Source organism: Pipra filicauda, unplaced genomic scaffold (assembly GCF_003945595.2).
Source record: "Pipra filicauda isolate LSUMZ 115617 unplaced genomic scaffold, ASM394559v2 scaffold163_size1657671_pilon, whole genome shotgun sequence".
In the NCBI taxonomy this organism is placed as follows: Eukaryota; Metazoa; Chordata; class Aves; order Passeriformes; family Pipridae; genus Pipra; species Pipra filicauda.
The window spans coordinates 1-143,118 of NW_024104140.1; the positions used below are offsets into that span (position 1 = coordinate 1).

The 143,118-nt window shown below is 45.6% G+C and overlaps 1 protein-coding gene and 1 long non-coding RNA gene across 3 annotated transcripts; one reads left to right on the forward strand and one right to left on the reverse strand.

The window, feature by feature from the left end:
- Positions 1-6: 6 nt before the first annotated feature.
- Positions 7-20,673, reverse strand: LOC113993053. Of its 2 annotated transcripts, none has more exons than XR_005562809.1 (3): positions 20,547-20,673; positions 11,170-11,378; positions 7-159 (listed from the first exon to the last, which is right to left on the reverse strand). It is a non-coding gene; the product is annotated as an uncharacterized LOC113993053 (long non-coding RNA). The 2 variants fall into 2 exon arrangements; XR_003542488.2 differs by lacking the exon at positions 7-159 and adding an exon at positions 3,478-9,139.
- Positions 19,842-114,216, forward strand: PSD3 (pleckstrin and Sec7 domain containing 3). The gene is made up of 15 exons (XM_027730891.2): positions 19,842-20,103; positions 23,836-24,904; positions 26,298-26,678; positions 39,342-39,548; positions 39,654-39,734; positions 48,500-48,612; positions 50,809-50,867; positions 54,543-54,632; positions 76,181-76,224; positions 84,229-84,422; positions 86,827-86,897; positions 92,832-92,989; positions 93,831-93,975; positions 97,112-97,255; positions 103,661-114,216. The coding sequence occupies exons 1-15, from the start codon at positions 20,073-20,075 to the stop codon at positions 103,871-103,873; spliced, it is 3,000 nt and encodes a 999-aa protein (XP_027586692.2). The 5' UTR covers positions 19,842-20,072; the 3' UTR covers positions 103,874-114,216.
- The last annotated feature ends 28,902 nt before the right edge of the window (positions 114,217-143,118 follow it).

Below are 143,118 nucleotides of genomic sequence, written 5' to 3' on the forward strand. Positions count from 1 at the left end.
TTTGATGGGAGAGAGGTGAGGTTAACCATGTAGGAGACCCTGTGCGAATGCTTCCATTCATTTACATCCTTGGTCGTTGCAGAGTGTAAGAACATCCTTTGTGGTAGTGGTGATGTTAAGAACAGTTCCAGGACACTTACATGGTGCTGTCTTCAAAACCTGAAACAACAAAAAAATTTAGGACTTCTTGATCCATACAGAAAATTCTTGCATAACTGACTTGTGTGAAAGTGGTCCTCTACTGCTGTTGGTGCTTGAGCAGGTTATTTGATTTACTATTTCCATTTCTATGCCATCGAATTGAGAAGGAAAAGAGCAGTGAGGATCCTAATGAACATGCTAGTGGGTTTTACTTTTTCAGCAAGACTTTCTTTGCTGATGTCAAGTTGCATAGCTGAAAGACATGGATGTTGTTCAGAGTATTTCTCCTCCCTGCCTCCACCCCAGAACGGCCCTTTCTATTCTTGCCCATCGCACCTGGAAAGTGTGGCAATTGGTTTTGCACTTTTGATGTAAGAGATGGTTTGGGGTTTGATTCCTGTGGGCTGAAGAGGCAGGCTCTCTGTGGGAATACCACGGACTAGTGCCATGGAGCATCTCTGCAGGCAGTTGTCTCCATGGGTGTGTTCTGGGCCAAGTGCTGGGAGTTCCAGCGCTGGGGCAGCACAAGTCACTCACCACGCAAGGCCACCGGTGCAAAGGAAAGGATGCTTTGGCCACGGCTGATAAACTGTCCTTGCACATGCAGGACAGTTGATTGCTTGAAACGATCCCTGCTCCATGGAGAGAGAGGCTGGCAGACCTGGGGGCTGGGGTGATTTTTCTGAGGCGTTGCATGCGTTTCTTTTTGGAGAGTCTCTGTTTGCTTGCGAGGGCATTCAGAGAGAGCAAGACACTGGGGTAGTGCTGGTTGCTGATTTAAAGATAATTTAGAGGTAGCACAATGTAGTGGCTTAGTGAAAGGAGCCCGAGGAAGGGAGGGAGAGGTAGTGTCTGCAGAGTAAGATTAGGTGGGTTGCAGGGTACCAGAGAGCCATCTGCCAAGCTGCTGAGGCTGGACAAACCCGTGAACTGCTGCCAAAGCTCGAAGGTTGGGGCAGTCAGCCACCAGCCAGAGTATCCTGCTCTGGGTCAGCTCAGTGTTCCAGGTTCTGAGGATCCCCAGGGTGCAGCAGCTGCTAAAGTTATTTGGTGTGAGTACTGTGGGCTTAGCCAGAAAAGGTGGGAAATATGTCCCTGGGCTCAGCAGGGATATGTGCCACCCACTGTTTTTGAAGGGACATTTCTTCACAAGTGATTCCTGATCGAAAGGTGGCTTGTAGTGGAGCAGAGATTTCACAATCTGGCTGTCCCACCCAGACCCACTCTGTGAACTGGGGGTTCCTTGCATCCTGGTGGGTTGTAAAATTGTCTGCAGATGAACAAATTTAGGTCTTGTGCGATTTGCATCTTCTGAATATCTTTCTAAATGCATTCCTGTCCCCTCATACCTGTGGTAAGAGAGATTGTTTCCAGTCCTTTTTTCCTGTTTGCAGTGACATGAGGTTGGGGGGGATGGAAATTGTATGCTTCTGTCAGATGAAAAAGCTGTTTCAGACCAGCTCAAAGTGTGTGCCTGACACTATCATTCTGGACATAAGTGTCCTTTTCCTCTCAGGAATGGCACTGTTTGAAGTATCCTTCTGCAGTGTGTTTCCACATGCTTTTTCTGAATGCAGCTCCTCCTTGCTCTGAGTTGTTTCTTGCTGTTGTACCAGCTCCTCTCCGAGACCACAAACTCCTGGGATGCTAATGCATCCAAACATTTATTCACTGCATTACAGGGATGAGCAATGCAGGTTGTGGATGATGCTTGAAAGTAGGGTGGGGTAGCCCTCTGGGTGTGGGCTAGGTTGAATCAGGAGAGCAGAGGAGCTCGGGTATTATCTAGCCCTTGAAGCTTGAATTGCTCCTGAATTGACTGTACTTCCTGGATGCTGTAAGCTAAACAACCTGTTTGGGCACTGGATCAGGCTGTCCTCAGGGATCATGCTGTCCATCAGAGCATGAGCACTGCACTTCCCCTCCACTGAGTGCCTCAGCCGCCAGTGCTGGCTGTGGGAAGTGCATGGCGTTTGCTGTGCCTCCCTTCCTAACTGGACACAGAGACTTTCTGTGCCATGACTACTGGGCTAAGCTGATGGAAACCAGGCTGGAGCTGGCTTTTTAGGATGGCCTGCCGGGTGGAAGCATACTGTTCACTGTCACGATTGCTGAGGATGTCACGTTGCAGCTTTTTGCCACCTGGTAAAAGGACTGCCTTGCACAGGGCTACGAGTTGGTCATGATGGGTCCTCTCCATATTCAACATATTCTATGATTCTCTGATTCTATGACTGAAAAGAGGGCATCGTCTTGAGACCGTGATGCAGTAGTTTGGGAGCAGTAAGAAAACCACCTAAATGGCACAGATTACATAGTACAAGCCTCCCTTTTTGCAGAAGTGATGAATGGGGCTTGCTTTCTCTTCATGGCATGAAATGGCACACTGGAAGAGGTGGCTTACCTCCAAAATATATTCATTATCTTTTTACAACAGTTTTCAAATAGGAAGTGTCATGTGAGTCGTAACTGCATCTCCTAGGTTGAACAAATGCCAAGTGTGATGGCAAGATTCACTTAAGCCTGGGATATGGCTGCATGTCAGTGCTAACAGAAGAACACTTACCAGGAAAGCCCTTTTCTCAAAAGAAAACAAACTCTAGTACCAGTGAGCTCTGGTTGTCATCAGCTGTCTTGTCTATGGACTTGCTGTGACTTAATGAGTGGGACACTAGTGCCAGCTGGCCTGTGTTGTGCTGCTTGTGGGGAATGCATCATCTTTGATGTCTTCTGCCTTCTTGCCACGGCTGAAACTGCCTGTTGGGTCCTGGCTGTTCACAGGGCCATAGCTGTCTGAGGATGCTGCAGTCCTTAGCATGCGCTTCCTTAGCAAGCAAACACTCTTGCAACTTTGTCTTTTCAGGCCCCCAGTGCTTGCACTTCAGGAGAAATTTGTTGATGTCACTTCTAGCTTCTGCCTCAATTGTGCCAGAGGGAAGATGGCTCAGATCAAACTTCAGTCAAACTTCTGATCCGAAAAACTGTTAAATCCAGTTAAGTCTGAGAAAGAACAGTTTAGATGAAAGCTGCAAAATGAATTTAAATACATGATATGAAATAATCATGCAGAATCAATGAGGTATGTCTTAAGTTAGAGGGAGCTACATGTCCCTTTTTGCACGCTCTGTTGCTGTGTTGCAGCTCTACAGTTGGCTTTTGCCACAGAGAAAATGCAGGTTTTTACACCTTTGCAAATGTAAATTCTTCCAGTGGGCTCCTGTGTAGAGTGGTTTGGGAGTTGGGTGTGGGGCATTTTTGTTTGTTTGTTTGCGTTGCTTTTGTTTTTGTTTTGTGTGGGTTTTTGTTTGTTTGGATTTTTGTGACGTTGTTGTGGTTTTTTGTTTATTTTTTATTTTGTTTCTGGTTTTTTCCTTTTTTTTTTTTACCATTCATTGTAATTGAGTATTTTAATCACTTTGAGACACTACCTTAAACCATGCTTGTAATATTGATTTGAAAAATGAAAATGAGCTTGCCCAATACCTTGTCCTTTACTTCCATCCATAAAAGCAGTGTATATTTAGCTGGACACAGAGACTGTACAGCACATGGGAAAGGATGTGGTCTGCAAGCTTTCAAGGGACAGCAGATGTTGGCATGTGTTTTGGAAAGAATTTAGTTGCTTAAAGACACAGAGGTAGCTTCTGGTAGGCTCATGAGGCATTTAGGCGTATCCAAATTTTAGCTTCCATGGAGTAGAAATCTGTGTGGAGCAGACCTGTAGCCTGTATAAACACTGTTCTGCCATCTGAGATGCCTAAATATGATGGAAGCACACTACCTGCTGCAGAGAAGCAGTCTGTCAGTTTGCTAAATATACTTGGAACAGATTGATCAAAACCAGTAAATGCAATATGTCTACTAAAAGCATCACTTAATTCTCTGAATAAGAGATGCTGTCTTTTTCTTAAATCACACCCCCACCCCAATGCTCCTAGGCATAGCTCAGGAAAAATACTTGCACTGTGGCTTTGTTAAAAGTTTGGGGTGTTTTTTGTTTTTATGTTTTATATCTAAGAACATGGTCCTTCATGCAGAGAGCTAAAGCCTACCTCTCAATGGGCTTGCTTTGATTCTTGCACATACCTTAGAAATAATGCATAGACATCCAGAGGTCCATACAGCACGCATCAAAAAGCGCTGACTTGGCAAACACAAAATGCTGAGTGACCTTTAATAGTAAGGTGTAATCATACAGACTTTCAATTAACATGCTGTTCACATTCATGCAGTTACAGCTCAGACAGCATCAGCCTTTGCATAATAAAAAGCATTTAATTCTGTATAACAGCTGACTGCTTCCTAACAGCTTCAACCAAACAACAAACCAAACATTTTCTTTAAGGGGAGAAAAACTCAAAGTGCAAGTGTACAACAAGGCAACCAGTCTGGAAACAAATTTCACCTGCAACTGCTTGACAGTAGTGCTAAGGCATCCTTTTTTTTTTTTCTTTTATTTATTTTGGTCACTGTTTCCATGCTTTTTTCTAAGCAGTTTATTCTTGCATTGAGCCTCTCTTTAGACACTGAACTTTTGTGAAGTCTGCCTTTGAGCAGGGAGAGCAGCTCTGATAGTATCTGCACCGTTTCAGTTTTGCTCTCTCCAGCCTGATTGCTTACTGTGAGCCTGCTCCCGGTAAACACATCCCGAGGTCACTTTAGCCCAGGACAATGTATGAGGTTGCAGATGCCTAGAAAGTGTTTAGCTTGGAGATTCATGAGAAGGGTGCAATTTCTACGTATTGTTGTGGATTTGTGTCACTTGAGCTTGTTCACCCTCCTTGTTAGGTCCCTTAGTGTTTTAGTTTCTGTGGCATTGCTTTGCAAGGAGGTTGGTGGTTTTGACTACAAACTGTATGAGGAACTATCTCCTGTTTGGTGTGATGCTGACTCCTAATACCTCATTTTGTTGTACTCTGGGTGTTGCATTAAAAAAGGTGGTGAATTACCGACTGCTCTTTGTCTTTTTCAGGCCCTTTGCAGGCACCTCTGCCACATGTCGCTCAGTTGCCTCCTTCCTGTAGCTGAAAAGTCTTAGATGAGTTTGCTATCCCTCTCTAGATTCCAAACTTCTCTGCTGGACAACGGCTATAGGCAGTGTTCTCATACAAGCCCTTTCTTTCCTCCCCCACCTTCTGGCTCTATACGTATCTCCCTGCAACTTCTGATAGTTAGGAATTAGTTTAAAACCCGGGCTGAGATCTCTTCCAAAACTTTGGCTAGCATTAAGTTTTGGCAGGTCCAGCTGAGGTTTAACCATGCAAAAATCCTGTTCTTTCGAGTCTTAATCTATTTTGCTTATGCTTCAATTCCAGAATTGCAAGCATGTATAGTAGTGGTGGGGAGGTGTGAGGAAAACACAAATGTGGTGCATGAGGTCATATGCAATTAAAAACTACAAACCTCCGCTAGCAGTCTTTTTTTTTTTTGAAGTCCCACAGAAAAAGCACCCACAGTGTCTCTGTGCTGTCAGTGCACTAGGTTTCACCAGCCAGCAAGTTTATTTTAATGCCGGCTTTCTGAATTTCATCCTGTTACTTAGGAAAGTGATTTAAGACAAGCTTAACAGAAGTAGTCTTTTCAGGGCAATTACTATGACCTGTCAAAAGCAGTGAGGCTTGCTACTGAATGATACACAGGAATGATAATGGTGCTTAAAAAAAGGGTTGGCCACTGTTGGGGGGTTGTCCGTGTGTGACAGGAGAGGCAGAGCTCTCTATGCATGATTCCATAAAAACTTGACCATGGCACTGTAGCTTGACTCATAGAGTACTTTTGTTCGGCTGGGAACTTCTGTAGAACCCTTCTATCCATCATTCCTGCCCCTGCCCTTTTTTTTTTTTTTTTTTGAAGCTGGCTCCACTACCAGTTACTGTATTTCTGTCAGTCTCTGGGGAGACTTTGGGGTGCAAAAGACAAGATGAAGGTACAAGTTTACACTCCTCTGGAGAGCATAACCTCACTGTACTGAGGTATATGACAGGCTGCTGAGAGGCACTTGGTTTTTTTGCCACCAGAGATGCTGATGAAGCAATGAGAATGGAGCAAGCACAGCCTGGGATTAGAAATGCTGCTTCCTTGAGTAGTGCCAACAGCTCTGTTGCAGCCACTGCAGCATCTCCCCGCTAGCCTCAATGAAACCTCCAGGAAGCACTGTGCTGCCAGTGCAGGGGCTGTTGCCTACTGGCAGGGAGCTGACATCCAGCAGTGGTGTGGCCAAGGGGGAGGGCACTCAGCTCTGGAAAAAGCAGCTGTGCACATGCAAAATGTGTAAAACTGGGGCTCCCCCGAGGCTTCTTCATGGTATGGCTTAGCTGTGGAGACCCACACCCTAACTGGCCAGTCCCTCCACATTTTCCAATAAGCCTAGAAGAATTCCAGTAATGTTTCTTTCTGGGGACAGGGTGGCTGGGTTTTATTAAGCAAGCTTGTAGGGGTCTCCCTGAGGACGCTTTGACCTCTCTGTCCCAGCTAACAGCCCTCTGTGAAAGGTTGTTAGGCCACTTCCTACTGATGTTTTCCTTTAGCATGAGTGCACTCCTGCTGTCCAGAATATTGGCTAGCTCTCGCTCCCTGAAGACTCGTGCTTGAGCACCCATCCCATTCTGCTGTTCCTCAAGCATGGGTCGCCTGCAAGAATTCAGTCTATTTTGACAGCATCTGTCCTCTGAGGGAGTCTGAGAAACTCCAAACTGACATTTGCAATTTAATTATCTGCTCCTTTGAAAAACTCCTCCTTATTAGGCTTTTTTGAAGAAAACATATGACCTTAAGTGTGAATACTTCAGGAGGCATGGGTTCAAACTGGCTCCTTGTGCTCAGACTGACCTGTTCCTTGTCACAGCAGCCATGGACAATGTCATCCCCTTCCACTGAGATGGAGCCTAGCTCTCCTGTCAAGCTCAGCTGCAAATGGTGGTGAGAGAACAAGACTTTGATACTCTTCATTTAATGCTCTCTGACATGTAGGTATGGAAAAAAAAAAAGGCTCCAAGAAGAAAACAGTTTGTCCCAAAAAAGGCCCCAACCAGAACCTCAGTGAAATTCAAAAGAGGATGCTTCAGTGCTTTTCTTCCATGGAGAAAGGAGAAGCATTTTCTTCGGGCTTTTATGACTCACTGTGCTTATCTAAAAACCACTGGGATTTTTGGGAGGGCATTTTGAGGGGAGCTCATGACTGAAGCTGAAATGAGAGAGAAACTGTGCTTCAAGAGAGGCAGCAGCTCTTGTTGGGGGCCTGCCTAAAGGCACCTCTCAGGGGTGAACTGTGGGAACAGTTTCTCCTTGCAGATGTTGCCCCGCAGCCCCAGTTCACACCTCCAGACAGCAGAACAGAGGCAGCTGGGCCAACATATCTGTCCTTGGCAGCTCCTGCTGGACATGGATTCAGCAACTTCAATTCTTGTACTAGCCTGAAACCACCATGAGTGCCATATCCTGAACAATCTCTGCTCCCTCAGCAAGGAACAGAAAGCCAGCAAGGTGGGACACCTGTAATGACCATGCCAGTGCCTTCTGCAGGGTCAGCAGAAACTGGTCTGGTGTGTTGGCAGGAGGTCTGAGGGGTGAGGGCTGCCAAGGCCAAACTAATGCAGCCTCATAAATGTTATCTGAAATTCACTGAGAGGCAAATGCAGCTGCCCCAACTCCCGACCAGGAACTGTGACGGAGAGAAGTAGGCTTGATGAAACATGTTCAAACAGGCAGAAAGCACTGCAAGAGTGATGCATAAATGGGCAGAAGCTTGATGCCTCTCTGCCCGGACCATAATCAGACTGAAAAATAGTGGGTATGTGGCTCATGAGATATGTTGTATGTACAGCTGGGCTGATTTAAGGGGATTGATGCTCTGAGTGTCACCCTCTCCAGGAGTGACAAAGACCAGATGCGTCAAAGGTGGTGGTTAAAGCCCTCTGAGGGAAGCAATTATGAAATGAGATGACCTGGATGCAGATTTCTTTGCCCTTGAGCTGAGAGAGAAGGCTTAAGCAGGAGTTTTATATCCCTTTCAATCTTGCTTGTATTTAATCTTTGCTAATGCAGTTTGGAAAGCACCATGAATGTTTGTCCAGGCCTTTTCTGGGATCCTGGTTTCAGGGCATGCTGACCTCTGCAAGGCTTGGGTGAGTGGTGGATTGAAAGAAGAAAAGGAGAGCACACTCTTGATTTGAACACTGGTAAATCAGCGGTCTTAAAATCGAGCTCTGAACTCAGTGTCTTCGTTCTCTCCCTCTCTTGTGTTCTTTTTTTAATATTTCTTTTTTGGATGAAATATGATAAACTTTTTCCTTAAGCCTGGATCTGGAGTTTCTTTACACAGTTCCTTTTAGTGCTCTGACAGCCTAAATAGATGTTAAATTCAGCTGTTCCCATACACAAGCCAGTATCTGTAATTCTCATCAGTGGTGCTGAGCACTTCTGAAAATCAAGTTATCCCTTTCAGATGCCAAGACAAGGGTCTTGCAGCCTCTCTTTATGCACCTAGTTCTGATAAATGCTGCCCAGTACATGGAAACCCCATTAATCTAACAACTTATTTCTGCCTGTTATTGGGCAATGCAGAGGGTGCTGTGAACCAGACTCTTCTCCATTGCTTTACGATGAGGTGCAGGCAAATACAGACCCTTGGAACATGTGTTTGCTGGCAGGGATGTTCACTGCAGCAGATGTCTGTGAAGTCTCAAAAAGCAAGGCTGAGGTATGGAAATACTGTGTCCCAGAGGTGCATAGATCAGAAATTCCTGACTGCTCAGGAACTGGACTCTTCTGTTCATTTTATTTTCCATTTCATTCATCCGTGACTGGGATTTGGCACCAGCTAGTTTTTAGCCGTCCCATCCCTCCACATCCATATCTGGGTAGGTTGAATTTTTGTCTGGCTCTGTAAGCTACTCCTGTCCAAGCTGTTGCAGACAAGAGCCTTCTCCTGTGTGAGCTCTGGGTCCAGCTATTCCTCCTCTAGCCCTTCATGCCTCCCTTCCTGTGAACAAATGCAGCCCTGTAAAAGCAGGAGAGACATGGAGGCTTTTTCCAAGCTCATTTTGTCTTGCTCATGGAAGTCATCTTTGTGCTAGAAAACCCTTCATCTGTTTCACCACATTTTTTCCAAAGGATTTGGTAGCCTAGTGTTAGCACATCCATCAAAGTACTCAGAGCTCTAGTGATGAGTAGTTGGACCAGTGAACGGTCCAAATAAATCTGTCCAAGACCCCTGTGTAAGATCTGCTGCCTATTTCGGACAGAGTGGTGTTGGACTAAATCCTGCAGAACTAGTGCAGTGCAGAAAGGCAGGAGTAGAAATGGAGTAACAGGCCAGGAAAACCTGGAGCAAAACCGTTCAAGGGCATGGGGCAAGATAGCTATTTGCCAATATGGTCGTGGAAGAAAATGTAATTGTTGGAGAGGTGGAGGAATGTATGGATTCCATCCATTGCTGATTAAAGAGCCTTGACCTGTGAATTACATGTCCCCTGTACTTTGAATTTATGTTTGTAGATGACGCTTCTCCTAAGGTATTTGATAGAAATGCATAAAAGTTATTGTTGTCCTGGGGGGGCAGAATGTTCCATCTGACTTCTTTTTTTAAGAATATTTTTGTAAACTCAGGTCTTCAATATGAACGATGCAACGACTTGCTATGCTGCAACAGTTGAGTGCCTCGAACATAGAGCGTGAATATAAAGTTTACTGAAGAATTTGCGGAGTTAATGATTTATTTCATCTGTCACTTCAAACGGAAGAATTACGAGCTCCGTCTTGCCCAGCTGGGGAGACACTTAAAGCCGACTGCAGATAGCTTTTGCACTACAGCTTATTGCTGGTGTGTGCTTTATCTTGGGGATTTGATTTGTCCCCACCTGTTCAGAAAGGTATTTTGATCTTAGTCCTGCAGCCTTTATCTCCTCTGAGAAACTGGACCTTTACTCTCTCAAACTGCTTCTTAACAAGGAGGGAGCAGGGTGAAGGTGCTGGTGGCACCGGACCTGGGTGGGCAGGGGTTGCTCAATTCATCTGTCCATCCATCCCCGCCCAGGACTAGCTGGCTTCACCACTCTGTGCCTCCTCCCTGCCTCCTGGCCAGATAAGCAGGTTTGACTTGTGTGGTTATAAAACCAGGTTGGGCTATTGTCCTGAGCTAGACAGGGGCAGTCAGGCGTGGGCTGTCCAACAGGGACCCTCAGACGGTACTCGCCACACGTTTGCATACCTTATCCCTTTTTCCCATTTTTGATCATCCTTGCTGTAGCCCTTTTTCCTTCCTCCCTTTCTCTGCCCCAGCCTCTCTTCAAAGAAACAGCCTGCCCCATTTATGGTTTTCTCATGGGTCCCAGTTTTGTGACGTACATATTCAAATTTGCTATTTCTGATACTACTCCCTTGACATTTTTAACCCCTAACTGGTATTACTGACACAGTTGGCCAGTGCTGCTGCCCTTGCAGTGGGTAAGCCTGCTAAAGATATAAGTGGTTGGGTGCTCTGACATCACTGCTTAATGCTGAAATGCTTGGGTTCAAAGACAGGCAAGCTCTTCAAAAGCATTCTGAGTTGGCGCATGTCTGCTCTGGATGATCTTGGCGGTGACAGAGTTAAATGAATACTTTGAAAATCCTTCCCGACAGCGCACCTGGAAGGATTTCACGTTCCTGCTGCTGTTTTTTCACCAAAAGGTAGATAAGCTTTATTTATTTTGACTCTACAGGCAGAAGCACTTGTGTGGGATAATGATGTATCGGCTCACGCCCAGAATGTTGCCAAGGCCAAATATGAATTTTTATTTGGCTTGGAAGAACAGAAGCCTTCAGAAATGGGTAAGTGCTATTTATAACTATTGTATGGGAAAAAAAACCCCCAAAACTCTTAATCTATTCAGGAAAGTTTTGCAGAAGCTTCTCTCTTAGTGACCCCACAAGGGCTTGCTCACTATGCTAACGCTGCTCTTTGCCAGACCACAGTGCAAGTACCAGATCAAAGGACCCTGCTGGTTTGGCCTCAGAAAATGACAGTGGTTCCCTGTGTTATACACCCACCTTTCTGTTTGGCTCGCCTGGGCCACCTTGATGTGACAGCAGGGACTCGTGTGCTGGAGACACACTGGTGGAGGGAATCCCTTCACTTCTGTGCAGCGGAGTCGTTTCAGCCATGAGTTCTGCAATTGCACGTGCTGAAACACGGCCATCTCTGCCTGGAGGTCCTTCCAGGAATGCCCTTCGTGGTCTGCACGCTGCTCTTCCTACAGCTAGAGGTAGGTAAGATTTTAATTTAGATACTTGAGGTGGTACCTGAACTGCTCTGTCCTCTGTAGTTAGTAATTCAAGAAATCCAGGTGCAATATCTAATATGCCTAAGGATCGGTCTTGTTCCTGTCCTTTTCATGTAAGTGCAGGGCATTTTCTACCTTTTCAGAGCCCAAGCTTAGAAGAAAGTAAATGTAGTTATTGTAACTATTTCTCTTGCCTCATCATAATTATCAACAATCCCTGCCCTCTTTGCAAAAGCATTTCCTCAGGCTGTTCTCTTTGTACCTTGATCCTTTCTAATTGCAAACTTTCTGGAATGTCACTTTTAATTAAAGAAGACTCCCTTCTTGCCAGAAAAGGGCAGCACTTTGTTCAGAAACAAACTGTGTAGGCTCCTCCACTTCAGTAAGAAAGGGAAAAGGAAAGAAAAAAAGGCAAAAAAAAAAAAAAAAAAAAAAAGGCAGAACTGAAGTCTAGAAAGTGAGTAAACAGTTTTTTCTGGGATTTTATAAAGTTTGGTCTCCCACTTGGGAAATCCTAATCACAAAGTGAAAAAACCCAAAACTGTAAAGGGGAAAAAACCCAACAAACCCCAAACCACCAAAATTTTAAATTTTAAAAGCTTTTCCAAATTGCCACAAAATGTGTATCAGATCATTACACGAATCAGGATGACTTCATTTCTTGCTTGGAAAGATGCAGTGTGAGAGCACTGTCAGCAGGCATTGAATCAGTATTAAATAAAGTATGCTGTGTCTAATAAGTCCACGTGAATCTGTGGTTATTACCAGCCAAAACAATTATCACATGTGATGGGTATTCCGGGCTGAGTACTGAGCCCTAAAATAAAGGGTGGCAAAGAGTAAGCCAGATAAATAGATGTTTCTGGTCCTTCTCAGGTTCCTTTATTAATGAGAAACTACCATTAGGAACTAACAATTATAATGCAAAATGGGAGTGACTTCAAGGGAGGGTTTCCAAATATTTAACAGTGGTTAACACGTAACATTTTTTAATTGTACCCAAAAACTGGGCGACATTGTGCCTACCCAGACTGGCCTCATGCTGTCTCAGGCAGATTCATCCTCCTCCTCCTCCTCCAAGGTGTTTTACCACAATGGATAAATGAGAGTGGTAGTGCCCCTTCTACTTTTTTCTTCAAGTGAGCAGGCTTTAACTGCTTACTAGCTGGAGATGAATGAGGAAGAGGTAACTGAGGGCACTGCAGTACAAAACCAGGGCTCTGTGCACCAAATGCTGGCGTTTTTTGATTTGATATATGTCAAATACGTCATGACATATGTTTCTGGGGGAAGCAGCTATGCCTGAAAGTCTCTCTGTTCTTCTCTGTGTTAGATGGGAAGGGAAAAAACACAACCAAAAATCCAAACAAACCTGCTACTTTCTGAAGTTGCCTTTAAAAGAAAGAAGACAGGCTTTTTAGGGGTCAAAGTATAAAGTATTTTAAGCAAATGAGTGACAGGGCCAGGGCCAGGAGAAGTGTTGGTGTTTAAACTTGATCAAGAGAACAACTTGTCACTGTGGGCAATAACACTGAACTTTAATTTATGTAACCCAAAGCAGTTCACCCGTGCCATGACTGGCCTCAGAAACAGAACATAACATGTAAGCTGCTGAATGACTTAATTACTGCTGCCTTCTGGTTTATCCTTTCCCTTTCTGCCACAGCCATATTACTGAAGCTCTGCTGGATGCTGTTGAGGGAATGCATTTTTTAATTGAGTACTAAAACACTTGAATCAGACAAGCCAAAGAAGGAAGAATACTTCTGTCTACCTGGGTGGGAGATGGCATACTTTGTTAGTAAGCTCCTGTGCTGATTTTTACCTTCCAGGTTGAAGCTTGTGGTTCATTTTCATAGGTGAGAGGAGGGAAAATAAAAAGTTAGATGCCTTCTAGCATCTAACCTAGAAGAGGTTTTTCATCAATGATATTCAAGTGCTAATAAAGCTGTTGCATAAAAAAATTTTCTCATAATTTCTTTCCTTTGCTGTCCTCAGTCTCGTTTCGTCTGGGATACTTGTGATTGCTGATGCCCTCGTGCTCTTGCCTTTACTGTGTGGTGCCTCCTGTCTGGCTCCTCTCCTCTCTTGTCTTGTTGCCCATCCTCCTGCCCTGAATGCCTTACTCGGAGCAGGAGGAAGTCCAAGGCCCTAGGACCCTCATCTCATCGTGGGAGGGCTCAGGGCCACACATCTCCCTGCAGACCCCTCTCCTGGGGCTGCTGCTTTCCAGTGGGAGCAGGCAGGATGCACCACGTGCAGCCACGTGCCCCTGCACAGCCTGGCCACCTTCCCTGGCAAAACCCCAGCCTTCTGCCTTCCAGCTAAAGAAAATGTTTTTTAGAAACTGAATTTGGCTGGGTTGGACAAGACATCTTCTCAGACTCGTGGACATAAAGGGTGCTTGTTGTATATGGAAACATACTCTGCTCTGGAAATGCCACAGAAACAGTGATGTCTATTGAACAGACTTATCTTTAGGCTTAGGCGTGTTACAGTCCTAATTTTTATGACTTTGCAGTTAATATGTTTAAATACCAAAAAGAAAAAAAAAAACCCTGGCAGCATGGCTTAGTCCTAAAAAGTGCTTTCATGGGGAAAACAGTGGGGGATGCTACAAAATAATTCCTTAAGTAAACATGAAGGCCAAATACCCCATAATTCCTGTTATATGAGAAAATAAATCCAAGACTGTTGTTAGGAAGAAAATAGGTTCTTAAGATTAATAAACATTCTTTTCTCTGATGCTTCTGGGAGGAGAAAGCTTTCATCCCTCCTGTGTAACAGAGGGTGTAATCTCGTCCCTCACAAAAAAGCCCTGTACAAATAGTGCCTGTGTTACTATGCAAATCTGGTGTTTCCCAACAGCTGCTGGAAGAAGCTTGGTTTTGAATTCCTGGTGCAACAAATAGCTTTTTGGAAAGCCTGTCAGTTGCTGTTTTGTGTTCAGTGAGGTGTCATGAGGCAACTGAGCTCATTTAACAGCTTGCTTCTGCCAAAAGAGATGGTCCCAGACACACACTGCCACGGATTGTTTCATGCTAGTTCTTGTGCTCATCTGTTTGCTTAGCAACCTTAAGCCAGCAAAAACTGAGTAACAAAAAACCCCCAAACAACGCCAGAAGAACAATTCTAATAAAAAGGCTTACTTTCTCCTGGCATTGTGTGCTGAATCATGGAAGGGGTCAAACAATGCCACAGCTGACACACGAAACAAAACCAAACACATACTTTGACCCATGCAGCATACCCCCTCCTGAACCCCAGTCACGGAAATCATTGCTTTTGCTGTAGAACTTCTATAACCTGTTTCAAGAGCAAAGGAAGAACACAATGGCTGCTTTTTTGTACAAGCAAAGCCTTTTCATGGTCTTATGATGCTGACTGAAACAGCCCTAAGAAAATTACCCTAGTATCTGTGTAAAGTGAGCCCTCCTGACGTACTAGGTTGTCCTTCATCTTCTGCCTTGCTTGCTTTCTCTGTGTCACTTCAAGGCGTGCATGTCCAGCTCTGCTGCATCCTCTGTGCATTAGACAGTAGTGGCACCTTCCTGATCCTCACTCTAAGAAACTGCCCTCAGACCACAGGCACTCACGTTACATTGTTCTCATGACAGCCCAAACTGCTGACTGTAGTCTTGCCCAGTGCTCTAACCTCATTGCTTTCCATTTTGAGGCACCACCCTCTGTCATGCTTTCATCTCTTGCTCTTTCCATCTCCAGGCAATCCTGAAAGTCTGGGCTCCCTGGTCTGGTTTATTCCTCTGCAACTCTGCTTTCTTGAAAAGGTGCAAAACTGCATTTTTTGAGGGTCGGAGGACTGCCTGATTTTCACGTTCATGTTGCCTAATTACGGTGGAGGACAGGTACATCAGATCTCCTGCAGCATTTAGCAGGAACACACACAAGGCTGGAATACAGAAAGCTCGGACCTGTGGTGCCCCCTCCCCCTTAATTATAATTTCATCATCCTGCTGACATACTTGACTCTCTCAGCCTTTTTTTGTTGCTGTTGTTGTTTTTAGTGTCCCACTAGATGGGATATTCTCTGACACTCTGAAGACCCACAGGTTTTTTTAAATCTCAGCGTGTAATCAATAGTTTTCTCATAGATATCCCTGATGTTTGGCACTGCTGGTTGGCAGTGATGCAAAAAGAAGGTTAACTTTTTTAATTTAAGTCTCCAGAGGTACTGTATTAAAACTTCCCAGCTGAGTTTGTGCACTGTAAGCAGTGATTACCTCTCTGGCACCAGCGTGTTCACTGGCTGTGCTGAGTATTCCTCTTTCACTCCGACTTGGAGAAAACCAGGTCATTTCTGGAGAGCAGCAAGCTCTTACAGTGCTGTCAGAAGAGCACTGTCACATCGGACTGTGCACATGGAAAAATTAATGTTGGTGCAGGAGGACAGGTTGCACTGTGCTCTGCGTCTTGTCTGCGTGACAGGGAGCTGTCCTGCTGTCTCCCTTTGAACTTCTGAGTCCCTCTTCCTGGGGCTGGGAGAAGCTGAGGTGTGCTCTGGGGCCCTCAGGTGTGGTGTGATGGATGTCTGCGTTTCCAGTCCCAGGGAGAGGAGAACTAAAGGGTCCCTTGCTCCACAGGAGGAAATTGTATGTCTTGTGACCTGCACTTGAAAGCTGGATAGTTCAAGTTATCATAACCTTCAGCTGTGGGGAGGAGATTACCACATCCTCGACTTGGTAAACAACAGAGTTGTTTGAAGGCCAAGGGTTTAGTACAAATAATCATTAAAATACGGGCTGTTTGTTTATTGTTTTTTTAAATGTGCAAAATTAAACACTCAGAAGTTAGGAAATGCCAGAGTCAAGCCAGTAATTGCCTCCCAGTCTGTGGCCTGTTCACTGAAGCTGAGAGCCGTGATGATGTGAGCGCAGAAATATTTGGGGACCCGGTGATGCTGGCAGCCCATCAGTGTCTGGCCACATCAGATGCTCTGAGCACATGTGGCACAGGCTGAACTCGACTGAAGCTGGCAGGGCTCAGCAACACTTTCCTGGAGGCAGTCAGGCCGTTCCCTTCCATTGGGCAGACGGAAAATGATGCATCCAGGTCAGTGGGCACAACAGGGGAGGCTCAGCCAGCTGACTTGGCTGTAGGCAGGTACTGTGGGGCACAGCTGCATTTTTGCTTGTCACCATGGCCTCCTCTCCTCTCCCTAGCTTCATCCCCATCGTCTGGTGAGATGGGCAGCAAACCAACACAAACCCTCCATCGTGCTGTAGCCTTGCTTCACTTCTGAAGCTTTCTGAAGGAAATGATGCGTGTTAACCTGCTGCTGGAGATGGCTTGATAAGAACATGGAGAAGGCATTTAACTAAAATTATGGGGGTAGATGCAGTTCTGGCCTGTTACCACCCTGAAGAAGTGTAACACGGCGTACGACAAGTATTTTTCCTGTTCACAGTTCACTGCTCTAACAAGTGTCTTCTGCTCTAGACCCCCACGTTGTTTATTTAGCTCTGTCCAGCTTCCTGAGGAAGGGAATCTCATTCCCTGTGAAAACTTGCTGAAAAGTTACTATGCAATGTCCAACTGCATAGCTTGTCCTTTAGCAACAAATACTTGGAGCCTGGGAGACACACATGTCCCTCTGTGTCCTATTTTTGTTTTAGTTGGGTGCGTAAGTTGATACCCAGCTCCTGGAGTGCTTTGAGGACTGCTTAGCAAGCTTACTCTTAGCCTGGTTAATTGGTCCCAAACCCTGAAATGCAGTAAAGGACATCCTTTTCTGCAGATGTGCCTTGTTTCTGGATGGATCTGCAAAAATCCACAGTTTCTGAGATCTGTTTCTAGTAGTAGTGTGGGATTTTTTAAAGCCATTGTTGCTTCCTGAAAGCAATTTTTTGAGTGTTTTGAGAAGGTTCTCTAAAAATACAATATTTTAAATATATAACATTAATTACAAGTGGATTTAGGGAGGCTTTGTAGATGCTGCAAGTGTGAAAGCAGCTGTGAGTTGTCACTACTCCAGAAGTTTGTTCTTCAGCTGAAGGCTCTTAGGGAGCTTTTAAAGTAATTCTTGCTGCCACTGTGTTTATCTACACTTAGAAAATCACCTGTTAGCTGCTTCCTTTCTAAATCACAGCAGTAGAAAAATAGAAAATTTCAGATTCTTTTTGGATCTGTCTTTTACATTCTGGGTTTATGAGTTTTTTCAAACATAAGTCTTAAACCAAAGCTTGAGATTCTCACAGCCATGTTACTCCAGGGTGTGGGGCTTTAAAGAAGAAAAGTGCATTGAATATTGTAAGACTCATCCACACCCTTTTACATCAGGATAAGGAGCCCAGATACTCTCTTTGTGTTCCCTCCTGTTCCTGCTCATGCTAACAGATGTTTCACTCTACCATTTTGCTTTCCAGGGTAATGACTCTTGGGACTGAGCTATCTCACTGACCATCTGTGGCCCATGCAGCAATTTGTAGTGGATAATCCTTCTCACTAAATCCTCTCAGCACGTGCTGCATGTTAGTTTTGGACTTTGTCCTGTTTTGAGCTCACCGTAGGCCTGAGAGCTGCTGTGGCAAGGTGCCATCCTTCCTGCAGCAGGGCAAAAGGTATGGGGCTCTTTGGAGGACTCTTAATTCAGTGCAGTTGGGGTTATGCAAGTGGTCCTAAACCCTGCTTACCACTGGGAATTAGTTACCCCACCATTGTGGGTTAAAAAAAAAAAATGCAGCCGAGTCACAGCACTGCTTATATAAGCCTTTCCATGAGGAACAGGGTTAGAACTTGTGCAATTGTAAAAAAACCCACACAAACGCTCAAACAGACACACTGTGTCCCCTGTATTTTACATGCTGTTTTGGTCAGTGTTTTCTTAATGGGCAGAATCTACATTCTTGACCTAGCAGCTTTTCTTACTCTGTTTCTCAAGCCATGACAACTTGGCCATCACATAACTACCAGACTCCAGCTCTGGGACTGGGCTAGCAGAGATTTGGGAGAAATTTACCTAGCATGGGCATGACTGTCCTGTGGCAGACTGAAGGTACACCTCGCACAGCCTGTGGTAGCCCAACCCCCCCCTCCCCCCCCAGAATTTAGGGAACTGGGCAAGAGCAGTGGTGAGCAGTACTTCTTTGATAACCCCCTCCAGTATGTAGCAAGCTGTGGGTGGGGGATTTCCTGAGCGACACACTGCCCCTGGGTGCTTGCAGGGGGATTATTTTCTTCCTTGAACCAGTTAATTTCTGGGTAACTCTGAGCTGCCAGCTGCCACACCACTGCCTGGCTGTTCGAGCATGGTGAGTGCAAGGAGCACGCTGCCTGTGCATGCTGCTGGGCTCTGTGTCAAACCTCCCAGTAACCACAGCAAGGACTCCCTCTGGTTGTCTCTTTTTGAGGTGAAGAATCTCAGCCAATGTGGGCACTTCTGTGTGGGCTCTGCTATACCTCTGGTCCCCTCTATCTTCCCTGCATGTCTGCTAAGGCACAGAGGCATTGAACCAGGGCTTATTTCTAGACAGCTCTCCCCTACCTCTTCTCCCTGCTTCCCTCTCTCTCTCACTCAGCTTCCCCATTTCCATCAGTTTGTTTTTACATAGTGCCGCTGTAACTTTAGAAGGGACGAAGATCTGGCTCCACTTCCCCTTTTTGGGGCAAGCCAGTTGCCCAAAAAACCTAGACCGGCTGCAAGCTGCAGAAAACCCTGCGCCCAGTCCGGTGTGGACGTTTGCAGTCCAGTTACAAAAGCACCGTGCTTGCATTATGTTAATCCCCTGGCTTTGGCTACGCCAGCCAGGCAGGACCTATCACAGCATGGAGAATGACATCATGTGGAAAAAGGGCTGCTGCGAAAGGCTGCCAGAGGCTGTGCAGCATCCCTCCCCTCTCGCGGGGGACGGCCTCTCCATCTCAGCACGAGCAGGCTATCACTTGGAATAGTTTTAGTGACCCTAAGAAGTTGTAACTTGAGGGAGTGCAGGACAAGGAGATACGTGTAACCCTCCCCTCTGGCGGGCTGCAGTAATGATATAACACCATAAATCCTGCGACTCATTCATTAAGCTCTGTCACCTGGAGATTCGTTTCGTCTTTAACGCACTCAACTGCTTTTTGCTTGCCCCAATTCGCCCTTCACGAATAGTGGCAAGAAACACCGAGAAAGCACGGCTGTCGTGACGCCGCACGCACGCTCACCCGTGTGCTGCCTGTGCTCGGCGCAGGGGGCTGCGGAGACATAAAATGCAAGATGACTAGGCTGCTTAGTGAGTGCTTCCAGCTCACTGATGCTGAAATGCCATAAAGCATCCTGCGCTCCGAAACCGGCACATGACTCTCAGCATCGCCATTCCACCCGATTCCTCCCTTACGGACGCGGTTACAATAAACGGCAGCAGCTAAGCACAGACGTCTCCCTGGCATGCCGTCAGGCAGCCTTGCTGGAGGAAATGTTTTTTTTTCCCCCCTGCAAGCTGCCAAGGTGGACTCCTTAGCTCCTGCGATAGACTGAATGAGACTGCAGTTCCCCCATCAGTTTCATAATACTCAGAAAGCATCCATTTACATCACTGTGTGCAGTGCAGGGCACCAGCTGCCAGGAAATTTGAAACTATTTTGATTCCAGTTGACTAGAACAGCAGCAATTGAATTAGCTGGTATCGCTATAGATAAACTGATGATCTGTGCATTTTATTTCTTTGACCAATGGGTAACTGCTGGAGCTACAGTAACTTCTGTGAGTAAGGAGACTGTTCAAGCAAATATATCTAATTTCTCGAGCTAGCTAATATATATATATATTGTATAGAGAGAGACACTCACACCATTCTTTTGTAAAATGTACCTGTAACCAAAATGTCTGTCTATGCTTTTAACTTGTGTTTTGCTTCCTAGAATTTCCTTTTATTATGCTGTAGACAAGCTTGCTTGACATGGAATGGTTGTTTACCTATGAAATATCATATCTATGCCTGATTTAAGTCATTAATGCTTTCAACGTCTAGTCTTCAGAAAGGCTGCCAAGTGCTGTTACGTTATATTTGCCCCGTCTCAGTTTGCTAGTCACTCACCCCCTCTCTATTTTACTTTTTTCTCTATCCATTTCTTTCTTTTTTTCCTTCTTTTTTTTTCCTTTGTTGAAAGAAGCCACCTTCAATGCAAAGTAGAAATTGGTGTTACCTGAAAGTGTGTGTCCTTTCTTTGTTTGTTTGGTGATGGGTGTTTTTTTTCCCTGCGCATCTTCAGTGCAGTCCTTAAATTTTGTTGTTGTCTTTCTAGCCTTGTTTGTAATGCAGTCATATTGGGGGATGGGTTGGACAGGATATGCCAGTAGCTGCAGCAAGACATGATGCTGTGGTGGTGGATGGGAATAAGGGAGGAGTTTCCCTTAAAGAGCTCAAGCTCCTCTAAGCTCTGGTACCTGAAATAGCTCTCTGAGCAAAGGGAAAGGCTTTGCTGTTTTAGGAGCAGGGGGTGATTGGTTGTGATTTACCTCAAAGAGTGAAGGCCTTGGTAGTCATGTGCATGGTGGTACCTAACATAATGGGGACAGAATGCTGCTTTGGTGCCATATATGAATTTTTTTTTAATCAGACAGAAAATTAGGCAATATTCCTGCAGTATGCCATGAAGGTAAGAATCCCACTGACTTGTGCTTGCACAGAGCAGCAGTAGCAGCAGCAGTCCTTCCAGAGCAGGGATGCTGACATCTCACTGTAGAAAACAGCTTAATTTTCTACTGTGAAAGTTCTGCTCTCTTGCCCAAATGGAACACAGTTTGCAGGTGTGGCAGACAGGAGTACCCCTAACACACTCCCTGCTCCTGCCCATCTCTCCATGCCCACGTGTGCGTGTATGTGCTCTGTATGTGTACCTCTTCTGGAGTCTGCCAGAGGGTAAAGTTTGCTTGGGATGAAGTTCAGGAGGAGAAGTAAATCAGAAACTTGCTCAAGATTGCTTACAGTCAGCAGTGGCTGTCGGCGGCAGATGGGGACGCGCAGCAGCACACTTAGCATTCACCTCCAGAAATAAGGCTGCTTCTGTTTCCCTCGTGTCGGTTCAGAAGCTAAGACAGCAATTAGCAGAGAAGAGCCTGGCCCCTTGGCAGGGTCTGTGTGTGGTGCCTTGTTAGGGCTTGGCCTCTGGAGCACATTGGCTGCCTCCCAGCCCCACAGGAGGCTGGGGACCGACGCTCTGGGCTTCCTTCCAACAAGGCGGGGTGTGTGGGTTGGAGTGAGGCACGGGGCATCCCAGCTCCTGGGGCTCTGTGCATCACCTTTTTTTTTTGGGCAATGCAGCCAAAGAGTGGCCTGACCTAGCACTGTGCCACAGTGCTGTGGGCATGAGGGGAGCCCAGCTGGGGTACCTCCTGCTTGTAGGGTTGCACGCTGAGAGTCGCTGTAGGTGGATGTGTCCATGAAGAAGGGTTTACGTTAGCATCTATAGTGACAGGCTCCCTGTCAGCAGTTCTCTCCTAAAAAATCCCATCTCTAGACATCAGACACATCTCTAGTGCTGAGAGAGCATCAAGCACTAAGGTTGCTGCGTTAGAGCAGTCCAGGGTTGTGAGATGGGGAAGCAGGGCCTTTTGCTGGCTTGGAGTTGGCCTGATACAGGTGTAGGAATGTTGCAACCACGAAGCATTAATCTCATATGTGAGTCCTGGTGGAAGTGTCCCCCAGTGGCAACCTAGTGTCTGTGCCATGAAAAGTGTGGGCTTGGAATGCTCCAAGCACTGCGTGGCTGAGTTGTGTGCAAGGGGAGCTGTTTGTCTGGTGCTTTGGAACTGGAAAAAGTTCCCTGGGTGCACCCACATCTGCGTGTTGGAAACCCTGCCATCAAGGCAGTCTGGTGATGCAATTGTGGGCATCCTTGCTCCTTACAGCTCCCTGGGACCTTGCAGGAGAGAAGAGGTCCCTGCTTTGTCTGGTCATTTGTCCTCAACAACCACCAAGTGATCTGGGTGAAACCCGACCCACTGAATTTTTATTATATAGTTATTAAATCAAAGACATGGAGATGAGATCTGGAGAACCTACTGGGGAAGAGATTTGGCTTGGCACAGTCCAAGTCTGTCACTTTGATCCTGCACTACGCACAGTGTGTGGTAATTACCCTGTGGCTAGATATACTGGATAGTGAGCTGGCAGGTGTGAGCTTCTGCTTGTCTTTACAAACCACTGGCACATAGGGTAGCCACATTAATGCAGTGCTGAGCTTGCATTAAATTATCCTCTCTTTCACCTTGAACTCAGCCTATCATTAACCACAGCTACATGGCTTTTGCCTCAGCCTGTGGCCAGCCTGCCTGGAGTGGAGATGGTGATCAGTTTGCAGTACAGTACCTAGAGATGCAACTTGAGTGGAAGCAAAGCATCCAAATGCATGTTGGTGTCTGGTTTCAGAGCTGTCACCCTGACGTTTTTCAGAGTAGGTGTTTGGGTCTGGCCACCGTGCTGTTTGATTTAAAGCAGCAGATTTTATACTCCAGGCCAGTTTTTTTTCCCAGATGGATGCAACAAATGCAGCAGTTTCTGGTTGGATTTTTTTTTTTGTTGGTTTGTTTTGTTTTGCTTTTTTTCCCAAGAGCTCAGTTTCTCCTTGGGCCATGACATAAGGTGGCCAATTATCCGTCATTGTGCGATCCCTGAGGTCCTTCTGAGGACAGATGGTCCTCTGTTACCCACAACAATGGGAGCCACTGGGTGCTTGGCACTTTGAGAATGGGACCATCCATTTTTGCTCCTGCTTTGTTTACATCAGTTGGAAAAGCAGCATGAGGAAGGGAGGGGTGGTAAGCTTTCTGTGCAGCAGCGTATTTGCTGCAACAGCAAATGGGAACTGCTTGGTGTGCATCCACCACTGCAAAATGACCTTCGGCTACCTGAGTTGTTAAAGGAAGTGCTGGCATAAAGTTGAATTGCTCATTAATTGCGTTGTAATTTAGCTAATTGGTTTTGTCAAGGCTGTGGAACATGCGGAGTGTGGCTGATTATCTTCCCCAGTGTTTCACCTTTAAAAGTGAAAATGACCTAAAACCTTCTTTTTTAAGTAAAACCATCATGTGTGGTGCATTCTTTGGATGGATGTCAGACCTCTGAATATCTGCTTTCTTCAGCCTGTGCGCCTGGCCTGTGGCCTCAGACCGTTCCTGGGCCACAGGGACCCTTTCTGAAGTGTAGCAGACATTTCTAGCATTCCTTCCTCTGTAGTGCACACTCCCAAAGTAGGGCTGCCCAAAAACTCCTATGTAAAAAGACCAGCTCTGGATAACTGCAGTTGTGAGAGTGTTCAGAAGTGAATTAAACTGAACGGTATTTTCCCTGCTGGGCAGAGTGTAGTTACTCTTTTAGGAGAGGCCTTGGAAGGGAGGTCAGGCTTTTTTTACTTTGTGCATGTGGAAGATAAATCCAGGGTCTCTTTTTTTTCTTTTTTTTTTTTTTTTTTTTTTTTTTTTTTCTCTTTGCAGGTAGTGGCCGTGGAGGCAGCACTTTGCTTCCTCATACCATCATCAATGAATTTCCAGAGTACGGCACCGTGGAGCCAAGCAGACACGAGCCGACAGCTTCACCGACACGCCACGCAGAGCCTGTGACACGCCATCCAGAAAGACGGGACAGTCACCACCACGTCAGGCCCATTCCTCAGTGTGCAGCTCCTGCAGATAATTCGAGACCTGATGCTGGGGCAGCTCAGCTGCACGCCCCAGAAGAAGGTGTGCAACCTGCGGGTAACCTGCCAGAGATTATGAAAATCTCTCGACGGTTAGAAGCAGCAAAGGTGCAAGAGAGAGCAAATACTTCTCTCGATTCAGAGACGCAAATGGAAAAAAAGAGTGTTACTGGCAGCCAAAATGTGCAGGCAGCCAGAGAACCAGTTCCAGGAGGCCAAGAAAAACTCTCAGACGTGCCTCTTCCTTCTGAACGAACAGCTGAGGAAAAAAAGCATTTGGTCGTAGAGGAAGATCTGGCTGCAGTATGGACTGGAGAAAAGCAGTCCGAGTCCTTGCAAGCCATTAGTAATAAGGCTGACGAGGTCCATGCAGTGCAGGAACAAAGCTGTCACAGACCATCTGTGACTAACCGGGAAGCAGCCAGGAGAGTGGAGGGGTGGGCATGTTCTGAGGAGTTTTCGGGGCACAGTCAAGGTAAAATGCAAATGGGTCCTGAGAGGAGGCTCACTAAAGAGGCAGCTGTGAGTAAACATGTAGAATTTCAAGGGGTGGAGATTTTATGGCTGCAGAAAGCTGAGGAGCAGAGAAGAAAGAAGCACTCACTGGTGGACTCTCTGTCTGTGGAGAGAAAGGCATTCCCCAAAACATCCAGCCACCCTGCATCACCAATGGTCTCTCCAGGCCTGCTCTCCTCTCCAGACAGCGCGTGGAGTGAGGTCTGTGAGGACCCAAGGCTGGTACCCGCTGCATCTGGAGCCACTCCTCTAGCACCACCCAATGAAAGTGAGAAGGATGAAGTTTCCATGAAGGACAGGAAGAACCGTGTGGAGGAGGAGGCGTCTGTGCTAGTGAGAGGCCAGGGCAGGTGAGACCGTGCTTGGAGGGGTGCAGGGGTCGGGTGGTATTAGCTCTTTAGGAGCTAATGAGAAACAACAAATGTTTGTCTGCTGCCTTCAGTGTGGTGTCTGTGGTAGTGATTCCTGTCTGGTGGTGGCTAGTGCATGAAGTTCGGACTGAATCCCCTACACACCACCTTGCTGAAGTTTGAAGTCCGTCTCAGGTTTTGAAACATAAACACGTCTTGCTATTTGCACAGTGATGTCTGTGTGAGGAGGCATCTGTAGCAGGTGTAGTTGGGATCCAGACATGACATGTAATTAAATAAGGCAGCATGCAGGCCTGCCCATATGCGCCTGGCCAGATTTTCTGATTTCAGGCAGAGTTTGAGCAAGAACAGTGTGAGCACTTCGGAGAGGTTAGATAATAAAGACATTTTATCCAGGGCCTTGTAGATTATAAGAGAGTAAATGCTGTGATGTGCTTTCTATATCTGTCTGTCTATCTGTCTATCTATCTATCTATCTATGTTAATAGAATTTTTGCTATACATACTGCAGGAAGTGTGCTCTGCTTTTTATGAGAGCATCCTGATTTGCTTGCTTTCTTTCCTGATGCACATCGTTGACAAAGTTGGTGTGCTCTGAGCAAACCGGGCCCGCTCTGACCTGTTGAGCTGTTTGCTGATGAGACAACAGGATCTCAGCAAGGGAGGCTCTCCTGACTCTGCACCATGGGATATGTGGAGTTTTGCTTTGGCTAGCACACGGGATTACTCAGGCTGGCAGCCCTAACCTCTGGCATGTGCTGTGAGGAGCCCCACTGTATTTGGTGTGGCAGAGAAGAAAACTCTTCTGCAGGGGAGTGCTGCACCTTCCCCTGTAAATCAGCAAGCAGGCTGAGCCTTCTCCCTTCAAATCTGGTTCTCCTGGTTCCATGTGTTTAATTGCACTTGCTTCCCTTTGCATTTTGGAGTGATTTCCTTCAGCTTTTTGCTGAAGACCCCAGTCCTAGGAGCTAGTAAACTATCCTTCGGGGCAGGGGCTCTGTCTGAGTACACATCTCCAAGATGTGCAGCCTCTGGCATGGCACTGGTGTTAGGACATACCTTATGTGTATGTGAGTGCATTTTCTCCTTTGCACATAAGCAGCTGATTTCTCTGTTAGACAGCATTAGGTTGTCCCCCAGCCCCCTCTTTTACCCAGAAGATTGTTTCTTTTTATGTCCCCAGAGAGGGAGATGGTGCCAATCATAAACAGAGGTGGTGCAAGGAGAAGCTAGCATTTTACCTGCAGTGCCCTCTCCTGCACAAAGCCACGCTGACCTTTCTGTTCACAAAGGTGGAAAGTGCGAGAAGGTTCAACCAGAAGCCCAAACCTTGCCCCCAAGCTGAAACATGCTGTTTCTGGTTAATTTTCAGGATGACGGAGGAGGGCGAAGCAGCCGCAGGAGGATATGAAGATTTCCTTGGGCAGAGGCACTCCGACGTCTCCACTGATCTGTACAGCTCACAGTTCGAAAACATCCTAGACAACGCATCTTTATACTACAGCGCAGAGTCACTGGAGACGTTGTACTCAGAGCCCGACAGCTACTTCAGCTTTGAGATGCCACTCACTCCCATGATCCAGCAGCGCATGAAGGAGGGTGGACAGTTTTTAGATCGGACATCAGCCTTGGGGCAGCCAGATGTCCCTGACAGGGAGGTGAAGGGATGTGGTGAAGGCATCACCAATGGCTTAAAGGATACAAGCAAAACACTCTTCAGAGGAGATGTCACAGAAGTCCCTCATCTGGAAAGGTAAAAGCAGTGGGTGAGCTTTTTGTGTGCCTGCTGATTCTTCCCCAGTCTCCGTTTACTTCAGTGTACTGTTGCAGAGTGTAGTTTTTTCTCTTTCAATACTGCAAATTTTCTACAGAGAATAATTTTCAGTGTGACAGAGTGAGCTGCAGGAGAGAAGTGAGCCATCCAAACCTGCCATTCATTAGAAAAGTGGAAATTCATTATATGAATTATATGGTGATACTTGTGTTGATAAAAGTCTGCCTGGTATTGTCAAATCTCTGGATCCTGTCTCTGGAGGAGTTAGTTACTGGTTACAGATGAACCTTTTTCAGCTCCAATTCCTACCTGAAATTATCAGCGGCAGTTTTAGGAGCAGTAACACTCTATGCACATGGATGAGTTGTCCAAATGCAGTTTGTGATTTGGATGTTAAAGGTGTGGCTCTGGGCGTAGCTTTTCCTATCTTGAGGTCGGTGGGAGTTTTGAGCATTACTTCAGCTGGGATGAGGTTTTGCTCCCACCACATTCACAGGACTAGAGAGTGTTAGGTGTGGCTGTGATTTGTGCAGTAGTTACTTATTGAGAGAGGAGGCACTGTTGCAAAAATGTTAATAATTTCCGTTTAGGTAAAGGGAGAGATAAGAAAACCTATTAAAAGAAAGAGTCACGTGAGAAGCAAAAAGTAGGCTGAAAATACTGTACAATTGTACAAACTCACTCTAAGCCAAGTTTCCTCGTGTGCTGTCAGAGAGGGTGGGGAGAGCGAAAGGCAGCCACAGACAAAGTGGGAGGTTGTGTCAAAAGCAATAATCTGCAGAGTGGTGAGGGTGCCACTCATCTGCAAAGGGATGAGGGACCTTGTGAGTAACAAAAATGCCTCTGGTCTCCATCTTCCAGGAACGGGATGTTATCTAAGAGTCCTTAGACTACTCCCTTAGATGAAACTAATTTGAGCTTTCCTGGGAGTCAGCAGTGGTAGATCTTTTATCTGTTTTATTACTTTTGTGCTAGCATGAAAGAAGTCCTTTGAGCAGAAGTAGTTTTGTTAACTTTATGGATTAAAGATTTGCTCTTAAACCAAAGGCAGAAGGACTTTGAAGTTTAAAATATTTTTGCATCAATCCTACAGTAGAAAAGGTGCTTAAATCTTGTGCATGCATGGTGACAAAAGGGAATAAGTGACTGCTAACCTGCAATAACCTCTATGAAGCCAGAAACTGAGGTCAGTCTTGGCACTTGCAGCTCCTTACTTATACCAAAACCAGAGACATAAAATTGGGCAGTGGAGGACAAGTAGTGCATACAGACCCTGATTCTGTTACCCCATTGTTGCAGCATCTAACATCTAGAAGATATTTTCAAGTAAGACCCTCATTGGCTCATCAAGACAAAAGTTACCACAAAGACAAGGTGTACTTAGGTGAGTCTCATTAGGTGCCTGGCTAATGTTGATTTCACTAGGAATTAATTTTAGTTTAAATTTGCAGCCATACTGATAAACCAACAGAGGGTTTTTAAATTCTTCTTTTTTCCCCTCCCCTTAACAAATAAAAAAAACCCCAAAAAACCCCAAAACCAAAGAAGTGTCCCCAGCAGAGCGGGTTTGTTAGGAAGCTGTGTGGTCTGCAGGCTCTGTTAGGGACAAGGCTCGAGGGCTCACTTAAGGTAGGTGCCAATAGAGAAAGCAGCAGTATGGCCAGTCATGGATATGGCCAACAGAGTAATCCTCCCAGCAATAACGTGATAGCCAACACGACCCCTCCCTGCCCGGTATTCTGAGTATCATGTTGCGTCGCACCAGATGTGTATGTTGTGTTGTGCAGGTGCCTGACAGGCCGCGTGTGCTATTTTGTTGGAAGCAGCGAGGAATCACGGCGTTACGGTTCGTGAGTGAGAAGCGCTGCGTGCATGCTGGGGGGTGGCGCGGGGTTTATTCGCTGAGGCGTCAAGACGGTGTGTGGTGGCGATGCTCAGGAGAACCAGAAACAGCCTCTGGGAGCCGTGTCTGCTCAGGGAGTTTGCGGGCGCGGTTGTGTTGCCTGAAGCGATCCGAGACTCGTTTAAGTCCACGTGTGTGATACGTGTACGGCAGGCTCTGCGGCACCTCTGCCTCCCGCCGAAGTTCTCCTTTCCGGCGGTGCCGTGAGCCTGCGGCTGTGCCTCGGGGCTGCAGTTCCTCAGGCGTAGCGCCTGCCTGGCGCTGCAGAGCAACGGGGGGCACCCACCGCAGTGGTCCAGCCCTCCCGGAGGAGGAGGAGGAGGAGGCAGGGGAGGCAAGCCCTCCGCCCCGCCGTGCCTGACCCTGCGCTCCCTGCGCGCTGCCCGGCCGAGGGCTCCCCCCAAGGGCTCCCCCCGAGCGCTCCCCGTTCCCCCCGCTCTCAGCCCCGGCTCCGGAGGGCGGTGCCGGCAGGAGAGCGGCGGGAGGAGCCCCTCCCATAGGGGTGGGGGCAGCTGTGGGGTCTCAGCATGTGGATACTGGCAAGTGCAAAGCGAAGGGGGGGGAATTGCGTTGGGATGCGTGGTAAGGGGTGGAGGGGTTTGGGAGCAAAGCAAGGCAACGTGGCAGTGCGGGACGGCAAGGAGCATGAGCCCCATCTTTTTCTCCAGAAACGGCGCTGCCAACCCGAGCGAGCAAAAACCGAAACTAAAACGTCAGCAGTGCCCTGTGCCGTGGTGTTTCGGTGACATGAAAAGTGTGTGGGGAGGGAGCTTCCCAGTGCCAGCGCTGGTTTATGGGGGAACAGTGTGAAACACGTGCAGCTCTTTCCTGGCCCAGTGCAGAAGGGGACGGCGGATGTGAGAGCAAAGAGCTGGTGCTTTTACACCTGGAAAACTGAAAGCCGTGTGCCATTTAGGAGAGCCTGGTCTCCCCGTGGCCATGTCCTCCTCATAGCAGGTAGCTGAGCACCACGGCCCCTTTTGCACCTGTCCGGAGGGATCCAGTGCGGAGCTGACACGCGGACCCTGGGCGGAGTGAGGTTTTGATGCGTTAAGGGCAAGGAAACCTGGTCTTGTAATGAATAAGCGGGAGGGTAACATCCTTCTCGGCTCTTAGGAAATCGCAGGCTTTGGGAGGGGTCAGCTCTGGTATGTGAAGGCCGGTCACATGCCTTCAGAACTGAAAAAAAAAAAAAAAAAAGGAGGAAAAAAAGATATTAGACGCTTGCGGGCTGCAAGTTCCTATGGCTCCTGGGTGTCTGGAGGTTTCATCCCTGCTGTCCTCCTCCCTGTCAGCTGCTGGCCGTGGTTAAACGCAGTAAGTCCTGGCGAGAGGTGTACGACGGACCTGCCGGCTCTGGCAGGCACTCGCTGCGCTTCCTTAGGGCAAGGGGATGTCAGCTGGCCCCCACGTCTTCCTGAATGGCAAGCTGGCTTGCTTTTGCAAGTAGTTCTTTCCTGGCACAGCTTGGGTGCCCTTTCTGCCTGGTCAGTGGAGGAGGGATGGTTGGGGGAGAAGGATGTGCAGCTTGGGAGTAGTCCCAGCTCTTTGTGTCTTTGGGAGGGGCTTAATCTCTTTCCTAGGTAGGCAGTGATCATTCCTCTGGGGGAACAGCACCAAATCTCTGCAGTTTGAAGTAGTCTTAAATTTCCACAGGAGGAGGTGGGAGGACTGGGGGAGGAGGGGTAGTGTGTGAGGTTTCAGAGCTAAGGGTCAGCCTTCCTGTGTGTCAGGGCACCATGGGATCCCCGTGAAGTGTGCTGACCCACAGGTTGCCAGTGTAATGAAGCTTTGTAGTGGCCATAAAGACATTGCATTTGGGCTGTGCTTGGTGCCCTTGTCTCTGTGTTGTCCTTGCAGAGGCATGCAGTCCCCACTGTTGCACCCATGCCCTAGGTGCTGCACGCCTCCCTTCTCGAGCCAGAGGGCTGTGTTAAGACAGAGCAAGGCTCAGCCATCCTATATGGGAGCTTGTTCTTACTCTCAGAGGCAATAAGGAAAACTGTTTGTAAGGTGCTACACAGACACTGAGCCCGAGTTTGCATTGCCTGGACAAGGTGTAACCGTTTACACCAAGTCAGAGTGGGATGAAAGGGATGTATTTCCAAAGTGGTAAGATATACCGGAGAGAAAAGTGAGTTATCTTTTCTATGTATAGAGCATCAGTGTGACTAAAAGTGAAGTATGAAATTCTCTCTATGATGATCTCCATCCTTATACTTTCAGACTTTAAAGACAGAATTTCTTCTAGTTGTTCGTTTTACTTCACTCTTTAGAGCAGGCTCTCCTGTTATATGATCGAGTCAGAATAAGAAATGAAAAGTAAAAAAAAAAGAACACCAAACCAAAAAATTTTTAGGCGTTTCTTTTCCTGAGTTGGGAAGGTGTGGTCTCTTTTGGTAGGACATTGCCCAAGATTTTTCTGAATCCAGAGAGAAAATAAAAAAAATCTGTATTGCAGCTCCTAATCCTCAAAAATGCTAAATATTTTCCACCTGCCATCATCTTCAAAGAACTGCTGGTGCTCAGCAAATTCTGCAAGTCCTGTTATTTTTTCCCCTAGATTTGCAAACACAAATTTAGTCACATATATATTCAAGAGGGGAAGAAAACAAACTCCCTAAAGCAATCTGGTGATTCTCAGAATAAAAGCACAAGAACATAGACTGCAATTCCCAAGAGTGCCAGGTTACTTTTAATTGTTGGGGCCTCTTACAGGAGTTCCTGTGATGGTTTTATTTCTTCTGCATATGGATAATTTCCAGCAGTTTCTTAGTTGGCACTCTGCCCATTCCTTCTTTGAGACAATAAACTTTGTTGACAAATAAACCCAGTTTTGATTCCTTTCTCCAGGTTGATTCTCTAAGTTTCCTCCCAGTTTATCAGTATCCTGCATGCCATTTATAATTCTGATTTTCGGTTTGTACACTGGTATTTTTGTCCAAGGTAGCTTGTATTTGATTTTTCAGTGTAGATATGTGACTCAATACCTAGATATCCAACATGTAATCTTCATACATTCATTTTGTTGGTCTGTTCAACAGCAGTCTGGTAGAGCTTTTTTCCCCTTTGAAGATTCACCTTGTGACCTGGTTGAATTTTTTCACTCCGTATGAAATCTGCTGAGATCCCTGTGTTCCTGAGCATGTCTGTATAGGTTTTCAGACATGCCTCAGCTCATGACAAACTTTGAGACCTAGGAGACAAAGGACTTTCAGAAGGTGGTATTTCATATTTGCTGCCAACCATATGCCCAGGATGTAGAAACTTATTCAGAGGAATGCCGTTGGTTGTTGTCCTAGAAGACCGAATGCATCAGATTCATCTGCAGCTAGTGAGCAAGCAGACAAGTGCTGGAGCCCATTTGCTGGCACATCTGTCAGTTCCTGAGCCACTACTAAGCACCATGTGCTGGCATGGATATGTTGGATCCAGGTACAGATGAACTGGCACAGTCCACAGGGGGCAAATTTCTGACACCACTGGCATTTTGACAGCTGAGGATTTGCCCCACTATTGCACAGCACAGCAACTTCAAAAATGTTAAGCCACACTGTTCACTTTGCTACTCCCTGCAGGAAGGTGGCATCACTTTATCAAGGTTCTGGGGAGACAATGTACAGAGTTTGCCTTTGCTCTGTCTGGTGAGATGCTTGCAATGCCAGTGTAGTGAGAGTTTGTAAAGCTGCTTCTAGTTCCTAAATAAACTGTTGTTTTAGAGAAAAAAAAGGCTGCTGACTTTTTGCCTCTTCAGTTCTCAGCCTCCTCTGAAAATAAAACAAACAAAACAAAAATCCAGGAGCTGACAGAGACAGAAAAGAGAAAGAAAAAAAAAAAGTGAAGCAGCTGATCAGTTCTCTACACAAAGCGCTTCAGTATAGAGCTGTCAGCAGCTCAGCTTCTAAGCTGGCATCTGTTGGCATATCTCCATTAAAGTCAAAGCCATTTAGGTCAGGAAGCCTTGATTCACCAAAACCGAGGCGTCTCTGCCAGCTCCGAGCCGGTCCCGAAGCGCAGCAGTGTCTCATCCATTAGCCACGACTGGCTGCTAGTCAAGCCCCCCCTCCATGTTATTGCTGGTTAAGTCTCTTCTTCCTCCGTCTGTCTGTTGGGATAGAGAGAGACAGAGCCTGGCAGCTGGCAGGGAGGCGTACAGGCATGTATAGCTTCGGATGTGATGCTGGAGCAGCGGTGGAGAAGAACAGGGCACACAGCGTGCAGACTCCTTGCTAGCACAGCTGGTGAGCTGTGGGTTGTTTGGGGTTGTTTTTTCTTTACTGGGGAACTCTTGTCTTTTGTTGTTATTCACTACTCTTTTTGAGGACAGGTGGTTCATTTTGCTGCATGGTTTCAGTGTAAAACTCCTGTGTGATACTAGTGCCAGTGCTGAAGTGCTCCCTCTGCACATCTTTACACCAGAAGGTGTACACACCTGTATTTTTATGCATCTGTTTGGCTCCTAGCTGGGGAGGACCAGCTGCCCCATTAATATGCACTCCCTGGGCCAGTCTCCAAACACTTAAACTGAGCCCAATCTGTGGCTTCCCGGTTTTGCTCCTGTCCTGTAAGACTCTGCAGGAGCCTCGTGGGGAAAGGTCATGCTGGTGCTGAGCACAGGGATGGCTCTTGACACCTGGAGCTGGTGGGCTCGGAGGGGAGAGCCTGAGGGTTACTGATACACTGAGACTGAGTGTTTTCTGAGCGAGCTCGGTGGTTTGCAGTGCATTTTTTGGATCTCTTTTTTGTTTATATTTGGGGGCGTGTGGGTCAGATCCTGATCATGGGACCATCCTGCTGCATTCAGGAGACCAGCCTACGTGTCTCTGTATCTGCCAGAAACATCCATTGCAGGGGGAGCCCTTGGATACCCTCTGTGGCAAGGGTCAGGTTTTCACTTTCTAGACATGGTGGCATTAATGGGGTGAGAGTCCCTTTATGACCGCTAACCCTTGCCACAGCGATGTAAGGAGCCTGAGGTCAAAAGGGAATCAAACCTAAAGTATTTTTAGCAAGACATTTGTACTTCAGGCAACGGGCCAGCGTGTGTGTGTAATAAAGGACACGCTGTCTCTCAGAAGGACTGCAATCCTGTCCCTGCATATGGCAGGACTTCTTGTCCTCATGCTGTGATCCTGCAATGATGACAACTGCGTTTGGTGTATGCAAGCCTACGAGAAATGGCATTTTCTGAATGCTCTAGCTCTTACCTCCCTTTTTTGTGATCGGCTGGAATTCTTTTAATCAAAGAAAAAGGCAGATGATTACAGGAAGCAAGAGGTTATTTTTAAGCAGCAGTGTGTGCATTTCAGCCCCTGAAATTGACTTTGCATATGTATTTTATTGATAACCGTTAGGAGATTACAGGGCTTGTTACTTTTAACTTTGCTCCTCTCTGTGTGATGTGACAAGGCTGAGGTACTTTTTAAAGGATGCTTGGTGGTTGCTCTGGCTTGTGGAAGCAGTCCTCTCTTCGTGTGTCCTGGCTGATGCTGTGCTTGTGAGACCCCCACTGAACTGAGTTGCAGCAAAGTGCAGCTGTGTCAATCCTCAAAGAGGGATCTACTTCAAAGCGTGTCTTTGAAGAGAATCCATACGTAGGACTTCAAAGCTGATTAAAACATTTGGAGTAAAATAGCATACTGAGTCATCTGCTAGGAAAGGGCATTATTTGTATTTTTATTATTTTTTTCCCCTTCCTGCAGTTGTTTCTTGAAAGAGCCCTGGAGCTGAAGGTAACTGGCAAGGTAGATCATTGCTTGCAGTGCTTTTGTGCTCACTCTCTCCTGACCCCAAAGAAGCTGGTTTGGAGCTGCAGTAAAGCTGCAGCAGAGCCGTTCCCAGCCCATTTGTGTGGTCGGGTCATTTGTAGCAGGAACTGACTCATCACATCCCACTGCTGATGGGATTTCTTCGCTTTCTCCAGTGGGGCTACTCCTTTCAGAGCCCGGCTGTTCAAGCTTTTCAGCTCCCTTGAAACAAAATTCAGCCTGTGCTACTGCTTATTTCTTATTGGCTCTGAAATGTGGAAGGTTGTCACTGGCTGAACATCCACACCTGCTTTTTTGATGTCCCTGCCACACTTCAAGGTGAGAACTGCTTCTAGAGGGGCTGGTGAATTAGAAATAGAGCCAGTGTTGATGGTGATGGTTCAGGGACTGCCTTCCTGTTTCAGAACTAGGAGGAGAAGGCTTGAAGCAAAGGCATTTAAAACAACAGGACCAGCACTGTGCTGCAGAGGGTGATTATCAGCTCCAGTGTGGCTCCTCAGTGGATGCTGTACCCCTGCCGAAAACATTAGTTCTGGCCCTACTTTCAGTGTGCCAGAATGCCTCCCCACCCCTCCTTACTTTTAATCATTGCTGTATTTGCCTGACACAACCTGCCTTGGAGAGGAGCTGATGTTAAAGGTGTGCACATTTATTTGAGAGAGAAAGTTGGTTTTCCTCCTGTTTCCTCCTCCTTTCTTTCCAAAAAGACTGTGAAAGCCCCAGGCTTGTCTTGTCCAGGCTCCGTGTACAATCCGTGCACCCAGTGTCCTCCCTCCAGAAGTGCATTCCAGATGAATTGGTGTTCCTTGGGGAAGGAACATGTGCACCCAGGGGAGTCCATGTGCCACACAGCATATGCTGTGCAGCAGTCTGGTGAAAATGGCAGGCGGTGGCATGCTGGGATCACTGATGTGGCTGAGAGGAGGACAGCACTTGGGCTGAGTTGTCACACCCTGCCACTCGGATGTGGCATCACCTCTGAACATCACCTCCTTGTTAGCAGCTGGGCCACTTGCTCCATGGTGGATCGGAGCTCTTGCTCCCATGAAGCAAAGTGCTGATGTGCTTTTATTCCTTGAGACAAAACAGAGCTTTTTTTCTCCGTGGATTTGCTAAAAAATGAAGAGCATCTCAAGGTTTTTAAGGCATCTGAAACGGCACGTGCTGAGACCGAGGTTTCCACTTGCAGCCTAGTTACTGGCCCTGCTCTGTTTTTTGCTGGAAGTTGCAGCCATTCCTCAACTATACATTGCTGTATTGTATTGTAGAGTTTCAGTTTTGGTGAAACCTGGGATGGGAGGCAGGGGGGAGTATGTGAATCTAGAATATTCTAGAACAGATCAGGTGTGCTAAAGTGCCGTACATGGCAAGATTGAGATATGTTGACATTGGGAGCTAAATCACTGTAGAACTATCAATAATGGCATAAATGAAGAAAACAGTATAAAATGTTTCAGGCTCTGCTTAACTGTTATGGGAAAGCTTTATGGAGCTTACAGTGTACCCGTGTCTCATCCAGGAGTGTGGAGTGGTGACTGCTGTTGTTAGAAAGCATTGAATTTACCACAGCAGCTGTTTATTGGATTGCTGTGATTTCTGCTGGATATGGTGGTCACATCCTCTGTGCGTTCCCTGCAAACACACAGGTGCTTTGACAGAAGGAGCAAGGATGCATCAAGAGTGTATTGCTGGGGACGGAAATATGAAGGTCTAAGGACCTGGTTTCTGGCCCCAGCTGATGTGCTATGAGACCGGAGAGGTATGGGGATTTTTGTAGCCTGCTTTCTGTTTGCTGATAGCAGAGATTAATATAAGTATCCCTGGATAAAAATCAGGAGCCATTGCTGTACAGGCAATTACTAGTAATATCACTACAGTCGCTTTTGGCCTTGAGTCTAGGATTAGGTGGAATGTAATCTGTTACATTTTTCAGGCTGCTTTTGTTGGAGTTTTCTCATTATTATATGATGAAGAGTAAAGCTGCATGAAAAATCCGTGTCCAGTCTTGCTCTGCATCACAAAGCCCTTTCTTGGCTCTGTTTTGATAGTAATGCTGCTGTGGATTCTTTATGTGTAGGAACTGTAGACTGCAGAAGAGAGACCTGTATGTAGGCTTGGTTGCTCCTAGCTCTTGATTAGAGTCCATTATATAAGTATCTTACAGGGGGAGGGAAGTATTGCTGAGTTCAGCAGCTGGGTAAACTGAGGCACAGATGGAAAATGGTGCACCTTGAGAGTCTTGAAAATAAGAAGAGAGGTCAGCCTTTCCCCTGAGTAACACCCTTTGGACCCCACTAAAACGTCTCTTCCTGAAGACAGCCTACATAGTCATGCACAGGGCATCTGCATTTCCTACTCCCTCAGTGGTGTGAGCACTGAGGCTTCTCACCACCTAAAACACTTGAGAACTGAAGTCTCACTTTAATGTTAAGAATCTGTCATTTCCCCTGAACGAGAGGCTTATGTTACAGGCAACATATATGGATGATGTGACAGCCTTTTTGCACTTACTAAGTAATAAGCTAATCAACTGTCAGATTAACTGTTGGAATAACTGAAGGACGCATCCCTTATTCTTTGATACCTGTATGGGGACCACCAGTCGGGATGAAGTTTTAAATAAGGGAGGTTGGAAGATAAGGTTTCTTGTGAAGCCCTGTTGGCTAGTTTTTGGTGAGCAGGGTAAAAAGCGCTCTCTCTCTCCTCCTTGCTGGGTGTTCCTCCTTCTCTCCCAGCCGCTGCTCTGAGAGGCAGAACAGAAGCTGGGAGCTGCCGTACTGTTTATTTCACTAAGTGCCAGATGCTGGCACTTCCGTTCTTTCTAAACTTGTGGTGGTTTGTGGTAACGTTGACTCTCGTTAATGCACTGGTTCCTAGCAGGGTGCAGATGTTTCTTGTCAGCTTTGGCCATCTTTCAGGGCTGTAAATACTGCCTTTAATAAAGAGCAGTGGTGAAAGAGGACTGTGATTTATGAGTGAGGCTCTGTGAGTTGGCATGGCTTTTGAAGCGGCATTTGTACGTGAAAGACTCTTGTAGATGGCGTTAGCTCACCTGGTTATCCCTTGCTTTTGTCAGTTGTTGGAGCTGGGAATTTGGAACCAGTCGTGCCTGATTTCAGTGGACAAGGCCTTGACAGGGGCATGTGTCAGAGGACTCTGGAATTTGCTTTCTTCACAGGTTTGGTGCAGACCAAATTTAGAGAATTTCAGACATTGGCTGGTGATTTTGGAAAGGGCTGAGGAGGCATTTTCCACAACCACAGTGTCGGGAGGGGCTTTTTTTCTTTCTAGGATAGCCGATGGTCAGTGATGTTAATGCTGTTGGAATTGTATTTACAGTATTAATTCCCTGCTCAGAGCACTGAGACTGACCCCCTTTCGTTATAGCACCTTTTTATTTACACTAAAGCAAATGCAAAATTAAATCCCCAGTACTTGCAAAACAGGCTAGATTTCTGTTTTCCCCTGATACGTGATAAAAAAGTTTTACCCACAGTGTGGATGTGTGATAGTTATAATGTTCTAGGAGCAGTGGAAGGATGGAAACAGATAAAATGTTCCTTTCCGTAGGAGCACTGCATACCTCCTTCTCTCAAACCATGGATGGGAAGAAAGGTAGGACACAGGTCGATGATTGGTGTGGAAGGAGGCATGCGGAATGCCAAATATTTTTATTTTAAGCTACCTTAATATGAAAATCTCATCTTTAAAGGGTTAATAAGTGGCTAGCAGATATTTGAGTAAATGGCTATATAATCGTTACTGGAGCACAGCGATAGTTGTTTTAACCATGGCTTGTTAACTCTGAAGATTACAGTGGTGTATGAAGCCGTGGTATGTTTTTTAAAGTGCTATGTATTTAAAGTCATCTTTAACTCATTCCACTCATATCTGCCCTGTGCATGACCCCTGCTGATCATTCATTAGCCCTGTGTAAATGGGGTTTTAGTAGAAAGAATTTCCATGTAGTATTTTTAAAAAACAAAAATGCTGTCAAGTGCACACACATAGTGCTGAGATTTTTGCAAGAATTTTCATGCCAGTGTCAGAGAGAAGTTTTTCTAAAGTTAAGAGCCTGCCTGTATGCAGGGATGTGTATGTGGGGGTGTGCTTTTTGGTGTGGTGGGCTCTTGCCTCTTTGATGGGAGAAGGAAAGCTCACCAGAGCTTTCCTGCTATAGTAGTGGTGGGAGGAATCTATAAATGCATGATTGATCCAAAGTGCCCTGGGATTACCATGCTGAACATCCTGGCTTTGAGCAGCTGATGAGGGAAATAATTGCCACCACGAGGGAGCAGGAGGAAAGCAGGGAGTTCTCCAGGCGCTGGCGTGGATGGCTTGTGTCTCTCATTCCCCAAACTGGGTTCCTTCCTCCTAGTCCTGCTTTTTCTAGCAGTGCCTCCCCATGGGATGTCCGCTGCTCATGGGCAACACAGAAGCCACTGAGAATTCTGGTGATGTCATTTTAGACTGGGGGAATTGTATTGTTTCCAGGCAACTGGAGAAGAATGAGGAAGGGACTTGTGCTGACTCTGCTCGGAGTAACTGAACATCCTGGCTTAATCAATGCATTTCTCCTGTAAGTTGGCTAATGGCCGATTTTTACAGGGGCCTCTTCAAACCAAACAAGCAGTTGGGTTAAAAAATACTAGTGCAAGAAGCAAATGAAGAATCAGTGTCTCAGGTGCAGTTGTAGACTGATAATAGCAAACAGCTCTCTCTGAAGTTAGCACAAGTGGTAGATGCTTACCACAGTCAGAAAGCCGGTTCTTGGCTCTCTGTGTTTAATACTCTTAACTTCTGGTGGCTGCTGAATAAATGTCCCTGTTCTACACTGCTCCTTCAATTAAGTGCAATGCGCTGCATTGTGTAATCTTGCCTCTGTACTGTTAATTGCCTGCTATCCTAAGAGGAAACTGGAATGTTATCTTACCTTATTTTTCTGTTTTCCGTGTTCTTTTCATCTCACAGCGATGTTGAGCTGCAGAATGTGGTGTTAGACTCCAGTGCTGCCATGGGGAGCAATGAACTTCAGGAGAAAGATGCCACTGGAGCCCTTGGCCACGATCTCAGCAATGGCAGCAGCAGCAATTTGGAAGCAGCCAGGCGCCTGGCTAAGCGCCTCTACCATCTGGACAGATTCAAACGCTCTGATGTGGCAAAGCATTTGGGTAAAAAGTATGTGCTGATGTGAGGCCTTTGGCCACGTTACTCTCTCTGCTGGTTCTAGAAGGGTTTCACTCCCAAATTATAACCTTTATTTATTCCTTTGCTTTTTTGTAGCAATGAATTCAGCAAGCTTGTGGCCGAAGAGTACCTTAAGTTCTTTGACTTCACAGGCATGACGCTGGACTGCTCGCTCAGGTACAAGCCTGTTTGCAGACTTTATGTTCTTGTTTTAGCAACAATGCTGTTGGCACCGTTTTCCTGATTGGAGTGGTTGTCCTGTGGGGACTTGAGAGAGTGCAGAGAGAGATGTGATGCATTTTTGGGACAGAGCTTTTCTCTTCAGTTTGTCTTGGTGTGCTGCCGTACTCGGGTGCTACTGAAGTGGCGTCATTTCCTGGAGAGGGAAGTCTTTGGGTGGACCTACTGAGAGATGGTCCTTGATCAGAGGAGACGGAAAAAAGTGACCAGTCACACAGTAAGCAGGGGAGTTCTAGTCTGCCACGTACTGCTGGAGAATTAGGGTGTTGCTCACAGCTGATCTGCACAGACTTTCTGGCTGATGCATTTTGGAGCTTGCTCTGCCTGGCTTCAGTGTACTAAATTTAGGCAGGGTTTGATGTGGCTCGGCAGCCCCCCTCTCTGTGTCTCCCTGAGGCAGAACAGCAAAAGCTTCCACGTGGAAAATGCTGTTGAGAGTTTGGTAGCTGCCAGCATGAGTGTTTGAAAACCTAGCCCTTCAATTTTCCTTCCTTTTTATGCTGGAATCAAGCCTCAGCAATGTTTGTTTTCAGTACTTTTTTTCTCAGAAGGCAAAACATCAATTTAGTGTAGCAGTGGCCTGTTAGCACAGTTGCTGTGTCCCGGTGTTTAAAGGGATTTAAAATGAGTTTAAATCATCTGGCTGAGGTTACTTAAATGGGATATTGCTTTTTTCTATTGATAACAAATCTAGGAGCTGTGCATGCACTTCTCAGTCCCTTTGCAAGTGCATTTCCAGGGGTTACTGGTGCCATGAGAGCGTGGCAGACCCCATGAGCAAGGAAACCCCAGAGTCCTACCTGCTGAAGGCAGTGGAAATGAAACATGCCTGCATAATCATGAACTGCCTGCTCCCAAGGCAGGCAGAGCAGAGCCAGGCTGGAGCACCCGTGCAGCACAGGGTGCTTGCTGCTGCAGCAGTGGGAGGTCTGCTGCTCCTTCCAGGTTTTAGCAGCCCTGAAGCATGATGCTAAATATACCCTCCTTTTAAATTGTGAAACCCAACACCTAATTGCTTTGTGGCCCATATTTAGGAGGTTTCTGCTCCCAGTAGGTCTCCTGTTAATATTAATAGTCATGACCTTCTCTAAAATATGCCCAGGCTCGTGTGGGACTTAAACAAGCCAGGGTTTTTCTGAGGTTTCAGGAGTAGCTGCAGCAGTTGCCAGCTACTGTTGCCCTGAGTGTGCAGCAGCAGCCAGGGACAGGGCATCTCCCAAAGCCTGGGGAAATAGAGGTGTGCTGCCTTGCACTTTGCAGAGAGTGAAAGGTAACAGCCCTGTTGCTGCTGGCTCGCTGACAAGCTGTGGTTTGCTGAGCATTTTGGAGCCCATGGCAGCCACCCAGACCCATTCTACCCCCAGGCTGTGGGAGGCTGTTGTGCAACCTCAGTGACAAGTCTGAGACTTGGGAAGAGTTGTTCCTTCATTGTCTTGCTCTGCTTCCACACCCTGGACCCACATTGCCCAGGCGTCTCCAGTGTGCACCTCTGTCATCCTCTGCAGGAGGGGAGGAGGTGGAGTGACTGCTCCAGCCCCTCTCAGAGTTCGTTTTGGAGTCCAACCCTGGACATGGGGAGAGCAGACTTCAGGCTACTCAGGCAACTAGTTAGTAAGGTCCCCTGGGAAAATGCTTTTGCAAGTGCTGGGGTCCATCAGGGCTGATCACTTTTTAAGCACCACGTCCTATGGGCACAGGAGCAGGCAAATCCAAAATGTCTGAAGTCAAGCAGATGAAGCAGAAGGTCGCCTTGGATGACCAGGGATCTTCTTCTGGAGCTAAGGCAAAAAAAGAAGGTGTATGCCCAGTGAAAGCAAGGTCAGGTGACATAGGGGGGATACTGAGATGCCGCTCGCCACTGTAGGGAGAAAATTTGTGAGGACAAAGCTCAGTTGGAGTTGAAGGTGGCCGGTACTGTAGGGGACAATAAAAAGAGTTTTTTTAAATAAACCAGTAGAAAAAGGCGGTGCAGAAATCTCGTTGACCTGTTACAGGATGAAGATGGTCATCTCAGAAAGAGGGACATAGACAAGGCGGAGATGTTTAATGCTTTCTTTGCCTCTGTCTTCAACACCAGTTATAGTCTCAGTGGGTCACAGTGCTCTGAGCTGGAGGACCATGGCTGTGAGAATGCTAAATTCCCAGTTGACCCTGAAGTTATGTGGGATCTGCTGCTCCAGCTGGATCCCTGTAAGTCTATGGTGCCTGGTGGGATTTATCCAAAAATACTCAAAGAGCTAGCTGATGTCATCATGAGACCTCCCTCGATGATTTTTGAACGGTCTTGGGAATCTGGGGAGGTCCCAGTTGACTGTAAGCTGGACAATGTTCAAGAAGGGCAAGAAGGATGATCCTGGAAACCACAGGCCTGTCAGTCTCACTTCAGTGACTGGTAAACCCTTCCTGAGTACTGCAGAAATTAAGCCTGTCCTAGATGGAACCAGGACATTATCCACTCCTTATTCTATACTATCTATGTCATGCCCAGGTCCTAAACCTTCCAAATATGTATATATAAACATGAGCACAGGTATCATTACGCCAGTCAATGGCTGTCGCTCCAAAATGTCCGTTGAGTTCATTTAGTCCATGACTGTGGGTTCTATCCATACTAGATATCTTCCAGGGCAGGAGGGCTGCTGTCTGTTGTCTGGTTGCAAGCTGCATCAGGAGCTCATGACTGGTGTCATGGGCTGGAGGAGTCCATACTCATTATCCATGGTGGTTATGGCATACAGTGGCAGTGTCATTCAGCAACCAGTATCATACAATTCAACATTACAGGCTGCTCTAAATCCCCTTGAGGTACATGTGTTTCCCCTTCCCTCTGCCTTACTCAACAAGTACACTGAAGTCCTTGAGCATTCTGGTGGAAAAATTCATGCGAAATTTTCGCTTGCTGGTACAAATTGGGGGTGACAACCATACCTGCCAGATGGTCGGCAATCTGGTTTCCCTCCGCCACAGGACCTGGTAGAGTAGTGTGCGGCCTGGTGTGGACAATATAATAGCCGAATTCTCTTCTTTCTATGAGAAACAATAATTTGGTCAGAAGTTTAAAAAGATTCTCATTAGCCACATCTTTCAAATAGGAATTTTCAGTTCTTTTGACCACACCAACTACATATGCCGAATCTGAAACTGTATTGATAGGTTCACCACAGAAAATTTGGAAGGCGCGGACAACTGCTGAAAGCTCTCCTGTCTGGGGAGAACCTTGAACCTTGTGAACGTCTTGTTGCCAATCATTGTTTTGTCGCCAAACTATTACTGCATTACCAGTTCTCCCAGACCCATCGGTAAAGACAGTTTTTGCACCTTTAATTGGAAAATCTGATTGGACAATTTTCAGTTTCAGGGGAATTTGGATGAGTCTTTGAATGAACGGGCATGCCGGGAGGTGTAGCCTAATCTCTCCCAGGTACCCTTCGATGGCAATCTGGAAATCAGTAGAGCTTTGCAACAGTTCTTCCAGAGATGTTCAGAGGTTAGTGGGAGGTAGGTAAAATCTGGCTCCTCTCCACTAAGCTCTAAACACCTGGTGCGACCTTTGAATACTACTTTGCCAGTCATCTCCGCCACTGTGGTGATGGTTTTGCCAAATTGATGAGGGAGGAATATCCACTCCCATAAACAGAAGTCTTCCTCCGCCACACTGACTGGCCCAAGGGCTACTGCAGGAACAATTTGTTCAAAACCGTGTTGTTGTTCACGACCCCACTTAAAATCATTCTTCTTCAAGGTCTCTTGATAGAGACAATCATGACTGTAATCTGGAATATGCATTCTCAAAAACTCACAGTGCCTGGGAGAGCTTGTGTTTCCTTTTTGCTGGTTGGAGGGGACATAGCTGCTATTTGGTTGATCATGTCCATTGGAATCTCACAATGTCCATCTTGCCATTCTGATACTAAAAACTGAATTTTCTGGGCCGGTCCCTTGACCTTACTTTGCCTTATGGTATGACTGGCACTGAGGAGAATTTGGATTTTCTTCTTCCTTTTCCCAAAAACGTCCCCTGCTGTGTTGCCCCACATGGTGATGTCAACATGGTGGTGCCCCACCCTTTTCCAGCACAGTCTGGATCAGCAAATGGCAAATAGTGGGGCTGTGTTTCCAACCCTGGGACACTTGGTTCCAGGTGTACTGGACGTCCCTGCAGGTGAAAGCAAACTGTGGCCTGCACTCTGCTGCCAAAGCAATGGAGAAGAAGGCATTGACAATGTCAGTGGTGACATACCACTCTGCTGCCTTGGACTCCAGCTTGTACTGAAGTTCCAGCATGTCTGGCACAGCAGCACTTGGGGTGGTGTGACTTTGTCCAGACCACGATAATCTACTGTCTCTGCTCGCCATTCAATTTATACACTGGCTGTATAGGACTGTTAAAGGGTCAGTGAGTCTTGCTAACCACTCCCTGGCTCTCCACTTTAGGAATTGTCTCATGGATGGGGGTCACGGAGTCCTGGTTGGTGCAGTGTTGTTGACAGTGCACTGTTGTGGTAGCCATGAGTACCTGTTGTTCTTCAACCATCAGCAATCCCACACCAGAAGGGTTCTCTGAGAGACCAAACAGGGTATTCAGCTGTCTAATTTCTGTATCTCCACAGCAGCTCTCCCAAAGCCCAGTGATGCCCTTTTGGGTCCTTGAAATACCCTCTCCTGAAGTAATCTGTGCCAAGATGCACAGGATGTCTGAGCCAGCCACAAAGGGGGGGGTTTGCCATTTGTTCCCATTCAGGCTCACTTCAGCTTCCAGTACGCTCAGCTGTTGGGATCCCACTGTCACCACAGAAATAGAGGTAAATTCTGCCTCGACATATCTCCATGGGATCAGGATACATTGTGTGCTGGTGTCAACTAAAACCTTACATGCTTCTGGGTCTGATGTGCCGGGCCATCGGATCCACATGGTCCAATAGGTTCCTGGAGTGTATAGAGGATAATTTCCTTCATCAACTGGTAAATGAGCCTACCAGGGGTAAGGCCCCACTAGACCTACTGTTTACAAACAGAGAGGGGCTGGTGGATGATGTAGTGGTTGGAGGCCGCCTAGGGCATAGTGACCATGAAATAATAGAATTTTCAATCCTTAGGGATGTAAGGAGAGCCATCATTAAAACTTCTACTCTGGACTTCCGGAGGGCAGATTTTGGCCTATTCAAAAAACTAATTCAGGGCATACCCTGGGAAACAACCCTTAAAGGCAAGGGGGTCCAGGAGGGATGGACATGCTTCAAACAGGCAATTTTGAGCGCACAGGAACAGGCTGTTCCAGTGTGCCGAAAGGCCAGCCGGAGGGGAAGACGGCCGGCTTGGTTAAATAGGGAGGTTCTGAAAGAAATCAGGGATAAAAAGAAAGTTTACAGACTGTGGAAAAAAGGGCTGGCTACTTATGAAGAATTTACAAAGAGAGCTAGGTCATGCAGGAAAAAATTAGGGAAAGAAAAGTGGAATTTGAAGTTAATTTGGCTAATTCAGTTAGGGATAACAAAAAGTCCTTTTATAAATACATTAATAGCAAAAGAAGGGGCAAGGAAAACCTCAATTCTCTGTTGGACTTGGAGGGAAATATAGTTAACAAAGATAAGGAGAAGGCTGAGGTACTTAACACCTACTTTGCCTCAGTTTTTAGCAGTAAGACAGGTGGCCCTCAGAACAACTGGCCTCTAGAGCAGATAAACAGAGACAGAGAGCTGAATAGCCCTCCTGTATTCCAAGAGGATGTAGTTAGCAACTTACTGAGCCAGCTGGATCCTAACAAGTCTATGGGACCAGACGGGATCCATCCCAGGGTGATGAGGGAGCTGGCAGAAGAGCTTGCCAAACCGCTCTCCATCATCTTCCAACAGTCCTGGCTCTCTGGGAAGGTCCCAGATGATTGGAGGTTGGCGAATGTCACCCCAATCCACAAAAAAGGCTGCAAGCAGGACCCTGGCAACTACAGGCCTGTCAGCCTGACCTCGGTGCCTGGCAGGGTTATGGAGCAGATCATCCTGAGTGCAATCACACAGCACCTTCAGGATGGACAAGGGATTAGACCCAGCCAGCACGGGTTTAGGAGGGGCAGGTCCTGTCTGACCAACCTGATCTCTTTTTACGATCAGGTGACCCACCTGGTGGATGAGGGGAAGGCTGTGGATGTGGTCTATCTAGACTTCAGCAAGGCCTTTGACACTGTCTCCCATAATATACTCCTGGAAAAGCTGGTAGCCCATGGCTTGGACAAGTGTACCCTCTCCTGGATTAGGAGCTGGCTGGAGGGTCGGGCCCAGAGAGTGCTGGTGAATGGAGCTGCATCCAGCTGGCGGCCGGTCACCAGTGGTGTTCCCCAGGGGTCTGTGTTGGGTCCAGTCCTGTTTAACATCTTTATTGATGATTTAGATGAGGGGATTGAGTCCATCATCAGCAAATTTGCTGATGACACCAAACTGGGAGGGAGTGTCGACCTGCTGGAAGGCAGGAGGGCTCTGCAGAGGGATCTGGATAGACTTGAGAGATGGGCTGATTCCAATGGGATGAAGTTCAATAAAGCCAAGTGCCGGGTCCTGCACTTTGGCCACAACAACCCCCTGCAGCGCTACAGGCTGGGCACAGAGTGGCGGAAAGCAGCCAAGCAGAAAGGGACCTGGGGGTACTAATTGACAGGAAGCTCAACATGAGCCAACAGTGTGCCCAGGTGGCCAAGAAGGCCAATGGGATCTTGTCCTGTATCAAAAATAGCGTGGCCAGCAGGAGCAGGGAAGCGATCCTTCCCCTGTACTCTGCGTTGGTGAGGCCACACCTTGAGTATTGTGTTCAGTTCTGGGCCCCTCAGTTCAGAAAGGATATTGAGGTGCTGGAGCGGGTCCAGAGAAGAGCAACACGGCTGGTGAAGGGACTGGAGCATAAGTCCTATGGGGAGAGGCTGAGGGAGCTGGGGTTGTTTAGCCTGGAGAAGAGGAGGCTCAGAGGTGACTTCATCACCGTCTATAACTCCTGAAGGGAAGTTTAGCCAGGGGGGGTTGGTCTCTTCTCTCGGCACTCAGCAATAGGACAAGGGGGCACGGGCTTAAGCTCCGCCAGGGGAAATTTAAGTTGGATATCAGGAGAAAATTCTTTACAGAGAGAGTAATCAGGCATTGGAATGGGCTACCCAGAGAGGTGGTGGATTCACCATCCCTGGAGATTTTTAAACGCAGATTGGACGTGACACTGAGTGCCATGATCTAGTAAATGGACTGGATTTGGACCAAGGGTTGGACTCGATGATCTCGGAGGTCTTTTCCAACCCAATCGATTCTATGATTCTATGATTCTATGAATAGATCCACCTGTCCCTCTCCTCCACCTGGCTGGAGGCAGGACCCCTCTACTTCTGGTCATAGTAATCGTTTCTCACTTGCAAATATGAACTGGATGTCCCTTCAAGAGGATTGGAAGCCCTTCAGTTAAAAATTGATCCTGCCCTGGCTGGAACTGGGACAGGAGCACAAGGTGGGAGGGACAGAGAAGCCCTGTGGAGACTCACTTATATCTACTTGTGAATTGGGTTATTTGCAGTACATTACATGTGAAATTAAGTTATTGCCAGGCAGATCACACTCTTTATGGATGTGAGATTGTTGCAAATACGGCCTGTCTCTGACCTTTACATCAAAGAGAAAAAATCAAAGTTTATGCGTCAAGACTGGGTAGATGTGAATGTTCCAGCAACATGCGTCTCAGATTTGGTCTTATTTTCAGTCTTGTGGGATATTAAAAAATTGTCTGTTAGACACTCATTCTGTATGCTGTCTTACTTCAGACTCAGAAGGTTTGTGTTTTCAGGCTTTTCCTAGAAGCATCCTGACAAACGAATGCAGAAGGTCGTCTTTGGCTGTGAGGCACGTTTTTCCAGCAGGAAGGATAGCAACACGGTTAAGAGGAGGGGTGTTCAACTGTCGCAGTAAAAGTGAAAGATGTGTGTGTCCCCCCCACCTCTCTGCACAGGCTCAGTGGCTGTAATGAGTGTACCCCGTGTGTGCACCAGCCCTGCACCCTTGACTGCCACGAGCAAGAACACAGGAGGGCCAGGTTACTCCTCCTGCTCAGTGGGAGATGTTGCAGATCTTCTGCCCTCTGCACTCTTCCCCGGGTACTTTCTGCAGGTCAGGTAGTCGCACTGCCCCCTGCAAGGTGACTGGTGTGGTCCTGGCCACTCTGACAGGAGACCCTCTGGAAGGAGGAGCACACATTTGGTGTGAGCTCTGAGTCTGCTGTGCTTGCCTTCACCACCTGGAGTAGCTCCTCTGATTTGGAGGGGAATACTAATGAGTGTAAAGTTAAGAGATGCAGGGGTGACAGGCAATTAGAAGAGGACAGAGAACATCCTGGATGTCTGTCTTGCATAAACAACACCTGCTCCAGTTCCTTCCCCAAACAAAAGAAAAACATTAAAAATAACAAGAGCTCTTTCAAATGATGGAATTACATATTATTTTGTATATTCCGTGGCTGAGATCAGTGGTAATTTAACTTTCATTTCATTTACTATAATGCTGGAATTAACTGCACACGGAATGATAGCCCATTTTCCTAGAAAGGCTCCTTGGATCTTAATGTCTGATGTATGCTTACGTACTTCTTTCTGTGAAGTGTACTTTGCTCTGTGCACTGTGTGAAGCAAAAAAGAGATTTATTACTTTAATTTCACTTTTTTTTTTTCCCGCTTGCTCTTTTAGGAGTTTCTTTAAAGCCTTTTCACTTATTGGAGAAACTCAGGAAAGAGAGAGAGTTTTAATCCACTTCTCTAGCCGATACTACCAGTGCAACCCAAACACCATTTCTTCTCAAGGTAACTGTGTTTCTAATACTGTGGTCTTTGGTTGTCTCCCTCTTCCTTCATTCTCACCTTCAACAGCATGTGGGGCGTATGCCTGGCAGCTGAGGCTGGGTAGTTGCCATGACACACTTTAGAAACTCCCTGTGGTGAGCATTGAAACCCTCCACGTTCTCCACACATAGTTGTGGAAAATCTGTATTTATCCCCAGCAAGAAAGATGTTTAGGCCTCCTCAGTATACTAATTCTCAGTTGTAGCTTCTCATATTTGAACGTCCTCCATTGTAGTTCCTGGTCTCACTGACTTCAGTCTGTGGGGGTGCTTGTACTCTTCCTGCACACACGTGGACAAGAATAGATCCCATCTCAGGTGGAAGAGAAACTGTTTTCTTTCTGTATTCCATTCACTGCTTGTGTGTCTGCATGCACTGGCAGCAGGCATGCCAGTTCTTGCCAGTTGTGGGGGTGAATTTTGGGTGCTGTATCCAGACCCTGGCATGGTTTTATCTTGACTAGCTAACATCAGTCAGAGTGCTTCCTCCTTGCCAATGTTTTCAGTCATTTTGGAAACGAATGAGGAAAACAAACAAGCACACAGACCAAACCTGAGAAAACTGGCATTGGAGAAGAGGACAAACTGTCCATTGGTGTAGCTGCTGTGTTCAGCCAGCCACGCTGGCAGAGCCACATGGCCCTGTGATTGCAGCATGGGCTGGTCACACACTGAGGGGGGAGGATGAAAAGGAAATCAAACATGGGTTAAGCTGTACCTTTAGTCTCAAGTGTGAGTGAGAAAGAACTGCTACACTTGGAAGTACTGCTGTGCTTCCTTACCCCTTGCTTTGTGACCTGCCCCTGTTGCAGTGAGGTGATTTTTGTCCACTTTGCGCCTGTTCAGCTTTACTGTCTAACATACTGGGAAGGGGAAGAGTTAGAAGTAAGACAGGATCTGCTCCTATGCTATCTGTGTCCTCTGCCTATTGCCTTTTTAGTTTCAAGGCACTGTAGGCAGTCAGATAGAATGGGTGCAGCATGGCCAGACTGAAATAATGACTTGCCTGTTGATGGGGCAGCCTTACTCTAGTCCAGGGTGCTAGAGGGAAATTGTCACTTCTGAGCCTGAGTAAGCATTTAGATCAAAGGGAGTCCTGCACACTTTGCCCACGATCTTAGCACCACAATATAAGAAAGATATAAAGCTATCAGAAAGTATTCAGAAAAGGAATACGAAGGTAGTGAAGGGTCTAGAGGGAGAGCCCATAGGAGAAGCAGTGGGGTTACTTAGTTTGCTCAGCCTGGAGAAGAGGAGACTGAGGGGAGACCTCATCTCAGTCTACAACTTCCTCACAAGGGGAAGAACAGGGGCAGGCACAGATCTCTCTGGTCACCAGTGACAGAACCCGAGGGAATGGTATGAAGCTGTGCCAGGGGAGGTTTAGGTTAGGAAAAAGTTTTTCATCCAGAGGGTGGCTGGGCTCTGGAACAGGCTCCCTAGGGAAGTGGTCACATCACCAAGCTTGTCTGTGTTCAAGAAGTGTTTGGACAATGCTCTCACATGGTGTGACTCCTGGGGATGGTCCTGTGCAGGGCCAGGAGTTGGACTCAATGACCCTTGTGGGTCTCTTCCAACTCTATTCTGCAGTTCTGTGAATCCGTCTCTTCTGGTTCATGGCTTGGCCACTGGACCACCTTAGAGACCCCTGGAGTGGTCTCTACCCAAGAAAGAGCCAAGGCACCATAAATGGGTGACTGAAGTTCTCCAGAATTCATTCTAATTGAGCCCTGAATGAGGAGGGAACCAGAAAAGGAGGAAAACATGATACCATGCTAAATACAGTCTGCACACAAGAATGGATGTATTTTACTCTTTCCTTTCTGATCTGAGTTAAATGAAGAAGAAGGTGTTGATTCAGACTGTGGTGTTGGTATTAATAAGCAAAGGGTGACAGTGTGGTCACCTGTCTAGTTTGCTTCATCCATGGGTGCTGAAAGATAGTTTTCACAGTTACTTAAAGATGAAAGAAAGACTGTTCTAGTTTGGCAGCTGTGTGATGACCTCATTGTTCATTTATTTAATTATGTGTGTTTCTTGATAAAACAGATTCTTATAAAGGGAACAGATGCAATTAGGCTATGAGACTCATTTTCAGCTCCTCTTAAAGGTCCAGTTTTGGGTTTGCATGTGACTCTTGTTTCGTCTCTTTCTGCAGATGGAGTTCACTGTCTCACCTGTGCCATGATGCTGCTGAACACAGACCTGCATGGCCATGTGAGTATGCACAGTTTTGTGTAGACTGCTCCTATCAACACTGTGCTGGGTGGTGGCCTGCTTCTAAAGCCCCTGCAGACAGCAAACAGTGAGAAGGCTGCACTCCAAGGCCGTTGTCCTGGGCAGGCCTTTCCATCATACCTTTCCAGTCATGTGTAAGCTGGCATTGTGCCTGGCTTTGCCATAATGTGTGAGGATACTCTGTGTCCTCTTCCTGGTGTGCTTACCATTCTTCTGTGGTTACAGCAACTGGCCCTGACCAGGAAGCTGTGGATGGGATTGACTTCCCCTTTACAGTATGTAAAGACATGTGAGAAGGCAGAAGAAAGAGGGGAGGTGCAGAAGTTTTAGGAAGGTCACAAAGGGAAGGTGATGTTTGCAGGCAGACAGTTGCAGGGGGCAGATCTGGTGAAACCAGAGTTTTGCACAGCCAGACTAATGATCGGTGTGCACAGAGCCAAGAGAGTGGAGGGTGGATATGGGCATGCTGAGTGGGAGCCCTCTGTTCCCCCATGGCACACTTCTCCCCACTGCCTGCCTGGGGGAAATAGTATTCTGGTTCGAGTCCTCTTAGTCACACTGATGCAGGGTGCCAGCAGCCCTAGGATGAGTATTTCAGCACCCATGATGCAATATGCCTGCTATGTATGGTATTCCCATGCTGATGGGAGGCTTTCTCTACCCTGGAGTTAGGGTGGAGAGGGGAAAACACAGGGATCCTGGCATAATAGCATGCAGGATCATTGTTTTCAGCCAGGTGGCTCTGGGGCTTCTCTGTGGCTGAGACCCTTTGCTGCACTTCCAAGAGCTCTTCCAGGAGCGTGTCAGTTGGAAACTTAGACAGCAAGGATGGTGAGTTGGGCAACAGGAGACAGAGGCAACCTAGGTCTGTCACCAAGGGCTGTGGGTGCAGCTCTGTGGTGGGTGCAGGTGATGGAACCAAGGCTTGTGTATTCTTTGCCAGGAGTTTTGAGGCCCACCTGCCGTTCATTGAATACCTTTGTCTGAAAATTGTAGAAGGGAGAAGGGAGCTGTGAAGAATTTTTTCCCTGAAGGCTTAGCCTTCCCTGACCGAGGATTGCGTCAGTGACGTGTGAGGGTGAGCAGGGGTACAGCAGCATGCCCCAGTTTGCCTCTTAGCACACACAGCTTCTGTTGAGCACAGCTGAGATGTCACGCACAGGTATCCTGCTCCCCAGAGCGATGAACACCCTGGGGTTCCTGCTCCCCAGCCTCTCTGACCTCACAGTCCATGGAGGGAGAACAAATGCTCATGCATCAGCCTGGCAGCAATTCCTGTTGCTCCTTGCAATTCTTTAGTGGGCTCTACTGTCTTCATTAGGTGCTGGAGTAAATAAATAAATAAATAATCCAGCTGTGACCCATCATTGCTGCTGCTGATTTGCAGCTGAAGCCTGACTGCTTGTTGCAGTGTGTCACTTTGGAGGTTTACCCCACTGGCAGTTGATAGTGTGTTTTTACATATATGCAGCTGTAGTGTTTGCCAGAGTCCTACTTGTGCTGTGTCATGTGTGTGTCATCATGTTCCCTCTGACCCCTCTGATTTCCTGTAATTTTGATCTTCCTCTTACTGCTTTGCATTTTTCCACATAGGTGGTAAGTTTGGCATTTTTTACTCGGAATGCAGCCCTTGCAGATATGCCTAATTGCCTATTTCCTAACAGAGATATTGGTCTGCCCCATCCTTACCAGGAATTCGCTGGAGCAGGAAGCAAATGAGTCACTGGGCTTGTCTACACTGAGCTCCATTTGTTACTGACTTACTGATCATAAGTGCAGACACTTATTTCACAATAAGCTCAACTGCTTGTGGGGCTGTGGTGCTGCTGCTCTGCTCAGTTCACACTTCCTTTATGCTCTTGTAGACAAACTCTTACTTATCCCTCTATTTTCCCTGTCTTGTCACATTTCATTCTCTTTGTAACTTAATAATTTTGGCTAGCTGGGTCTTGGAGATGCACGCTTGCTCCTCTGCACAGAGGTAGTCACCCAGGTGGGAACTAGAGACTCTTAAGGTATCTCTAAACACCAGGCCCATCTTGTGGAACCTCTGTGGCACTGTGCAGAGATGTTAGCTTTGGTCCTGGACCAAAACAGCCATTTGTCTGCAGTGCCACATTGCTGTTGGGAATCTGTTGAATCTGCTGTTCACTGTGGGGAAGCTGCAAACTGCTGCGTGGAGGAAAGAAACAGAAGCAGGCTGAAGTCTCGGTGAGAAGGGAAAGCATTTGCAAGTCTACTAGACCAGCTCCAGCCTGCACCTGAAGACTGCAGTTGTGAGCTGCATTCTGCAATCTTAGCAACCAGAGACCCAGAGTTACAGCCAGACTGTGTTGCCAGGAGCCTTCTTGTTGTGTGTAGGAAGCTGTGCATTGTTCTGGTATTATTGCTTGCCTTCTTTCTGTGGGTTTGTGCTGGCCACAAGCTGTGGGATTTTCTTTTCTGGGTAGGTGAGGCTGATGGTCAGGATTTGGTGGTTTTCCATCTCTCCCTAATCCAACATTATGAAAGGGAAGCAGAGGATGTGCAGTCCAAGCTGTCATGTAACTGTAACATTAAATGACTTGTTTTACCTACTGGTGCTCTCCTTTGAGCTTCACTCGTGTATTAGTTTGGGCTCTTGCTTCTAGCCCAAGACGCTGTCTTTGCACAAAGCTCTTCTGCTGTATTTCTGCAGGCAAAGCATACCCTGACCATGGAGAAGTCATCTTTCACCCCTTTCTCTTGACTGGCAGAGTGCCATCCCCAGAGATACCATGATCATCACAGGGCCCTGTTTTTCCTCTGCCTTTACCATGTTTCACAGCTCGCCTCAGGCTGCTTTCCTTTTCTCAGATCTCTTTTGTTTTCCTTTTCATCAATGCAGTGTTGTCATTGCTGCCCCTGCACAAGGCTCCCCACATGCTAAGCATGGGACTTCTAGCACCTGGGGGACTGAGTACAGACACTTTCTCTGAAGGGTGATGGAGACTGGGATTCAAGAGCAGTTAGAGCAACCTCAGGCCTCTGTATGGAACAGTTGGGGTCCTACATGAACATAGCTGTTCCTTTGCCATTTGTGGCTCAGTTGGACAACTCTCAGTCTGAGAATAAGAGAAGAGAGAACAGAGAAGAGAGAAATGAGAACAGTCTTATGGAAATATCAAGGCAGCCTCAGCCTGTTAATCAGAAGAGGTAATGGCTGCTTCTGGGCATCGTACTGCAACTCAGGGCAGTTGATACTTGAAGGGAACGTTGGAAATTGTAAGAGAAAGGTCTGGAAGGGACTTCAGTCAGCTGTTCCCTTGTGCCCCACAGCAGATTCAGGTAGAGCTTTTCTATCAGAGGCTGGTAGAGCCTTTTGAGATGTGGATGTAAGGCACCATGGAGATACTAGAGAGCTTCATCATTGCCCTCTTCATTACCCCCAGTATTAAGCTGTTTTTCTTTTTGGATGGGTGTGTGGGCCCTTTGGTGCAAAAGCACCTTCCCTTTTCTAGCTGTATGCATACAAGGATACTTGTCTCTGAGTAATCTCGTGAATGCTTTCTTAGTGCTGCCTGCCTTGGGCTTAAAATGAGAGCAGGGAGATGCATATAATCTGATGTTGCTCACTCATGTCATTTTGGAAAGCAGCAGGAATATGATGCTGTGTTTCTCTGACATCCCTTCCAGAACATTGGGAAAAAGATGACCTGCCAAGAGTTCGTTGCTAACCTTCAAGGGATGAACGATGGCAAAGACTTCCCGAAAGGACTGTTGAAGGTAAGGAATTAACTACAGAACGTGGGTTTCGTTTTTACTGAGAGAAGCTTCAAAACGGAACACTGTGTCTTGCGTTTCCTGAATCTTAATTGTCAGACATGACAAGCAATGGGCATGTTTCTCCTCCCAGAACATACATAATATATACAGTGTTTATTCTGTTGTTTTCCCTCTTGCCTTCACTTGATAGTGATTGAGATTCTCTGCAGCACAGAGAGGCGAGACTGAACTCCATCAGGGCTGGCTCCAGAGCTGTGTGCCTTGTAAAGTCCTGTGCCCGTGCCAACCCACAGCGCTGTCTCCTGATTACACTGGGCAGAAGCAGCCAGTTGGTTTTGACTTTGAATACTTAAGAGCTAATCTTGATCTCTGTGTATCTGGAGGGCATGTGTGTTTTTTCATCAAAGGTGCTTTGGGGTTTTCACATTAGAACTGGAGATGTAATTTCAGATTATAATGTGCTGTCTGGCACAGGCTGCTTTGCTTCGCGTTTTGTTCATTAAGTTTGTGCCAGGAGTTAAATATGAAGAACAGGGAAGAAGGCTGAGCAGGACAAATCTTGTTTCATTGTCAATAATAATGAGAATGTTTCACTTCTTTTTTGTCTGATTGCTGGCATGAAACAGCAGTCTGTTTGAATGAAGGCAGGTGCGCATACACTAGAGTTCTTAATTTTATTTTATTGTGATGGAAATAAAAATAAGAGGCTGCTGCATCTGAGAGCTGACCCAAAGCCTACTGAAATAAATCAAAAGAGTTGCTATCTCTTCTATGGGTTTTGTGTCAGGCCCATTGTGAAATACAGATGTACCTGCATGGTTACAAGTGGCAGACTTTGTTTTCTCGTATTGGTGGTTTCTTCAGTTTCTCCAGCCTCTTCAGGGAGCTTTTTGTTGGGCCCTCCTGCCTGAGATCTTACTAAGAAGTGAGGAATATAAACTCAACACCCCTTTATTTTAGATTTAACGTCTGTGATTTTTAAATCTTGATACAGTGTCAGCAGCAACACTTGAATTTCTTTTTCCCGCAAGGAGTCTCATTTCTCAGTTTGCCATAGAGGGATGTGTTGAGATTAATTTGCAGGCTAATTACAGCCCTTATTGAATAAGTAGATCTCCAAATTGTGTTTAAATAACCTTCTGAGTGCACTGATGAGAGACTTCTGCTGGTGCTCACCTGCTGTTTGTTTTCCTGCTGACAGAATTATGCAGCTGGGGGTGTACCTTGGTGTTTAGTGCTCACCTGCTAATGCTGAGTCTGCCTGGCTCTTCTCTGGGCTGTCCAAAGCAAGGATCAGGGGTCAGGATTTTTTAGATGTAGACAGATAGAAAAAGTTCAGTGTCAATGTCCCACTTCACGTGGGGCTTTCTGCCCTTTTTTATGTGCTGCCTTGATGTCTTGAGGACAGAGGTGAATCCCAGCCTTGGTCTCTCATCTGGCTTGTCTGAAGATTGGCTGATGAACTGACCTTTGGTTTTTAATTTATCAGTGGAGCGAGTGGTAGTAATTGTGCATTTCAGTACCTCCTGTGTCCACAGCAGCCACCCTGCCACTAACTGTGTGATTACAAAGACTTAGCAGAAATTAATTTTGCATTAGTCTCAATAAATTAAATTCACAGAGCTCTGCTTCAGCACAGCACCAAAGTGCATTTGGCTTGCTGCTGCATTAGCAGTGTAGCTAATGGGCTTTGGTGAGGCTGCAAGCCATCCTCCTGCGTCCTTCCCCAGCTGCCTGCGAGAGGAGGAACAGTTTCCACAGGGTGGCAGTGTGTCCCTGTGGGAGTGAGGTCCAAAGCACCCACGGGTGAGTAATGCGGACCCGAGGGGAAGCAAGTGGGCTTTTCTGCCTCTCCAGTCTCTCTGTGTTCTCCTTGTAGCTCTGCTGCACCGCTCTGTGAAGCTCTGCTGAGTCCTGGAGCAAAGCTGAACAATGCTGGAGGGGAAAGAAGACCAGGGAGAGCGGAGTGTTCATCCAGGGCTCGTGAAGCTCCGTGCAGCATTTGCTGTGGATCTGGTTCACAGTGTTAGGGGGGCAAATACTGCTGGGGCTATCCAGGACAGCCGACTGACAGGCATTGATCAGACATTGTCTTCAGTCAGTCCCTTCACCTGTGGTGCTGCTGAGTGCAGAGTGTGGCCCTGAGTGTTTTGTCTGGATAGGAAAATAACCCATCAAGGGGCAGACATCAGCATCTGAGGAGTGACACACTTCTTTGCTATCAGCCTCAGAAAACTCGGGACATCAAATCCAGTTGCTCCTTTCTTTACACTTCTCTGAGGGAGCCATCTTTTTGTTTTGTCAAGTTTTTTCCCAACGATGAGAACATTTTTGGTGAACACCACAAGGCCTTCATGACCTGATTCTCAGTGTGTTGCTGTCAGTGCTTTGAGAACAGATATTTTACTCTGGTTAGAGATAGAAATGAGAAATGCTAATATGATCTTGCTCACCTTGTGTCTTGCTGTCTGTTCATTAACACTGAAAAAAGTTCTGCTTTCATACACCCTTCTGCACAAAGATTCATTGCCTTTTCTTTTTCCTCATTCCTTTAGTGAGATCTGAGGTTGCTTTTAAAGTTGGGACCCATAAAGACAAATGTGTCAAACTGTGATTAAAAGCATTCTTCTCCCCATGGGATCTGCTTTCAGTATTCATATATTCAGTACTTTACCAGGCAAGCAGATATATATGTACCTTGCCTTTTACTTCAGCTTAGCTCCAGTTTGACTGTCCATCCCACATCCCATTTATCTGCCATCAGCTGCTAGTAAAGATTGGACTTGGAGACAGTAGCCTGATTTCCAGTTGTGTACTGACAGTGCATTCTGACCAGAGAGTGATAGTTTATACTTAACTTCAGGGTTCCTGTATGCCTTCAAACTAGAACAAATTCCTTGTAAATGAGAACCACCTTCCCAAGCTGAGATTTTTCTCTCTAGTGTAAATCAGGATCATCTATCTCTGTGGGTCTGGCTGATGTAGAAGGTGAGTCAGGACTGCCTTAAATCAGGCAGACTAAGGTTATTGAAAGTTAATTTTTTCAAAAGCAGGAAGACTTCTTGAAACTACCATCCTTTGAGCTGTCACAGTCCAAGCATGCAAATAATTTTATGTTGTGCCAAGCTGTTATCAGGCAAGGTAATCCTAAATTTCAGCCTTGATCTTATACTGTAGCAAAGGTTGTTTTGATCAGGTGAGTTGAGGCGTTGGAAGGAGTGCTAAATACTAAGAGTTGTGACCACTGTGTGTTCTTGCTAGTGCTGCAGTACTGTGCTCTGGAGTGGCTCAGTGCTTGATCCTAAGGCTGTTAATGAATCACATAGTTACCAGCATTCACAAGTGGGGATGAGTGACAGGTTTACAGGGACTTGAGTGAGACAAAGAGACCCAGCTGCAGCTCTCATCTCCTAGGAGTGGAGTTACCCAGCATCCCAGATTAGCTGCTGCAGAGGTAAGGAGCAGAAGGAGCACCACCATGAATAGAGAGCTGAACAGTTTAACAGCAGAAACAGTTAAAACAACTAAGTTCAACCTGTGGGTTGTTAGCCTAAGGGAGTCATGACCAGACCATTGTTCTCTTATTGCTGTAGAAAGGGAAGCCATTACTAGGGTCTCCCTACATGGAAAATAACAAAATCAGTCTGACAGTTTGGCAATGTCAAGAACCTCATGATTACAGCGTAGGAGTGGCTCCTTTCTCACATGCTCATACCAGTTTTAATCTGGTATAGTGACACTCTATAGTGACACCACAGCCTTCTTTAAAGCTGGTCTTCACAAGATTTTCTGGAATGAGAAGGAGACTGGCTTGGAAAGAGCCTACTTTTTGGCCATGCATGGTTGCTTCACTTCCTACCAGCACTGTGGTTCCCACAGATAAAGTGCCAGTACTGTGCTGGCCATCGTGTCTTCATCTTGTCACCTTGTGGCAAGGTGTGTGGGAGTCCACTCCGTCAAGGTGGCAGTGACAAGGCCTTTCATATGCAAGGAGAGAAAATACTGTGGTCCAGAGAGCCTGCAAGGAGTCTCCTCTGAGGAAATGGGTCCCTGCTTTTGTTAGGCAGTGTCCTGGGAGGGGTGCTCTGTCGTCAGGGTGTGTACAAAGTACCACCTGTCCTGCATGAGTAAATATCCTCTGCATTTACAGTGTCCAGGGTACCTTGTTCATGGAGTCAGGGGCATCACCCAGGCTCTGACACGGGGCTGACTCTGGTGGCTGTGCTGCCCTGTGACACGGGCACTGGTCGTGAGGGGGTCAGACCTGGCTGTGTGTCTTCTGGTAGGAGGTGGTAGCTTTTCATTGACCCGTTGTACTGCCTGGGAACCTCCATCACGCTGAGGCACCTGGTATGCCCTGCAGGGACTTGGCTAGCATCATCCTGGCAGGGACTTCTGATGGTTAAAAGATCTGCTTTTTCTCAAAGGCTGTTTTTTGGATAGACCTTATCTCCTGCAGAAGCACTGTAATGAAGTGACCAAATTAACTTAAGAGTTGCTGGTGCTGAACTCTCCAGTCCTCCTTAATTTCCTAAATGATCTGAGTTCTTGATCAGGATTCCTGGGATATGCAATTTCCTGTAGAAACTGCAAGGTAGGGTTTATCTAATTTTGCTGTCAGTTCCCTGCACTTTAATTAAGGATTTTATTTTTTTCTTTGCCACTGTCTTTCTGCCTCCTCCTCTCTCTCCCTTTTTTTTAAATCCCCTTTAAAAGACCTCCAAAACGAACACTGAGTGTAAAGTGAATTAGTGGCATCTTGCTTCATCCATTCCAATCATTTCAGGTATTTAGCGGAGAAAAGGGAATGAGCATCAGGTGGCTGACTCCTTCCAACACACCCCCAGCCCTTCCTTTACACAGAGGAAATCACACTGATCGGGCTGTTGTGTACACCCTAATTGCTCTCATCAGCACTCCAGTCTCTGCACTCCATCCATTTCCTCGATGGCAAGAAATGCCCACTTTCCAGGGAAGCCTGATGAATTTGGGGAGACAGGAGCATGTGGCAGCATGCCAGAAGGCCTCCAGGGGGACAGCACTGACTGCTCAAGCACCCTGCAGTTGTGGGCAGAGGAAGGGTTGGAGGGGACCAAGTGTCTTTGCTTCACTGAAGAAGACAGAGCTCTGCCTTGATATTTCTCCCCCAAAATAAAGCTTTTCCTCTTAAAAATATTTCTGTTGGAAATAATATTTCTGGGCCATTTCTTATTTGTATGAAATGGAAGATCTGTTGCTGAAGGCCCCTTTCAGCTGCTAGGAGACAGCAGAGTCTAATCTGGCAGTATAAAAGTCAGGGAATGCAGGATGGAATCATTAATCCTGGTCTTCAGCAGTTGTTTGTGAAAGCATCCTCTCTTAGGAGACACAGAGCTGTAGTGACTGAAGGGAACATCTGACTTATCTTCACTCCTCTCCCATCCTTGGTGAGAGCCTTCCTGCTGTGATGATCTTTGTTTCCTTTGGCTTGCAATTTTTTGGGAGTTGTCATTCAGCCTTTTAAGAGTAATAACCGCTCATCATGCCTGTGCAGAGCTGTGAATTGAACCAGGTTTTGATGGTGTGTGCATTGCTTTGTATACCTCGAATAACAGAGATCCTGACACCTTCCTGCCCTGTTCAAATGCAAGTGTATTTTCTTTTTGCATTCCAGGAACTTGGTTCAATGCATATAAAAAGAAAAATCTGAAATCTGTGTATTTTTTCTCTGGTCAAGTAAGCTCAGATATCATGTTGAAGAAAGCCTCATCATAGCAAAAGCCTAATGCTGTGTGTCTGAGCAGAGAAAGCAGTATTTTGTACAGGGCTTAAACCATAAAATTTTGTAATGGGGGATCCAAGAATAAGGATTGCCCTTCATAGTCTAGGCATGGTACTAGGGGGTTGCTTATCTCACTAGGAACCAACATTTCAGGATAGACCTGTTCCTGCTTTCACGATCTGCATTTCTCTGATTTATTTTTGCTCCTCCAACCTTTCATCTCTTTACTTTCCAATTGTTATTCAAAAGATCTCACCTAGTCTACCAGGCTTTTGTGTCAGCAAGGAGTGAAACCCAAGCAGAGTCAGCTAAGAATTTCCATTACTACTGGCTGCAATTACATGGCTCAATGCTAGGCTTATAATGAATGTTTGGGGGGTTAATTTTCATCTGTGGAGGCAAGGTCTCTGCTGCGTCTTGTCTAGGTTGATCAGACAAGGGAATATTTGATGTTTAGCTTCAACTGACAGCCTATCAGATAGCCAAGGCTGTTAGTTGTCTCCCACTTTAACTGAAATACGTAGCAGCTCCCAAGGATAAATGTCACCCTTCGGAGCTTACCATTTCTTATGCTGTCAATGTGGAGGATACAGACTGGTAGTCTCCAGGAATGATGTGCTCTGCCACTTTGAAGGAGGAATTCTGGGCTCTTTTCAGGCTGGGAAATCTCTAATACAATGTCACACATACATTTTGGTCCCTATGACATATTACTCCCACCTCCATGTAGGTAGAAAACAAATTCTGAAAAACATTCTTTGATCTTCCACCCACTGATCTGCTTGAAATTTAAGTTCTGTGCTGCATCTCCAGGGAAGGAGGAGTAGGAATATAATTTATACCATATTAAAAAAAAAAAAAAAGAAGAGGAGAGAACATTACTTCCACCAGTTTTAGGATTATTGCTGTATAAATCTTTGGTGTTCCTTCCATTTATCACCAACTTTTCAAATGGCATTTGACTATTTTTTCTCTGACCCACTTACACTGTTTTCTTTCAAACAAGAGTGCTAGGTTGACCCTTAAATTTTGAAAATGCTTTTTCTCCCTTCCTGTGATGTTAAATGGAACATTTAGTTTCCTTCAGAGGTCATACTTCCTTGAATGATTAAGTGTTCACAAGATCCTGGTACAAATACGGGGCAAACCCAAGGGACTGGTTTTCTGCCCTGTTGACAGATGGGTTCTGGAAGAGGCATCGTGTGGTTCAGAAAGGATTTCATCTGCTTTTGGTGCAAGGCAGCCAGACATGACTCCATAGGTGCGTTCATAGGTACCTGCAGGAAGAGGATTTCAAAGCCTATGTCTGTTTTTCCCCCTGGAGCTGCTTCTTCCGTAGTGCAATACTTACAAGCATAGGTGACTTGAAACCTGTGTGGATGTCAGAGTGGCCTCCATTCCCTTCCTCCCTCTCTCTTCTCCCACTTCTCCCTCTTCCACTCCCCTTTCTTTTTGCCCCCCTATCTTTCCTCCAGTCTTCCTTTCCCCCACTCTTCCTCTCCCCCCTCTTCCTTTCCCCCCGCTCTTCCTTTCTCCTCTCTTCATTTCCTCCCTCTTCCTTTCCCCCCCTTTTCCTCTCCTTCTTTTCCCCTTTTCCTTTTTGTTGTTACTGTGTTTGCTGTCTGAATCAGAAGCCTTGGAGAGTGGTTGTTTTTCATTTTTTTTTTATGGAGATCTCTGTGGGAGTGCTGGGTGGTGAGGGGTTTATTTCGGTGCTGTTGACTCTAAGCTAAGCATGCTCGCTGCAAGGACAGAGGCAGAGGTTGTGTGCAGCTGATCTGAGATAGTTTTGTAGGCTTTGCATCAGTTCTTGGTTCACCTTCCTGTGGGTTTCTGTCACAGCCATGCAGAATTTTAGGGTTTTGGTGCTTTTACAGATTTGTTCAAGGTGCTGCTGTTTTCTTTAGCTACATTTGGCAGCTTTAACTTAAGGAACTTGGTGGTCTGTGTTAGTTGATGCCTACTATGTGGCTCACTTTTTGTCAGCTCTGTTGACAGCAGATGATAATTCCTGAAAGGAGAAATTCAAGATGAGAAACTTCTTCCCTTGGATACTACAGTGATTTGCCAGGAAGTACAACAGCTAGTCTGTGAAACAGCTGTTTTCATATCTGCTGCAGGGAACATGAAGATGGCTGAAGGCACCTCCTCACTTGCAGTGCTAATGAGGATAACAGGGGGCATGATTTTTTTGCATGCTGTCATTATCAAGCAGCTTGTTTTCATTAACCCTGTGGTCTCCTGTCATTCTCAGCAGGGCACCTACCTTAGGAGTCGTTTCTTTTGGCTTAGGGTGCAACATGGATCCCAGAGAGGTACAATGATACCAGGATTGTTTTGATCTTCTACCAGCCATTATGGTTTTGCCGCTCTGCTCCGGTTTAGGGGCTTATTGATGTAAAATGTCATTTGTAAAGACTTGTGCTGTGATCACGAGCCAGCTGATTGTGGATGTGCTTTTAACATGCTCCTCGTGTAACACAGAGACTTCAGTTGCCCTCACGTGGTCATCCATCATTCTCCCACCATTCCTGCTGTTACCCTGCTAGGATTCCTGTTGACCTGATTGCTTATGCATGTAGAAATGAAATGGTTGCTCTACTATTTCTGCTGTTCACAGGGATGGCAGTTGTAGACATTTAGATTTAATATTGATTGTCAGCTCCCCCTAGTCAGCAGATCTCAGAAATCATTATCTTAATATTACAGGAATGTTGCTGTTGAGCGGTTGTTAAGCTCCAGTTCTGTAGCCATCGTGTGTGAGTAGCTTATCCAACAGAATTAACTTTCCCCTCCGTTTCTGTTTTGAGGAGGAATAAAAACGGATGAAGGAAGAAGGAAAGCAAGCTTATGAGAGATTTAGTGTTGTTTATTTAACAAACAGCATTTAATGGCAGCATTAAATAGTTCCACCTTTCTGTTCTGTACAAATACATTACTGGCTTTGGAGGGTAAATTTTAAGTAATTGGTGGGTGTGTGTTTATGTATTTTGTCAGCTTTTGTTGTTTGTGCTTTTGTCACCGGCATCAGGCTTAAGTGATGCTAATGGATTCTTTTGGCTTTGTTTGAGGACATTGGAGTTCTTCAGATACAGTGATGTCCTTGGGTTTGGAGCCAAAAGCCAATGCTGAATTTTACTTTGAATTCTGCAGCTTTATTTCTTTTGTTATTGATTCGCTGAATGACATCAGGAGGACCAAGCAAGGACTGAGTATGTTTCGCCTCCCAGGGAAGCTTGACTGGTGGGAGGAACAGATGGGAAGGAGCTTATTGCAGAGTGAGTTGGAACAGCTGCCCGTTTCCTCCATGAGTGATGTAGTCTGACGTTGTTCCTGTCACAGGTGAGGAGGTTTTGTGCAGCTTTAAAAGGATGAAATGGAAGGAATAATGGAGACTGTGGTTTTCCCCTCCTGCATCTGTGTTGTCTCAAAGTTTAAAATTTTCCTCCTGGTTTATGATTTGTTACTTAGAGGAACGCATAGGGAAGGTCCACAGATAGGGTCACAATCCTTTTGGTCGCTCCAGTGGTGTCACTGACTAAATTAATATATGCATTCTGCCCCATTCCTACCAGCGCTTTGCTGGCCTCTGAACTAGGGGAAGATTATGACTTCTTGACGCACCTGGAGGGTCCCCTGGGTGTGGTCAGCTTTCATTTTTCTGATATAGCACAGCTATTTCAGCCCCTCTTCAAAAACATCCCTTCCATCCCTCTGTTTATGCTAACAATGCACTTCTCCCTCAGAAATCCCAGTTGTTCAACTACACACATAAATTAATCCTATATGCATGCTGATTCCTAAAATGGTGGGTCTTCTCTGATGTCGAAGAGTGGTCTTTCCCCGAAATACAGTCAGTGTGTACACAGGATACTGGCTCAGCCAGGAGTACAAGATTGTATTATCGCTTGCAGATGAAAATCAGGGGCACTGATGAAATCTAAACCAGATCCCTAATCTGAAGACATTTAGGGCTTTAAAAGCATGATCTCAGGAGGCTCTCTCTTTTTGGGAGGGTGTGAGGCAAGAAGTGTTTTTCATAGTCAGTTGGGGGAAAAAAAAAAAGGACAGCCTGTCACCCTTGGAGTTTTGGACTGCTGCTAGTTTACAGAAGAAACAGACCTGTTCCTTCATGGAGTAAGACCCCATCATGGAGGAGGGTTCCTGTCCTACCTGAGGATCTGCTAACCTCAGCTCAGAGAATGCTTTGTGAACTGCTGCAGTTAGGCAGCAGTGACAGTGCTGTGGGCCAGAGAAATATTGCTGTGATTCAGTCTAGCTTGTGTTTAATAATAAAATTGCTCTGTGTAATTGACATTGGCCTAGGTCTGTGTGCGATATTTAGGGAATATAATTATTTCAGATGTGTTGAGGGTGCTTGGGGAGTTGGCCTCATAAGTCTGAGGGTGAGAATAATCTGCAAGGCAGGGGGCTGCTAGGATAGAGAGTGATTTGTGGCCATTTACGTAGCACCTGTCAGGGCCTGCTGCTTAGCTCATCTGGAGCGGTTTGACTGCAGTGAAAATTTCCTCAAAGAAGAGATTTTCTTTGAAAAGCCTTTCCACTAGCGGTGGATAATTTCAGATGGGTTAAGTAACATAACACTTTCTTTTGGGAAGTGGCACAAGTAACTTAAGAGTATGAAATTACTCGTTGCCAGAGAAAAAGGTTTATTTCAGTTACTCTCCAGCAATGACAGGTTTGTGTAAAAAGGCTCTGGAGCACTTTTGAGATTTGATCTTAATGTATGAGGTAGGGATGGGCTTGCTAGACCTGACTGTTGTGAAAATGAGGATGCATTTTGCTTTTTGTCTGGGAGGAAAGAAATCTGTACCTTAAGCAGGAGGGAGGCAGGATCTGCGAGGAATCAGAAGTTTCTCAACTCAGGGACAGCTCTTGTATTGATATTTAGGTTGCCCGTTCCCTGCTCCACTGACTGTTGTCCTTCAGCATGGTCCATGCCTATTAGAGTCTGTGGGAAGGATTTCCACCTGTAGCACCCTTAGGGGTAACATGAGCAAAGGGTGACTGCTGTCAGAAAGGCTGCTGTGTGCTGGGGAGACAGCAGCACCTCCTACGAGCAAAAGTGCACCTAGGACCATAATGTGGCTGTCTAGCCATTTGCCCAGTAAGGATGGAAATCCCTGATTGCAAAAGATTGAGAAGATGTAACATGAGGAAAAGCCCACTCAGTTCATTTGCATCTTACCTACCCCTGGGTGCTGTTGTGCACGACATAGGATGAGCAAACTCCCAGTCTGCCTTGGTGTGGCTCAGCAGACACTGAATGGGACTCAGGTGTGAATGGGGACTGGACCCTCTTCACCCAGCTTTTCAGCTGCCTGATGCATCTCAGCAGGGGACATTCACCCGAGCATGCCAGGGCAGCAACACCTTTTCCCTGTCCGCATGCACAGACTTGCAGCTCCCTGTATGTCATCGTGTGAGAGGCGGGAGAGGCTCTGGTGTCCTCCCAGACCCTGACCCCACTGCTGCTGTCCTTGCCCTGCCTGGTGAGCTGGTGGCACGGGGCAGGTTGCTGAACTCGATGTTAGCCTGCAGTGAGGTCCCCGTGCTGCAGAGTGTTCCAGCTCCTTGTGCTCCTTCTGCACAAGCTGTATGCCCTTCGTGGGTTGGAGACAATGTCCCCATTGTCCACCTTTGCCTTCCTGCTTGCACAAGCTGCTCCACCTGCCCCAGTGCGTGTCGGCAGCTGCCACGATCCTGTGCTGAGCAAAGCAGAGCAGAGAAATCTCTCTCTCTCATCTGAGCATGTTGCCATGGCAATGCACAGTCTGCTGCACTCTGGGTCTCCAGGAGCCAGAAATGATGGTGCTTTTGCAACATTGAGGTAAACACCTCTTTTCCCTTATATAGCGCATCCACCCCTAAGTAAGTACCAGCTCCCACTGATTGGCCTTCCCTCACCCCCTGCATGGGGGAGAGTGACTCCAGGTGCCTGGAGCGTGCCTGACCCCTGGAGCCAGGCTCCTGTGGGTTGGAGCAGTGCGTCTGGCATCCGTGGGCTGTGGCAGTGGCCCTCCCATCACTAGGCTGTGTGGGTTTCCCACAAGGGAGAAAAAGGGTGCCACTCGGGGGCTGCACTGCTGGTGGGGTCAGCCACTGAAGCATGCAGTTTGCTTGTGGAGGGCTACAGGTACAGCTCTCCTGGATGCCGAGTGGGGAGATGAGTCCCTAGGTGCTTGCTCACAGCTCTGCCACTGGTTTGCACTGACCACCACGGGAAAGTTCCCCTGAGTCCCTTTTAGCTTGTGAAAGTGGTCTTGCTCTCCCTTGCACCCTGGGAAGGCACCCTGAGCACTCTGGCTAGTAAGTGCAAACCCTTGGAGTTGTGGAAATTTGCTGATGCATCTCTCTGAGGCTTGCCAGTACTTCATAATGGTGTTGTGGGTTTTCACTCATTTCTCCAATGCTTTGGGAATCCATCAGTATTGCTCACATCCAGAAGTGTGTAGCTGGCAGGTGATTGAAGACTCTTTTCACAGTGTTCTTTGTTATTGCAGGCAGTAACGAGCATGCCAGGCTGTTGCAGGCAGGGAAGTGTGGCCCCGTGAACTGAAAATGAATCTCTTGCTTGATCTGCTGGCATTGGTTCCAGCATCTTTCTCTCCACCTCTCTCCCTGTCACTGTTGGTGTGTGTATGAAGGGGGAGTTGATGCTGGAGAGGGGAGCGGAGCAGGGGAGGAGTTTCTATCAGCCTCTTCTTTTTCTTTTTTTCCTCCCCCCCCCCAGTCCAGTGACGTGAGCAATGCCTGGAACAATCAGGCTGGCTCCAAACACTGTGCCTGAAGATGCTGGGGAAAACAGCCTAGTGTGCTTTAAGCAAACACTGATTGCTTGAACCTGGGCTCTCCAGACGTAACCTTTTCCAGTTCCTCTGCAGGGGATTGGGAAGTTCCAGTAGCTTTCTTCTTCCCCATCCCATACACTCACTCTTGGAAATGATTGGAGTTAACAGTGTTCAGAGCACCAGCAAAGTCCGGGTGAGAGCCACAGGTTCGGTGAAATACTCCCGAGAAGAATCTCTCTGGCGGCAGTCCCATCGGTCAAAATCTATGAAAATCTCCAACTCCTCCGAGTTTTCTACTAAAGAAAGCAAGGTAAATAACTAAAATATTAATAGTGTTTTGCTTGGTTAGGTGTGGGGGTAGTGTTGGTGAAACGGTTATGCTCTGCAAGAGTTAAGACCTCCGGATGATCTGCAGTGATCACAGAATTGCTGTCAGGTTGGAAAAAAAATCCCTGCATTTGAGGAGAGGCCTGAAGGTGAAAGAGGTCTGCTGTGATAGTGACAGTCTTAGTTGAATGCCCTGTCACTGAGCTTGATGCAATAGTAAACAGTGAAAACTTGCTAGTGACAATGCTAATCAGAGCTCTGATGCTGGGAAAGATGCCCGAGTTGGCAAGTGATGTCCTTGGGATTATCTGTTTAATGGGAATTGTTTTCTATAGAAAAACAGTTCTTGCTCCTTATCTAAAGCTCTGTGGTTCAGTAGTTGTGGGTACTAGGTGAAAATATTATCTCACTTACATGCACAATTAAATATTGCTGTGAAATATTTATTAGGAAGGTGTCACTTTGTGCTTTATAGGAATATGTTAACGAATTGTAGTGGTTTGGAGCCCAGGCTATGTCCATCTGCTACAGTGACTGTGTGCAGCATCTCCCTACTCAGCCCAGCCCAGTTGTTCAGTTCCTAAGCAAACACCCTCACTTCATGCAGCATCTCTTTTTTTTCCCTCATTCCTTGCTCCCACACAGTAACTGAGAGGCACCCAGGAACTCCTGGCAAGACCTTTAATAGCTGTTTCCTTCCCAAAGGTTTTCCGTGTCTCCAAGGGTTGAATGAACTTTGCGGCATGACCAAATGTGCCTCTGATTTCATTCTTGCTGCCAGTTGATTCTGTCTTGGGATTAAAAGATATAACCACTTGCAAAGGTGTGTTGAATCAGGGTGAAATATTTCAAAGCATCAGCCAAACATTTAACCATGTGTCTGTGTGCATGCAAACAAGCAGGCACAGGTATGGATCTTCCCATACTGTCCCTTCTGTGTGTCTCCTGTCTGTTCTGAGAGAAACGTCCTCTGCTATGGTGAAAAGACCTCAGCGCTGCACAGTAGTTCCTAGCAGATCACTCACTGCCAGCTTACAGGTTGTATGGCATTTCAGAGCCTCACCTGCATAACTTCAGTGACAGAGTACTGCAAACAAATAAATGAAGCATTTTATCCAGTTCAATTTAATGAACCTCTGTTTTAAGGACCTTATTAGTCATATCTAAGAAATAGTGTGCTGCTGAGTTGTGGCAGAGAAGTATCTTGGCCATCATTCTCGGGCTGTTGCTGATGCAGTACATGCTTGTCCAACAAATATCAAAGTAAAGGCTGCATCTTGCAGGTGCTCTGGCACCCTGCTCCTGTGATCACTTTCACCCTAAGCATGGGAATAATTGCTTGAGTATTTGGTATTCGGTGGGAGGATTTATGCATGAGCAGTCTCCTGTATGTGGTGAAAACGGGAGTCTTTTGACATTGGGTGAATGACTTAATCTCTGTACTTCTGTTCCCTCTCCCAGGCTTTGTGCATGCATGGTGTAATGTCCTCAGGGCAGAGACTATCTCCCAGGGATGGTGTCTGACACAGTTAACTACTGCAGTAATGAAAGCTCTCTGTTCATTCCTCTGTGGGATTCACATTTCTGCCTCTTGAGTGCTGTAGCTTGTTCTGTGAGAGATACCCACTTCTTCTCCTCCCTATCTCAGTAAGCTGCGAAGCACACTGCAGCTTTGTTTTAGTTTGTTGTGCTGTTTCCTTATTTCATACAAAGGGTTTTGTGTCTGTGGAGCATCTAAGACCTCTAAAAGCTGTGTTATGGAGGGCTGAGAAGGTCCCTGCATTCCTGTCAGTGGTGCTTGCCTGGTTGATAAGATGACAAGCGGCTGTGCCAGTGATTCATCTTGTGATTTTGGACAGCCCCGTTCTTTTCATCTGTCTGTTCCCCCCTCTGATCTTTGTCTGCCCATCTATTTTGCTAAGATGTCCCTGACTGAGAGAACTGATTTATAATTGAGTTTTGCCTCTTTGGTACTGTCGTGTTGGTGGAAGAGAGCTGGAAGTTGTTAATGTGTAGTATGGCAAAGGAGGTCTTTTTATCAGTGTAACTCAGTGTGTGTGTGCTTGTGCATCACTTCTCAGGAACTGTTTTCACTTCAAAGCTGGGCTTTTCTGGGCACTGATTCCATGTAGTTGCCCTTAGTCTCAAGTAGGATTTGGTTTGTAGACTTGTCTTCTTCTTATTTATATGGGTGTGTTTCCCTCTTTATGTCTGGACTGCCTTGTATTTTATCTGCTCCCCATTGAAAGTGATTACAATGCTCAAGACCTGTTTCTGTGACTGTGTCAGCTGGCTTTGAACAGGAGACAGATTTAAACCATTTGTGCCTCAGAAACATACTCCTCTGTTACTTTTCTCTTATGTGACTCAGCCTATTTTGCTTAGCTAGCCTCTATTATGTATCCTCATGCTTTAACTAGCATGAACAAAGCACCAACATGGTGCCTGCATATGAGGTCTGCTTGCTGCCAGTGTCAGAGAAGCGGGGTAGCCCAAGTACCTATCATTGCCTTGAAACACATCAGGTAGTGCTTCTGTGCACATACGTATATCCACATGCATCTGTATGTGTGCAGGTCCACTAAGTGATGCATCCTGGGTGTGTGTTACAGGCAAGTATCACAGCCTCAGGCCAGCAGGAGAACTCGTGAAAAGGATACTGTGAATTGATGTACCTTTGTTCTCTGGAGAGTAGGCTCAAATCTAGACTGCATGCAAGGTGAGACCTTAGGATCGTCTGTTAGACCCAGTGTGCTCAGCAGTCTCTTCTCCTGGCACACTCTTTTCCCACAGCCGTGGACTGAATTGAAGAGTGCCTCTCCTGCCTGCAAATGCACAGGGCCAATAAAATAATTTGAAATCGGCTGCGTAGGTGCTCCACTATCAAGAAACACTTCTCTAACCTTTTCTCTGTTCATCCACAGTAATGCATATGCTGCCTTTACATTAACATTGATGAAACACTCCAGTAAGTACAGAACAAATCTTTTCAAGCAACCCCTGTGTATCAATTTTGCAGAGGACGCATTTCTTGTGTGGTTTTAATTTCTTGGCTCTCAGGAGCCCCAGCTAACCATCCTTTTCTGTTTTATGATGATATATCTGGCACAATCTTTCCTTTCTTTTTTTCTTTCCCCCCTCCCCCTCCTTCTTCTCTAAAAATCTAAACCAGATTTTTAACAGAGGAGTTTCTCTTAGAAATGTTCTCCTCCAGTTGGTGACGCACTTGAAATTCCCTGGGTGAAATGATCTCCTTTCCTTCCCCCTAAAACATTCCTATCAACCCTATCTCCACCCACACCAAAACAACATTCATCGGTTCCATATGCTGCTGAACAGCTCTGTGCTGTTTTATGAATAATGTATGCTGGCTTGTTAGAAGAACGTTTGTTGTACAAACCAGTGGAATTTGGAATTGAGAACAATATCAGCAGACACGCCATGCTGTGCACTAATGCACAGGCTTTTTGGGGGTACTATTCTGGCACCTTTGCTGCATCCTCATCAGAAGGGGGAAATGCGTGAGAAATCGGGGGCATGTGGGCTTTGAGTCTGGCGAGGAGCTACAGACACTCCATGATCAGAGCCCTTATCCTCGCCTTGCCAAGTGTTACAGATCTGTGCACGAGGACAGGAGAAAATGTCAAGATCTGGATTTTGGGGGAGGGTGTCAAACAGCAGGTGGTGAAGTAGTATAGATCTGTATGCAAGCAACAGTTCTGAGGGAGGGCCACCTTCACGCAGTCACCTATACAGCAAACCAGGAGTGGTATGTAGCAGTGTGTTACACCCCTTCCAAACCTAGCAGAAGGCAATGACACAGAGCTATGCCCTGGTCCAAAGGATGAACACATTAACACCTCTTAGACTCGATTCAGACACCTAACATGTGTGGTATCTCTTGCCTCCGTAACCTGTTTTATTTTTGTAGGGTTCTACTATTTTAGTTGTTTTTCCTCCCTCCAGTGAAGCACATATGGCAGGAGCTGGGGCTGGTGCCTGGCTGACTGCTCTGGTCCGAAGGGCAGAGCCAGTGGATGGGTGTTGAGTGACTGGGGGAGATGCTGAACTTCTAACTGCAAAGACTGAGTATGTCTTTGCCCGGAGGCGCGTCCAGGGCTTCCTTGGCTGCCTGGGATCAAGCATGCCATTATCAGCTGAAGGTGAAGAAGTTCACTCAGACAGGACTTCTGCCACTGGTAGCAGGGAAGAGTGGCAGGGACCTGGCTCAGAGAGCACAAGTGCATCCCTGTCCTTGGGGCATTAAAACCCACCTAGGCTATATCCTGTAATAATCAGATGATCCTTTCCCCGACAATAACTCCAGAAATCAGAGGGGAATTGGTTGCGAGCAAAGAGCACGGGAGACAAGAACTAGAGAAGACAGTCTGGGTCATCCCTGCAGTCTCTCTGAACTTGGATTTGGTTTTGCCTATTCTCCTGCTCATGGCAGGTGTTTCTGGCTCCTCCTTTGTGTGTGGAGCAAGTATAAAAAACACCTGTGGGTGCATTCCTTTCCCTCTTGGCAGGCTTTTCTGCATGGCTGGTGCGTACAGAGAGTCAGTAGTTTGCTTCATGAGATAGCCCTGTGTTGCCTTTTGAGGGGAGGGCTTGTACAGTGCTCTGGGACCTCTTCATCATCTTGGACCCTGCTGGCCAGGCTTTGCGGACCCTGTGCTGGCTGTTTCCTAGACGATTTACCAAGATAGGTATCTGGGTAATTTGCTACCTCTTTGTGCTCACCTGCTTGTGCCTTTCTTTTGTGCGCTGCTTCTGCATGCAGAGGGTGACTCACAGCATAGCTGGAAGCCGGCAGGTGACAAGAGCAGCCTGTTTAAATGGGTCCAGTGGTTTGTGCATGTGATGAGGTTTTGAGGAAGGTGAGGATGGCGAGTGACCTTTTTTTTTTCTTGGCAGCTCTATAAAATAAACAGGAGTTTTCAAAAGCGTTCTCTGCATAGTTTTGCTTCTCCTTCCCGTTGGAATAAAAGTACCAACTGGTGAGAGCCTTGTGAAAATCTGGGTTTTTAGTTGTCCTACCTGCTTACCAAAGGGAAAATGGGGATGGGATTCAGCAGTTTCTTAAAGAGTTACAGCCTTCCACTTAAAAAGGAAAGTGGTTCGTGCCTAGTTTATGAAGAAATACAAACAAATTCCACAAACACATGAAAAATCTCATCTTTTTTTACACTGCAATCTTCTAAGGTTCAAATTGAAGCTGTAAGAAAGAGCACTGGAGTTAAAATAAGGAAGATGTCTATGATTTTGCCTGCTGTTCTGTTTTATGCAGCAATTTCTTTTATTCTGCCTTCAAAACTGCATTTGTTTCTCCAAGAAGCTAACAGCAATACTGGGCCTCAGGTGTGGTGGACCAAGAGATCAGCAATTATGAGAAAGAGGAAAGATGTAAGCTGTTAAGGAGTATGTCTTTGCATTCTGGGTAATAGAACTAAAAACTCAAAGACTTGAAGTCAGACACTGCTGAGTGGTTGATATGTTGGGGTTTGGATCCTGGCTATAGTAGCCTTGGGTGCCAAAAGAGATAGAAAATCTTTCCCCTTTCCAGGTGGTATCAGTCCATCTTGGAAGATGAGACCCACACAGTATTCATTCTAGCATTCCCTGCTGTGGTTGAGCCTCCCATTTTCTGGCTTGCACAGTTAATTTTCCAAGCACTTCCCAGGCTAGCAGGTAAGAAGTGGTGATTGTTGTCGAACTGTAAGAGTGTTTTAAATTAGAGGTTTTTTCCTTTTTTTTTCATCTCCCAGAGAGAAAACATGAGTTAATAAAAGCTGTTCTTGCAGCCAGTTAAGTGCAGTGAAAGTCATGACCACGCCATAATCTCTGATCAGCTTGTGAAGCATTTAGGTGCTTGTCTCAGAGTTTGTTTGATTTAGTCATACCCTGGAGAAATGTCTGCTGAAAAGAGCTGCTGTCTGAATCAGGGCCTTGGGGAACAGCCATCAAATAAATGGTAGAGCAGGTGCTGTGCTGTACACGTCCGCTGCTGGCTGCAAAACATGGCAGGGGGAAATTTCACTTCTCTGGAACATGTGAGTGCCCAGTAGACAGCAGGAAAGTGTTAAAGCATAAACTGTTTTGGAGAAGGGACATAAAACAGCTCTAAAAGGCTGGTGAGTCCAGAATCAGGTGTGCAGCCTGGCAGCAGTCTCTGCCAGAGATGTAGGTTGGAGGACAGGCATGAGAACTCATGTGTCTGCATTCCTTGAGAGGTCTCCTTGCTGAGGTCTCCGTGAACATGCTCGGTAGACACACCAAATATGCCCTGTATACAACTGCCCAGGCTGTGGATACTCCCTAGGATTTTTTTTCTGTTTTGTAAATAGCAGAGACTTTCTGGCAGGCTATGTTTGATGCTCTATAGGAGACTGTGTCCTTTGTCAAACGTATGCCATATGACTGGGTTAGTGTCTGTTACTCCCTAAAGAAGGAAGAGGGAATCTGACTTATTAGTAGAGATTGGGACAAACACATGTCACATTTCACGAGACGGAAGCCTGGGGCATTTGTTGTTCCTGTATCAGTCTGGACTTCTGCTTTCATGTGTCCTGCTCTTTGGCTGCAGTGATCCCTGGAGAGTCTCCTAGCGGTGAAATCTCATAAAATGCAGTACTGCACAGAGCAGGTGTTCATTTTCAGAGGTTGTGACCCAATATTGTAGGCATTTGGGCCATAGAGCAACAATTGTGTTTCCCCGAGCCAGGTTTTTGGCTGGGGGGGAAAATTCATTTTGAATGAATTCAAAAATTCATTCAGCCAGCTGGGGGAAAAAAAATGCTACTTCTGAAAAAATGGGGCAGCAACTGGGGAAAGTATGCAGCCACTACCCCTTTTATTTGAAGTAGTTTTCTGGCTCAAAATGTAAGAGATATTTTGATCATAGTAGGAAGATAAGAATGAGTCAAAGAATAAGAAGGGGGCTTTGGCCAAATAGTTAAGAAACATAGTGGCATCTAATAAAAAATACTGGGTGACCCCAGGCAACTAGCATCAGCATGAGCTTGTGTAGAAAAATGGAGGTGTGTCTAATTCTGCTGGACTGCTGGCAACATGGTAGGAGAAATACTAGCTCTTTCTTTTGCTTTCTTCCTGCACAGTGGTCTTAAAATCTCTTGATAGGCCTCATCTGAAAATTAAGCAAAATGCCTGCAAATTGGTAGAAATGCCCTTTGGCTGTTTGCATTTGGTACAGAGCTCCTTAGCAGGTTTTCACAGGCAAGTCGATAGGGTGAAATCTTGGCCCCCATTAAAGTAAATGACAAAAAGGTCTCACTGAGTGTCAGAAATTAAGTTGAACCTTGAATTTCAAGGACTGTTGGATATGAAAGTGATTGGATGATCACATCTGGAGTGTAGTGGTCAATGTTTCTTGAGTCCCAATGGACATCAGTGACAAGTGGTTTCCCTCAGGGGTCCGTATTGGCACCAGTGTTATAATGTCTTCATTAATGACATAGACAAAGGGACTGAGTGGAGCCTCAGCAGATTTGCAGATGACACCAAGCTGACTGATGCAGTTGACACACCAGAAGCACAGGATGCCATCCAGAGGGACCTGAGCAAGTTCAAGAAGTGGGCCCATAGGAATTTCATGAGGTTTAAAAAGACCAAGTGCACAGTGCTGCACCTGAGTCAGGGCAGCCCCCAGTATCAGCACAGGCTGGGGATGAACAGATTGAGAGCAGCCCTGCTGAGAAGGATCTGGGGGTGCTGGTGGGTGAGAGGCTGGACATGACCCAGCAATGGGCACTCACAGCTCAGAAAGCCAGTTGTGTCCTGGGCTGCATCAAAAGCAGCGTGGCCAGCAAGGCAAAGAAGGAGATTCTGCCCCTCTGCTTTGCTGAGTCCCCATCTGGAGCACTGCATCCAACTCTGGGGCCCTCAGCACAGGAAGGACATGGACCTGTTGGAGCAAATCCAGAGGAGGGCCAGCAAGATGAGGAGAGGGATGGATCACCTCTCCTATGAGGAAAGGCTGAGAGAACTGGGATTGTTCAGCCTGGAAAAGAAAAGGCTTTGGGGTGACCTAATTGCAGCCTTCCAGTACCTGAAGGGAGCTTACAAGTACTTTTTACAGGAGCATGTAGTGACGGGACAAGGGGGAATGGCTTCAAACTGAGAGTATGTTTAGATTAGATATTAGGAAAAAAATCGTTACTGTGAGGTTAGTGAGGCACTGGAACAGATTGCCCAAAGAAATTGTGGATACCCCATCCCTGGAAGTGTTCAAGGCCAGGTTGGATGGAGCTCTGAGCAACTTGGTCTGGTGAAAGGTGTCTCTGTCCATGGGAGGGATGTTGGAAGTAGATGGTCTTTAAGGTCCCTTCCAACCCAGGCCATTCTGTGATTCTCCTATTTTAAGAAGGCACAGACCACGAACCCTAAAAACCTGCTTGAGGAAATGACTGTAGTCTCAAAACCTGCATTTAGGATATTTTCCGTAGGTGAGATTTCCGCTCTACATTTTTGCATTCCTGTGAGCAGATACGGTACTTTCTTGGTCAGAGGCAGCTTGCTTGCTGATATTAGTTGGGTACCTTTCCTCAACATATGTGTATATTTCCTCAATGTATTCATGTGTGATAAGGGTCAAGCAATAATTCCATCTCATTTCTCTCCCTTTGCAGGCCCTCTACAATTCAATCAAGAATGAGAAGCTGGAATGGGCAGTGTAAGTATACTGTGTAGAAATTAAGAGTTTAAAAATAGTACCTGTATAGTAATCTGTTTATACCTCCTATGACACCATCTGTGTGGGCTCCAAAGCCTGTAGAAGATAGCCAGTTTACATAATGAGTTTGATTTTCTGGTAATGAATGACCTGGCAATTCAGCCTCATCTGTTTCTCCAGCAAGGGGAGTTGTTAATGATAGGAGCCAACTACATTTGTAAGGAAAGAGGACATTTCATTTAGTAGGAAACTTCAGCCTGAAAAGAGAGAAATTAAATCCTCTGTTGTTCTATGACTGCATAAATAAAACAGAAGTTGACTTCTCCCTTTATCTTTCTGTACATTGTGTCAGAACTGCTGAATAGAAACACACGTCTTGGATTGAGTTTCCTGCTGTTGGTTTATTGTCTTGGTTTGTCTCCTGATTAACTATGGATAACTTGACAACAGCCTAATATGAAAGATGATAAATTGGACAAAGTCTGATATCACCCCCAATCCTTACATGCTTTTGACAGGCGAACACTTGTTAACTGTGGAAATACTGCAGACAAGCAAAAGCTTCTATTTCAGATTGTGTTAAATTGACATTTGCCTGTGCTCAGGTTTCATGTGGTCTAGTTATGCCAGCAAAGAGTAGAAGGGTCTCCTTTAGATCTTGCCACTTGCAGATTTTGGTGTAAAATAGAAGAATGCTGTTTTCTATCTATTTTGCCTGTACAAAATATTTCCCTGCACGTATTTACATATCTGAAACCTCACCTTCTTGGGAATAATATATGTTTAGAGTGCATGCTGCTGCACCTTTTGTGCTAGAAGTCCTAGCAACAGCCATAGGTCTTGCAGGCCAATTGGCTTCCACTCTTCCTTGTTTTAAGTTCATGATCTGCAAATGAGTTTCTTGTCAAGGTGTGCAGCCTCGCTTAAAAAGGGCTGCTGGTTCCAACCGGGATTGCAGTCCCAGTTCAGATGTTTGTTAGGCAATGTCAGAATAGTAAAGAAGGTGTGCTGCTAAGGGGAATCAGCAAAAAGAGCCATCTCTGATGAGCATCATAAAAATCATGGTGGGAGACATTTTCCCAGACTGTGTCTTGGACCTGGAACACGCCGTGTGAATCTTCCATGTCACATCAGAGCTGTTTGCCAGACCCTGTCACAGGTACTTTAGACCCAACAGAATCCATTGTGTGACTTTCTTGATGTCAGAATTTTCCTCCAGCTCTTGCCAGGAAACCATACCGTGTCTAATACGCTTGGGCAGCCTCCAGGTGGGAACTGGCTCAGGACTGGCTCTGGTCCCATGAACTTCAGTCAAGGTGATTTATGAGATAGCTTTCTCTTGTATAGGTGGTAACTGCTTTGGCATTTACGTAGTCTAGTCCATGTCCCTTATCTGGGGGAAAATTGCAAGCAGGCTGGAAGAGGAAGAATTCAGACTCTTCCTTAAATAAGACTTTGGGTAGGTATAAAGTCACCTTCTCGCAGTGGAATGCTCAAAGAGGCCAGTTGTCTGTTCCTGTCTGAGACTGACAGATGGTTGGGACTAATGTGACAATTACTTTCCATGATGAGAAACAAAACTCATTCTGGGCATGGTCAAAGAGACTGTGCCTTTACCTCTAGAGCTGAGAGTACTAGCTGAAAGAGGGAGTGTGAAAATGTTTCTCCTCACTTTTACAGAGGGATGTAATTGGTGTAAAGTAATAACCCCAAGGAGCCCTGTGGCTGCCTGAGCTAGAGGGAGGAGGCACATAACTCTCTTGCTCTGCTGTTGTGACCTGAATAGGAAGGAAACATGGTCAGTTTTGCTGTGATGGGATTGAGGAAGGTCCACTCTCCCTTCCAAAGATTATTCTTTTGCTTCCCTGATGCCCTTGGCAGGGGAAGAAGTGAGAGGTAAGTCAGAGGTGAAGATAAGTCTGCAAAACCCAGTATAAACTCCCTTGCAATGCTGGCATTTTGAAGGAATGCCTTTCCTTCAGCCAGAATCCCTTTGAGGATCTAAGACTCTTACAAGGTAAACACAGGTTTAAGAGCTGCTCTGGAAATATATTATTTGGTGGATTAGTGGCTATCAATAAGTCCATAGGCAGGGGAGGGTAATGGTGATAAAGAAGAGGGGGAAAGATTGCTACCTTGATTCTTATCTTACTAGTTGTGAGCTAGGCGTATCATCATCCTAAATGCTTTGCTCTGCATTTCCAGGAGAATTATAGTCTGATCCAAAGCCCATGCAAAGAAAAGGCTACCATTGACTCCAATTTTGTAGTCAAGAAAAGTGGCACCTTAGCAGATGTGCTTCAGAGACTTTCAATAGGAGTATTCATTTACCCTTTATGAACAGGAAAGCACAAGTACAGCTCTGAAGAGAGAACTGTATTACTGTTCTTTTTCTGCAGTAGTGCCAGGCTCAAGTTCTCCACAAAGTTAAAAGTGAATCACATACCATGATACGTAAAATAAAGAGATCTGACCTGGAATTTACCCTGAACTGGTGAAAGCACACTTCTGCTCCGCACTGCACGTCCCAAAGGTGTGAATTATTCTTCACATCCATTGTGGATGGGCTTAAATTTGAAGCAAGGGAAGTTTGGGATCGACCTTTAGAGACGCTTGCTAGCAATAAGCCTTTTAAACCAGGGCACAGGTTTGCCTGGATGAGCTACAGAAGTGCCTTCATCGGAGGTTTTTGTGAACTGGTTATTCTGTCTGGAATGGGTTAGGAAGAGTGGATCCAGCCTTAGAGATGGATTGGCCAGCCTCCTAACATCCCTTCAGTCTCATTGTCCATAATACTGTATCCCAAGTTTTGTAGATGTTTCTCATCCTTTTGCTTTCACACTGAGCATTATCATCTTTAAGCTGGAAGAGAAAAATCAATTTGATTATAAAGATGCCAGAGCTAAATATATTCTGTCTGCATGATGTTTACATGGAAATGTGGTGGTGAACACTACTGTTCTCCATTGTTTGTAATACTATGTCTGTTTCCTGTTGAAGGTGATAGGAATAATAAAATCATCATCTGAAAATAGGTGATCTAGAATTAACATACAAAATCCCAAAGCACTGCTTACAAAATTGCTAAAGCCAAATGGCTGCATTTGAGCCAGCTGTATCCCAAAAGATTTCTCACAGCAGAACAGTATAGTTTTCAGGAGAATTACTTGATTTTTTGCTAGTTGATGATAAAGGTTTTTTTCCAGAGAAGTTTAGACATGGACATGGTGTATTCTTTTTTGTTTTTCTGGACTACAGTGAAAAATTATCTCCTTTCAGCCAAAACAAAACAGGTCATTGAGATAGTGATAGTGGAAAAGGGACACTGCCAAATCAAACTGTGATGCTGAGATCAAGGTGGTTATAAAGACATCTGTGCTGAAGCTCATCTTTTTCTAGGTCAAACTGAGAAACTTCTCCCCATTATAATTAACTCTTTGTCTCCCAAGTTCGAGGATGTTTCCTGTTTGCAGCTTCTTTTTTTGCTTTAGTGGGGGGGCAGGTGGTAATCTTCCCTCCAAATTGCCAAAACTTCTTTCAAGTCACTTTCCTGATACAGATGCTATCAGTTCCACAGATGCATATGTTACAGATCCGAATTGCTTTTCAATTAAAATTTTTAAATGAATGAACCCGACCTTTTGCCACACCATGTCAGTTTGCTATTTGAACAAATGCAGAGACAAAGCAGCTTTTTAAAAATTAAGGGTTTGGCTCCATCTTTCTGGCATAGTGACTCCAAGGTTTTCCAAGGCAGACCCTCAAATCAGACCACAGAGAATACAGTAATATTTTTCTTACTAAGAGAACTGGATGGTACTTTTCTCCCAGAATACAAAAATGGGACTTCCTTGCATAGGGTCTTTCTGGGGAGAGGCAAAAAATATATTTTTTCACTGGAATGGCAATGTCTGGATTTTTAAGTTTTCAAAATCTGTGTGTTTAAGAATAAGAGGCAAACTCTTTCTACTTGTCAGCAATCATGTGTTTGGAAAGGAAAACATTGCTGTTTCAATACTCTGACTTGGAGTGATAGAGCAAGCAGATCCTGGCTTTGGTCTGCTGGTTCTCATGGGCAGCCAGAGTGCTGGTTGCTGCTCTGTCTGCAGGTCCTTTTCCAAAGAGACAGGCTTAGGGATGTGGAACTGAAGCTCCTTGTTTTGGGACACTTTGCAAATATCATGTGCCATAAGTATTGAGGTCTTTTCTTGTCCCCGGTACCCTGCAGAACAGAGACACTGTAGGTCCAATTTCCTGTGGATAGAAAGTGGGACCTGCAAGAGGTTTCACAGCTATCAACCCTTTCCAGTCGTCACAAAGGGGTCACCAGAGGAATTGATTCCAGAGCCGGGAATGATCTTCCTCTGCTGATCAAAGGCAGAAAATCTCTTAAGACTTCTGCAAACCTAAGTGGACCTTCATGATGATGTTTGGCTACTGAAAGGTGTGTTGGACCCATAGTGGGTTTTTTTTTGCCAAAGGCAGTAGGATTATGCTAGTTTCTATATGAAATAGAAAGGAGAGGCACCGGTCTTGCCCTTAAAAAGGACCTGAGCTATGCCTGTGTGACACTACATCCCATCCATGAGTCTGAACATACCTGCACAGAGACCCCACCCACTGACTCTTGCCCTCACGCTGGGGATGTTACAGGGCTTGAATGGTTGGTGAGAGGCATCTGAGGGTGGGGAGGTAGGCAGATCCCCCACAGGCCAGGGTTTCAAACAAAGATCAGTTTTCAGGTTCATGTACCCAGAGGCCTGCTGAATTTTCTCAGTTCTTCCTTGCAAGTGTACCCTAAAGGCTTGTGAGCAGTAAACTTGAATTGTTACATCCTTGGTAAAGAGTATCCAGGATTTACCTACTCAGCTAACTTTGGAGAACACCTGAGCATAGGCTAATAGCTGAACTTTTTTGCTATTTTGACAGTCCTCCCAATCGTCCTGCATTCTTCTTATGCCTGACCACTGAACCAACATGGAGTATTTGAAAAAATGAATCCCAGATCCTCTGGGTTTCATACATTTCTTGTTTGTAATGAGTCCTTCCTGCCTCTCTAGCTCCTCTAGTCTTTGCAGACTGACTTGCGCATCTTGACCTCATGCGTGTTGTCAGAGTACGCAGCTCTCAGAAATGCCTAAATCTTCTGAGTCTCAAGGATGTCCCATTTTCATGGTAGATCAAAGGAGGTTTGTTCAATGGAGATCAATTAAAGGTTTGTTCAATGCTACCAGCAGTCTTGACAACAGATGCTACTTTGTCTTTGTCCACCTTGCCTTTTGAAGAATTCATGTTTTATTAGCTGCCCCAGAGGTGCTGAGTTTAAGAGCACTGCTCCCAGCACTTAGTGGTGTCCAGGATTGTCCAGGGTTGCTCATCACACCACCTGGGGGTGCTTGATTAAGGGCATTGGTGTATTCCAACAGGACAGTTGATCAGTATACAATAATTCTCTCCCATAGCTCAAAGGAGAGAGCTTATTCCAAAAAAATGTTAAGCCTTTTACTGCAGTAGGTCTCTGCTGACAAGGAGAAATCCACTGTGTCCTTGGCTGAGATCCCAGAATTCACAAGGCACTTCTGTGTGACAAATCAGCCTGAGTACTTGTGCCCTTTGAGAGATTTTAGTCTGGATTAAGTGCCACAGACTTGTGTTGAGAGAATTTGCTTCTGAAATGGACATATGTCTAAGAAACACATGTCACATGATGATTCAGGTTTGCCAGCAGCTTGTGAGGGTAGTAGACACAGGAAGGGTGGGGGCAAACAAAATTGTCAGAAATGCCTACGCTTTTTTAATTGGGAGAGGGCTTCAACCAAAGCATGCATGAAGAAGTCCTTTACTGCTTTGACCAGTGAAAAGTTTTGCAGAACTTTCTGTTCTGGAGTGGGCGAGCACACATCAGTAGGCTAAAAGATGCAAGGACTACTCTCCCTTGCAGGAATCAGGTCTTCCAGTGAAAGTTTTGCTCCCCTTAATCAGGAGACCTTGCAAGACAACACCATGAAGTTATGGTGCACCTCCTTGACTATATCTCTACAATTAAATCAAGTGTCTAGCACCTTTGTGTGACTCTGGGGACAAATGTCAATGTGTAGCATCTGTATCCACACTGTTGAAAAGTTGTATCCTCTGAAAGGAGACACTTGTTTCCACCCTGCCTGTTAGGATGGTCCTTCTTAGGGTGGTCCTTGATCGTGCTGATTCCTGAATGGTGTCTGGGAGTATGCTGGGCTGAGACTATGCCAAGCATAAATTAATATGAGGTGATCAAAGTCAAATGCTTGGGAACATACCCTGGTACTGTGGAGTTCACTGATGCAGCCTCTGTGTTTCTGGATTTGGTTTCCTTATTGTCCAGTCTAATGTACTTTTATCCCCTTAGACTAAATTATTCCCCAGAAGACCATTTCATAGAATCATAGAATCATTTCATTTGGAATCATCTAGTTCAGAAAAGACCTCTAAGATCAAGTCAAACTTTTGACTGAACACCACCTTGTCAGCTAGACCATAGCAGTAGGTGCCATGTCCAGTCATTTCTTGAACACCTCCAGTTTCCTGGGCAGTCCATTCCAATGCTTAACCACCCTTTCAATGAAAAAATTCCTCCTGATGTCCAACCTGAACCTCCCCTGGTGCAGCTTGAGGCAATGTCCTGCTGTCCTGTTGCTAGTTGCCTGGGAGAAGAGACTGAGCCCCACCTTGCTACAGCCTGCCTTCAGGAAGTTGTAGAGAGCCTCCATTTCAGCAGAGTTCAGAATAACAAAGATTGTTCCTCTAGCCTGCAGTTCTCGAAGGACATTTCTTTGAATGGTCATTCCCATAAGTAGACATGGTAGCAGAGTGTTCCTAAAGGAGCTTCTGAATCAACATATGCCTTGCTAATCCTCATTTAATACGTGCCTTTGAACATGTACATGTGATTGGAAGGTCTGCCCGAGTTTGCTCTCTCTGCTAATCTTCCGGGTCCAGTGAGATACAGCAGTCTGAAGCCCACCCCCAGTAGGTTGTCAGTATGAGCCACCATTATGCTCAAATGATAATAATATTTTTTTTCAATCAGATACTGGTCTTAGGAGAAGCATTGCTGCCATGACTTTCCAGTTACAGCCTTCATCCTCCACTATACACATTTCCTAGTAAATTGGTACGTGGACTTCAAAGGACTCAGAAGGAAGAAGGGCTGCTCTGTAATCTGACACTAGCTGTGGTTCCTCCAGATACACCATCCACCTATGTTCAGTGGCCTGTTCTCTGAAAACCATTGTCCTACTCCTGTGATTGACGCCCTTTGTTTTCTGTGTTGTTGAGTCCCTTTTAGCCTTTGCCTGTGACGAGCAAAAAGGCATTTATTAGTCAGGTGGTGCCTGTAACTTGGTGCATTATTGTCCCCAAGAGCTATGTTGAATACACTGCCCTCATAAGTAACATTTTGAGCAGCATTTTGTTTCCAAAATACAGATAATGTAGTTCACCTAGAGTAGTTGTTATTTTTAAATTACTACTTTTATGCTAGTCTGTAGAGGAAAATAAAGAAAAGGAGGTAGAGTCTGTATTTCATATACTAAGTTAATGGGTAAGCCACAGTGATCTGCAGTAATCTAATTCTTTTCATCTACATATGAACTCATGAAGAAATTGGAGAATTTTCAGGAGAGCCCAGCAGGCAAATATTTCCCATTTTAGCACTCAGATAAGTGGAATTAAAAATAGGTGATGTGGGAGGACACAGAACACTCTTGAAGTCTTATCTTTTGAGACTGTTATGGAAACTTGGGCTTTATTGAAAATCTGGCTTCTGTGTCCTGTGCTGGTGAAGAAGGTGACCTGAAGCTTTGCTATAATACAACTACGTTTATATAACATGTATTTAGGCTTTTCTATAAAAAAGGCCCCCTATAAAGAGGGAGGTATGTTTTGACAAGGAGCATTCAAGAATTGCTGAAAGGAAACTTTGCTGGTCAGTCCATAGTTTATGCTTAATTTTCACTGCTTTTTAAGGGATGAAGAAGAGAAAAAAAAGTCTCACTCCGATGGTACAGATGAAAAGGATAATGGGAGCCAGACAAAGGCTGTCAGTCGAATTGGCAACTCAAATAACCCATTCCTGGATATCCCCCATGACCCCAATGCTGCTGTGTATAAAACTGGATTTCTGGCTCGGAAAATCCATGCTGATATGGACGGAAAGAAAAGTGAGTATTTTTCACTCTTAAGGTGTTATTTTCTTATTATGTCTACACAGTGCTGCTTACCAATGAGCCCATGTGCTTCTCAAGGCAAATAGTGCTGCTGCTTCATTAGGGGAAATTGAAGCAATAACAAACAACACAGCAATTGGATTATCACACTCTCACTGTTAGGCCAGGATTTACAATGCTTAGTCCCATTTGCAGCAGCTCTAATGCATGAGCGTAATAAGTAATGTGATACAGCAAAGCAATGTGAATTTTTTGCGCTAAAAGAAAATTAATATCGTGGTTTACAGAAGGGAAAACAATTTCAAGTGAATTACAGTAGCTGTTCCACAGTAATTTGGTAATTCTCCGTTTCCTTACGTGACACCAGTTTGTTCCAAATCTCCCCTCCCTTCTGGGTCTGTCTTTAAAGGAGGGCAGTTCTTCACCTCTACTTGGAAGATGCTGTAACCATTCCCTTCCCTGCCTTCCCAGCCTTAGGTCAGACACCCAATGAAGTGCAGCAGCTTTTGGCAGCAGCCAGCTTTTTACCATGCAGTTCCTCTCTGCCCCTTTCTTGTAATAATCCTGCTGCGTCTCTTACTTTAATTATCCTCTTTCCTTCTTTCAGTACTTCTGTTTGGTGGTGCACTAATTATCGAGGGCCTCTGATTCACCTGTGTGTGTTTTGTTCCTTGAGTGTCTTCATTTGTTTTCTATTGGTATTGGAAACAACGTGGTTACTCAGAGCATCTGTATTTTCCCTGATAATGGTTGATGATTGCCTGCTCACATTGTTGGGCTAAATCCTGAAGACAAATTCTGGCTTTGTGATGGGTTTCCTGTAGCTGCCAGTCTCTCCTAGCTAGGCGAAGCTCTTTGGTGTTCCCATGTTTTGCTAGTATATTTTAGAGGGTACAGTTGGAGGTCGGTGTTTTCAAGATGGAAGCTGACAGCTGGACAAATAAATCCAGACAGACATGTCAAAATCAAACTGACCTCATTCTTTGTGATGACTGGATGCTCTGAATAGATTCCTCTTTATTAAACGTCTGCTTATTTAACCTTAATAAGTAATTGTATCTAGTTGCCTTTATTAAGTGATTTCTTTAATTATAGGTATCAGAACTGCTCATTTTGGGCATAACCCTTTTATGAGTAATGTAATTAAGGCCATGTTTTCAGAAGCTCTTGTACAACTCAGAGGTCTGTCTCATTGTCGTGAAGCTCTCAAAAAAGTTGCATCCTGGCTTTCTAGTGGCAAATAAAACAAAACAAAAATTTTTTTTTAAAGTTAGTTAGACCTTTTCATATTCCATTTCCTAATAGAGCTGTTGGAGGGCAGAGATCAGCTTGTGCAGGATTTTTAAGGAAGTGATGTACTAGAATGCTTGTATGTTTTTCTCAGGAAAGGAGTATGGAGGGCTAAAGCACTTAGGCACTTAGAGGAGAGGAATGTAAGAGGGGCCTATGCCTGGAAGCTGAGCTGAGCAAATGGCAATTAGAAATAAGGTCTGTTATACAAAATGAGAATGATTAACCTCTAGAGCAAGGGACCTGTAACCTCTTCATCATCACTTGCTTTCTTCAGATCAGAGTGGGATGCCTTTCTGAGTATCACACTTTAGTTGTGCACGGGTTATTAGTTTCAGTGTAAGGGCAGTGCTATGTATATATCTGGATGCTGGTGTGTGCTTGGTGGAGAGAGAGCTTAGCTGTTGGCTTCTGGTCTCTGGCACTGTGACCATACAGCTGTACCTTCTCTCCCTCTGTTGTGGCTGAATTTCAAACCGGATCCTTCAGCTTTCATGCTGAAATTTTTTTTCCCCTACTGTTTGTTTCTAGGAAATCATGGGCTGGATATGTTGTCTCTGTTATGTTCTTCAACCTGTAACTGACTTTAGGTTTCTTGAGGGGTGGGCTGTTTTCCCTTAGGATTCTGTTTGGCACCCTTCTCCTTTCTAAATGCCAACTTGGGTGTGCAGCACCAGTAAGGCAAAGGATGCTCTTGAGAGACACTGCTTTCTGAGCAGTGTCCCGTAGGTCCTGAGCAGTGCCAGCCAGCCTACTGTGACATGGAGAAAGAGTGTTTCTTTCTGAAAAGTACCACAGTGCAGCACTCAGACCTAGCTGTGTAGGGGCAGTGTCTGCCTACCTGCAAGTACACAAAGACTGGATGTCTGTGGTCTTCTTTCTGCAGTGCTGTTGTTCCCTTTCTGATCCAGTCCAGGGCTGTTGTCAGGGTTGTTGTATTACTCTCTCTCACAGCAGGTATGTGCAGGCACTGTGCTAAGTTGCATTGTCCTTTGAAAAGGATAGTACAAAGGAGGTTTAACACAGGACTAATGTAGCTCTCCTGTTGCCTAGAAAAAGTGTAAAAATGGATCTGAGTTAAATGGGTTTTCATTTGTTTTCTTTGCAGCTCCCCGGGGAAAGCGAGGCTGGAAAACCTTTTATGCTGTGTTGAAGGGAACCGTCCTGTACTTGCAGAAGGTAGGGGAAATCACTGTCTTTTGAAAACTAATTAAAGAGGGATAAAGCAGCAGGCATCCTCTCCACTCTCTCAACCCACCTCCAGGCTCCTTTCCCTCCGACTCACAGCGTAGCTGATCTCTCTACCCTGCACCCTGTTTACACACACATTCAGGCATGAATCCTTTCGTTGACACCCTCTCCCTTTTCACAGTTTCAAGTGCAGTTCCACTGTCCCATCCACATGTGCACCCTATCTGTTCCATTGCTGTCCCGTTGCTGTCTCTCGCGGCTGAAAAAAATAGACAGCTTCACCAGCAAAGGCAGCCTCACCTCTCTGTGTCTTGCACAGATTCCTCTAGGGTGCTTTTAACTTTGCATTTCATATGTATGACTTCCCCTTCTGTAAGGTTGTCCTCCTTTCTCACCTTTTCATAGTGTACTTCACTGCAGTGCCTGCAAGACCAGCTGCAAAGCAATTGAACAACAGCTTGGCCTTGGTAGGAATCTGCAGCTTCTGTTCCATTGCAAAACTGAAGGATAAAAGGATACTATTTTTTTTTGCCAAAGCAAGAAGAGACTGGTTTCTAACAAAATGTGCTTCCTGACAGCAAGAAGTCTAAAAAAAAAAAAGTCAAATGAAACCCTCCAAGCCTTTTGTCACAAGCTTAAATTTATTACAGTACATTTTTAACTATACTGTTGGAACATAAAATGCAACATATGACTGAGAGCTGTCAAAATCAAATAAATGGTAGCGGCTAAGTAGGTTGCTAAGGCTTTTTGCCCCCCAGTGTAGATTAAATATTCATGGAATAGGTGCTGCTTGTCCAGACTGCTCTGTATTGCAGAAGCATGCTTCTTTGAAAGCTGTTTTACATTTCCAGCACGTTTTGCAGCTGTCAGGAGTGCAACTGCATACTGCATGTACATTTCCTGCTCCCTTACTGTGGCTTTCTGAAGTTGTTGGTTTCATTGGAACCAACCTGGCTATTCTCTGAGAAGAAAGAGAGTGGTTTGGATCAAATTATTACAGCTTGAGGTTTGCAAGGTGGACGCTCTGGGTGCAGTACCTTTTTGAGAGGGCTGAAATCCTGGAACAGAGAAAACAGTCTGCAGTCAGGATGGAAGACTTGGGCTGAAAGATGGATGTGATATGCTCAAAGCCAGTGCAGGAGACTAGAACCAAGTCTGCTGAATCCCAAGTCCTCTTACTGGCAGCAGGTTCAGGTTTTACTAAAGTGACCTTTGTACTTGCCATTTCCTGGGCGAAATGAAGTCCCCTGCTTCAGTTTCTCAAATAAGTCACCTTTAGTGTTCACCTGAAAAGACTGCATGGTTCCCTAAGCAGTAAGAAGGCTCCTTGTTTGTAATACATTAATTAATTTCTTGTTTGATGTTTAAGGAGGGATTAATAAGCTTTCAAGGGTAAGAACTGAGGATACTGTCTGTTTTAGAGTCTTAATTAGATATTATTATGAGTCTCACTGGCATATTAGTTTAAAATGCTTTCTGTTTAACAAAATATTGAGATGCTGATGTAGCATGCAAATTTTCCACAGAATACTGCCCTCCCCACTCTCACTCTCCATGCTTTGAAGAGCAAGAGAGTAATTTCACATATGACTGCATCTTTGTGGAATGAAATGCATTGTTGGAGTTCTTGTTCTTGTTTGTTATTTGTGTGTTTTGCACTTGTCGAAGCACTTGAATTCTGTGATTACAGGGCAGTACTCTGCAAAGCCACGTTCTCCCACTTGATCTGGGAAGACATTTGCGCTGAAACCATCTTGCTGTAGCACACTGACAAGCAAGGATTTTACTTAGGTGCTGTCAAAGGTTGACAGAAGGGTGTGATGGGAAGTAACTCGTTCCAGGAGCGGTCAGGTGTGAGCCTCCCCAGGGTGCCTCTGAACCCTGCTCAGCCACATGCTGCAGCTGTGAAAAAGTCTCTGGTTTCTCTTCAGCTCCAGAAGGTCCACCAGGGCTTTGCTTCAGCACTTAAGTAGACTTTGCTCTGTTAGGGAGCTGAGGTGAGGGTGCCAGGGTTTTAAAATAAGAGCTAGGCCAAGTGGTTATAGTAAAAGTTTCTGATCTGTTGTTTCCTTTCGTAATGTACATTTTTTAATATAAATTATAGTAATTCTAGAAGGTTCGGGAGTATTTTAGAACAGCTTGATTTTTTTGTGTAAGTGCATAGCTTTGGCAGTAGTCTTGTCTCTTGATTAAAGAGTGCTGTAGGCTAGGGTGCATTCACATGCACACACACATTTTTCCTCTCTCTCGCTCTCTGTATATTTGTGGAGATAACGTCTGTGATGGTGGTTTCATTGCACTGAGTGCTATTCAAGCAAGACAGAGAGAAATCTCATTGTTCAGGTGCTCTCTACACATAAACACATGTACACACCTCTGCAGTATTGCTTTTTCTGTTTATCTGTAACTCAGCTGTTCCCTCAAGACACTACTGTAATATAAATATTAATTGTTTGTAGCAGCTGTGATTCCCCCAGTGGGCAGTGTGATCCCAATTCTGCTGTCATTCTGTTTACATTCTGGTTCTCCTTGTTTTGCCGTCGAAGTCCACGTTTGAGAGTGTTTTGTAAATGGTGGTCACTGGAGATTCACTGGGGAGTTTTTCTGGGCAGTCTTGTCTCCATGCCCACATTTTTTATTGTTTATTTTTCCCCACTGGAATTATTCCATTGCTAATTCCTGTGCTGCATATTGTTTTGTTTTCAAATGAGTGCTTTAAGAGAGATGGTTTGTGGATTAGTAAGCCCAAAGGGCACTGGAGAGGCTCAGTGGAAGCATTCACAATTAGCCAACTAAACGTGTCTGCGCAGTATTACATAAAATGAAAAGTCTGACATGTTTAGGATGTTATCCCTGTCTCTGGGAATCCTCAGGCCAAGGTTAATTTCCTGCCCTCTGTTCATAGCAACAGGAAATTGCAAAGTAGGAGCTTGACAGAATGTCTGTTCTCTAGACTGGCACGGGATGTGATGTGCATACAGAAGAGAGGTTTACAAGAAGAGGACATAAGGCTGACCTCGCTTCCTTGCTAGAAATTGCTTCTGGGCAAGAAGTGCTGGACAGGAACCTTCGTGTTTTGTTCGGGCTCTTCTGTGAGATTCACGACATCTTTTCTCTTAGATGTGTGACTTCATAATGTTACAGGCTTCTGGGTATTTTTATATAGCTTTTCTCAAATTTCCTCTGTTAAAAATTAAAAAAAAAAAATAAAAATAGAGAAAGGCCAGAACGATGTAACGTGTTCGGTGACGAGACTTTCTGAAAGAGAATTTTGCAGCTGTCACATGCAGCTGAGTGGAGAAATCCACCCACGGTACACTGACTGATAAAAAGACAAATGTCATTCTCTGGTCTATCAAAAATGGATTTAGAAACATGCTGACTGTGGGTCAGCAGGATGTGGGAAAGTCATTCTCCAGGAGTTCGAGAAAGATGAATTCAGCATGCCATTCCATTGTGTGCAGCACTCACATCAGCCTTCAGTTGACAGAGCGGCCACAATTCCTTTCTGGCTCTGTATATATTTCTTGCCACTGTCTTGGTCTAACTTTAGAGAGCTGCCTTCCATTTCAGCTCAGCCTCCATGCTGACACCAACAAGTGCTTGGTGGCATAGGAGAAAACGGATGTTCCTGCTGCCATAGCATTCCCCACCAGTCGTAAAGAGTTGAAGGCTTTAGAGAAGGAATTTTGACAGCACATTCATGTTCGTAATAGCTTGCTCCGAGACTGGCCAATGACATGGAGACATTTCTGGTATGCTGATCAGCGCCCTTGGAGAAGCTGGCAGAGCCCCAGCTGTCAAGGTAGATTTCAGCTAACTGATCTGGTGGGATTAGGAAGGATTATCGGGAGCACTGTCTGTCGGAAAGAAGGGGTTCTCAGCCAGGATTGCTTCTGGGGCTGCCCAAATGTGGTGTTTTTCTGGAACAGTTTAGACACCAGAGCAGGTTGTGGACACTGGATGCAAGTCACAGAGGAAGCAGGGCAGCAACAGGCTAGGTGATAGCTGACACTGTCTCTAGGCAGTAACTTGAGGAAAGACAGAATATCATGTTCCTGAGGCCTGTCTGAGTTCACTTCCTGGCTCTGAAGTTTTCCCAGTCTCCCTGGACAGTGGAGCCAGTCATTTCCCCCAAAACTACCACGAAATAAATTAGCTTTTGAACCCATAAAGAAAGGGGCTTGACCTGGGGCCTTGCCTCTTCCATCTTCAGGATGGAGATATGCCCAACTTTGGACAATCTCCTCCAGTGATTGTCTTTTGGCTAGAGTCTGGATTCTCAGATCTTCCTTGAAGAAGGTTTAGGGAATGCCCTAAGTGGGCATAGATGAAATCCGTCATGATAGAGACATTCCTCCAAGTCTTGCAGAGTCTCAAGCCATGGGAGAGGAAGGACACTTGGCTTTGCCCACTGCCAGCCCTTGAACACCCCTCATGTTGCAGATGTTTAGGTTGAAGGCTGCCCTTTGGTCACCTGTGCAGTAGTGCTCTGTCTTTCTGCTGGGCTTACCAGACCTGTGTTGTGTTTTGCCATTGTCTGGCCCTGGGTGGAGGTGGTGCTGGGGCAGGACTGCTGGATAGCTGCATCTCCTCATGTGAAATGTCTGAGCAGCAGTGGCAGGTTCTGGGCCTGCACTAGCTGGAGCTCTGTCAGGAAGGATGAGACATGGCAGAGGAGCAGGATGCTTTGTCCTGCCTCCTGAGAGGTGGTCACCACAGCTGGTGATGCCCCATCCACTGAAACTCGTCCTGGAGAGCCCCAGCCCGTCTTGTCCAAAAGCACAGATACCTTTGGCAGCAGTGTAGAAACCTCTGGCTGCAGTCCTGTTCTGTGTGCTGCCAGAGAAGCCCTGTAAACGAATTCATGCACCTTAACCAGCTCCTCTTCAGGGCAGGTGCCTCCCTGGCTGTTGCTATCCTCACACACGCCCTGTGTCCTGCACTCTGTTTCTTCCTAAACCTCACCTGTAACTTGTGTTCAAGTGGAGGATCAATAGTTATTATGCCTGCAGGGAGTTATTCCTCTGTTTTACAGCTGTCACATCGGTGTGTGTTTCAGGTGAGACTGATGTCTGTGATGTACTAAGAGGGAGAAATGGAGTCAATTACAGACTGCTTTGGCTTGTCCTTCTGAAACAAAGTGACGCAGCACTGCTGGCGGATGACTTTTCCTTGAAAAAGTTCCTGGCTTTCCCAAGCCATTTATAGTCATGAGAGCTTCACACAGAACTTGTGGTTAGACCGAGGTTGTGCCTTTATATAGCTTCTGTCACTCAGGAGATCAAAGACTGCTTCCAGGCTGATGCTTGCAACACAAGAGAAGTTTAAGTCCCGTTTTTGTCTTTTGGTGCTAGGAGTGGTACTGTTACTGTGTCAAAAACCCTGGACAGAGCTGCGCTTGCCATTTGTGGACTCTGAGTAGAGAGATTTAAGGGAGTTTGCTATATTTGCTTTGTGCAGACTGATAAGGAGGCTTCTTCAGTGTGTAAGGGCTGCCTAGGAGAATACAAAGTATTGTTTGAGAAGAATTAAAATCAAGCAGTGGAGGCTGAGAACCCAAGGAGCTGAGCAGTGGAGGTGGGAGCTGGTTATGAAGGATTCCTGAAATGAAGACAGGTAGTCCACAACTGTTGTGATAGTCAGATACTTCCTGTTTACCTCTCTTTCTTTCAAGCAGGTAGCAAAACTACTTCTCTTCCTTGGAAAGAGATTGAAAAAAAAAAAAGAAAACCAAACCAGAAAAAGGAAAACATGTTAAAGGTAGTAGAAACCACAAGTGCTCAAGTCAGGTTGCATTCGGTTCATATACCTTATTGCTATTTGTGAACTGTGGAACAGGGTTTTTCCCTAGGTTGAGGAAAAAGGAGTAGCACGTGCAGAAATAAGATGCCATTTCCCCCCTGTTAACTCCTGCAGGATGAATATAAGCCAGAAAAGGCTTTGTCGGAGGAGGATCTGAAGAACGCGGTTAGCGTGCACCATGCGCTGGCATCCAAGGCAACAGACTATGAGAAGAAGCCCAATGTCCTCAAGCTTAAAACAGCAGATTGGAGGGTCCTGCTTTTCCAAGCCCAGTAAGTGCTCTCTTCATGCCACCTATTGAGGAGAGAAAGCAATGCTGAAGGAGGGGTAAATTCCTGCCCGGACAGGTTAAAGCAGAGGCTTAAGAGGTTCAATCTGTTTATTTGATCAGAAATAAGATTAAGTAGTGATACGATTAGAGTGCACATGTAGTGCATGAGAAAGAAACATCAGGTTTTAAAAGGCTTTTTAATCCAGCTGAGAAAGTCATAACAAGATGCAGCAGCTAGAAGCTGAAGCTGCAGGAAATTCAATTTGGAAACAAACTTATAACAGTCAGGGTGATTAATCATTGAAGCAAATGACCAAAGGCAGTCTTGGATTGTCTGTCTCCTGATGTCATCAGGTCCTAGCTGGATGTCTTTCTAGAAGATACGCTGTGGTCAGAAACAAAGTTAATACAAGAATGATTTGATTAAGTTCTTCATGCTTTGATACCCAGACAGAACAGATGACCTGCCTTTTGCTTCTGACATGAGCCCCTTTCTGCCAAGACCATGTAGAGATCCTGGAGCTCTGTGATGTCCTGCACAACTGAGACCTTAGGATGTATGTCTGAGTATATCCTATAGCATTGTTTGGCTCTGTCACCTGTGTCATTTGGATTGGATTAGGAAAAGATGTGTTCTAGGGTGAGGTACGGGCCTAACAACAAGCCAGCCCGTGACTGAGCTACCTGTCACTAAACTGCTTGCAAACATAGACCAGAAGACTAAGCAGACCCTTAAGATTTGTCCAGTTCTGGTTACCCTCGCTTTTAAAATGCCACGGAAGGGGTGGAAGGAGGTAGAGGAGGCTGAATCAACAGGTGCTTAATATGTGTTTCTTCCCCAGGAGCCAAGAAGAAATGCAGACCTGGATCAACAAGATTAACTGTGTGGCTGCTGTCTTCTCTGCACCACCATTCCCAGCGGCAATTGGCTCCCAGAAGAAGTTCAGTCGCCCGCTCCTGCCAGCCACCACAACAAAGCTATCTCAGGTGAGATGTTCTTATGTAGAGGGCAGGTGATGACGATTTCTCTTGCTGGCTGGAGACTGGATGGTGGTCCTCGTCATTGTTTTATGTCTGTTGCCCCTAGCAGTCCTAGGAGAAGGAGGCTTACGTGGTAGATCTCGGCTCATTTCCTGATGCAAGATTTGAATTGGTGAGAGAGAAGGAACAGGCTTGAATATAATTGGTTTATATTTTTGAAGAAAAGAAACAGTCATCAGTGTTCCTAGTACCAGACAGAGAATTTTCATCTTGTGCTTATGGCTGTGTAGAAGACATTTCAAATAGTGACTGGTGGGTTTTTTAAAATATGAGTGTGTATTAAGGCCACTCATTTCAGAAGAAGTAGACATACTCCTGGTCTTTGGCTTATTGGAATGATAAAAGGTGAAAGCTGATGGATTAGACAAGCATCAATTATATTTTTCCCACAACATTTTCCAGACTCCAACCCTTATCAGCTTAGGGGTTTCTTGTATAATATGTATTTGCAACTGTTTTTTACGTGAATGTTTTTGGTCTCCCCTTGTGATCACACAAGCTTTTAGCATCCTGTGTCAGAGAGTTTCACAGCTCTACTTCTTGCACAAAGCTCCACAAATTTCAGCTTGTTTCACACTGGCTGTGTCAGATGCTTGCACCCATGGCTCTCTGTGTACTTTGGGAGATGTGACACATGCCTGCAATTCCTCCTGCTGTGGCAGGAACATGACATCGTTTGCGTTCATCAGGTTGACAGAGTGACAGAGGTTATACTTCATGAGTATTCTCCTGTACTTTTTAAAGTGATCTGCCCATGCTGGATTGCTTCTTAAATGAGTTTGGGTTTTTTTACCATCTTCATAGCTTAGCAACTCTCCTTAGAAACCACTGTCACAAAATCTGCATTTCTCTAAGGGGGTGTTTTTTTTTAATGTCACCCCTGCTTTTTCTCTCTCCATTGCAGTAGCCTTTCTTCTTACAATGTGGTGGCCTACTTACTGTCTTGTGTTCTGGGTTGAAGTTTAAAGCGTGTTTTGTAAAGGATAATACTAACTGATCGTCCTTGTGCTTTTACCTTTTGCATACCCTTTTGAAAATACTGTATGAGGCTTCCATAATTTACCCCCAGTCACCAGAGAAGGCTTTTTTACTCATTGTTGTTCTGTGTGGCAGTTCCAGTTAGCACATTGTTTCCTAATCTGATTGTTTCCATTTAATCTGGAAAGGAAAAAATAGGTCACAGCCCTGTGGTCTCTGTCTCGAAGAAAGGGAGACATGAAAAGTGGAGTAAGATAAGCTGTTTTAGTTAAGGGCAGAAGAATGTTAAGTGTTAAAAGTAGATAAATTCAAAGGTAAGCAGAAACATGTCTGCTTTCATCTGTCAGAGGGGAAAAGCTGCCAGCAGGCTGTTTCTCATTTGGCAGACAAAAAAATACAAATTGTCGAATCCCTGTGGTTGCTGTTCAGGGTTTTGTGGGATGAATCATGATGGACAGTACTTCTTCAAAGGGTCTCTTCCTGGTCAGGCATAAGTCGGAATGCAGTGAGGACCTAACATGGATGAGGAACAGAGTTTGGACATGACAGGTTGGGCAAGATCATTGTACCAGGTTTTCCTTTAAAAGCAGAGGATCTTGGTTAGTCCGACCAAAGCGGGATGTGACAAATCTATATATAAAGGAACAACCAGTCTAGAAAAGATCTACTAGGAGGTTGGTTTTGGTTTTTTTTCCTGAGAATGTGCAGCACACACAAAAGCTCCAAAGCTGGTGCCCTGGAAATTACAAGTGCTGTATTAATAGCTGCTCAAAGACCTCCTGTTATCTGGCTGTAGAACTTGCTGCCACAGGTTGTCACTGGGACCAGGGATTCAGCTCAATGTAAAGAGTGGTTGGGCACTAATGGGAGAGTATGCAGAACCAGGATAGTTACTAACAGCAACAAGAATTTTTGGCAGCCAATAGCGAGTGGTTTGAGCCCTACCATGTTTAGGCGGAGGCAAATTATCCCACATGTTTCTTTCTTCAGTTCTCTTGCAGAAGAGTCGAAACGCAAGATTAGCTGGGGCTTAGCTATCATTTTCTGTAGAAATTTTCCTCCTCTCTGCTTTTCCTGCAGCTCCAGCTCCGTGAGCCGAGAGGCTCAGTCCCTGGTGTGACTCAGTGCAGTGCAGGCGTGTCCAAGCTAGGCTTGAAGCTGTGGGCTGCACAGCCACACCACTGAGGGACAGCGCTGGCAGCTGTCCCCTCCTCTGAGGTTAGGTGCCTACAACAGGAGCTGAGCTGGGTACTTGTTATGGCTGGCTAAGTCACCAGTATCTGCATGATCTTATCTATATTTTGGACTTACCTACTTCAAACATAATTTCAGATCCCAGCCTAGAAATGGACAGAAGGCCATCCTGCAGGAGCTGGAAACCCTCTGAGATGAGGGAAGGTTAGCTGACAGATGGACTGGAGGAAGTGAGTGGGCCTAGGATTATGATAAAGGAAATTGCCTAGAAAGTGGGAGTAGCAACTCCTCACTTTCTCCAGTGGCACAATGGGATAAAAGCTGGTAGCAGCTTAGGAGAATGAAATACCTTTTGGGGACTGGACAGCCCTTCCTCTTCTGAGTGCATTGTATTGTTCTAAACAAATAGAAGGCACACACCAGAGAGCTTTTAGTAGAGCAGAAATAGAAGGAAGGGCACTGACTCTATGTCTTTTCTATCCTGGAAGGAACTCCATTTACATTGCAAAGACCTGAGGCAGGGTCTTCACCTCTCTCATTCTGCCTTGGTTTGACTGCATACACAACACTCTTAATTAATTTACAAAAGAATGTATTAGAGCAGAAGTGTCATGTTGTCAGTAATGCTCTGCAGCAAGCTGCTTTTGTTGCTCACAGCAAGGCGAGGGATGACAGGTTTGCTCTCCTTCCCAGTGGCATCTTCTGGCTGTTGAATTTTTCTACAAACTTGGCCACTTTTCTCGGGTGCCTTTGAGACAGCTGTTGGGGGGCAGAGCTCTGGGATAACAGACCTTATAAATCTGTAGAAAAAGAAACTACTTGGTATTATTGTACTGGGATCTCTCTTGCTTTCCTTTGCTTACTGGATATTTTAGATTCTGTCACTTAAATGCCTAATGTGTTTCTGAAGGATGAACAGCTGAAGTCCCATGAAGCTAAGCTGAAGCAGATCTCCACTGAGCTTGCTGAACATCGCTCCTATCCTCCTGACAAGAAGCTCAAAGGCAAGGAAGTAGATGATTACAAACTGAAGGACCACTACCTGGAGTTTGAGGTATGTATGGGAAACATTATTACTTTTACTTTTTGGGTGTGGATGGAGGATGTCTTATACTGGGGGTGGAGTCCTAAAGTTCTGCATTTTTCTACTTTACGTCCCCAAGAAGTATGTTTGAATAGGCAGAAAAGTCACAGCAATCCCAGAAGCTGGAATGTGGCGTCTTTTTCTGACAGGAACTTCCTGTGGCCTTACCCGTGAATTTAGCTCCTTACCTGTAACACGGAGGATAAAAGTGAGACCCTCTGTCCTTTCCTCATGTATCTGTTTGAAGAGATGATAGAGTCTTCAGGCAGGATATGTCTTGTGTTGTAAGGCTGTGTGTTTCCTTTCATTCTTCACAGAATGGCTGCATTCTGCAGTAATGCAGATTAGGATAATTGTCCTCCATTGGTATGTTCTGAAGGAACTGACATTCTGAAATTACTGTCACAGGCGTGCCTCATCAGAGCCATTTGTATTGCGTACCAGTGAGCTGGATGTCAGGATGAGAAGGAAAAGGGTAGAATTAAAGATCATGGGACCGAGTGATGCAACTTAGGCAACTGCATTAGGCGATTGTTCTGAGTATCTGGCAGCAGCTTTTATCCATCATGGTGTCTGCCACATTGTAGAGCTATGTGGGAGCAAGTTGGCAACCCACCAGATGTCTGGTATTTGTTATGACTACACCTTTGAGCTTTTTCCCCCAGAACTGCGAGTCAGTGTTGCCTTGGGTCTGAAAGGATCCTACGCTAAATAGGCAGTGCCCGGCAAGGAAAATCCATAGCCTGAAGAAGAGGAAGAGCAGATAAGATAAAAGTCAGAGAGACCACCAGAGCTGATGCTGGAGGCCACACAACACAAACCTCCAGAACTGAAGTAAGCCTCCTGCCCTGTGTTACCAACTTGACTGGTTGTGTACTTGCTTTTGCAGAAGGTTGTGATCTCTATGTTGAGTTTCACTTCACAATAGCAAAATAGTCAGCATGGCCTTATGAATGGGGAATCATACCTGACCAACATGATGGCCTTTTGCAATGAGATGTCTGGTATGATGGATGAGGGGACAGCAGTGGATATTGTTTGTTCTTCACTTTAACAAGGACTTTGACACCATCTGCACTAGCATCCTTGTAGACAAGCTGATAAAGTGGATTAGGAAACTGACAGTAAAGTGGTCTGGCAGAACATTCGAGATCAGTGGCACAGTGTCGGTTTTGAACACGGCACTCAGAGCAAACCACACACTTTGTCTCTGGAAGGGGTCTTGTGCAACTTGGAAGAGCAAGGAACTTCTTGGCTTTGGGTCCTTGACACAAAGTTTATTTTCTATTCCTTCTAGAACCAGGATGAAATTAGACTGGAATTTTAGATGTTTTCTGAAAGATTGATGGAGGAGTAGATTGTTGTGGATTTTTTTCTGTTTTCTGTCAATTTCGTCATGGTGATCTTTAGAGAAATATTCCTCAGGTACCTCAGTGCAAATCAGAACCAGTACAGCAGAGGAAACAAAAGATGTCATCTTCTCTATTAAGAGTCTCAAACAGCAATTGAACTGTGCAGTTCACGTAAATGATCAGCACTGCAGGAGTGCCCATGTGAGCAGGAAAGCGGTGGAAACAACTTCAGTTACGTGTGAGAAATGGTAATTCAAGGTGCTTCTGTGCAATGCTTTCTTATCTTCACACTTGGCACAGATTTCACAGGCCATGTCGAACTATCGAGAGACCATTCCAAAATGTCAGAAGTCAAGCAGACAAGGTAGAAGGCCAGCTTGGCTTAGCAGGGATCTACTTTTAGAGCTAAGGCAAAAAAAAGTAGGTGTTTGCCTATTGGAAGCACAGTCAGGTGATGTGGGAGGAATACAGAGATGCTGCTCACCACTGCAGGAGAAAATTCCTGTGGCCAAAGCTCAGTTGGAGTTGAAGCTGGCCAGAAATGTGGGGGACAAGAAAAACAGGTGTTTTTAGTACATTAATGGCAAAGGGCAGTGCTGAAATAGCATCACACCATTACAGGATGAGGATGGTCACCTCACAAGCAGGGACAGAGACAAGGCAGAGATGTTTAACACATTCTTTGCCTCTGTCTTCAACACGGATGAGGGACCAAGGGGGTCTCAGTGCCCTGAGCTGGAGGACCACGAATGTGAGGATGATCAACTCCCAGTCAACCCTGAAGTTGTGTGGGATCTGCTGCTAGAGCTGGATCCCTACAAATCTATGGGACTTGATGGTATTCATCCCAGAATCCTCAAAGAGCTGGCTGATGTCATCACGAGGCCTCTCTCAATAATTTTTGAGCAGTCTTGGGAATATGGAGAGGTCCCAATATACTGGAAGCTGGCTAACATTGTCACAGTGTTCAAGAAGGGCAAGAAGGAAGATCCTAGAAACTACAGGCCTATCAGTCTCACTTCAGTGCCTGGTAAAGTTATGGAGAAGATTATTGTGGGAATTACTGAAAAACACCAGAAAGACAATCCAGTCATCAGTTGCAGCCAGCACAGCTTTGTGAGAGGAAAGTCCTGCTTATCAAACCCGTTTTCTTCTTATGACAAGGTAACCCACCCAGCTGATCAAGGGAAGCCAGTTGATGTAATCTTTTTGGGTTCCAGTAAAGCTTTTGATACTGTCTCTCACAGGATCCTTCTGGACCAAATGTCCAGCCCACAGCTGGATAAACACACCATGTGATGGGTGAGCAATTGGCTCACGGGTCAGATACAGAGGGTAACAGTGACTGGGGTGACATCAGACTGGAGACCTGTGGGGTTCCACAAGGCTCCATCTTAGATGCTCTTCAACATCTTAATAGACCACTTGGATGCAAAACTCAAAGGAATACTAAGTAAGTTTGTTGATGATACTAGACTGGGAGGAGCTATTGACTCCCTTGAAGACAGAGATGCCCTGCAGGGAAACTTCAGCAAATTAGAGGACTGGGCAATCACCAACCATGTGGTGATTCAAGGTTCAACAAGGGAAGTGCCGGATCTTGGACCTGAGACAGGGCAACCCAACCCTGGATGTTCATACAGACTGGGGAATGAGATGCTGGAAAGGGCCCTGGAGGTCCTGGTCGATGGCAAGTTGAATCTGAGTCAGCAGTGCCCTGGCAGCCAGGAGGGCCAACCCTGTCCTGGGGGCATCAGGCAAAGCATCACCAGCCAGGCCAGGGAGGGGATTGTCCCGCTCTGCTCTGACCTGGGGCAGCTTCACCTCCAATATTGTGTGCAGTTTTGGGCACTGCAATGTAAGAAAGATATAGAGATAATAGAGAGCATCCAAAGGAGAGCTATGAAGATAGTGAAGGATCTAAAGGGGAAGCCATACGAGGACTGACTGAGGTCACTTGTTCTGTTCAGCCTGGAGAAGAGGAGACTGAGGAAAGACCTCCCTGCAGTTACAACTTCCTTGCAAGAGGAAGCAGAGGGGCTGACAACAGTCTCTCTGGTGACCAGTCACAGGACCTAAGGGAGTGGCATGAAGCTGTGTCAGGGGAGGTTTAGGTTAGATACTAGAGAAAGGTTTTTCATGCAGGGGGTGGTTGGGCACTGGAACAGGCTCCCCAGACCTGAAGTGGTTACAGCACCAAGCCTGACAGAGTCCAACAAGTGTTTGGACAGTGCTCTCAAGTACATGGTGTGATCCTTAGGGCTGTCCTGTGCAGGGCCAGGAGTTGGACTTCGATGATCCTCGTGGGTTCTTTCCATCTCAGAATATTCTGTGATTTTTTGAGTGAAAAACCAAACCAAACTAAAACGAAATGGTGAGCCATATGAAAACCATGAATGAAAACTTTCTGCTGGTTTTTGGGTTTCCTGATCTTCCCTTTAGAACAATGTCCTGCTGAGGTCAGGCAGGAGGTCGTGACAGAGCTTGCTGTATGGTTAAACCAAAAGGGAAAGAGGCTGGTGAGGCATTATTTTATAACTGCCTCTTCCAGGTTGAGATTGCAGGCCAGACTTTGTATCTATGTACATAGATGTTGATGCATCTCCAGAAGGACCCCAAAATGGCCTGTGAGTCACTAAGGAAGCAGCATAGTCCCATTAGGGAGGAAAAAGCCATTTTCCTTTTCTGTAGGTCATTATAGTTCCTTTTTGTTCACACCCTAGCAATCCCTTCATTCTTGTTCCTGGTGAGAAACAAGTGAGATGATGTTTCCTTCTGAGGGGAGGTGAACCAAGAGGTCCTTGCTCAGGGATGCAGTAGGTAGCATATCTTTTTGATGGTCTCTTTGCTTATAGACACCAAGGAAGGAACAGTTCTCTTTGCTTCTCTCTGAGGCAGTACTGCACCAGATTGCAGAAAACTTGTTGCTTGTTGCAAAAAATTTATAGTTTGAGAAAGATCTTTTGAGTGCTGTCAGGAGAGAGGTGAAGCCAGAATACTGATGAGTGGCTACCTCGTCTCCGCTTTATTATGTTCTTTCAGTCTTCAGAAATAATGTTGCAGAAACTTTTGAATTATTTCAACTTCTGTGGTTTTATTTACTTGATAGAATTTTCCAGATTAATTTCTTTTAAGGCAAAATTCCCACCAGCTTTTACCTAACTGCAAATGTCAGGTCACTAAAAGACCAAGTTTTTTGCAGTTGAAATAAAAATAGAAATGCATCGATTAAGTGCAGTAGAAATCAGGGGCCCACAAAGTCCAGGGAAAAATGGCCATTTGCACACATATAGATCCTGGATTTCCGTTCTGATTGGCAAGTCTTGTAACCCTACTAGTGTTTACTGGACTTATAAAAAGCAGATGTCCATATGGCAGTAAAGTCCCTCTCTCGTTTGATGACTATTACGCTATTTCCAAGCTCAGAGCACCGGTTTGCCTTTTGCAGAGGTGTCTGGTTTGCTGTGTGATGAATCATCCATCAGCCCTGTGCATCATCATCAGGGTTCTGCTTGCTGTTTCTCCATTTCCATTTTTATTAAATGACACATCTTACCTGCTTCATGTGTTTGTCTCTCACATTATGGAGCTGGAGCTCCAGATACGGAATTGATAGGAATGCTTTTTTATTGGATTTTTAGGTCGATTTTGTTATGATCCTCCTCTGTGAGTATTTGTTTATTGAAAGGACTCTCAAAACCCAGTCACCTTCTCTTCTTTCTCCCCCCCCCCCCTTTATAGTCCGCACTTCAAAGCAGTTACCGAGCTTTTTGACTTCCTGCCCTCAAATAAGTGTTTTTACCAGAACTTTATTTTTTACTAGAAATTGGAAAATTTTTTCTTAAATACCTTTTCCTCTACCGGGAGCATAATAGTTTGGCCGCTGTTTTGCCACTTTAGAATACAAATTAACAATCACGGGGGATGTTTACATCCTCCTTCCCTGACCCCCACCACACCGAGATTGCCTTAATTGCAATGCCTGCACCACGTCTTCAGGGGATATGTCAGGGGCAGGTTATTAAACAAATCCTGTGAGGTGGATTGCTCTGTTCTCAGGACCTCCTGCCCCAGCACCTGTTTTTGAGGCCCTGCAGGGATCTTCTATTACAGTACCCTCATTTTGTTCCTTTCTGAGTTGTTTCTTGCAGAAAGATGTAGTCGTGGCAAGCAGAGCAAAATCTTTTGTTGGGGAGGGAAAGGTCTGGTCCAGATGTGGAATAGAACAAATGGGGATGGCACACAGTAAAGGGAACTTTTTCCATTTGAAAAATACAAGGGTCTGGGCGGAGAGCAACCTTCATCATTCCCTGTGAGTGACCCTGGCAGGGGAACGTGCCATGCTGCTGTCATAGCCCTCTCATCTGCTCCTTTTTGTCAAGATCTGGCCTTGCAGAAGATCCTCTCAAGGGACTAGTGGTGGCCAAGCTGGTACTGTCTGAACTTAGTGGGACCCTGCTTCGATTTCTCCCTCATGGGTAAGAAAAGCAGGAAAAGCAGTCACACAAAAAGCAGGAAACGTGGGACCTGCTGGTGGGAGTGAAGAGTTGCAGGGTAGAGCTGTAGACAACCATAGCAGGACTTTCGCTATCCCTTAGTTCACTGCACTTTATTTCCATGGCTGGATGGGACCCATGGCATCTCAGTATGCCTGAGCACAGGATATGCCTCCGTGTGACTGAGGTCAGCAAGCTTTCACTTGGTAGTGTTACATGGAAATCACCGTGTGCTCCAGCTAGCCGCGAGCCACCGCTCAGCAGAGTGTTGGAATTCGTGTGCTGCAGAGCTGAGTGCCTCTAATTGCACGGCACCCTGGGGCTCGGTCTGCCCGAAATCCTTTTTGTACAGTTTAATTTACATTAGCCACTGTCGTTCATGTCCACATCAGGCACCATAGTTCATGTCCATATTAGGCTGCTGGCTTCCAAGGCCGGCAGAAACCATTAAGTTACCCAGCCCGTCTCTCCAGTGCTCTTACAGACTTTCTCCCAGACTGATTTGGACCTTTCTTTTCATTTCCCAGAAAAATCGCTATGAGATTTATGTCAGCCTCCTGAAAGAAGGAGTGAAGGAGCTGCTGAGTGGAGGAGAGAACGATGCGCCAGGACTGAAGAAATCCCACTCAAGTCCTTCTTTGAACCAGGAGTCTCCAGTTAGTGCCAAGGTGAAACGCAACGTCTCGGAGAGGAAGGACTACAGGCCAGAAACACCCAGCATTAAGCAGAAGGTCACTTAGGGTGGAAATGACAGCGAGGGGAACAGCCATGCAGCAAAGTACCGGTGGTCAAAATTTTTTTCATTTAATAACCTGTCCTTCACAAAAAATAAGTGCATCTGCCTGAATGGGGTGTTAGTGACATTTTCTATTGTATATTTTGCTGTTTCTGTGCAGATTGTGGGAGATGTCTTTGCTCCTGCTTTGCTTTGCTTTGTTAATTTATCATTTAGCAATTGAAGCATCGGGACTTTTTTATGTTGTTCTGTTTCTAAAGGAGCTGGGGGAGGGGTAGAGCGCTGTGACGTATATTCTGTCTCTTCCCCATTTATCTCCTCCCATCGGCATGTGGCTTTCATCTCTCAAGTCACTTGTCACTTTATTTACGTGGTGGGTGGGAAAAATAACTGGACAAGTGCTGCAGTGCTGTGAATGTAAGCTGTAGCTGCGAGAGAAGCTGTGCAGCTGCAGAAGCCTGGCTAGAGCCTGGGGTGCTGGGAACATTGGTTTCCTGTCAATGTGGGTCATGGTACTGGTACTTAGCAGCAGGTGCTACAGTATATAGTCACTGTTGCTTATTGTTACTGCATTGACGGTGGACCCACAAGTGTGAAGGAATGAAACCTGGAAACCTCTGGCAATGCTGGGATGATGGCATTGGAATAATTTGTTTGCTTCCTTCCAAGCGAAGTCTTCTCCTGAGTTTGCAGGCTGGAAAGCTGGAAAGTCTGGAAAGTATCCAAACCCGTACTGTCTCTGCTGTCACAGAGATTAGGGTTTACCCAGCTGGAATGACTCTCTGGGTTTTACATTTATTTGCAGAGGAGGCTGCTGTAGATGTCAGCCATTAGCATTATATATTAAAAACAAAGGGCCTCTGTGTAGTTTTTAACTATACGCTCTCACTTAGCTGCTATATAGAGCCTTATGATATATTGTGTCCTGTTGCTTCCCCTTCCAGGAGTTTCCTTGTTGGTGTGCACAGAGAGCTTCTTTCAGTTCCTCTGATAGTGACAAAGCACTTTGTCTTTTTTCTTCAGGAAGGGATTCTCCTCAGTTCTCCATTTTCCTGCTTTAGCTCACATATAGGTGGAAGAGGCTGGTGCAGACCAGAGGAGGGGGCAGACATGTCCTTGCTGCAGACTAGGGTTTGATACTGTCCTGACTTACTCTGTGCCTAGAGGCCAGCACAAGGCAGTCTCAGCTTTGTCAGATTGTACCCTCCACCCACAGAGAACAAGCCCAGCTCACAGCTCCTGCATACCCTGCTCCAGTCTTTCAGAGGAGAGCACAAGACAGGGAGATACCACCATGGGTAGAGCTTTCCATACCTGAAAGCCCACAGACCCTTGGAGTGGCCAGCAGTTTTCAGGCATAGAGAGTAGAAAGATGATGTAGAAATTATTTTCCTGCTTCCCAGCCCCTCTTCCCTGGGCAGCATCATGGCTCTGCAGAGAGCAGTGGCTCTACTGTTACTTAACATCCTGGGTTTTAATCTCAGGTTTGATACTGGCCAACAGGGTGAGCTTGGACAAGTCTCTCTCGTTTTGACTCACCCTTTTCCTATGTGGAGTAGTACAGCCAAACTGGCCTTTCCTGCAGACTACCTTGGTATGTAATGTTGAGGACCATTTGAAAATTGTTTCTTGCTGTTCTTTTTGTTGTGCCTGGCACTGGACAGCCTTCCTGATGGATGCAATTCCTAATGCATACAGAAATGTCAAGATCAATGCAAGGACTGTTTAGAAATGCGCTGGTGTTTCCAGCCCAAGTAGTCAAAGGGCCACACATCAAAAAAAAATTGCCACCTGAGCAGATTTGTGTTCTGCCAGACTTCCCAAGGGTCCAAGTCAATTAATCTAGCTTATTGAACTGCCAGTTCAGTGGGCAGAACTGGGAGCGATCAAAGAGAAAAGGCCTTTAGCAGACATCTGTATTAGGGAGGGTTTTAGCATACTAAAATCCGAAACCATGACACCATTGAAAGCTCAACAAAACTGATATTTTTACCAAGAGGTGGCCAACAAAACGAACAAATCCAAAAGAGAGGAAGGGGGAGAGAAACAAGCCCTCAGTACTACTTCCCCAGTCACGTAGCTGTTGCCCATAAAGTATCTTACCGAGCTAGAGTGCCCACAATCACCCATAGCAGAAGCTGCATCCCTGGAGAGTCAGCAAGTTCACAAATTGGCAAGCGTCCCTGCCAAAAGGCAACGTTGTCCTTGATGTGAAGCTTCCTGCCTTCCAAGAAAGAGCTGTCTGCTTTTATACAATTAACTGAGTGACCTCAACCTAGGCAGGTGTGGCCAGCACTGCCCAGCCAGAGGTCCTCAGTCCCACCCTCTGTTATGCAAGTAATATCTCTTCTGCACACGCGTGGCCTTTCTGTGCCTGCGTACTGCACCCGGGGGGGTCTTTTCCAAATGAGTCTAGGGGTTTACTTCATACCCATAGTCTTCAGTCTCTCCTTCAAGTGACCTTGGAGGACGATCAGCCAATCTTAAAACAGCAATTAAATATAGTTTATACAAGAACTCTCTCCAAGGACAGAGTTCCCGTTTTATTGGTGCTTGTTTTCTCATAACTTGGCAGAGAAAGAACAAAACTTTTACAGGTGGCTGGGCCAAACACAGACCAGAAGTATCAGCGTAATTAGCCCCTGCTACAACACCGCATGACTTGCCTTCCCCACTGAGTACCACCATGCAACAGCTTTCCCAGTGTTGTGCTGACTCTTGACTGTAACGAAGATTTTGCGCTTTCAGGTGCTGGGAGGTTTGGGAGCAACTTGATCCTTGCAGCTGTGGCCTGGCAGCAAAACCAGATGGTACCGTTTTCATAAGTGATGTTGGGATACATGTGCATCTGGCATCTGCCACTGGGAGCGGCCACTCCATGATGAAAGTCGTGAGGTTGGCCCTAACCTCGCCAGTGTTGCTAAAAACTGCAGAAGTTATGCATTCTTACTAAGGTAGAGTTAACATTCAGTCCTCCTGAGGAAGAGAGAGGCCTACTGCTGCTGGAGCCAAAGTGATGTGGTGCAGCTTGTTGGGTAGGGAGACTCAGTGTAGGCAGATACACGATAGGGCTTATCGGGAGGGATTGTTTGCATTAATTAAGAGTGGTAGATCAGCAGTTCATGGAAGAGAAAGAAAAGCTAGATGCCTGCAGCTGCTCATCATGCTCTGGAGGTTTAAAACAAATGAGTGGGACAGACAGAAGAAGAAATTCATTTGGGGAATGCCGAATGCATATTGGAGAAGAAAACTTGACCCGTCTGTTGTGGTTTAGGAGTGGTATTCCCCAGTTTAGTGTTTCCACTGAGACTCTCCAAACTACATGTCACTCACTCACTTCCCTCTTCCCCTCCCCTTGCAGCAGGCTGGAGAGGAGAGTTGGAGGCATAAAAAGGTAAAGATCACAGGTTTGTATAAGACCAATTTACTGGAAACAGCAATGAGATGGGAAAATTAACAGTAAAGGCAACAATATTAATAACAAAGTAGACAAGAGAGGCAAACAATTCACATGTGAATCTTCACCAGCAGAGCCTGACAGTACCTGACTGCTCACTTTCCACTATGTGACCTTCCCCCGTCCCTGAAAAATGATGTGGATGGTATAGGATAACCTCCTGGTCCTAGCTATGCCCCCTCCTGGCTACTGCAGAAATTATCTCTGTCCTGGCCAGAGCCAGGACACTCTCTTGCATAACAACATTAGGGCACATGCAGGAGAAACAAAACCAAAAGAAGTGCAGATTTGTAAATGGGCCCTGCTAGGCTGTGAGGGTGAGGTTCACTAGAGAGTCTTTTTGAAGGCAGGCTAGAACATGCTTAGCAAACCTCTTGTTATTACGGAGTGCAGTGGTTTAAATGGCAAAGAAGTGACTTTTGACTTCTTTTTCCTCTGGCTTTTAGCATATTCTGGTTGCTGTAGACTCCAGTTAAATTGCTGAGCTCAAAAAGAAATTACTCCTGTTTAATGCATTTTCCAGCTTTGACACGGAAACTGGATAATTCCTCTTCAAAGTCATTGCAGAGAAGACGATTTGAAGCAATAGAAAATATCAAAAAGTGAACTGCAAAAATGATAATTTTTTTTATTATTTATTCTCTATTTCCATGTATACTTGTTAATGGATTAGGGTATATTTTTAAGTCTCATCTGGGCTTATCAAATGCAGTTTTTCACTGCATTTTTTAGTCATTTAACCTTTGTTGAGCTTGGAGCACTCTTGGTGAGACTGCTGAGGCATGCCCATTAGTTTACCCAGAATTTTTAGGTTCTGCTCAAGTTTTAATTAACGCCATTTTGCTCTGTTAGTTTACACTTTTTAAGCATCCCAGGTACCCATGTAAAAATGCGCATTTTGGAGGCCAAGCGAAAAATGCGATCCTGTTGTGAAAGGCTCCTGTCCTCCCTTGGGAATAGGATCATCTACCAAGCAGTACTGTAATATCTGGTGATATTATAAAGTGGAGATTCTCAGGAGGTTTCAGCAATGCATATCCTTGGGTGGCAGCATTGAGAGTCTGTCAGAGTGGTACCCTGCCCCCTGCCCTTCTTTGCTGAAGTGTTTGCCTTTAGGAGAAATCAGTGCTTGACCTCAGCAACTCAGGAGCTTTGGTTACGGTAGGTAAGGATACTCTGCTGGTTTCCAGCCCTCCTCTGGGACTCAGCATGCACCAGAACTGCGTTTCAGTGAGCAGCCCTGCAGCTTCCTGGGGGTGCTCAGTGTAAGCAGGAGTTACTGGCAGCCGCCACGAGCATGTGTGCATGCAAGCAAGCCTTTGCAGTGATGCAGGGAGGCGTCATCCTTCCTTGTCAGCCTCCCTGCTGCAGTGTGCAGCCATCACTCGGGCAAAGCCTCTGCCTGCAGGCTGAGAGGAGGGATGCAAAGAGGGGAGCAGGATGGGGCCAACAGCTCCTCACTTCCCCCCTCTCGTGGTGCAGACAGTGGTTGTGGAGGGACCCACCCTACTCTGAAGCACTGCTGTTGCTCACCCTCGAGGGGCTGAACCAACTTATATCCCCAGCTAAGGAAGGAGAGACAGGAGAGGGCCTCACTGATCTGCACCCGACAGCAGAGAGGTGAGGGAGAAGCGGAAAATTGCCTTCCCCTCTCCCCACTCAGCAACCAAAGAAGGTGAGGTACTCTCCTGAAGCCAAAACCACACTCTCCTCCATGAGTCATCAGGACGCAGGGGTCTGGTTGAGGTGTTTTTCATTCGTCAGTGGCTGCGAAAGAGGCTCTCTGGACTGGCTGTGTGTTTGTGTGCATCTTGCAGATAAATCACGCATGGACCACTGAACATGACTACAGCTTCTAAATCCAGTATTTATGTTGTGTCTTTATTTGATGTAGAGAGATAAGTCAGCCAGCAGAGTGATTAATGCAGCGGAGCTATGGGGGAATGCTGTTCTGTTGCGACGCTGGCTCAGGCAGTTTTTCATCTGTAGCCAGTCACTTGTAAATGGTTACCAGAAGCTCTCTAAGGGTTAGTAAACAGCTGGTCGCTTTAATGCTTTCCCTCCCAGTCTGTCCATGTCAAGGGGCTCTCCTGGAGCGCAGTGCTCGACACAACCATGGTTTGAGCCAGAGTTTGGCCTAGCAGCCCTCCAGAGACTGGAATTGTGCAGTGACTTTGCACAGCTCCAGTGCGTTGGAGTAACAAGGCTGGTTGCTCTTCTGACTTGAAACAGCCAAAATTTTTGCCTTTCTCCAGTGGGGAAATGAAGTTGATTAGAGCAGGCCATTCAGTGAGGAGGTGGTTGTGGCAGTGGAGAAGGCTAAAGGTGACACAGTTATCACCAGGCTTCTTGAAGGCATTGTGTGGCCACGTTCTCCTCTAAAGCGGTGAAGGCTTTTCTCTGCAGATGGCATACTGCTTACTGTGTCTGCATTCGCCATTCCTAAATGAATTTTGGTCTTATTACAGTTAGTCTGACAGCTCCTCCTACTTTTCTGTCATGCTGCTCCTGTCTGTCATCTTAGCACCTCAGCTGCTTCTGTATAACAGGTCTGTTTCCTTCCATGCTTGCAGAAATCCAGAAAATTTGGCTGTCCCATCTTGCATTGAGAAAACCTGCTCTGAAGCAGTGCTGCGTTGGGTGGATAACCCCGTGAACAGCTTTTCACTCTGCTTGTCGGTAGCCTGTGTTTCCAGCCACAGTTATAGCTGGGAGGTGTGAGACCGAGTTTTAGACTGCTGTGATCCTCTAGTGTTATGCTGCAGGGATGCGAAGTACCCCCTCCCACACTCAGACCAAACACTTGCAACATTCCGAGCCTTCTAGTATCCAGGTTGTTGGAAACACTGTCTGCTTTTGCAGAGGCAAAGGCAGTATACACAGCTTATGTCAAGTAGTCTTTTGGCTTGATGCTTGTTTAAAGTTTCCCCAGTATTGCTCTCCCCAGGCTCTGGGACATCACATCTGCTCTGAGAGGGCAGTTAATAAGTGCATATTTCTCACAAGAGCACAACCATTGCTCCCCAGCATGTGTTCCCAGCATCTGATATCTAGGCTGCCTAGAGGGATGAACTGTAGAAGCTTTTTCAAAAAGAGCTAGTCAGTAGCTTGTGCTTTTTAGAGGATATTTTTAGCGCATATAGAATCAGTATGCCTGGCCTCTCCTCTCTCCCAGCAGGGTAGTATAGGGAGCTGCTTCATCTGGAGCTTCACGGTGGGGACCTGAGCTCCGGGAAGCCATCAGAGAAATGGTACCACCTGAGCTGAGCAGCAGTGCACAGGACAGTGATTCTATAGGAGGGAAATGAGCCAGTGCCACCCTCCACGGCTGGTCACCTGCTGGAGACTGTGTGCTCGAGCATTGCCTTCAGTGCTGGGGGTGATTAGAAACACTGGCTCCCTTTTCCCTCTAGGTTGTGCTGCTTGAGGAACTGTCCCTACCACCTGCTGCTTTTTTCTCCCTTGTGACAGCAGCACCCTTATCCAGGGGTGCCACAGTCCCTTTGTGAGGAGACTGGTTTACATGAGAGCAAGAAGGACAGGTCCTTGGAAGAAGTGTCCCAATGCCATCTGGGAGTGTCTGCTCTGCTGATGGCAACATCCAGTTGAACAGTGTAAGGAGGTAGGCTCAGCCCTGCCTGAGACAATGTCCCTTGCTCATACCTTTTGTTAGCTGCACTGAGGTTATATTTTAGTTAATTATTAGAGCCCTTCCCTTACCAAATGCAAGTAACAGCTTTCCCAGATGCCACACCATTGACCTGACTTTGCTCCTGTGATCAGAAGGAGCAAATTTGGGCCAGCCCAAAGCATTCTCTGTTCCCCCCCCCCTCTTTGAACACTTAATTATTCCATAAAAATTATAAATGTTTAAAGAATGAGGGACCTCCCATGGCATCTGCTATTAAGTCTGGGCCAGGAACAAGCTGCAGTACAGGCCAGAAGTTTATTTGGACCAATAAACATACATCACTTAGCAATGCAAGGATTGAAAGTGCTACAAACTATGAGGGAAGGACTTTTCTCTGACTTAAACTATTGTAATTAGTAGCCACTCTGTAGCAGTGGTCCTGTCTGTAACTCACCTAAAGGAGAACAGCACAGCAAGATACTTTCTGTTTAAGCAGGCAAGGTTTCAGGTCTTGCCTAGTGGATAGCGTGGTGTAACCACAGAGCAGCCAGCCAAGCTGCCATGGAGGATTGTTTGACACAAAATCCTCTGACTCCCTCCTTGCTGGGAGAAGGGAGATCAGTGATGTTGAGTCTGTGTCACCGCATAGGGCAAACTCTACTGCTAACATAAGTCTTAACTCACACTCTTCTGAAAACCTCATGCTCAGTGCTATCAAATTCCGAAAGACTGTAGGATGAGAACAGGGGTGGGTTGTGGTTGGTTTTTTTAAAATTTGTACATATTCGTGACAACTATGTCCTCTTACTCAAGGCTAGGATTATAATTTGGCTGAAAGAACAGAGTTTTTTGGGACTTTGAAAACTTTTAAATAGCTAGTCTCTGCGTGAGGTACACCCTGAGGCTTACATTCCTTGGTGAACATGTTTAAGTGATGCCTATAGATGTGTGTATATATTTCATAGGTATAGTATGGCTTCTGTGGCACAGCACTCCAAAGCCCGCTGTTCTTTTCCGAGGCTTATTTTGGTCAAAGCACTTCAGCAGCTGCAAACATTATTAGGATGCTTGTTGTTCTAGTTGTTCACAAATGAGGTTAAGCAGTCATCAGAGCTTTCGCAGATTTAGGGTATCCCTTGAGCTGCCTTGATCTCCATGTGTTGTCCACCAGGGGCTGCCTGTTGTTCTGCATGTTGAAAGCAAAGGCATATATTTCAGAGTCTTAAGCATGGGTGGGATTTTCTGCTAGCTTAATACTAGGCTAACTTTCTCCCTGTTTGTATCAGCCAATGCCTGCACCGGGAGCATCCATGCTGACTTCTGAAAATCGTGCTCTGGGGATTTAATACACAGCTTTACTTCTGAAAATGTTGACCTTGCTCTGTGAACATTCAGCAAGGGGACATCATGTCCAAAATTGTCCAAGAAGGACAGGTGCCTGTGATGTCTCCTGCAGATACAGCCGTACAGCAGTAGTGAGGGGTTTTTTTCTGCAACTGTACAGATTTCCAGAAGAGTGGTCATCAGCAGGGAAAAGAAGAGCAGCAGGGCTGAAATATCTTGGGCATCTCATATACCTCCCAGAGGTTTCCCTTGGGATCTTTGAACAACCTTTTAACAAGTTGCTGGTCTGAGTAAAAAGACATGAGGAAACCCAGTGGGTTTTCCTATTGTGCTCTAGTCAGGGCAACACTAGCATGATCTGCATAATATAGAGCAAAGCCTGAGGGTGTGATTCTTACCTGGAGTCATAAAACTCTTTCACATGCAGTTAGTTTGAAGCACTTGAGCAACTTCAGTGAAACTATGTCTTTGCAGTTCACTGGACCACGGCCAGAGCAATTGTGTCTTGCAGAACTGAGACACAAGTGAACTGCAGCTCAGAATGGTATGAAGGGGGACATCCCCATCACCTTGCTTTGGGCAAGATGTAGTCCTGTAATTCTTTTTCAGGCAATGAGCCTCTCCCTTGGGTTTCCTGCCTCCCATGGTGATGTAGTGGGAAGATGTGAGTGAGCACCGTTGCTCTCAGAATTGCAGTTAAGAAGCATCATTTACTTCCACCTGAGCTGTTGCAGTGTTGCTTTCTCTTAGGCTAAGAAAGAGGATTGAATTTTCAGTCAATGTTGCATGGTAGCCATATGGGAAGCATAACTCTTGGCAGTGGTAGTACAGAAAAAGGTTTTGCACGTGCCTGTACATACACCCTATACATCTCTTGTGTGCAGAACCAAACTTACAGAGCCTGCCAGCAGTCCTTGCAAGACCTTTTCTCTGGGTGGGCTCCTATCCCTTTTGCAAAGTGTTGGAACCTTCTTTCTGATAACCTTGAACTCAGTTTACTCTCGTCACTGACTTGCTGGAGTGTTTTTCATTCAACACACTAGAGACGCAGTCCCAGTCTCACTGCTTTGTGGTAACCTCTTGGTCTGCTGTGAAGCAGCAACTGAGGTAACCACTAAATCTTTTCCAGCAGCCTGGAACTTGCTGCTCTGACTCTTGGGGAGGTCATCATCTCAGGTTTGATGTTGTCCTACCACCAGGACACCCTCTTTTGTCCCTGGGAACATGCATGGCCAGAAAAGTATACTCGGAGGTCAGAGTCAGAGCTGTGCAGACTTAAGTCAAGCCCTGGTTCATGGGAGATGTTTCCATGTGCTGCTGATGTCCGTAAGGACTCAAACGTATACTTGCTTACACAGAGATGTTTTCCTGAAGCAGAGTTGTCACTCTTTTCTACAGGTATCACAGGATGCCCTCCCTTATTCTGCTTCATATATCTGGTACTAGAATGATCATTTCCTGGTAAATGAAGGCACTTAATCAGTCCTCTTCCCCTTGGAAGAAGGGCTTTTGGGGATATTGTTATATCATTTAAAATAATATTTTGGAATTTAAGTTTACATTGCTTTATTTTTCACTTGAGGTGACTGTATATAAATATTTTCCTCTATTTTATCATTGCTGATAAAGTAAGCCTACAGTATACAAACAAATAATTTGCCTTTGATGTATTGAAACTGTGAGATATAAAGTAGACTTCTCTCGTGTCCATGTTCCTGACTATAACTGTTCCTCTGTGTTTTTATAAGTTGGAATAAATGTTGCTTACGGGCAACAAAGAGCCTGCAAGCTTCCCAATAATTTTTATGTCATTGAAATCAAGCAACCCTATTGAAGGATCTCACATATGTATAATGATATATGTATATGTACAAACTTTAGAAAGAAATAAACCAAATGTATTTCATGTTCTGCAGTTGAATGGGTTTTTTTGTTTGTTTGTTTGTTTGAGCCCTGACAGTTGCTTCCTACAACCAAGAACACCACGGTGGTTTTACAGCAGCTGCCTGTCCTGCTCAGGGAGGTTACAGACCTATTAGCTGGTGCAGCCCTTTCCTTTCCCAGTGCACCCTTCTGACTTCCATCAGTCAGCAGTTTCAAGGTTTCCTGAGCTGTGTGCCTTACAGAAGCACAATCTGGATCTGCAGGGCAGAGGCCAGTGCATCCCCACAGAAATATACGGCAAATGGTCCTTACTAAACGAAACATGAAAAGAGGCCTGTGGTTGGGGTAGCAGCGGAGCCCAGGGCAGCTGGAGCATGCCTCTCCTCCTTTTGCTCATGTGCAAGAGCAAACATCCCTTCCGGCTGTGTAGCCTGCAGAGTTACCACTGCTTGCTGTAAAGAGACAGCAGGAAGAGAAGTGACTGGGTTTCCCAACACATGGGTTGAAAGAGGGAGGCTGCAGCAAACAGCTGCTCAGAAACGACTGGGAGTTGAAATTTGTATGAGGTACTTTGTTTGAGGGCCCTGTTGAGGTTGGGAATTGCTGTTGACTTGGTGGATAGGAAGCAAGGACACATGAAAGGCAGAAAAGTCAGACGCTAAAGAAAAAGGTGGAGTGCAAAAAGGCAGAGATGGGAGTGGTTAAGAAACTAGGGCTATGCAAAGTGAGAGGAAATAGCCCTGTGCTTGCAGTTGGGTTGGACATAGCTCAACATGGGAAGATAAGACACTCTGTGGAGGGTGAATAACAGGGCAAATGAAGAGGATGTGTCCAACACAGGTGGGGCGTGCCCAGGCTTTACAACAGGGCTAGGAGGTTGTACTTGGAGACAGTGTTAAGGAAGACATGTTGTTTCTTACCAAGATTTGGGTGAATGTTTGACTGTACTGAGATGATTGTTTCATTGTATTTTTCCTCCTAGAGTGTCAGCGTGTTGCCTTCAGATGAATGGCAAGACCTTCAGCGCTCAAGATAGTTTCGTGCTTGGGGTTGTTTTCACACTGTGCCATGGGATGTCAGATTTTTTTGTTGCTGTTCCATCCTGGTTACCTCAAAGCACTTGGGATCTTTTATTCCCATGGATGCTCCTGGATTAGTATGTCTTTTATGAAAAGACTAAACAAAGTGGTATTAAGGATGGGTGGGAGTGTTTTACAAAGATGTATTAAATGCCTCCTCTAAGCCCAGATGAATGTTTGAACTGTGTCTGATGTTAATGTCAGTGCTGCTCACCACATCTTTTCTTATTTTGTCTTCCTAGCTGACAAAGTCAACACTGAGCGTCTTCTGGTGATTTTTCTGCCTGGAATCGTTAGTCACGTCACGTTGCTCACAATGCATTAAACTAGAACAGAATGACAGAACAGATGCAAAGTGAAAGACAGATGTATTTGTATTCTCTTCATTGTCCACTTTCAGTTCAAGTTTCCAAGTACAGAATGTAATTATCAAGGAAGTCTGAAAGAGCTAGCTTATATATGCAGGAGAAACCTCCACGGTCCACAGCAGCTACAAAAATTTTTTCAACTATTTATAAATAATGTAGCATGAGAAAGTGACTTAGCCCAAAATTAAGACTCAACTTGGTCTGAAATTGTCATGGGTTATCTCTAGGTTAGAAATGACAAGAAAGTTCTTATCCGTCAGAGCACTGATGTACTGCAGTGGCCTCCTAATCAGCAAGGTAAGGGCAAAAATACCCAGTAGCTTTGGGGTATCATATGATGATGACCCAGGGTTTCGTTTTTCAGGTCATCACACGCCTGTTTTGTGTTTGCTGCTAAGCTGATGTTTTCCAAAAGAAATTATGTCAGCCACTATGCTGACTATTTCTCCCAGAAAAAGGACCATCCTAGAAAATATGAACTACTACACAATATCTAGCCAGCTTGCCAGGTTTGCTGTGTCATGGTCATGTTCACTTTGGGGCATCTCTTCCAGTCCCATTCCACAGCTAGTTTTTGGGTGGATCAGTACACAAATGATGTGGGTCTTTGTTTTGCCGGTCTTCTCTTCACAATAAGATGCAAAGAGAAGGAGCTTAACCAGGTGGAGGAATCAAGGCTAAGTAGACTTATTTGCCTCGGAGAATGTGTAGGGTAAGGTAATGCTATTATGAACTGGAGATCTAGGAGGTTTTGGTCCCCTATACCCAGGCAGGGTGTATCAGTAATATTTTATAAAGCTGAGATTGCCCCGATAACAACTTTGGGAACCCCAGACTTTGGTACAGATTTTGCTGAATCTGGCCAGTGAGATAAACTAACAATGGATGTGTCATGCCTTAGGGAGGAACTTGGGCAGGGAAAGGGAGGCACAACAGTGGCAAAAAGGTTGTTTCAGGAAATAGAAACAGTGATGAATAAGGCATAAAATCAGGTAAAGAGCAAAGGACAGGGGAACCTTCTGAAAGGAGGAGTGCAGATGCTTACAGATGCATCACTGATTTGCAGCCTGAGCCGTCAGGACTCCCCATCTGGCTTTCCATCAGCACTGTGTCTAAAAAACTTGCTGTGGGAGGATGGGCTGCAAAGGAATAGTTTTCCACCGCGGTGATAGGTCATGTAGAGCAGGGAAGGTGATGAATTTGTGAGTGAATTTGTGATGTATGTGATTCATAAGATTTAGGAGTGTGAAATTAACAGCTTTATAATTGTGTGTAATAGGGTGGAAAACAGTATAATTGCAGATTAGCAATAGCGGTGTGTTTATTTAATAATTAGTATATTGATTACTTAATAGATTGACCATTTCCTTAATAACGTGTTGCTTAATTACTAAAGTCTGTAATTTCCTTCTATCAGTTACATCTTGGTCTTGCAATCTAAATGGAGGGAGTTGCTTCCTGAAATAGCAGTTACACTGGGGGAAGGAGTGGTTCCTACTTAGTCTTTACTTGCTTCAGCCACAACACGTTGAATGACTTAAGAGCACTGCAAGGATGTTTGTAGGAATATTTGCAAATATTTGAATTATACCAGGGACCACAAGCCACAAGCTAAATAGGATGAGTCTTGAGAATACAAACACAGTAAAGAAGACATGTTGGGAAAGCAAGGTCTATGAATTAAAATCTCAGGGACAGACTTTTATAGTGCACAAGCATTGTGTTTTCACAATTAACAACACTACTTGTCTGCATGTGTAAAGGTACTGAAGGGCCTTTACTGACAGTCTTGAAATGCAGGTGAAATGTACTGTACAGATGGCTAGAATTCTGCAGAAAAGAAAGCAGAATATAGCATCAAAGACTGAAAACCCTGTGGAAAAGATGATTGCAAGGATGATTTGCCCAAGGGGAGAGCGACCAGGAAATGTTTGAAAGTCAGAGACAAGACAAAAACTGAACAAGACTGTAAATAAAAAGCATGGGAGGCAACCAAACAGTACACAGATTCAGTTATCATTGGAAATGGCAATCCATTAATGGGAAAGGAGCAGCCTCTTGTGAAGGTTGCCTAGCCCCTCCTTTATCAGAGTGCTCTTTTGGTGAAAAGTTCTCATACCCCCACTGTTTGCAGAGGCGTTTTGAACACTTGGGGCTGCCATGAGGTCAGGACAGCATGCTGTGTGCTGGCCTTCAGGGAGAACTGCTCAGAGCTAGCCAAGGTAAATATTCCTTCCTGGGCTTTGTAGCTTAGAAACTGGCAGCATCCATAGATCTGTGCACTGTCTGCAGGATGGGGAGTGTCTTTGAAGAAAGGACAGTAAGAAAACCCAAAACCAAGCTGAATCCCATTTTCCATCACCACTATACTGAGATTGTTCAAAATATGTGATTTGGGTGAGTGGGTATTTTTTGTTTTCTTCTCCCCCGAGAAAATGTGGTTTTTTTCAGCCAGAAATCCTCTTTCTAATCTGCCTCACTCGGAAGTGCAGTGTAGATATGCGCTGTCAGCATTTTGGAAGGTGACTATTTTTAGTCAGCTTGAGTGACCTTCTCCTCTCTGCCTAAATGTCCAGTGTGAAAAGAGCAGATATTCTCTTTTCAAGGCAGTTACAACAGGGACTTGTTAACCAAGACGTGTGTCGCCGAACACTTGTTGGGGGTGCAGTCTTCAGGATGGACATATGCCCTGTCCTTTGAGGAAAAATGGTTTTGATCAAGGTGATGACGGGGATGCTGCTGTGAGGGTGGGTGTGGAAAATGCTCCTGCCCAGTCAGGAGTGCATACGTGATACCCAGCTCATGGTGCACACTGCTTCTTGCCTCATTTCCTCCCATCCCGTCCCATCCCGGCCTGAACTGTGATGGGCACCCCATAAGCACAAGTACTGAGACTGGGATGGATGGAGCCAATGCCATTAGCAGCACACTTACCTGAGTAATAAAGACACCAACTACCACATCCCTTGGCTTCTCCCAAAGAGATGCTCACCTGTGGAAGGAATTTGCAGTGGTCTGTGCCTGGGGCAGGAATAATTTCTGTGTCTGGCTGCTGGGACAGTTCTGTGTGGCCCTTTCAGCCAGGCAATGATAGCAAGCATGGTGTAAAACCCAAGTCCTGTTACCCACGCTGCGTTTCTTAGGCAACTGAGGTGTAGGCGGCAGTTAGAAGTTGTAATTGTTTCGTGGGGGTAAAAAAAGCCCATACACACACACACACACACACACACACACACACACACAAAATTAAAAAATGAAGTGCTCTTTCTCTTCAGCTGCAATTTCTGACTGCACTTTAGACAAATTGTCGGAATCCGTATTCCCACTGGCAGGGAGCCAGGTTCCCTGGCACGCTGATTAAATGGTGTGTGGGTAAAAATGTAGGCAGATGATGGGGACCTGGTACATTGAAACCTCGGAGAGCTGCGTTTTCCTTTGCTGCTGCTTTCTTTTTCTCTCCAAACTCCTTGCGGGCTGGTTTTCTGTCCATCCCTTGCTGGATCTGTTTTGGGGTCTGAACATCCAACTTTGGGAATTGAGAAAAAGTGTGAAGCCACAGAGGCAGCTGCTCATGGTACATAACCATTAGCTGCTTGTTCCCCTGCAGGTGAGCACATAACCCTCTGAGTGCAGCGAAGGTATTCGAGACACCAAAATGTTGGGCTACAGCAAAATACAGGGAATTTTTGCAGGTGGATGGGAAACCTCTTCTGCGAAGGACCCAGTCAGACAGCAAGACACATTATTCTGGTCCAGCTTCAGCTCTCCTGAGATCTCCATCTGTGACAGCTGCTCTGAGGGGTATGGCCTTACTTCAGTGAGCTGTGCTGCCTTTTTGCAGCCTGGGGCACTGGGCTCCCTCCAGCTGACAAGCACTGGGGTTGGGGAGTTGGAGCCATCAGCTTTCTAGTCAATCTGCTGCTTTGATCTTGCAGCTGTAGCATTTCCACTGCCTTGTGTGTGGAGACTGGAGACCATCATTCCCAGGATATGTGTCTGCCTGTCATGGAGGGCACCCTTGATTTACATTGACTTGCTTGTTCACTTATGTTTCTCTTAGGGCTTGACGACACACAGTCAGGAAAGTGAGTTGACCAACCCTCAGAGCCACAGCAGGCATAGATTGGAGACTGTTTTCATGAACATAGTGGCTGAGCTCCAGTGTGACTCAAGGTCACCCCACTCCCACATGGGAGCTGATGCCACCTCAAGGGGTTTGACTGGGTAGCTACACCTGAAGTGATGTAGCCCTGCTTTTAAAATGGGTGAGCTGCACTGCACTGAACAGTGGTGTGGACATCCCAATTCAGAGGCAGGGTGGTCTCCACGCAGTCTAGCTTCCAGATCAAGGCAAGATGATTCCCATTTTAAAATGTGGACGGACATACAAGCTCAATCTCCTTTTTCAATCCCACAGCAATTTGATTCACATCTTTAGCTGATTCCTCTTGAACTTTCTAAGAGATCTGGCACAAACAAGTCTCTAGAGGTATTTTGCAGCCCTCTGGGCTCTTGCTGCACTTGTGATTCATCAGATGTGTCTTGATGTTTACTTCAGTGTGCAGCCTGACTGACAGGGCCTCCTTGCCAAGCATTGGGAGCTGCACAAGTCCTGTGGGGGCTCACGTGTGCTGACCATGCAGTCTGGGGCTCAATTTCTCAGGATTACAGGCAAGGGTCTGGTTCTCCTGGCAAGAGCTACCTGGAGGCTGAGGTTCTCACACCACACCTACACCATGGTCTGCCTCTGTGCCCAGGAGCTTTCACCCTCAGCTTCCCCAAGGGCAGACTAAGGCCAGAGCTGCCAGAACTGTGCCTGCCAGTTCTGCCTATGCTGTTTAAACTGCAAACTCTCCAGAACAGGGGCTTTGACCGTGCACATTCAATTGCAATAAATATTAGTCCTTATGGTTTGTGAACTGCTTGGCTTTCAGAGACTGGCACGACTTTAATGCAAAACACCTGGCACGGTATTTTATGAGCCCTGGGGACAGTTTAACTTGTTCAAATGTGTACTTGGCTTTGAGTCACCGATGTGATCCATCAAAGGAGCAGTCTCTTCCCTCTGACTCACCAAGGCCGATCCCTTGAATTTGAGAAGTTTAAATATCCACTTGATTCAAGCATTAAGGAGTTTGACTTGAAAAATTCTGGCTGCTGAAATCACGGTGGAGGCAACTGACCCCACCTCCTGCAAGTCCAAGGAAAGATCACTCAGGTGCTGAAGTCAAAGGACATAAACTGAGAACTGAGCATTTTGGGCAACAAACTGTAGATTCACTGGGATGCCAAACCTAGAAAACTTCTCCTGTAGATTTGTTTGACCTATTTCTCATCTAAATGGCTTCAAAAAGATGAAGAAATCCAAATCCACTCTGATGTAATTGGATTTTCAGGTTTGTCATTTCACTCTGGGGAACCCTGATTTTGCCAAAGGACGTTAAAATAAGGGAGAAAAAAAACCACCATGCCCTTCCTTGTCAATTCAGGTACCACCTGTTGAAGTACAAGTTTTATTCCATATTTCCTTGGCAGGTATGCCTTGAGGTGTGGTGATTTTCTGCAGCCCTTGCACTATTTCACCTTGAATAGTGTAATGCTGTTATGGTTATTGCAGTTTCTCTTCTGACTGCTGGTATTACTTATAGCAGTTGTGTCATTGAAGTATGTCATTCTTTGCTTATCTGTGCCCCTTAGTGCTTTTATCAATTGCTCTAACTGACCACATCATTTTGTATCTTCTCCCTGATCTAATGTCCCCTAGGTGGAAAATGAAGCACATAAAACCTAAGTACATTTGTGAGCCCATATGGAAGGTGAATTCACCTCTCCCAGAAAAGGCAGTGAATGACTTTGTGTCAAAGACCTTTTCTAGCTGCCCCCAGTACTTTGACAGCTTCACCTCCTTCGTGAAGATTGTCCCTTCTTGGTCTTATCCTTCATTATTGCTCTCTGTTTAGTTATGAATTGTCATCAGGGAAGACTTTGCAACTGGCTGACCCTCTGCAATTCTGACTAACACCTCTAGCATACGTGCTGCTCTCTTGGCTCTGTGCAGAACTGACTTTCAGACGAAGCAGCAGAACTGGACAAATGTATTTGTGGTGACCTGTGCTACAGTCATTACCTGAGCTCAGAGTTGTGCTCTGCTAAGCAATGTGTTGGCCTCCCACACCCCCAGACTGTGGGTTTGTTCCAAAGGTTTATACCCAAGCTGAAATTCAGGGGTGAGAAGTTTATTGGACATTTTGCCATTAAATGTTGATAGGGTCAGGATGCACTGGCTTGCTACAGAGCATGAAGATTAGTAGACAAAATAATTAGGAAAGACAGATAAACAAAGACAAGAAACAGGCACACTGTGGTCATTTGCCCATGATCAGATGACTGTTACTGTTAACTGTTCTTAAAGCTGTTTTTACTCACAATAAACAAAACCAGGAGCTGCTTTGATTAAAGGTGGAGGTTAACTCTGCCCTAGCAGTGGCTTCCATTCTGCCAGGTGAGAAAAGGAAAACACAACTTCAGACAAAGTTAAGCCCTAGCCCCTGTTTTCTTGCTTAAGCACAGCATAAATTGCACAGCAAAAATCACATAACATTGGCCAAGTCTCCTTATTAATTTCACTCTAGAAGAAATCATAAAACATTTAGTTTTAGTATGAAATATTCAATTTATTCTCTGTTTGTTTTTTAATTCTTTATGTATAATTTAAAGAATTTACTAACACAGAAAATATTGTATGTGGATATATCAGATTACAACTAAGCTGAAGAAGAGGGACAAGGATATTGGAAACTGAAGGACTTACCAAAACTGTAACAAAGTATTTTGAAGGCAAGATTTTTTCCTTGGGTGATGCAAATAAGAAATAGTCCCTGATTTTAAGGCTAGAAATGACCTTGTTGGTAATGTGCTAGAGCCAGCACTGCTCAGTCTGCAAAGCGCTGGACAGGGTTATTATTTGTGGCACTAAGCTGGTGCCACATGATGACAACAAATGAGTTGACTGACTTTGCTGTGTGCTTTAGTGTGATGTGTGATGAGTCTCAGCTTTTCCAAAGGGTTCTCCAGAAAAATGTCACCCTGTAGTTCCCACACATTTGTGCTTGGAAAGCCCTGATGGAAAGACTTCAAAGGACCCATCTTGTGCCTAGGTAAACTGCTTTTCACTTGAAAAAAAAGGTGCCATGCTTGCTGTGCCTGTGAGTGTACCATGTAGCCACAAGGTATTTGTAGCACTGTGAAAAACAACACACAAACTCCATCCAGCAGGATGAAAATGTGGTGTTCTGATATCTCCCAGTGCTACGCAGTTACTGGCTTTCTATGTGCATCCCTGGACTGCCTCTCTCAAAAGTGGAGGATGGTGATGTGGGGGTGCAGAGGGAAAGCTTTCAAGCTGAAAGTCCCTCTTGTTCCTCCATGGACCTGAGCTATGCCTGAACCCACCAAGTTTTCCAAGTCAGATTTCTCCTCTGACTTTCCAAAATGCCATTGCCCCCAGCCCTAAGCATGAATGCCCCCAGGAATATCCAAGTCCTGTGTGCTTCTGGCTGCCCCACAGCAAGCCACATGTAGTGCTGTGCCCCAAACCCCTGAGCTGCAACAGGGTGCAGCACCTCTTTGCTGCCAAACTCACTCCTCACTGTTTGCCTGTGGATTTCCATTCTACCTGCACTGTCTGTCAGTGCACAGCTGCAAGGCTTTCTTGGTCAGATAGCTGCTCTCATCTGAGCCTAGATTGTTGGGGTACATCCTTCCTGATGGTCCCTGTTAGCTCTCCCACTAGTGGCACCCTCCCAGCTGCCCTGAGCCACATAAGATGGGGAAATCTCCCCCATACTCAGCTGGCAGGCAGGGAGGGAAGTGTGTGACCTGCACAGGGCAGGTCTCCTGCCAGGCCTGTGCTGCTCTGCCAGCGCTGCTGGAGGAGTCAGAGGGGTCACAGCAGCAGTGAGAAATGCTCCCCAGAGGTAGAGGAAGAGCTCACCTGCCTTCTGGATGGCTGAGTGGGCCTGTCTGGCAAGGCAGGGATGAAAGATTGGTGGCTGCAGCCATGGATGCTCCTGGGGAGGGAAGGGAAAAGTTGGGAGCACCCTAAATGTGCCAGAGCAGAGCTCAAAATGTCCTGTCAGCATGCAAAACCCCCTGTCACAGTTCCAGGGATGGTGGTGCTCTGGGAGAGTGGCAAGGGAAGTCTACCACCAGAATGGGCTGATGGGCTGAGAAGCGGGGAAGAACCAAAACTCAGTGCTGTGAAGAAGTCTGGATCAGAGTAGCCTGACAGAGGTCCTCTGGCTCTCAGAGGACAAGGGAACCGGCATCAGGGGAGGCTTACAGAGGGTGCAGGGGCAAGGTCAAGCAGGTGGTGCATGGGAGAAGCACTGTCATCTCCATCCCTTGTGCCAAGCCTTGGCCTCGAGATGTTTTGCTGGTGTCAGTGTTGGAGAGTCATGAGTCATTACTCAGAGCCTGAGTATGCATCCTGCATCACTTGAAGCTTCCCACCTGATCGAGTTGTGCCACAGGGTGTTGATGGGGTTGGCAAGATAAGAGAGGGGGCAGAACTTGCTAGATGGAGCTTGATGTTCCTCTTTGGGCAAAAAAAAAGTTGCTGCTATGATTATTCACCCTTTCTGAGGCTATTAGTAGGCTGTAGGCGTATCGGGTTTCAAGAAAAGCGTTACCCATTTAAAAGTCAGATTAAAAAAAAAATCAGCAACAAACTGTGTTTCTGAATAGAAATATGAACTTCTGGAGAGCCAAACACTTATTTATTATTGCTGGGAAGTCAACTGCTTCTGAGAAACCTGGCTCCTTGTCGCTTCTTGTAGTTCCAAATCTGATGCAGTTGCACGTGGGGACAGTTCAGTGGTGGGAGCTTTCACACAGATTAGTAGCACAATGGGTGCAGGAGCAGAGGGAACAGTTTGTGCGTTGCATCACAGCAGCTAAGAAAGCCATATGTGAAATATCAGCCTCCCGTCAGCCACACAGGCATACATCTCCATTCTTTCCTCTCCAAATGGCTCCCGCTTTAGGGGGCCATGAGGAATGGAACGCTGTATTGGGAATGCAATCACTGATTGCAGAAGAAAAGGCAGTCCTTGGCAAAGAAGTTATCATTCAAGCGTTGTGCCTGTTCCAGAAAAGCCAGGACTTAGCATTCTTCCTGAGTAAAGGGAAAGGAAGGATGAAGTGGGGCAAACCACTGTGCATTTTAAACAGCTCTGATTCTGAGATGGAACTTTATGTTAAACACCATGATTCATCTCTATTTATTTTGTTAAGCAGTGAGCAAGCAGAAAGTCTAGCAGCTGAAATGATGTGCCTGAGAGACTCCTGGCAGGCAATCCATCAAGCAGCTATTGATCAGTGCTGCCACAGGATCCATTTTGCACAGTAAGACCTTTATTCTTTACTCTGAAAAATGCTCACTTGGATGTAAATTAACTGAAGGTGTTATCTGACTTGCTAGGGCTGAACTGGGAACGAAGGTTTGCTCTCCTAAGAGCAGAAGTGTGGAAAGCATAGCAAGAGCCATGAGGAAAAAAACATGGGTAAGATTCCAGGGCTTCAGGAGGTGTTCTTTCCCTCTAAAGGAGGAGAGAAGGGAAAACCAAATATTCCCCTAAGGAAGATAGCATGGTATAACTGAAAAGTCCTCCAGTGGGCTGTAGTGTCCAAACAGTGGCTTGCTGGTAATGGTGCTACTGAACAGCCCAGCCTCACTCACCTCCTCTGGTGCATAATGTGAAGGAAATTAAAGGTGAGAAAGGTACAATAAAGGTGCTGTGATACCATTTAGCCCTGCTCTACACTGCCTGCATTGCCCCAGTAGTGTGCATGTCAGTACAATGGATAAGCCAAGCTTTGCTCTCACAGAAGAGATCTAAATATGCTGCCCTTGCTACCTCCCACAAATGGTTAATTCCTCCTTAATTTTGCAGATATTTCTAAACCCATTATAGACATCTGACTTCAATTTCCAGCCATTGGTTTCCATTTTACCTTTCTCTGCTTGATTGAACAGCCTGTCAGAATCCAGAATTTTCTCTCCTGCAGAGGTGCTTTTGCACTACAGTCATGGCCTATTTAGTTACTTCTTGGAGAGCTAAACAGATTGAGCTCTCACCTTCTCTCAGTACCAGGCACCTGGTCTGATTCTAGCCCATTTTAGTTTCCTCAATGTCCCTGCTCATGGGCATAAAAGGACAGTGTTCTAAGACACAGTATTAAGCCTTTGGTTTCCTTCACATGGGGTGTAGAGACACAATCACACTTCTTGTCCTGCCCCTTGCCTCTCTGCAGAGACTTCACAGAGGCACTGCTCCCAACAGTTGGTGCTGACAGTCAGAACAGAACACAGCATTTTTTCTGGGCTCCACAGTGGTCTCTGGATTAATTTGTGCTGAGTGGGTGACCCTGAGCTTCTTCTTGCTCTCAGCTTTGAAAATATATGGGTAATATTATTTCTCCTGGCACCACGTTGAACTAATTATTCCCTGTTTTTCCCAGAGAACTCAGGTATGCAGATCTTGTTCTTGCATCATAACTGAAACCTTCTTCCAAATTCATGAAAAATGCATGGTGGTGAAACAATCAGTATGTATCAGAATACAAACATGCTTGGCTGTTTGTAAAGGCTGGATGAGAAGCACCTTGTTTAAATGTCTGGAACTTGTGCCTGCATGCTGTCAAGAGTCACTGCCTGTCCTGGAGATGGGTGTGTGTCAGGTAGATCACCCCAGGGCCTGGGTAGTCAAGCTGAGTGCAGGGCTCTGCTGCAGCTCAGGTGAGTGACAGCTCTGCAAGGTTGCCATGCAGGCAAGGAAAAGAGGGATCTTTGTGCTCCTCTTACCCCCCCATCCAGGGAGAGTTAGTGGTGCTTTCTCAGATGTAATTCTGTCTCTATTGCCCATGAATATCTTGGTCTGAGGTCCCTCCTCTGCAGTGCTACCTTATTTCTCATCCTGATGGGATGCAAAAACCTACGATCTCTGTATGACATGGATTTTGTTTAGGTGACTTAGGGCAGTACTGTAGTCAGATGGCCTCCCCATCTCTTGGGAAGGTTTTAGTGGACCTGGAAAGAAGCTGTACATCTGAGCATGGTTCAACCTGCACTACCAATGCACTTGAAATAGCATTAAAACAACTAGGCTATGAGGTACACATCCTATTATGTCCAGGAGTGTTAGACCACGCAGGAAATGATGTGACAGAGCAGGAAAATGAACCAATCTCTTCTAAACCACTGCCTAAATGTACTTTCTATCGTGGATGAAATATTTTATTACAATGTTTTAGCTGCACTGATTCTGGGTGATTTCAACTCATTTGGCTTCAATGCAATTTTAGCCCATCCCAAGGGTATAACTGTACTGAGCCTGTGCCTAAATGCATTTGAACCAAATCTGGTGTGAAATAAAGCCATCTTAGCAAAGCTGTGACTTTTTCCAGCCTTAATGATTCCATGATTCTTTGCCAGCTTCCAAGAGGACGTGCCTGATTTTATGGTTTTTTTTAGTTTGCTTGTTAATTTATTTTTTTTCCTTTGTGACTAATTATTTCAGGAACAAGTGTCAGGGGAGAAGGTGAATGCTTCTGTAGAGACATCTTCAATCTCAGCCATTTAAACAGCAATTAATTGTAATTTCTTCTAATTTATTAACTTGTGCAGGCTCTGGTATCACAAAATATTAACAAGAGGCTGGACAGGGAATTCAACAGCAAGGGCAAATTACCTGTATGCACTTAGCTGAGTGTTCAGTTTGTTACATTGTAGCTATAGTACAATATGAAGACACTCTACTACGTGAACTGGTGTGACCTCATATGTTTTACTCTGTCTTTTTAGTCACAGGGGTCTGTCAGTACTTCTCTGTTGCTCTTTGGGACCATTTTTACTTCACAGCTCGTGTACTGTTTATGAAAGAAACACAGAGCAGGATGCAAACAGAGTACTGAAAGAAGAAAACCTGTAACTGCGAGCTACTGGTGTTTTAGTTCCATCATGAATTTTTCAGGAAAGGGGTCAGAATGTTCAACAACAGCCAGATGTACACTGGCTGCAAGAACTGGCAGCAGCTGGTAGGGTCTCATCCACCACACGCTGCTCTGCTTTGCCTCCATGGTACCACCTCATTGTCACTGCTCAGTGCTTTACTTTGCTATATGTGTTCCTGAGCTTGCTCCTTGAAACACCCCGGTGTTTGTCCTGCTACATGTGGATGCCAGCAGCCATTAGCAAGATGCCATAGGGCTGATTCTTCTATATGGCTGCCTAAAATTCAACAGGAAGGATTTTCCAAGGATCTAGCAGCAGTTCCACTGATTTCTCCAGCTGTCCAATCGGTCAGCCTGCAAAACTGGGGCAAGGAGGGTATGAGGGAGGGGAACCAACACAAGAGACGGAGCAGTTCTTAAAGACTTATGATTAAAGGTTTCACCAGCAGCGCCATTCAGTGCTCACCGTACGGAAACCTCTTGGAAGGAAGACCCTGTAACTGTTAACTGCCTTAGCCCAGACACTCTAGACAGCCCTGACAATGTCACCCCATCGGTGACAGCAACAGAAGGCAATGGGACCTGGAGGCACTGGCAGAATGGTGGCCACCTGAAGATATTGTTGGGATTAAGGAACTCTGGCTGTGGCCAATGCTGATGAGCCTCTGACTGAGAGGGGCAAATGGAGGCATGTCCTCTTGGAAGCTGGTGAAGAATCATGGAATCATTAAGGTTGGAAAAAACCTCCAAGATAGTTGAGTTCGGGCACTGCTGTGCTCTGTGTTCACCTCTGCAGCAGTCTGGTCACAGCCCTGGGATCACTGTAGCCCCTTATTCTGTCTGTCTCAGCTGCCTTGGATGTTTGCAAACAGCAGGGTGTTGCCTGTCTCTGAGCATGGGGCATAGGCAGAGTGTATGGCTGTGCAGCACGAATATCCCTTGTTTTAATCCACCCACTGAAAGCCCTGCTTTGTGATGATAGTGAACTAAGGAGACAGAAAAGTGCGTCTCCTGGGAGATGAGAAATAGGCGAAGAAGAAGCTCCCTTTGTGGATCTGACACTCATTTGCTTGCATCAGAAACTGGCCACATATCTGTATGCTTTCACCCAGCCAGAGCGTGAATGAGAGGTGGGAATGCAGGACCCATCCTGGTCCAATGCTCACATCCTGACTTTGTATGTCCCTGCTACAACTTTACTATCCCTGCTCTGGGCATGAAGCAGGATAGGGAAAGGAAACTGTGCCAAACCGAGAGGAAAGCTCTTCTTGGGTGCAGACAGGGCCATGGGGCTGTCTCTGGCATGGGTGCCGGTGGCACCTGTGCTTGCAAGAACAGGGGCTGATGAAATGGTCAGAGCTACCCTTTGCAGGGTCAGGGAAAGGCAGGATGGCTGCTGCTGAAGGCAAAGTAAGTAGCTGTCCCAGCCCTGCCAGTACTGGCATCCTCCTTTGCCCTGCCAAGGGACACAGCTGACCTTCTCTGGCTTGGCTCCTGGCAGTGGTCTCTCAGGGTTTTGCATCCCCTGCTCCTTGGAGGCTTAGTGTACTCTCCTTGGGAGCAGGAGGAGACTTTGCAGGTGCCTGCTGTGGCATCTTACATCCCTCTCGTGACTTCAGAGGGAGCAGGACTGGGAAATAATCAACAGCTTGGAAATGTTCTTCCCTGATGCATTAACTCTTGCAGAAGTGCTTACCTCAGTGCACTTGACCTCTGGAGACAGGGTGGGGAACCCACACAAACAGTGGCAGTCGCCTCGGGAATAACCTGTAGTTTAGTTACAGGCTTTGTTGGTTTCTCTGCATGTGATTTAAGCCTACTATTTGCAAATGTTTCTGCATCCATGTTATTATGAGGGTGGAATTACTCAGCTATTCACTAAACCATCCAGTGTTTGAGACATAGCCTTACATTTCCATTTATGACTTCTCCTTCTGAAATGAAGTCCTGATCCCTTAGACCCTGAAGCTACATGAGACTCTTTCCATCCTCAGAGGCTTTTCCTACACCCAGTTTGCACTTACCCACAGATACTGCTAGACAAGAGTGTAATTTCACTTAATTCATGTTCACCTTTCGGGGAAGTTCAGGGGCTACCTTGGCATGCAGGCTGCACATCAACACCAGGTCTAGTTGCTACTTTACTCATTATTCATTCTCAAATGGTGAAAGCAAGTGACTCAACCGCTAAATATTTCCTACTGAGCTTAACCGAGCAACACTTGTGAGGAGAAAAGCTCCTGTTTGCCTCCGCCTCGCTTTCAGCTGCAAAAGACCATCTGAAGAACACTGACAGCCTTCTTTATGATCTTTCCATCGCACCAACCCACTGGAGTAGTTAAATCTTCCATTTTGGTGCCAGTAGGTGGCATTGCTTACTCTCTTAAGTGCCTGAAAGCTAAGCAAAACACTCGGCCTTGCCTTTAGAGGTAGTACCCAGTTGGAAAGTCTCACGACCTTTCCCAACACTGCCAAAGCATCCAAATCCAGTGTCTAAATTTTGGCTGGAAAACAGTGTGGTTTCTAACCCCCAGGGGAATGAAGCTGTGTGAGCACTTCCCTGCTGGAAATACAGGGGCAGAAGAACTAGGTGGTTTTATGCTATAAAATGATAACTTTGTGAATGAGATGTCATGGTGAGGTTACCTGTAACATTATAGAATGGCAGTCCACGATCTTGTCATTTCTACAGTGGTGTGCTAATGCAGTCTGCTCCCACTGGAGCCGTGCCAGTGGCAATTACAGCTCTGTCTTGCTCTGGGTTGCAACCATGATTGCAATCATGTTACATCACTCCATGGCACAGACTGAGAAAAAAGATGTGCCTGTGCCATCCCTCTTCCCAATGGATAGCCATTTCCTGTCCTGGAAATATAGCACATGGGACAACATCTCTCCATCATAAAAGCACTGGAGAGATATTTTGAAGTGGATGTTGAAAGTTCCTGGCACTGCAAATGCAACTTTGCTGAGAATCAGCACCCCAGGAAAGAGAGCTTGGCAGGCTAGAGATGGCTGTGGTGCCATCACAGAGGAGCACTCTCTATGGGCTACTGGGAGAGGAGGGGCATGTGAGGAGAAAGGCAAGCAGCACAAAGGCAACTGGAAGTTTAAGTGGTGAACCCCCCTCCAATGTTGTCTTGCATCCAGGAAAATATACACAGATGCATCCATGACTCCAGGGTAAACCTCAGGATCTCTCATCTCTTCGTGGGCAAGGAGTGTCCTGGAGGACTCTCCCAGTGCTCAGCACCACTGGATTAGACTTATGAGCAGAAGACATATCCCTGGTCCACTCACGAGAGAACTACTGAAGTGGATAGGATACACTAAGCAACAAGCCCAAGATCACCCTGGACACCTGTCTCTGAAGCAAGGGGCTAACCATTTTGCCACTCATCCTGGCTCAGGGAAGTGAAGGTCCAAGCACAGTTTTTATGCAGCCATTTCTGTGTCATCACATGGCAGGTCGGGATGTGCCTGGATAACAACACAATTCCCATTGCAACCACTAATGTGGGGTGCTTTGAGCACGGGGGTGGGACCCAGCGTGATTCACCTGCTGGCAGAGGGCAGTCTCAAAAAAATGATGGGTGGCTCTCTGACAGAGAGGTCCAAGTTGGCTCTGGACCACTGCCTGGAACACTCATGGAGTGTGGAGAAAGTTTTATGAGCTGGTGACAGCCCATTGTTTTGCCCTCCATCGGGTTGGTCTGCTTCTTTATGTCAGTACAACATAGGGGCACATGCCAGCGCTCTAGTTCCAGCACCCAGGATGACTCTGCCTTTGCACAGCAGGTAGACCACTATTTTCTGAGTTGTGCGTGCGTTTTCCTGTGAGGCATCATGCAACTTGCCCGTGGAAAAGGTGAACAGGCCATTCCTGTCTCTACACTGATCTTCTCTTACCGTGTGCTCTCCCTGTCTTCTGATTAGGAAAGGCTTGGAGTGCACATCTGCTCTTTCAGGACTTGGAACAGCCCTAATGGGCTTTACATGGTCTCTCCTGTGCAGCTGGGGTTCTCAATCTACACCACTGAGATGCTACTCTAGATGGAGTAGGAGTGTAGCTCATCTGGCAGGGGAACTTAAGCCATGTGGAAGACACCTCAACAGGAAGACCTTAGGACACAGACATTGATTTTAGGACCTTTCTCTCTTCACCAGCACCTGAAGGGTTGTATGTTCTACCTCTCACCTTAAACTGCCCACAAGAGGTGATAATTCTGGCCCTTGAACATCAACTGTGAAGCAAGAGCAAGGCCTGGAGAATATGTTTCCTTATCAGATGACCATTATTAAATACCTTTCAGTTTGTTTCATGGTAGTCCTTTGTTCCAGAATGAAGACTCCTGAATGAAGAATATAATTAGCATCAGACAATGTTCACTGTGAATTAAAAGACTTTCAATTCCATTGTATATAATTTCTATGGAGCCTACTTACACTACACTTTCATGATTTATTTTTAAATTGTGACAAAGCACTGGAGTCTATTCTTCTTGGGAAGTGATGTAGGACAACCTGTGGGATGTTCTTTTGGGTGGACTCAGATTGTGTTCTTACATAGTGACTTCACCATTTTTGGTTGCAGACTCTTAAAAGAAAATTTGAGAGTGATTCAGGTTCCTAAACACATGTACCCAACAACATTTTAGACATTCCTGGGGTGTCTAAACCCTCCACCTAAAATAGGCAGATCTGGTGTGTCACCTGTGGGCCCACAGGGCTCACAGACTATTGACTGCAAGGTACAGCTTTGGTAGCTAGTCCCTTTGTTATGAAATATAAATAATTTCTTACATGTTATTCTCTGACATTGGAGGAGTTATGGGGAAATTAGCTTTTTAGACTCCTCACTTGCATTTTCTATGTAATGCCCAGACCATCTCAGAATGAACTTGTATAAGAACAGGAAAATAGAACAGGAAGGGCTTCTACAGTAGGAAATTACGGGTTAAAATAAACCAGTCAATGTAGAGCTTGTCCATTGTGACCACAAGAAATTACATACGCCCCTCTCTCACTTGTGCAATCAAGGAGCTGACAGCCAAGTAGAAGGCAGTCCATGCTTCAGCAGAGCAATTTTTTTCCTAAAAGATGCCTCTGCTTTCCTTTTTTTTTTTTTTTTTCCCTTTCCTTTCTCCAGTTAAGAAATCCCACTCCTCCACCCGTGGCCATAATGGTCTTGGCTGCAAATCCCATTGGCCAGGCTGACCTGAACAGGCCTGTTCCTTCAATTGAGAGAGTCCTTCAGAGGCAGGAGTGGCACAAAACACATGATGTCTCCTCCTCAGACTTGGCTGGGTCCCTGTTCTGCTGTTAGCAGCCATTCCTCAGCTCTGCTTCTTTTGTCTTGCAGGGCGTGTCATCACCATCATGGTATCCCCTCATTGGGACTGAAAGCAGCCTCCTTGGGTACCCATTATGGCATTGCTGTGATAGAGAAGAATGCAGTGCTCCATTCATCCCCAGGTGTGCTGTTTCCAGCAGTGTTTCAGGCTCTGTTACAGGAGCCACACTGGTGGTGTTGACTATGGCTCGGGAAGGAGGACAATGACCACAACAAAGGAAGAAAATATGACTCCTCACTTGCTCACACTGCACATACCTGTGTGGCTTGACTTCAAAGAGTAATATATGTGAATAACACAAAAATAACTTTTTAAAAGAAAATTGCACTGTGTTATCTTTCCTGCTTCTCAGGACAAGCAAAGCTTAGGTCTTAGTACCAAAGTGGATCACCAGATCAGAAGCTCTTGGGAGACTTTGGATGCTGTCACTGACATAGATGCAGCATGGAAAAGGCAGGCCATGACGGAGAAAGTGGCCATGCAAAGCCTCTGAAGGATGACAGTGCTGGAGAGGCGTGTTTGCACTTCCCTCTAGCCCCCATGAAATCCAGAGGGAATGAGAACACATGTAAGCAAGAGTCTTTATTTGTTCCTAAGTGTCTGTAGCCACTGCAAAGACCTATCAGGAGAGGGAGAATGTGCCCAGGATATACAGCTCCTCAGGACCTCTGTTGACTCCTGAAAGCTAAATAAACCACCCAGTAACAGAAGAGGATGTAAAGTGACAAATGGTTGCAACATCACACATGTGTCCCTATGTGATTATTGGATTTGCAGCCAATGGATATTTCTTCATTAGGAGACAGAGTAATAAGCTGGTCAAGACATGCCATATAGAATGGCCTTGGGTTGTTTTTTGGAAGGGGGGGTGGGGGTGTTTTGGCTTTTGCTTTGTTTGGGTTTTTTTTTTCAGGTCTAATCCATGAATTCCAGAGATCTTTTCTTCCATTTATAGCCTGTTAGCAAGCACCAGCATTGATCTGAGGTGTGCCAGATGCTGCTAGGCTGGAACTTGGAGGTGCTACCTGAGATCAGGGTCCTTGTTCTGGTGTTTTCACATCCTAAGCACATAGTAAAAGAGTTTTTCAACATTCATGAGATCTAGTGTTACTTGAGCACAACCCAGCTTCTTATCAAAGTTGATAACTTCATGAGCAGGTTTGAACTGGGCTTCAGAGTTTTTCTCCTCCAGTTCAGGAGTAAGTCCTTCCAAGGCCATACCAGCTTTTGGTAAGGAGTTGCCATGGCTGTGTTTGGCAAGGAGCTGTGTGCTTCTGCAGCAGCACAAGAGTGCACATTGAATACGACTGCAATTGCTCTTCTCCTAGAAATACCAATTGGCCAAGAACCTCAGCTGTGTAGTGCTGTGGACATCAACATCTCCTGCAGAGTTTGGCAGATGAAACACCCAAGGGAGGAAACGGAGGCGTAGCAAAATGTTTAGCCACTTTTGATGGTGTTTGTGACCCCAGAGTGGGAGAGACTGTTACAAGATGTTTTGTCCATGAGAAACATTAGTTGATGTCCCCGTGTCAGGGTTCTGAGTGACCGAAGTCCTTCAGATTAAGTTTGAAATTAAGATTTGCCCTATGCTGCCCTTTCTCCTTTCAGGGGTCATGTCATACAGTCTTTTAGCACCTCTTTAGGACTGCACAAGTGTGTTTCAGTTCCTGGGGGGCAACAATTTCTTCAACATCTCACTACAAATAAAGGCCTTGGCTCAGAGGCCACGTCTGTTCCTGCCTGTAGACCCAAAATGCCCTTGCCCAAGGCCTGCAAGGCCATTTTAGAAAAGATATGAGACAAAATTACTCCAGATAGTTTTACAATCTCAATATTGAACATGATATCTGAACTGAAGGTAGGATTGGGAATTACTTGCTTTAGGACAGGGATTGCTTACTTCAAGTATCTTTAAGACTTAAGTTGTGTTTTATCCACATTGTGATAAGTTGTCTATGGTCAATTTGCTTATGGTGAGAACCTGATGGGTCAAAGAGAGCTACAGGTTAAAGGTACTGATCAACCCCATTGGAATAAATTCTCCTACAGCAAGTGACCTTTCCTGAGGCAAAAACATATTAAGAAATATTTCTGAACTTCTTAGCTTGCATTTAATTTAAGTAAATAATGAAGAAAATTTAAAATAGATAGGAATAGCAATACGTTTCGTAATTTGGGTAATACTGTCTTTTTCCTAACTGTACACTAGGGATGAATGGTAGGAGGTTATGTCCTATTGCAAAATTAACCAATTCATGCTGTTCTTTCCTGAATTTTCACAACAGTCTGGATGCTTCTGTAGCACGGTGATGGTCTTCTGTCTGGAGAGTTTTGTTCCTTCTTTCACGTTTCACTGCTCATGATACAGACTCATGGGAATATCTCACCCCCTTTGCCTTTAATTTGCTCTGTCTTGTCAGTAGCCCCCAGGAGAGTTCCTTCTTTATCTTTGTATCTAATGATAAATGCATTGGGGCTGAAAATTCCTTTTCGCTTTTTCAGTATTTCCCCTGCCCTCACCTCATGTACCAGAAATATCTTAACTCTCGTATTTGAATACCCAACCTGGAGCATATAGGAACTCCCATACTTTTCCTGCAGGCAGTTCCTCCTGTAATGGCTTGTCGTCTGCTTTTGATACTGTTCACTAATGCAGAGTTCTTCCAGTTCTTCCACCTGGATTTAGGTGCCCAGTTTAGAACTAAATAGGTGTCAAGAGTTCCTCTAAGAAACTTTAAAATCCCTCACCCACAGTGTGAGATGTGTCTTGACATCCAGTTTCACACAACATACAGAGGGAGCACTCTTCGACTTGGATTAGGCCCTAAAACTGTTTTGTTTTCTTGTTCACCAAATCCTGTATGTAACCAGAGAAAAACAACTGGAACTTTCATTTGGCTGAATTAGCTGAACAGCTCTCGGATGTTGTGTTTGACTTTCTGGGGGCTGAGTTGTATTCTCGAGGGACAAGGAGCAAGGGAAAAATGTAGAAAGTAACTGCCAAAAGTTGGTGGTAGGGACTTGAGTAGGTGTAGGGATAACAACAGCATCATCTTTATCCCAGAGAGTTGTCCCAGTTGGCTCTCCCAGGGTTTGCAGGGCTGAACATGTGAGTGGGAAGGGCTGTGGTGCTGGCTGTTTGCCATGGTACTCTGGGGCTTGGAGGGGCTTAAAGTGGTGAGTACTGCCCCTTATCAAGAGGAGAGGGGCAAAACATGCAAGACATGATACTTAGACACTTTTTCTGCTTATTTCTTAGCAGACCTCACTGTGTGCTGGTTCTTCAGTCAAGCAAAGTCTTACGAAGGTGATGTGTTACCAGTTTGGGTGCACAAAAACGCCTTGGTGTGCTGAGTCTGTGCTGGATCAGGACATCTCTGTGTAAGGGCTTAATGCACTTTGGAGGCCCTGCTTGAAACCCGTGACAAGGTTTCACGTGGAAGGTACTGGATAATCAAGTGATCTGCCAGCATAAGGCCCTCTGTGTTTTGTATTTTTGTATGTGGAGATAGAGGCAAACACTTGGTACAGCCGAAAGGGACAGACCCAAGATATGAATAAGAAGTCTCAGAAGGTGGTGGGGACATTCCACAGCTGTATTCCAGAAGCAGTTTTACAATGGGGTGTTTTTCAGTCTGTGGTGTGCACATCAACCTTGCCTCAAATACCTGTCCCCAAAGCTGCACCAATCCCCAGATTCACCACAGAGGGATGATGTTTGCAGGATGTGAACAAGCATCTGCTGTGGATGCTGAGTGCCCATTTAGCAATCACTTGGCAGGGCGGGCTGCAGTGCAAGTACAGTTCATGCAGTTTCAGCTGTGTACTCTCTCCAGGGCATTGTGTCATACAGGAAAGGCCTCTAACTTTCAAAAAGGTCATGGCTGGACTCCCAAGGGACTGACATAGCCCTTCTCTATCCTTAGGCAAGAGGTTAATTTTCCAGTGATTGTGAGTGTAGAGAGAGAAAGGATGGTGTAAGGTCTTGGAACAAAACATTGGGCTGGGGTTTAAGCAAGTTTGAGGCTCGAGGGGAATAGGTCTGATTGTCTTGCGTTATTAGGTAGTGATTTATTGAGATGGTTTACCCGAGTGCAAGGACCCTTAAGCACAAGTTTGGCCTTATTGGGTTGAAAGACATGTTCTTAAGTTGAGAATAAAGCAGAAAAAAAGTGATCAGCAGAAGAAAAAGATTAAGAAAAGGAGTGTATTCCTGCAATGCAGACCTGTATGAGGAAGCTGATAGAAGGGGCTTGTCACATGAGAAAGATATCAAAAACCGAATTTACAATTTATGTATTTTTATTCTCAGCAGGATTTTTAATTTTAGCGAGAAATGAAGTTTTTTACATGAAAACTCCCCTGGTTTGACCACATGTCTTGAATTTTTTAAAAGATCAGAAGTCTTTCCAGTTTGTGTAGTCATAACACACAAAGTTAATGAACTGAACCCGCTTGAATTCCTGTCAGGTAGATGGGAGCTTGTATTTGTGCTACACAGATATTGTAAGAATTGTTTGACATAGAAGGTAACAAACGTCTGCATGAACCTGTTATATTAATTTTTTTTTTGTATGTTTGGAGTTACTGGAGCTTCAGAATCTCTGTTTCATGACACTTTTCGCAAGGATTGGTGTATATACCTCGGTACTTTGAATTTTGGGTTGGATGTTACAGGAACGCTATAAGCAACACTTAGATGGATGGACCAAACTATACCACTCTCTGGGACACTCCAAAATTTTGCCTCCAGAACAGGTGCTTAAGGGAAGGCTGGCAGATAAACCACTCCTTGTGACTGACGCTAGTTAGGTGGCTGACACCAGGGAATATGTGTGCCTCTAGACACACTGGATTCATCAGCTGTTTTATACACTTCACACATTCCTGGAGGCCCAGGGTCTCCTAGGGAGTTGTCCATGTAAATTTCACACGCAGTTTCAGGATGCAAGAGTCCTCTTCCTCCAAACTGTCTCCTTTCTCCTGTTCCTGGGGCAACCCAGCCTGTAGAGGTTTTGGAAGCTTAGCTTTGCAACGCATGCTATGATCACCGGATGGCAGGTGGTGAGGTAATATATCCCTGCTGTAAAGTCTCTTGCTCTCTCTGCCAGTATCCAACCATGGTAAAAAAACTGGGGAAGGGGATTTCTCACTGAGCATCAGCGAGCTCAGCAGAAGGAGTAACTAGGCAGAGATATACATAGTGACACTGACATAATTCAGCAGGCCCCTGGTAGGAAATTAATACTGTTCCCTGCTCAAGTCAATCAATGCTCTCAGCCCCTTTCTTCAGCAACACCAAAATCTACCAACGTGCTGGGCTAGGAGGAATGAGTCTGTTCCCTTGTGAACCCTATGGAAATAATCAGTAATTCCTCATTGAGGAGGTACCAGACTTTGTTTTCACATATGTAAACCCTTCATTGCAGAAGAAGGGTCATCCAGCCAGAAAAAGGCCATCTAGTAAAAGGTCTTGTTTCACTGTAAGGAAACCTTCACTGCCAGCTATTGCAAAGTTACTAGTGGCTAATTAGAGCTGATTTACTGTATCTAGAGTGTTATTCCATAAGAAAATACCTTTGCAGAGATAATGAATGCAACAATTATACAGATGCCAAATTATGAAAAATCATTTATATTTTTCATGTATTTGCATTTTCAGATTCAGTTTCCAGGTTGTTTTTTTTTTTTTTTAATTTATTCTGATACTATAAAGCTCTGGAAATTACTTTTTGTGGATATGCGTGTCTCCTTTTCGACCAAAAAAAAGACATCATTAGAAAATGCTATTTTTTTTCCTTCAGAGAAACATGAATTGGAAAGAGAAAGAAAATTGAAGGATCAGAGTCAGAAATTTAAAATGCCCAGGTAGATTTAAGCCTAGATATATCATATGCATGCAGCCCTGTTGTTACCTGGCTCAGGAGGGAAGTGGACAACTGACCAGCTTTTGCTCTAATGCCCCGCAAGGCAAATTGGAAGGGCTGGTCCTGCAACATTCATTCAGAGCATACATCATGCACCTATATGCATAGATCTGTATGCAGAGACCTGCCACTGTGGGAAAGCCCAAAAGCAGCAGCGTTGGTGTGTCCTGTCTGTGGAAAATCCCAGATATCAGCCAGCGCGTCTTACTAACGACGTGTGTCACGCTGAGTTTGTCCGTACAAGTGGAACTGGGATCTTCTGCAGAGATCACAAAAACACAGGCCAGGGAGTATGGCAGTGGGCTACCATTAAGGGTGATACTTCTCTGGAAAGGATCAGGGAAGCTGGCAAGTTTGTAGTATACTTCTCTGGCTAGTACTGTTCCAGCAAAAGGAAAGAGATGTGTTTCTTACCCTGCCAGCTGGACCGAGTGTGTGGCTCTTAGCACCTCTGAGACTGACACTTGCACAGGGCACAGAGCAGCTGAATTGGTCTTTGTGGATTTATGAATATTTGAATGGAAAGTAGTTGGATGCAGGAAGGAATTCAGTGAGACAGAAAAAAACCTTACAGCTGAAATACCTAAGACCAAACAGAGATATTTAATAAAACCATCAGTGATCAAAACTACTAATTAAATAAAAAAAAGTTCAACATTCAAATTTGTTTTCGAGAGCTAGGTGGTCATTTCCTTTTCTACTCTTTAAAAACAAATTTGAAAAGAGGTTTTAAACCAGAAAGTTTTAAAAATCAGTGTTTTGCTTTGAAAAGTGTCAAAACAAGAAGTTTGGATGGAATTACTTTTCAATCTTGAGCAATTTAGTTAATTCAGCCCCAAACTGCAAAATACTGTGGTTGAGTCATAACTTAACTTTTCAAAGCCAAGAACTATTTAGGTTGAAAATACTTTGCTAAGCTCTACTTCTGCCACAAAAGAGAAGCCTGCAGCTGTTTCATCCTGAATTATCCATGGAGCACTGACTCCTTCCTTCACCATGCCTAATCAGCCCCAAATTTGCCTTCATCCATTAGCTTTGTTTGCTCTGTTGTCTGTCTCTTCTTTATCTTGGGAAGGAATAAAGGTGACAGCCCAGAACCAAACAAGGCAGCGACTGTCCTCTTCAATTGCCTGCAAAGCAACTCAGAGGGTTGTTCTCCTCTCTAATCAGAGTCCTGTAATGTCCCTAAAACACAAGAAAAGTTTTTTTTTAGATTTCCCTTGTGAAAGGAAACCTTTATACAGGAACCGTTTTTACCATGTCCACAAATGGAAGCTTCTTCGAGAGTATTTTTTCCTGCTAGAAACTACAAACCTTTTTTTTTTTTTCTTTACAAGCTGTTTAGGAAAAGAAATACAGGGATCAAAACAGCAATTAAAAAAAAAAATCCCTGCCTGACTGAGATGACAAACCACAATATCCAGATATAAATCACTGAGGGAATCACAGAGTGGCTTTCCACTAGTTTGCTGGCCAACATATATAAATAATAAAAGAATCATTCAGTAAATCTGATAGGATATTAGCAAGCAAGAGAAAACCAGTGACAGCCTGTGAACTGTTCACTAGTCCTAAAAGTAGTTGAAACTTTCAGGAATGCTTCTTATGGAAGCAGGTAGTTTATGTAAGACTCCTTTTCCAGTCCTGCAATTACTTACGACTCATAGGTTGCATTACAGAAGAGTAAATGTTTAGCCTTCATGGCCACAGAGAAGAATCTGATGCTGAGAACGTTAAACCTCCAAGACCAGAAGACAAATAAAAAATACCTCAGCATTTGTCCTTTGAAACAAAACAAAGAAAGCCTAACAGTTTTTAAGCTAGACTCAGAAGTATTCATTCTTTCTGCTGTTAGTATTCTCTCAGGCTTGTCAATTCAACCACAACACTTAAAAAACCACAGGGCTTGCATACTTGCACTGTATGCATCTCTGCTTCTCCATGTGGTGGAATAGGTGTGCATGGGCTGGGTTCATGCACAGGCCCATCTCTCTTGTGGGAAAGGGCAGTGTCATCCCCTTCCCAGCATCTCCTCATGTTTTTTGCAGTAACACTTACAGCCAGTTTAGGTGATATTTCCAAGACCTGAAATCAAGATCACATCTAGGTCAGGACTGCTGCCAAATAGAGTCCTCACTTTGTCCTCCAGGGTGCATAAGCATCAAGCAGCCAAAGCATCTCCAGAATGACTGGTAAATGCAGATATCCTTGGAAAAAACCATCTCTTGAGAGCAATCTGAGAATGTGGAAGAGATAGAAACTGCCTTTTGCACTAAAATCTGTGCTAGAGCTCCTAGATGGGAAAGTGCTTGTTTGGTCCTGGACTGGAGGCAAGTAGAGGCATCCAACAGGAGCCGAGTGGCACGGCTGAGACCATTTTGGGGGGGGGGGGACATTTTGTGCAAGAAAAAATTTTGTCGGATTTACATCGAAACAGCCTCAGGAAAGCCTCAGTGCTTGGAGGAAAACATAAATCAGCAGTGGAGACTCAATGATTTCTTTTCACTGGAGAGGAAGAGCCTAGCTCCAGCACACAGGCTTCGGTGCAGCACGGGTGTGCCGGCTGAGGCAGCGACCAGGCTGTGGTGTGCTCCCATGCCCAGCAAAAAGCTCAGCCCATGCTCTGGTCTGAAGGGCTGGTGGGTGGCTGGAGCGCTGCCAACAGCAAAGCAGACATGCTCCTGGGGCCTTCCCACTGGTCAAAGGGAGTTTTCACTGCTCCTGCAACCCCCCCTCGGTTGCACGGGTCCGCAATACTGTGTGCACCAGGAACTTCGACTGATTTTATTTTCCCACGAGTTTCGGGTCAAAAAATCTCTTTATGTTTGCCTTAGGTAAAAAAAAAAAACAAACCAACTTTTTTATGTTATTACAAACAAAGGACTGGAAGCCGTAGTTCTTACTCCAGTATAAAAGGTACATAAGGATGTGAATGACTTTAAACATCACAACACTGGAAAATTTGAGGAAGAAGTTCACTCGACAACAAAGGAACCGATATTCCTTGAAAAAGCTGCATTCCCGGAGTTCTCATGGCATCGGACCGACTGAAAATCAAGTTCACATGTCCCCAATTATTTAACAGGAATTCTTAAAATTCCCACAGGATAAGTAATTTGAAACAAGCCACAGAGCTATTTTGCTTGTTTCCTGGGGCAAATTTATGTCATAGTTTGGTAGTTACAGTGTTATCAGCTGCCTTGGAAAAACAGGCTATGCTAATATGACCATTACCTAATTCATGCCTGGAGTCTGATCCTAGGAGATTTCTAAGCCTTTTAGTGATCCCTTGAATGGCCTCTTTATAACTTAAAACACAGGGACATTTACTGAGGTGGCTACCACAGTATGAAAACAGGAAGGTTTTTAAGAATAACCATTTTTGTTTGATATCCTACCATCTATACAACTGCAGACTTGTGCATAAATGCACATGACTACTTTTTCACCACTATACATGAAAACAAAATCTACCCAATGGACTTCAAGAACAAGCTGGGAGATGGGAATGTGGAGGAGATGAAGATACTAGTGGAGCCTGATATCAGTGGTTTCCAGAGCAGATGGAGGCAGAAAATACTTTTCCTGCTTTTTCATTACTTATTCTGGTTTAATACCCCTTAGGAAGGCCAGTGGGTGGGGGACCTGCCCTGCCAAAGGTATCCTGGGCTCTGGGCATCTTTCTGCCCCTGACTTTACACACAGCCTTGGGGCAAGCCTTTTCAATCTTTGGTGCCTCGGCTTCCTATTCTCCCTGTAAAGTGCTTACATATGACCTTAGGGGCTGCAGAGGATGGTTTCCTCTCCAACAGCAACTGGGTCTCACTGCTGTCTGCCATGGCCCCAGAGAAGCACTGAGGCACAGCAGCAGTGAGTCTGGAGGAAGGTGGTGTCATGGATCATCAAACTGGCCAAATTTCCATTTGCTCTGTGTGTGCTCTGGCTGGTGGAGAGGACCCTGAAGTGAACTGGTGGTACTTTCTGCTTCCAGGGCTGCCCTTGATGCACAGAGCTGGTACCTCTGCCCTCCAGCAGGAGCTGGAACATGCCTCTTCTGTGGTATGCTATGTGGCAATGTTTCCAGTGACAGGCACGTGACTTGTACATTGAATGTGACAAACTGAGCACTTTGTGACTTTAAAAACAAAAAAAAGCTTCCCCAGATTTGTGGCTACCATGGGCAGATGACA

Coding starts and splice junctions, on each gene's coding strand:
- PSD3 (XM_027730891.2), top strand. CDS start 20,073: ATGGGTAACTGCTGGAGCTACAGTAACTTCT. Junction 20,104..23,835: donor CTGGAGCTACAGTAACTTCT/GTGAGTAAGGAG, acceptor TTCTCTTTGCAG/GTAGTGGCCGTGGAGGCAGC. Junction 97,256..103,660: donor ACCACTACCTGGAGTTTGAG/GTATGTATGGGA, acceptor TTCATTTCCCAG/AAAAATCGCTATGAGATTTA.